Genomic DNA, 144,179 nt, shown 5'->3' with positions numbered 1-144,179 from the left:
AAATTAAATTTTTGTTAATCTTTAATTAATAATTATAATTACAAATAATGCATTAAAATTGTCTTTTTAATATGTTCAGAAATTTAAAGATTGTATATAAATAAATAATTTCTTAATATTCGCAATAAAAAATTATAGATTTTATATATATCATATTTTTAAGAATATCTAAAAAATAATACCCACCTACCCCTGCGAAATTTTTTAATAATACAATCTAGAGAAAAAATAGGTTTTAGGGGATTGCTTACAGTGAATTTCTTTCATATAGACGCTGGCCTGAGTTATGATATTTATTTTAATATATCCTAGCTCTCGTATATATATAACCCTAACTATCATTAAATTCCACGTAGTTCGGTATCAAACATATAACTTAGGAGTCCCGTAAAATAAACACTGAGATATTCTTAGACTTATTTCATATCAGTTTCAACCTGAACCAGATGAAGAATCAGCCCTAAGTTTTTTTTAAATTTTACAAAATACGTCGCATGTTTTAAGAAGATAAAAAAAATAGAATTTATCATTTTACAAGATTAGAGGGACATATATTATAGTTAGCTGACTCTAGTTTACATGAAAATGATCATGAGTATAGTGATAATAATATAATGATATTTATATAATGATACTCATAGAGCATAAACTATAATAATATATTATAACATTTATTATTCCCTAAGATTTCAAATCTCTTCAATTTGGAGATGTGTAGTATTTCTCGATCATTGCGATTTCTGCTCATGTTGTTTTCATTTCGGAGGGCAGACATATCCAGTCCACCCAGTCTCTTCCGTTTTATTGATTTTTTCCTCTCACGATGATAGTGCCTCTCTATTTCCCGAATTTTCATATTCTTCCGGTGTAGGAATATGAAATCAATACCCATTGTAGCTTCAATACATTGATATTATCATTGTAGATTCAATACCGTAGTGATATTTTGGTATTGTAGAATCAATACCGTATTGATTTTTATGAGATGTTTTTATCGTTTCAAATATATTGGCGGACATTAAAATTGTAAAATATTTATTCATTATATATTTTTTCATCGTTTCAAATATATTGGCGGCCATTAAAATTGTAAAATATTTATTCATTATATATTTTTTCATCGTTTCAAAAATATTGGGGGCCATTTTAGATTTGTAAAAAATTTATTTAAAATAGATTTAATAGTTCTGTATATATTTAAATATATTTTAATGATTTATAAAAATGATTCTCTTTTCTTTTATATAATTTTTTCAGGGAATTATAAATATATCATGAAAATAAATTATATGCCCATTAATGGTCAAGATTTTTCTAGTGGATAAAAATGCTCAATTTTTTCAAATTATATTGATTAATGCTCAAATATGATATTCTAAAAAAATCAGCCAAAAAAAATAATCCTAAATAGAAAATCTAGCCTGGTGCATATATGCACCGTTAACCATTAAGAGGTTAAAAAAGATAAAAATTATATAAAATACTATAAGATCAAAAAACAACAAATATCTTTATTCTTTTTTTGTAATTTATAATAAAAACGAGAAAATGTTTATATATTATGAAAATCCTTGAAACATATGGAGTGCGATTTGACATGTTTGGCACATATATCTTGAGTGCGTATGGCAATATCTGCATCTTCGTCTTTTTCCATCTATAATTTTGGATAAATAATGTCCAGATGAATCATAGGGTTTTCACACTGTAATGCAAACTGGCTGGCGTGACCTGTACTTGATTTTTTTCTATTTTACTGGCGATCGAAGGAGGTAATTAGTAACTTCTCATCTAAATGCAAGAAACTCTTCTTGTCATCTCGATTCGCGAATTTCCAGATTTTCCATGAATTTACCAAAGCTACATCAATAAAATTGGTGAATATTGGCCACCACCATTTTTTTCCTCTTATTTTTATTCTATATGTAGATATTAGATTATCACATAGATCAACTCCACCCATGTGTTTGTTATAAGCAGTCATATTTGGCTGAGGAATTTTTATTTTAGAAGATATTTTCTTAGAATACCTTGAAACATTAGAAAGCAAAGAGATAGTGTGGCATGTCGATGCAACGGTCACCACCGAATTATCATTCCAACGAACTACAAATATTTCGTTTAATTTTTCAAACCTATAATCATAATATCCTCTTTCTTTTTTTGCTACAACCTTTATAGATTCAACTGGGCAATGCTCTATTCTATTGTCCCTCACAATTCCAGTTGCAAAATATCCCATTTGTTTTAAGTATGACAAGAGTTTAAATGATGTAAAGAAATTTTTAAAATATATTTTATGATAATTTGGTTTTTGCAATTTAATAATTTTATGATTACATTTCCACCTAATCCATATTCATATTTATTTTCGCTTTTTCCTTGATATATATCAAATGAGAATACGCAACCGTCGGAAGAAGCCAATATCCAAGACTTGTATCCGAATCTAATTGGTTTTCCTTTTATGAACATTTTGCAAGAATGTCTTCCTCGATATGGTATCATCTGTTCATCTATTGATAAATGATGTTTGAAAATTCCGAATTGCTGAAATTTATTATTCAATATATTAATGTAAGGTCTAACTTTATAAAATCTATCATGTATATCTATTTTAGTATTGTCTGCCAAATGGATATTATATTTCAAATTTCGAAATTGTAATTGGGTCATTGTATCCCGGATTATTGGAATAGAAATATCGCTATCATTAGACCAGTACATTCTTTCTTGTGGGAGAGAATGATATCCAGTAAATAATAGAATTCCAATAAATCTCTGAATATCTTGGATGGTTATGCATATGTTAGGTCTATTCATTTGTTTAGCATAAATATTACTTTGTTTTACAATTAGTGAATATAAGTCTTCGTCGAAAATTAAAGAAAATATATCTGATGGACTTTTACCATGTAAATCATTTTCAAGTTTTATTACATCTTCCTTTTATCCATTGAAAGGACTTGAAGAATATATTGCATCCGTTTTTCTCCATTTTAAATTGTGAGAAATTCGAGAATAGCTTCTTGTAGAATATGGTTCTGGAAGGTCGTCATCAACTGAATTATGAATCTCCAATTCTCCAGCTGTATCTGAAGGCAAAACTCCGACATTTGTTAAGTCATTTTCATCGAAATCTTCTTCATCACTAACTGCGGCGGAATTATAACCATATCTCTTTCTTCAATTGGTTCCTCTTCAAAAAGTTGAGCAAGTGTTTGTTCAATTGTTAGAAAACGTTTCATTAAAAAAATTTATAAAAAATTAAATATCTAGACAAATTATTTTCGTAGAATCTTGATTTTTTTATTAGTCATCTATTATTTTGATAATTTTGATTGAATTGACAAAACAGGTGCATAATATTTTATATAAATAAAATAAAATCTTCAGAAAGGAAGAGGCTAAAAATAATTTTAAACTTTTGAATATTTATGAACCTAATAATTTCATATAATTTGATCGGGATAACAAATTATAATAGGAACAATTTATTATTCGATTTAATCTCAGGGGGCTAAAAAAAATTTTTAAATTATTTTCAAAAGGTCTTTTTTTGGGTATAAAATTTTTTTAAAAAAATTCTTAGGGGGCTCGAGCCACCCACCCCTCCTCCCCTCACCCTTAGTGACGGTAGTGGTTTTAATATAAAAAATTATAATTCATTATGTTAAATTTCATTTGTTTGAATTTTTTAAATAATTTATACTGCTAGATGGTTAACGGTGCATATATGCACCAGTCAACTTTATGTGGTTACCTATTAAAATTTTAATTATTTAAAAATTCAAAAATGATTGATAAATATTGATATATCTATAAAGAATATATACACACTAGTTTTTATCGAAATAATTTTATAATATGCTTGTGAGATCACTTAAAAAATTTTGCATTTTAGACCTCATAAATTCGCAAAGTTTGAGGGTTTCTTAGGTACATAAAAAAATATTTTTTTCATATTTTTCTTTTCCAGTTTTGAAGTACAATGTCTGAACTATATAAAAATCTTTTTTATTATTTTTTAAAATAAAAACTACTATGTTAAAATAAGGTATATAGGAGGTGGTGCATATATGCACCGTTAACCAGTAACGGGTTTGATTGAATGAGAAATCTATAAATTTTATGATGGTTAATCTATAAAATTTTGTGATGTGCTCTATAAGTGTTGATTCAAGTTTTATAAGTGATTTTATGAATTCAAACAAATTAAATGTACCTTATTGAATGAATGAGAATCTATAAAATTTTGTGCTAATCTATAATTGTCGATTCAAAGATTTGTAAATTATATTTTAGATTTTATTCGTAAAAGTTGAGGTTTGGTCATAAATTATCTTTACGGTATTGATTTTAGATGGTATTGATTTTAGATGGTATTGATTTTGGATGGTATTGATTTTAGATGGTATTGATTTTAGATGGTATTGATTTTACAATACTACACCTGCTCCAACATCTCTTCTCTCTCTGATTTTCCCTTCTATTGCCATATACCTTTGTTCATACTTTGTCAGTATGTATACGTATCGTTTTATCGTTACTTTCTACCAAATATGAAAATCTACCCGTCCTATATTTTATGATTCATTCTTTCCACCCAGGATCTAATTCTCTCTTTTGAGAGTGTTCATATTTGGTTGACTTTTGTCTATTGTTTGATCATTATCTAGCCCCTTTTTTAGATTTCGTTACAATAATAATTTAGTAGGTGAATGACGAGTTGGGAAACTATCTTAATCATTTTAAAAAGCTCATAGACTAACCTTGCCTATGCCAGTTTTAGTTTTAACACGAATTTTTCTAAATTGTCATTGATTCAAATTTACTTTGATATTTATTTTTTAATAAATTAATTTTATTTTTAATGGATAATTACTCAATTAAAGCAAATATTTGTTTTAGTTTTGTTTTACTTTTTAACTCCCATAAAGTTGCCAGCCTCCATACTTTGGAATTACTTATAGTAGAGAAAACTGTAATTTTTTAAAATTAATCTATTAAATCTAATTTTGCATGATATAGGCAATAATATATATTATTAAATTGGCGATTCATTCATTAAATTAAAATGCATTTAAAGGTGTAGATATATATATGAGTGAGCTGTAGTAGCATCTTGCAAGTTGATAATGGCATTTACTTTATATTTTATTTTATTTGATGTCCTAACTCTTAAAATATCTTAATCACATTTCTTTTACAATTTCTTTAACTTCACTATTCATATTTTATTTTATGTGTGAACACTTAATTATCTCTATACATATTTTATTGCAATTCTACTCTTTTTGATAACTTAATATAAGAACGTAACTATTCAATTCAATGTATATTAATTTAAATTATAATAAAATCCCTTTATATTTATTTTTAGATTTATAACTTAATCAATATATATTTTTTGATTATATAAAGATAATACTTTTTTTACAATTCAATAAAATAAAACGAATTGGATTCAATAAAAATTTAATAATTCGATATTGTAAGATTAATGTAAAAATATTAAAATTCTTATGTATAGTAGAATTTGTGTTAAGCTCTTTCCAACACTAGGACCCACCATATTCTACGAAGATTCATCTCCCCTTTGGTCCTATAATTTTTATTATCATTTAACAATTTATCGTATGCTGCAGATTTTTCAATCTTGAGGGTCTGCACTTAATCTGATGTTATTGATTTATTATATCCAGCAGGATATTTTATGTATTAAATGGTTATATAGACTATACATTGAGTGACAAGTATCAGTCAACGCTAAAATATATAATTCATTAATAATTGGGGTCTTTCCCAATATTACTGACAAAATACATACTATTTTTCAAGAAAAATCTTTTAAGTTGTATATATATATGACAAACTTGAGTACATTAATAATATTCCTCTGGATATCTTTAAACTCCAATTATAGTATATATCCACAGATATAAAAATGGGATAATTTGAACCGAGCCATATATCTTATATAATATCATTCATAATCATTATTAGATATTCTTCAACCCTCCGAATTTTAATCTTTCATCCTTTGCTATCTTTTACCAAGACATCTGTTAAGTTTGTTTGAGTAACATATTTGTCCATATTTTATTTGGGCACCTTCACCTACGCTTATCTCCAACTTCTAATCTTGCTCTTTTTCAATATATTCAGCCTCTCCTACGCTACTTTTCTTCACCCTAGTCTGATTTAGAGCGATCATTAAATATGTTCTATTGAATATATTTCTCACATGCTCAATTCTAGATATATCCAACATCGTCCCTGCCTCTCTACATCAAACCCTTACAAAAACGAAGTCCTAATCACTGACTAGTATAATGTTAGTAGTACTAGACTTATATTTTTTTTTTCTAATAGGATTTCCCTCAAAACTATCTTACCTATGAAATTTTAGTTCTTTTTAAATCCCAGTATAATTTGCCATGACTCTGCAAAGTCGATCCTAAATATTTGGGAAAATTACCACCTCTTGTTTTCTATCAAATTTAAGAAAACGTTCCATTGTGCCAAAGGATTATTCTTTTACAACATATTATGTCATTTTATTTCTACTTGCTTTTTTTTATTTCTTCCCTTCTTTTGTGAAATTTTTTTGGTGCCGTTTATATTATTTTTTATCATTACCACATAATAATAGTCCGTAGAAAGCGCTAACCATGGAGATACAAAATTCGAATTTACAGTAATTGTATCAATCCTCACTAAAAATAAAAATTGTTTAAATTTTTGATATAACCAAAAATAAACTTTCAAACCGCCCCACCCCTGCTTCGAATTACTGTTTCATCAATATCTTATCTAGAGTCTTAATTACCCACATTTAAAACTATAAGATACCGTTGAGATTTACTTGTCATAAGGGAGTAGAAATAAAATTGGGAAATAATTATTAATTAGATAAATTTGAAAAAAAAATTATCTTAAATTTGATAAATTTAGAATCTAATTTAACGCTTTTCTATTTATAATACAATTTTTTCTTAAATAATTAATTTTTTCCCCTAAATACGCTTTTCTACAAGCTCTAACCTAATAAATCAAAATATTGGTAGTTTCTAATATAATAAATTATGTCAGATCTAAATGTATATACTCAGGCTATAATAAGCGAATGCAAGGGACAATTGATACCTACTCAAGAAATATCGAATGGAACGAGAGACGAATACATTGATATGATGATCAAAGATATAATTTCTCCTCATTCTAGTTTACAAGATAAAAATAGGATTCTCACCGATCTTGCCAAAAATAGAAAACGTCAATGTTATAGAAAAGTATCTATTGATGTCAAAATTCTTAACAACAATATTAAAGCTAATGTATGTATTCATTTTATAGAAATGTTAATAAGACAAAGGGTAGAATATTTTCTGTTAATATATAATTTAATTTTGTAGATAGTTAAGTTAGCGTTGTAAATATCCGTGTATATATTGTAGTTAAAGTTTCAATAAAATAATAGAAATACTATTTTTATTTGGGAATTTCATAATTCATGTTAGGTAGAGGCTCAAGAAAGATACATCAAAATCAGACATGTTTACGACAGACCCACTGGTTCAATAGCGTTATTACTGACACCTATAATACTTAAAATTGTTGTAGAGCCAACTCGCTTACTATACCCTATAAAATATTTATATGTAAGTTCGATATAAATTTGTAGAAAAGTATAAGTGTAAAATCTCATTACTCATGTTGACTTTGAATTTAGTTCTCTTATATAGAAATCGCGATAACATAAGCCATGCTATGTTTATGTCATCACGGTAGCAGATTCCTATTATTTAACAATATATATTTTGTAATTTAAGCAGCGCGATGCTATGTTGCACTATTTATGCGGTTAATATAAACTTGACCTTGATTATTTTTTAAATAAGCATTCTTTTATATTTTGAGAAATAATTTAAGATAAGAATATGCTTCAGTGCCCTCTATATTTCCTTGAGATTAGATAATGGCGCGAAAGCACCCCCTGATAACAAAAATATAAATAATTTTGTTATGAATCGATCTGTGTTTTAACTAAGAGAACACTCCCTGCCCCATATATTTTAATAACTATTAATTTGCATCCTCCCCTTCTTACATTAGAGGTCTCTGCAGTATGATCTTATATTAAGGAAGATAGGAACTAAACCTAATATAAAATTAAAATTATTGTTTCTTTTGAATATAAATGAAAAATGTCAAAAGAACGTCAATAGTAAACCCATGGAAATTGTGATAAACAAAGACAATGTTGATAATTATACTGGCTGTAAGATTTCAGGAAATTTACCTACCTGTGGATATCAATATTCTAGAGGCCGGATTTTGCCTTATAGTGAGGTATATATAAAAATTTTTACCCTTATTTGCTTAAATTTATATACAAAATATATATGCTTGAATTTTAATAAATTTCAAAAATATGTATATAATTATGTTATCAATAAAAATAACATTATCTTATTTTAGACAGAATAACATATAATATAATGCTTAATAATATTTCCCCTACTCTTTTTCTTGCGGAATGCTCAGAAATCTCTGCCATAGAAGTTTTTAATAATAATATTGTATGAACTTCTTTGAACTCCACTCCGCCCTTTGGAATTTTTAAATTTTATGTTTATTGTAAATTGATATAGCAGAGTTGCACTTGCGTAAAATCACTTTTTAAATAATTGTATATTTATTATTTTCTCTCTTTTTAAATGAACATTTTATATTCTAGCAAATTTTTAATTTACAAAATGGCAATAATTTAAATATTTCTTAATCTAAGTAAATTTTTTTTAACCATAGGGTTTTTGTTGTCCTTGTGAAGTATCAAATGGTAACCGATATCATGTAAGAGGCGGGCAGGATTGCATGCAAAAGAGTGTTTTGGAAGATAATTTGAATTATGTTAAGGAGGAAGATAAAATTATGAAAGAAACCTATTACTCCAGTGCTCATTGCATGTTTTTTAATGGATTATGGTTATTTTATTTATTAATATCTTATGATAAAACACGTATTTTTAACCCATAAATGTGAGGTGAAAAAAACAGTAATGGTTAAACGGGTTTAGCTAACCACCATTTTTAATGTTATATCTCACGCATATACTTACGTTAAGTTTTGATATATAATTGATGATACAAATGGTTTAAAATAAAGAGCCTTTCAGTTAATGTGGTCAAAAATAAACGAAATCGTATAATTTATATATAATACCAAATTTTTATTATAAAAATATATTTAAAACAATAATCATAAAATTTATTTAATTAATAAATATTCTTATAATAGTTAAAAATAATGTAATTTTTAAGAGATTAAATTATGGTTTTCGTTTAAACGTTTTATACTATATTGTAAACATGAAACTGCACAACATATAGAAGGCTTGTGAAAATCAAGTCATATCTACATTTTAACCTAGCATTGCATGATACTTAGAATTCAGTATATTGCCGAAATATTACACTTAAAATTTTTTTTTTGTACATTGATAATTTTTTAAAGATATATAAATTCTTTTTACTTTTATCTGATTATATTAATTCTATTCTTAAAATATGCATACATTTTGTAGCACCAATAATAAAAAGAAAATTTTATTAACTTCAAAATGGCGATTTTCAAAAAAATTTTTTTTTTTAAATGTGAATATATATGTGTAAAACCTAATCATCAATATAATTCACACTTATATTAATGTATAGTAAGTGTGTACTGTATTGTTCAAATATTGTTTACCTATAGTGTATATAATTTTTTTCAAACGCGTAATTTAAATTAGCATTATGCTTTACCAGGTTAATTTGTAATAACAATTTAGGGCAACAACAATACCCCGAAGAATCATTTGAGAGTTAAAGCAACTTTATTTTACTTGATACCATCAATATAATATCAAATTTGTTTTATAATGAATAAAGAATATTATTAAAAAAATATTTTGCCTACAGGTATGCAGTCTATGAAATAGAGGAACCTATTTTGGAACAAAGAATATATGTAAACATATATATGAAACCTGGCAAATTCAGTTATGCTTCAAGTAATAATAAAAGCTCAAATGACAAATACTTGTCAAATAATGATACCGAGTGGATAGATTTGACGGAAGATAAAACGCTTGTCTTGAACACTAAATCATCGGTCATCAAATCCAAATATGGAAGTAAGGTTGAAAAATAACGTTTTACATCATTAGTGTTTAAAATTAGTAATAGGGGAGACCGAGCTAGTTGCCAGGGGGGCGTGAAAAACCATTGAACCCTCTTTTATAACTTAAAAATTTATATAAACATCTATAAGTCTAAATATTGTTTTAATCATAATTAGCAAAGCTAGTGCGGATTTTTAAACCAAGGTACTTTGAACTACTAAGGCACCATTAAAAAATATAATTCTAAATTTATATTTTAGCTTTAATTATTTTGTTGGTTACTTATATCCGATTTCATGAGATATTATAAAAATGCAAAGAACCAAGTATTTTTTATGTTCAAAACTATATAATATCAAAATTATGTTTAATGATTTTAAAATATTAAATAAGATATCAATATTACTTTAAAAAATAACAATAGTGTTTTTTTTCCTATTATAAGGCAGAAAATCGAATGTTTTAGATAACCTCATATTTTGGTTTACTAACCCCATGGTTGAGGGTTGTTTGATAATTCAACACATTTACAGAAAATAAAATTTAAAAAAGGATAAAATGTTATTCAAGTGTGATCGTTTATCGTATATAATTTTGGGTATCTATTAATATACGAGCAGAAAGCCCGTCAAAAATGAAAGGGGGCCAGAATTTTATCCTTAATTTGATGATGGTTGAATCCGAATATCCCCTTCATTTAATGATGGATAAATCAGAAATTTCCCGATTATTTTTGATTTAAGCTGATTTATCTATCATCAAATTAAGGGAATATTCGGATTCAGCCAACATTAAATTGAGGATAAAATTCTGACCCCCCTTTATTCTTAATGGGCTTTATGCTCGTTAGAAAATAAGAAAGATAAAATGAAATAAAATTTAAAAACTTAAGCTAAAATGATCATAAATAATGGACTATTACACTGTGTGCCAAATTTCGACTTGATTTTTTGGGAGAAAATAAAATAAACATGTTTTAAGACAGTTTTTTATGCATATTCTATATCCGCTGTCAGTTTTTTTCTAGCACGTCAGGTTTTTTATTTATTTTAGGTTAAAGTGGCCAAAAAGGTCATTTTTAGCACTTTTTAAAGGTTTATAACTTCGGTTCTAATGATCCCTACAACTAAAAAAATATCTTAATTTTTGCAGCAAACCTTCCTTATTATTATTATACATTTTTTTTTTTTTATAAAATCCTTACTCAATTTTTAAACAACCTATATTTTTTAAATTTACCTTTATTTATAAAATCTTTTTTAATATAGCTTACATTTAATATATTTATTTATTGTGGCTTTCGTTACGATTCCCAAACAATTTATTTTAAATGAAATAGTTATATTTCTCATATTTAAATAAATATATTATGCTAAGCTAACCTATCTCATATTTTACTTTTAATAAACCTTTTATCGATCCATTGTCCCACCCCCTCCTTCATTATTATATAGGATTTAACTTGTAATATACAATAAATTTATTGAATTTAAAACAAATTAAACAATAACATAAAATTTATCGAATTTAAAAACATTTAATATAAATCTAAATATATTTCCGCGAATATGAAGTTGATGATTTATCTTCAAAAAAGATACTCCAGCAGTCATATTTATTCGATTCTTGCCGTGATAAAACTTTTCGAGATTTCTATCTGTTGATGGAACCGCTCCCCCATTTCTTCTGACACAGCACCTAGGTTTTCAGGAAAAAAATCTTTATGGGAATGAAGAAAATGGATTTTGAGGGACATTCGGCATCCCATTTCCTTATAATTTTTTAATAGGTCTCAATTTTCTCACGATAGTCGGCTGATTTATGATTGCCAAGGAACGATCTGCATATCCATTTAAAAGATTCTCATGCTTTTAATTCAATGAGTAACAATTCATCTTCAAAAAAACTGTCCTTCATCAGTTTTCTTATTTGGGGGCCCACTAATCCCCTCTTTTATTTTTGCTTGGGAAAGCTTGGGGAAAAAATTTCTAAAGTATACCGTGGGGCCCTCGGACAATTTTTTGATAAAATTTTTGATTAGTCCTAATTTTATGTGCAACGGAGGCAACAAAATCTTATTTTTAGAATCAAGCGGGATATTTACGCGATTTTTTTCAAGAATGTTGGGACGATCCTCCCATTCAAATACTGTATAATGTTTTAGAGTTTCTCTGGAATTCCAGAGACAAAGAAAACACGAATGCTTGGTGTAGCCTAACTGAAGGCCCGTTAGGATTGCGATCATTTTGAGATCGCAGCATATCTTAAATTCGTAAATGGAATAATTTATTTTTGACAATGAATATTTCATATTTTCATATGATTCATTTGGTTGGAATAGGCGATGGGAATTGATGGCTTAGAATTTCCGTTATGAAGCAAAACTGCTTTCATGTTTTTGCTTGAATCGATGAATAAGCGCCATTCATCGGGCACCAATTCAATATTAAATTGTAAAAAAATTTGACCTAGATTGTTGGAATAGTATAAAAAATTTTCGTAAGAGAATAAATTTTTAAACGATGCTCCACGGAAAAAAATCAACTCTGGGATAATGTGGTTTAAAGTATATCTTAATGATTTGATAAAAAACCATTAATTATATTATTTATAAAGATATGTAATTTTGTGAAAAAGATTTTCAAATAATATCATTTAAAAAGATATGAGAAAGAATTATTAGAAAATAAGAAAGATAAAATGAAATTCAAAGATATTATTTATTAATCAAATCTGGGAAAATAGTGATTTAACGTATATCTTCAAAATGATTTCATAAAATACCATTATTAATCTTATGTTCAGTGTTGTTAAACGCTACTTTTAAAAGTAGCGCGCTATCGCTACCGCCATTTTATAAAAAAAAATAGCGCGCTATCACTACCGCTATCGTTTAAATGAGTAGCGTGCTATTAGCTACTTTTTACGCTATTTTGATTTTTTTTTAAAAATATTTTTTTTATAACTTTATTTCCACAAATAAAATATTGATATAAAAACATGACTATAATTTATTCAATATTGCACTTTAATAATAATAACATATCGGTACTGTCATCCCCAAGTCTAGAGCGACGATCAGAAAGTATAAGCTTTGCTATACTAAATAATATGTTCAGCACTAGCACTTGATGACAACGCTGTATTAAATTTAATAAACACACTTTTTATATGAAAAAAATCATCAAAGATATTTAAATGAGTATTTTTAGATTTAAAAAAAAGCATCTAGATAAAAAAAGCATCTAGAGGTTCAATAATATTATTATTTCAAAAAAAATCGTCTATGGAAGGCCGCGGTTTCGATCTAGCTATAGTATTAGTATCGTGGTTAGGCATGACATTTTTTAACGTTACCATCAGCCTATCAAGTTGCCCTTTAGATTCAGTCAAATTAATGTATGGCTAATTTAACTTGAAACTAGGATGAACGATACCAGCTATTACATTATCTTCATTATACAGATCTGGAAATCTAATTTATATAGAGCGATTGTATTGTATTAATTATAAAATAAGAAGAATACCTTTTTAATTTTCAAAATTTAAATTTATCTGAGATTTAAATTCATTTATAAAAAAAATATTAAAATAGCATTAAATTAAGGTAAATAAAGATTTTAAAAATATAATTATTATACACAAGGTAATTAATAATATATTAATTTTGAATTTTATATTAATACTATATATTAATATTATAGATTGTGTTGTAAATTAAGCCAATTTAAATGATAACTAATCAAGCAATAAATCCTTCATTTTATATAATTGTATAATAGAAAATAAAAATAGTTTTGTCCTTTTCTCAATGCCTTTTAGCCTAGACTCTACCAGTGGTTGGCAAAATTTTCTTACATTGAAACCGATATCCAGTAGTAATTTTTTCTTCAAGATTAAAGTATTTTTTGAATTTTGGGAAAGGATAATCTATGTTTTTCTCATTTTCCAAAGAAATTTCGCTATCTTCAACAATCTCACACATTTTTAATAACTAGATTTATAATGCTAACTAGATTTATAATGTATATTTTATATATAAATGTAAATTTCAAAATTAAATTAAATAAAAGGTTTATAATTTTAGATTTAATAAAAAATATATTTTAATAATTTTTAGATGTATTTATAATGTAAAATTGAAAGTAGAGAGCTACCGCTATCGCTATTTTCTAAAAAAGTAGTCAGCTAAAGCTACGCTACTGAAAAAAGTAGCGCGCTATTTTAACAACACTGCTTATATTATATAAAAAGATATGTACTTTGTTTGTGAAAAATCTTTTTAAAATAACATATTTTCAAATAATATCAGTTAGAAAGATATGAGAAAAAATTATTAGAAAATAAGAAAGATAAAATTATTATTAATAGATTTATATATTAAAAATCAACTCTCTATACCTTGTTACTACAATGTGGCTGATTATTTCCAATATTAAGATCCAGATTCTTGTATAGTATAATCTAAAATTTTAAAAATTATATTAATAATAATAATCTGGAAATATATAGATAAAAAATACATAAGTCGTAAGAGCTTGTGATGGCCAATTGGTAAGTAGCTATGGCAAATGAATATATTTACATATCATATTTAGTTCAGTTTGATTCCACCCCATGGCTTGTTGCACTTTTTCACAAAACGTGACAATTATTCTGTAACACTGCTTTTATATATATATAGACTAGCTAATAGCCCGTCAATGACGGGGAATCAGAATTTTCTCCGTATGGATAAATAATACATTTTACCTTTTTGACGGTTGGTGAATCAGAATAGTCAAATGGGAGGAATAGATTATCCGTATTCATCCTTCCAAATGGAGAAAAGGCCAAATATATTATTGAAAATATGGAATAAAAAAAGTGTGATTTGTGAGTTATGATATTTATCAATTCTTTTAAGAAATTTTCTACATCCAGACGCAATGGTTTTTGCTCTCTCACTTCGTATAAAATCTTCAATTAGGATTTGATGTTAAGGGAGAAGACAAAATAGCTTCACATGCCATTTGTATTATATCCAAAATCCTCCTCCTAACAGCTATTATCAAAGTGGACTTTAAAAATGCTTTCAATAGCAAATTTCGTGAACATTTTATAATGTTTTTCTCCTAAATTTCCTGTTTATTCAAAATTCCTAGAGATATACTGAACATTGAAACTCCTCTATTCAACCCACATGTCATAGATTCTGAAGAAAGAATTCAACAGGGGGCAAACGTCCTCGTTTATTTTACCTTGGTATTCATTATCTCATCTATTATCTTAAATCTAAATGTGATTTGGATATAATTTGGTATTTTGATGATGGAATAATCTGTGATGCTCTTCCTAAAATAATTGGTTTTCAATCTCGAAACCAATTTTAAAAGACTCATTCTTAATAAGTCTAAATCCGAAATCTGTTTCCATGATAACAATATACAAAACCCTTATCTAGCAAAATTAAATTTTTTATTGAGTACAAAAATAATAAAAATAAAATAAAATAAGGAAATTAATATAATTAAAAAAAGTATACATGGTTGAATTAAGAAAAAAAAATGCATTGCTGGGATTCGAACCCAAAGCTATCAGATTCGTAAGCGACGCTCTTGCCGATTAGGCCACAGACGCTTTTCAAAATTGACGATTTTTTAAATATATGTTATAAATTGTGACACTGACTGTGACACGGCTTTTATATGTTATAGATAGATAGATAGAATATATATGTATTATGTATTAATTATAAATTGTATAGTGTAATATTAATATAAGATTGTGTAAGTATACATTGTAGTATTGGGATATGGATTCATGTGGGATTCGGAATCCCAAAGTGGGAATTCAAGATCTTAAATCTCCACGTTTTATTCTGAATCTTTTTTTTTAACTATTTTTTTTTAAAAAATATTCCGAATCCCCATGAAAAAAATAATAAAATTATATAATTATTTTTTCTTCCCTTTTTTGCCGTCTGGCTGTCACCATATAATTAAAAGGCCAATAAGGGATTTAAAAAGAAAATTTTAAAATAGTAAATAATATAAAATTAAGGCATATAATGAATAAAAAAAAGGTTAAACATTTTTGTTTTTATAAATTTATATGAAATATTAAATATTTTCACATGAATTATATAATTTTAAAAAAATCCGAATTAAAAAAAAAATTTATTTATTGCAACAATTTTTCAATGCTATATGACATTTCGTTGAAATTTAAGGTTGTTCTTGAAACGCTAGCACCTTTTATTCATGCAACCCATTTTTCAATTGCATAACGATGGTTTCCCATAGTTTGTGACATTCCGGAAGCTCCTAAATATTTTTAGCAGTTTAAATAAATAATTAATATATTTTATATCATGAATTAATTTGAGGAGTATATGTGGTTACTATAAAAATAGCTTAAATTACCTATGATTAATATATCTTCGTTGGGAACTTTAAAATGATTTAATTTTATAGTTTTATATAGAATAGAGGCAATAAATGGTGCTGAAATTCTTCAAGCACACGTTCCTACCCATATTTTGTTCAATTTTTAATACTTTCCCTTTTATATTTTTAGGAATAAAATAGCTCAGAGACCTGCAGAGGTACCATTTGCACGGCCCGGCTCGTATTAAAAATAAATAATATATTTATTTTTAATGACGATTTAAAATATTTGGTTTTAAAATATACGGCCCAGCCTGGGTATTTATATTAAAAAAATTAAAATACGACATGACCCGCGTATACCAGGACCAGGTTACTGAAATAACTGATATGAATTATCAATAAATAATTTTAATATAAATTAGTAATTGTATTGGGCGAGATTTTTTTTCTAAATTATTAAATTTTGAAATAAAAATTTATTTTTAATATGAATTAAGTATCTTATTGGGCAGGATTTTTTTTCATGGAGAATATCTAAATTATTACATTTTGAAAATTTATATTACAATTATTTTAATTTTAATATTAGTTAAAATTTTTTTTAATGCCTATAATTTTATTACCCAAAACAGTTACAGAATATAATTTATATAAAACCATATTAAAAACACCCAAATACAAATCTATTCAAAATATACGGAAGGAAATGTAGATAATATTTTTAACGATTCCATCACTTTTTTTATTGTTTACCAATGAGGAATTATGTGAAAGCTATATACATTGCTACTAAAATAGCAAATTCAATCGAAAATTGGCGCTTTCGAATTGTCCATTATATTACTAATAGTCCTTGTTCATAAAATGATGGGCATAAATTACATGGAAAAATATTTGTGCTACCAATAATATTGGGAATAGTATTTCTAACATTTTAAAAATGAACCTTCTTTTATTTTATATTTAAATGATCGTAGGCGTCAAAACATAATTTATTCTCAAATAATTGGGCAAAATAACTTTATCTTAGGTCAGCACTTTTTATTACCTATCCAGAGGACAGATAGAACAAATATTTGTCCTAAAAATTTAGAAGGGAATAAAAATTGAAAAAAATAAAATATTGGTAGGGTGTGGCTGGAAGAATTTCAGTACCATTTATTGCCTCTAGTCTATATAAAACTATAAAATTAAATGATGTTGAAGTTTCCAACAAAGATATATCAATCATAGGTAATAAGCTATTTTTATAGTAACCACATATACTCCTCAAATTAATTCATGTAAATAAAATATATGAATTTTTTATCTAAACTGCTAAAAATATTTAGGAGCTTACCCGAATGTCACAAAATATGGGAAAACATAATTATGTAATTGCAAAATGAATTGCATGAATAAAATGCGAGTGTTTCAAGAACATCAAATATTCAACGAAATGTCATATTGCATTGAATAATTGTTGCAATAAATAAAAATTTTTTAATTCGCATTTTTTAAAAAATATATTCATGTGAAAATATTTATGATTTTATATAAATTTACAAGAAAATGCCTTTTAATCTTAATCCTTTTCATTCATTATATGCCTTAATTTTAAACTATTTACTTTTTTAAACATTCTCTTATCCTTTTTGATAATTTATATAATTTATTTATTTTAACAAAATATCTCTAAAAAAATGAAATTTTCTGGTGCCAGCCAGGCGGCAAAAAAAGGAAGAAAAAAATATTATTTAATTGTTTTAAAAAAATATATTCCGACATGGGTTTTAAATATTTAAAAAAATAATTTAAAAAAAAGATTAAAAAAAAAGATTTTTCAAAAAAAAATTTCGAATAAAACGTGGGGATTCCGAATCCCACATGATTCCATTCCCAATACGACATATATATATTTATGATGTATAAGATGGTAATGTTATTTTAATGGATGCTTTGATGAAGAGTGTTTGATATGGTGTGATGCTATAAGAATACTATTGGCTATTACGTGGTGAAAAATTTAAAAATATTATTAAAAAATGAAGGTCCTTTATAGACAAATAAAATAAAATAATTATATATATATATAACCATAACTATATTGCATAATTATAAATAATATAATAATAATTATACAGTGACATAATAAAATTAAAGTTAAAAAATGAAATTGTAAAAGAAAAATTAAAAAGAGAAAGATTAAAAATTAAGAAATTTAGAACTAAAAAATAAAAATGTATAACTCCGATTGCTCAACCCTTAAAGTATGAAAAATCTACAATTATCACGCGTTTTCATCTCATTTGCATAGTCTAAGACTGAATATTACAATAAATATAAGAATACTTATTTAATAGTTTGAATTTTAAAGTAGCAACAAACATTGAATCATATGTGAGTATGTCATCACACTTAATTATTTTATCTTCTATTTAATTAAGCCAGATCAAGAAAATTTTTTTTTTGCTGGGATTCGAACCCATGACTCTCACATTTGTAAGCGACGCTCTTGTCGATCAGGCCACAAAAGCTTTTAAAAATCGTGAATTTTTAAATATATATTATAAATTGTGACACTGTGATAGTGTGACTGTGACACGGCTTTTATATATATTATTATAGATGTTAGTACCCGAAATATGAAAAGGTACAGAAGTTATAAACAATTTTTTTTAAAAAGATGGTTAGTCTAGCCCCGGTCTTCCCTACATATTATTTCTCTATATTCAGAAATAGTTTACAAAAATTAATATTAAGAGGAACTTTAATACTTGATAAAAATAAAGAAAATGAAGCAATAAAATTTAAAAATATTATTTTTAACTCCCATCAAAAGTTAAATATCACAACCAAAAATGTCGTTATTTGCTGCGTTCGTTCTGTCAAACTCTGTTACGCAGAGATTACGACTTTTTAGACACGTTTTACCCTGCACAGTAATTAAAGTATATATTTTGATGAAGTAGTTTAAAAATAATACACCAATTAGGAGTAATTTCTGTGTATGATATGATCTGAATGTGAGATTAAAAAGAATGATAATAATTGTTGTATAATAATCAGGGATCCAAACCGTTAATTATTACCGTTTCAGTAGAAATTTTAGGGGCAAAAAATTATAAAGGTTACAGTTCTCATACTATTTATCTGCTTAAAATTAAAAAAGGTTCTGGTTAGGTACGGTAGAAAAATCATAAATATTTCTTCGGGTTTTAACCTAAGTATATGTAAAATTTTTTTAAAAAAATAAATAATTCTCGCACTTATACATTATGCGATCACTCGATTTCTTAAATTTCAATAATAAATTAATTTTTCCTAAAATAAGATTTTAGTTGTTTGTAGGACTTCGGGGCTATTGAAAAGCGAACAATTAAAAGGGTGAAAGAAAAATACAAAGGAATTAATATATTTAAAATCTATCAGTAAAGGTAAAAAATCGATATTCTTATTTTTGATAAAAATTTAATATTTAAATTTATATTAGCTATTATTCAAATAAAGTAACCCCTATGACTAGGGAAAAAAAAATTAATAATATTTTGATAAAATTAATAATAATAATATTTGGTTTACAAGGTGTTTATTTTTATTTGATATAAATTATAATATATAATAATAATATTAAAGCTAATATATTTTGGGTTAATTTATAATAAAAAAAATTTACTGGCAAATCTTTTCAAGCCCCTAAAAACTGTATATTTACTGAAAACTTTATACTGTGAACCCTATGTTGCTGACATATTATTTATGCTGATGAAATTAATGAATAAAAATTTTTATTCTAAGATAATATTTTTTAGAATACCGGTAATTTATAATAAAATATTGAAGAAATATAAACTCGTTTAGGCATCTGTTGCCAACAAGTTAATAAATTTATATCTGAATTTAATTTAAAACATTACCCGTTATATTGATGAAGATAAAGAAATTAGAATGTAGTTTCAACGATTAAGATACTAATATTAAGGTGAAATAAATTTTTATGCTTAAAATATAAGGGTAAAAAATTTTAACTAAAAAAATTATATCTAAACTTGATTTTAAAAATGGCTAAAATATTAGATAAATAAAAATAACATATCAAAACTAAATAAAATTAATTTACTTATAAAACTTGATGAAAATAAGAAATAAAAAAATTAACATAAAGAAAATGAAATGCAATCCCAAGAAATATAAAAATTAGCCATAGGGGTCATTTAATTAAAAGTTAAAAAAATTTAAATCAAAAACTTAAATTGGAAATTTTTTTTACTGTGATGTATACTTGTTATTTAAACTCCGTACCTTCAATCTAGGGATATTGACTTTTATTTGAACGCATAATATTTGTATATTATACAATTATATTAATTTAAGATCAAAACCTTCAAACTGACAAAAGCTTTTATTCTAACCAAAAATAACTTGCCCTTAATGCCTAAAGTCGAAAGATTAATATTACCACTTCCAATTAGTCCGGAAAAAGTGCGCGAGTTTTTGCCTCAAATCAAGGTCAGTTGACATAACACAATTTTATAATTTTAACTTTATACGACATTATAGGAAGGATTAATTGATGGAATGTTAATTAACGAATCGTATTTTGATGGTTCAGGGATGTCGTGCAATAAAATAGGTGTTTCATTTCACGCTTTTCAAAACCAGCAGTTAAAATGTTCTAGATCTGTTCAAAGGTATAAATATATTATATATATACAGGGTTTTCCTTTATAAGAAGTAATTACAGTTGGTTAAAGAAATTTACTAATTGATAAGACATTAATAGGTTGAAGCAAACTATTTTCAATTGTTAAGGGAATTTTACTGACTGATAAAATGTAATATAAATTTGTGAAATAAAAACAAATTGCGAAGAAAGTTTATATAGAATTGGAATTTTTTTTTGTCAATTAACAATTTTCTAAACTTCACCAAAAATAATTTTTGAAAAATTTTAAATATGCCATTATAAAGTGAAATCTATCTAATAATAAGAGATATATGTTATATATTAAATTTGTGTTTTCGGTTCAATAAAAAATTAATTTTCACTTGAAAGAAGAAAATATAATTGTTAAGAGAAAATTTCTGGTCAACATTTTTTTATGATACACGAAATTTTTTTCTCGGCAAGTCAATTGTGTAATTTTTTATATCCTTAAATCATTTTTATGAGGCGCTTTTAAAATTTAAAATTCTAATTTCACCAGAAATTCCAGCATGTTTATATTATTTTTCGGAAATTTTACCATGAACTCATAATTTATATTCGTTCTTCCATCGATATTTTTTGTAAATTATAAATGACATAAAAGTTAAAGCCAAAATTGTCTGAAATTTATAGGGTAGGTATTTAATGGGCTCTAAAAACGATCTAAAGTTGAAAAAATAACACATTGACGGATTAAATATATTAACGGAAAAAAACATATTGACATCAACATAATACTATTTACTTTTTATAATATAATATTAATAATTCAAAGTTGCTTTACAAATCAACCATTGGATGTTTGGATTGAAGATACAGTATTTAATTTTATTTTATTTTATTTCACTTCAATTCTATTTAATTAAATTAAAAGATTAAAAACAAAATGGGAGAACTAACCAAACATATGTTAAAAGATAGAGGGAACCTTTATCCTAAGCGGATGATAAAACTACCAAAGGATGATTTATATAATAAAGATAATCATTTGGGATTTTCTGATAATAATGAGAGTGCATCTAATACCCTAATAGACAATCATAATGATAATAAATTAAATGTAATGTTTGTATATTCGAAATCGGTTTTAACACATACTAAACTTCAAATTTTAAGTGATATATTAGTAACGACATCAATTGAGTAATAATCAAAAAATATATTATAAAGAAAATATTTTATAATATTAGAAAAAATGGTCTAATTACCTCTATTATAACAAAAACGAATACATATAAGGCTAGTATAGAAGTATCCATAATAAATTTAGGAGTAATTGAATCAACGTTTATTATTAATGGACAAGGATGTACTGGAAATTTTTCATTTAACAGAAAGTTTTATAAACTTATTGCACCGGGTCAAACAAGGCGACTAACCATAGAAGTAATATTCGATAAATATCCCAAACATATTGTTAAGAATACCCATTCAAATGACGATATATTATTCGTGTGTTCAAGTAAATTTATTTTTATATTTATAATATATCTAATTTGAATTTTTTAAATGTAGTGAATTTAGTCAAACCTAATGGTGGAGTCATATCTAGCAGAGAATATTTTATAAGTCCCAACAATTTATGTGTGTGTATGAGATTATGTAAATGCATTGTAAGTATACATCATAGTTCTTTATCCAAATTTTCTTTTCAAGATAAGTTAAGCAAAATATGGAAATAGAAATCTTTATATAACATTGTCTAAATTTTAATTTAATAAAATATAGATTGTTAGCTTTGTATTGAATTATGCATTTATATTTTTAATGTAATATTTCTATATTTACATTTCATACAATCTACTATGTCTTATTCATATAAATCTCTTAAATAATACTAATTGGATTAATATTTAAAAAATTATATACTATGAACAATTAAAATAACATATTGCTATTCTTAAATAGAAAATAACTTAAACTTTCTTTAAAAAAAACTTGATTTTAAAAGTAATTAATTCACTGACAAATGTATAAAGGAATTGATTTTATCCCCAAATTTAAGACTATTTATTAATATTAAATTTTCCTCCTTTATTCTAAAGTTTAGGTCTGTAAACATTAAAATTGCGCGAATCAGAGAAAAAGATTATTGCATTTTCGCAAAAATATTAGACTTGAGGTTGAAAAGTTAATCAATAGATTTTACCCTATTATAATGTTAAAAATTAATATGATAACTGGTGAAAAAATATTAATAATTGTCATTAATCAATATAATATATAGTGCGATGATATCAATACAGGGTTATTATGTCAAACGATGGATTTAGATGAAGTCAAAATGGCTGGATATTATGATATCTTTATAAAATCGAAAAATAAATTTTATAAGTCTATATACCATTATATACCAGCAGGAATATACAATCCAGGAATAGAAATGATTGATAAAACTTACCAACTAAATGACTTTTTGCAATATGGATTGTGGGCATTACTAACTCTCTTGGGTATAACTATGATCAAAGGTCAGTAATTATAATTAAATTCCTTTAAGCTTATAATAACTATATCCCTTTAAATTACATACATATTATATTATTAAAGGAGTGATTAAGGCCTTATTAGGGCTCGTATATCCATCTATTGGATCTTGGGGATTGACACCGTTTTTTAAAAAAGATGTAACCAAAATTCATTATTACGAGGATAACCTAAAAAACATGCCAGTCAAATTTAATCAAGATTATGAACCTATAAATCCAATAAAGTTTAACCTAAGTATCTTTTATAGCTACTATCTATATATTCATATTTATAGTGGAGCTCGAGTTCGGAGAATAGGAAGATTAAAAGAATTTTGTTTGAATATTGTATTTTTCTTTATGCTGCCTTTTTTAGGCCTTCACTATATCTGTGCAAGTAAACCCGAGCCCTTCGTTAAGAAAAAAGAATCATTTAGAGATGTAAAATTATAAAAATGATTATTGATTCATTATATTTTATTTATATTTTCTTATATCTCATAGTCCCAATCCAAATCCTCCATAACTGGTCATACCGAAGAAAAGTTGATTATAATGAATGAAAAAAGGAATTAAGAACGATATCAAAATTTTATGATAAAGATATTCTTACATTATTATTTTAATTATGACTCCATTAGATTTAAAATTTATTACAAAATATGGATTTAGGTTGTAATTATGCCCAATGAATAAATTGATAGTATTTTAAATAAATGATAGGTTAATATTTAAGGCCGTTTTTAAATAAACACTCACAACTATAAAAAAATTGTATAAAAAAGATCAAATTAATTAATTATTTATAATTAAATTTTACAATTTAAAAATGTAATCTTCTATTATTATTGTTAGTAAAATGTTTTTTTAACCTAACTCCACTCCACTCATATCTATCCTATCATGTCTCCTATTAATCAAGTGTGGGCTCCCTCCTATTTAACAGGAGACGACTGGGGGGAAAGGCTCGGTTGGACGGGAGTTCAAGCCCCCTCTTATTTTTGGTAGTTTCCGATTAGAATCAATTTCTTTATTAAGTCTTTTGTAAAAAAAATTATATATATTTTTTTAAATATCATTACATATGTATAAATATATGTTAGCGGCAATGTGTTTTTTTCCGGCAATATATTATTTTTCAATTTTCAATCATTTTTTGAACTCGTTTTTTTTAAATTTAAAAATCTGATTCTGCCGGAAATGTATTCCAGCATGTTCAGAATATCTATCTTATGAATTGTAGATAATTTTACCCTTAACTTTTTAGTCATTTATAATTTATATGAAAAATATATGGAAAAACTAATATAAATTATATGTAGTTCAAAAGTTCATGGCAAAATTATCTGAATAGTACATTCCAAACATGATGGAATATATTTCCTATAAAATCAGATTTTTAAGTTAAAAAAAACAAAAATTGATTTAAAGTTGAATAAATAACACATTGCTGGAAAAAACATATAAAACTAACATATATAAATATTAATTTCGTATACACAATTTTTGCATAGTATAAAAATTTCCATTTAATTCAATTTGCTCAACTAATTCACGTTCAACTGCAACGTTTTTTAGATAATCGTGGCATATTGACTCTTAGTCTATTATTAATTATTCTTAGTTTACTGAAATTTTGTTACACAACTCGCCGGTGTAAAAGATAATATAAAAAAATATTCGTAAACTATAGCGACATAGCATCTCATTGAATTATAAAGCATTGCACCTTGTTTTACATTTGGTTGGCCATTTTTCATTACAACTTTCTTTCATATAATCTTTTCTTTATCTTCCCTTCCTATTTCTGATGTCATTAATACTATGAATAATCAAGTCTTCTGTATTTTTCTTAATTCCAACATTTAAATTGCCATAAGTGCTCGAAAATAAAATCTAAATAAAATAATCTATATACACATCATTAAAATGTAAATTGTAGTGATTTCAAATATATAAATGTTTCTCATTACTGATAAAAAAGAATTAATTCCAAATTATTGCTCAGATATTTATTTTTTTAAAAATAAGAAATATAGTTTTATCAATTTTTTTCCAAAACTAAATAAAGGCCGCCTCCCACGTCTACGAACATTAATAACTTAATCTCTGAAGCGCATAAAACAGCCAATATCCCGAATACTCGAGAGTCTTATCACTTTGTTCAAGCAACAACAGAAGACCTTATGGCATCAGTCTAATACCTTGGTCTTCCTGTAGCTTGGGATTATACATGCATCGACTTTTCGACCCGTTCCAACAGAAATGCATCAGCACTTAATTCGGCAGAAATTATGAAAATAGGCAAATATTCAGACCTCACTAATGTAATTTTTATAACATTTGTCACCAATACTCTTGGTGTGAGGAATTCCTTAAATTTATTACATTATTAAGGAGAAAGTGAGCCAAATAAGTGGCGCTCGTAATGAAGCCTTCCATTCAAATAAGCCATTACTATGGCTATTTATCAAAGTAGTATTGCTATTCATTGTTCCATATAGCAATGCAATATACCAATCTCTTAGTTGTTTTTTTTAAATATAATTTTTTATACATTTTTTTGTTTTAAATATAATATATATATATTATATAAAAATTTAAAATTGTTTTTATATATAACCTGTTTTTTAATAATATAAAAATAAAAAAATATCAGCCAAAAAATATTAAATATACACATTAAAATTCTATTTAAATGATGTATTCAAATGTACAAATATTTCTCATTTCTGATAAATAAAAAAAATTGATTCCAAATTAGTGCTCAAATGGCAAAAGAATTTTACAAACAACATTCTTTTGTTAAATAATAAAAAATAAAAGTTTTATACGAGAATGTTTAAAAAAAACACAACTTAATATAAATCATATGATCTTTGTTTTTATATGAGGGTGCACTATGATCGAATTCGCATATTATTTTTATGTATCGCATATTTTTTATCATCGTATCGCAACATGTGTTTTTCAAATCTAATCCTAGTTTTATCATTTACCTATTTATTGGCTTGATTTTGTAAATAACACAAGCTTGAATATAATGAGTTTACTATGAATTCTCCCTTACGTTTATAATTCTAAAAATATTACAAAGTAAATTTCGGCTTTAACACCCCTTCCCCCTCTAGGACTAGTTCCTAAACCATGAAAAATCTAGATTTCAGAGTTGTTTTCTGTTTTATAATAGATGATGAGGCTATCAGTCTTAATCTAACCTATGAACTTTTTTATAAGAAAAATGTCCCTGTCTTCCCTTGTATCCATCTGCATGCCAAATTTTCTCGTGCCAGCCATCTAATTTTTGCCTTTTAATAGTGTATAAATTAGTGCTGTAAAGTAACGTCAAAAAGTAACGTCGTTACTAACGTCTTTACTTTTTTTGAAGAAAAGGGATTCCATTCGTTACCTTCTTTTAGAGGTAACGAGTAACGGTAACGCGTTTCTTTTTTTGAGTAACGGTAACGCGTTTCTTTTTTTGAGTAACGGTAACGAAAAACGGTACTCGTTACTTTAAATTTTTTTTAAAAAATTATTATAAAAAGAAAAACATATTTTATTGTACTATTAAATTACTTTTATTTATTTTTTAATATAAATAATTTAAGCTGAATATTTAATTCATATCAACCACCAATACTTCATTTTTATTTTGAATTCTCGTTGTTAAATTTTCAGTTGAATGATCTAATTAATATTCAATCAAAATTCAAAGTAAATGTTAATAATAATATTATTATTCTATTTTATAATTTATTTTAAGAATATTATATCCATAGTACTTACTTCTTCAGATGAAGATGATTTAACCCTTCTGTGGCCCTAATTTTAAACATGTTTTACACCCATTAAGAAAATTAAGGGTACAAAGTCTACACTTTGTAAATGTAAATTATGTCCCAACGCAAATATTTCAAACTCAATGTCCAGCAATTCAAATTTAAAAAACATATGAAGGTAAAAATATGAATAAATATATTATTATCTAAACATTACTTTAATAATAGAATATTAAATCATGGGTATTATAAAATAACCATTAAAAAAGTATTCTTTCATAATATTTTGAAAAGCTTAATCATGAAAATAAATATAAACAATTAAACACCCGCTATTTAAATTGGATTGGCCCTGGATAAAATTAGAGGTCAACAAAGAAGAATGCTGGAACTTATTTTCAGTTTGAGAAAAGATCTTAATAAAGAAAGAGCAGACTTAATTCATTTATCCAACACACATACCAGAATATTTTCTGATAAATAATGGAAATTTTTTTTATAAAATGATCTTATCTTATTATATATTCTTTTTGTATAATTTTATTTATATTATATATTCTTTTTGTATAATTTTACTTATATTATATAGTAGGAAAAAAATACATATTTTTATTCTATATAATATATAATTATTTAAGTAACTAGTATCCCGTTACTTTTTTGAATAGTCAGTAACGTTCCTAAAAGATAAAGAGTAACGATAACGCGTTCCTTTTTTCAGACTTAACGAGTAACGGTATCGCGTTTCTTTTTGTAGTAACGTTTACAGCACTAGTATAAATATTAAATCATTTATATAAATATGTGAACAAGCACCCTCTTCCTCTGGAATATAATTTGTCTGATAGTTTAAGTTTGTCCTTTGTAAATTTAAATTGCCTTACTTAAATGATCGTTGAGTATCGGTATAATTTGATAAATGAAGTATCATTTCTTGGAAATTAGATTTACAAATCTTACAAATTTTATAGAGTTTCTTTAATCAAAACCTATGTAATGGTGCATATTATTCCGTTCCAATAATTTTATGACTTTACAGAAATGGTTTATTATTTGAATTTAGGTAGGTCATTGAATCGCATAGAAATTTTTTCATATTTTTAATTATTATTTTTTAATAATTTTATTTTTTATATATATAAGAAAAGCTTTAAGGCTGTGTCCTAGGTCGGCTTAATACATAATAGCCAGCTATTTAGCCGTCTTTTAAGTATTGGCTAAATAGCCAAAAAAGCAAAAGAAATTTTTTTAAAATAAAACAAAAAAAAAGCAACAAAAAATACATAAAAACGATAATAAAATACGAAATATAGCAATGCCATCAAATACTTAAAATAAACCAAAATTGTCCTGGATCAAATACTTTTTTGCCTATACTAATAGCAATTTAGCATCCAAATTAAACGGACCTAAGACACAGCCGGCTCAATAGATTGATTTCCAGATGTAGAAAGAAGTTTAAAAAAAGTTACGCAATTAACAATAATTTCAATTTCACGAATAATTTTGATTTATAAATTATTTAGAATAATTTTTTACAAATTATTTAGAATAATTGATGGAATAATAAATAAAAAATTATTCGACTGATAATATATTTTCCTTATGCATATTCGAATCGTATAATTTTGTCATTCATAAAATCCTAATCGATTAACGATAATTCGTTTTAGATATAATAGATATTAGACAACTAAGCAATTTATTTAGATAAAAACATGAAATATTAAGTATTGGTGTTTAATTTTTTTTTATTGTGGGAATGAATACTACTACTGAGAAAAATATTTTAAAAAATTATGTTTGTTAAAAATATTTTTTAAAAATAATAAAATAAATACAAAAAATTTTACTTTAATTCAATGAGTTACTAAATATTATAATGGCAGCTTGTTCCAAAAGTTTTTGACTATCATATTTTGCATGCAATGGTCGGGAAGCATCTTAACAATCCCCTTTAGTTTTCTTTGTATAAATTCACGTACTTAAAACATAAATATAAAGTTTTGCTAAATATCGCTCAATTTTTATTAAAATACAATATTAATTTATAATTGTTAATATTTATTCCTATCTCATATATATATTTAATTACATTTATTTATCACATTCATCTACTAAATTATTTTATCAATTAATTTCGATTTAAAGTTTTCCTTGGCGTAATTTACCTATTATTTTCAAATTTTAGGTGTAATATTTATCTAAATTTCTAGTCAAATAATATTTATCTCTGAAACTCCTTGTCCAACAGGGAGAAAGAAATTGCAAGCTTGTCCAACGAAATCGAGTCTCCGCCCATGAAGCAACATCTTTTATGGAGTTAGAAGAGCCGATTATTAATGCCATTACTGAAATATCGCAATGGTTTGAAAGAAATATTTCCTCAGAAGCAAGAAAATTATTGGATTCAATACTTATTCCAAATTTTTTTTCTCATTTTAATTATACAACTATTTTATGAAATACTTTTCAAAAACATGACAATGACTTGATTAAGAAGATGAGAATAGCGGAGAGCATTTTATTAGAACTCACGGAAATTAGAGCTAACTTTGATTAAGAATTTCATATTTTATATCTTATTGTTGCTATTTATAACCCAAATAAATGAATGGTTTTTAATTCATCATGCAGCACTTACAGATCCTCAGATATTACTTAAACAAAAGCCTTTCCAACCTTTTTCAGGTGGTAATAGAAAAAAAAATATTGTTAGATTTTTATCATGAAGATGTTAAAGTATCTTATGATGCCTTATTAGCTAAATAACTATGTTTATAAAATTAACTATGGCTGATATAGTCCCAAAAAATGCTATTGATGCTTTGCATTCAAACACATTTAAATTATATTCCCAATGTATTAAAAGGGTTTATATATATTAGCAACTCTTCCTATTAGTAAACTAATGAGAGAACATTCTCTTTTTTAAGAAGACTAACAGAGCCCTGCAGAAGTACCATTTGCAGGGCATAGCCCAGATTAAAAAAAATTTTTTTTTTTCGACTCGGGTTTTTTTTAAAAAAATTTTAGGCCCAGCTGGCTATTTTGAAAATAAAATTTTCAGGCCCGGCCCGAATTTTTTAAAAATAAATTATATATATTTTTGATTTTATAGCTAATAATGGTGATTTCAAATATTTGGTTTTAAAATATACAGCTCGGCCCGGATATTTTTTCTAAAAAAATTTTCAAGCCCAGCCCAGGTGTTTTTTTTTTAAAAAATTTCTGTTTAAAAAAATTAAAATACGGTTCGGCTCGGGGCCGGGCCTGCAAGTCTCTGAAAAACATAGTTATGAAATACAACCTATAAAAGTAGATTGAATGATTTGGATCTTTTGAATATTCATAGGCATTTAACGCCAAGCAAGGATAGATAATTGAAAAATTCGCTCAAAACATACAAAATACTTATTCCTAAGAAACTTTTTGTGTATTAATTTATATTTCCAACATTTAAATTTTTTATACTTTATATATTTTAAAGGCTCAAAAAATTCAAATTTCAATTTTGGGTCATTTAAATGATTCATATCATGGTTATACTCACTTTATATTTTATCAATGCCGGTTTATATATATACTTTTTTTGTAACTCACATTAGTTTAAAATTGTGTATTAGAAAAGTTATTAGTCCTAATAAATTTATGCTTAGTATTTTTAATTAACAATGATATTTCTTAAAAAAATTTATTATCCCCCCCCCATACCAAATTCCTGCATACGCGCCTGTTATAGAATGTTTCATGCGATCTACTATATATCATACTCCTTAAACCAACCACCTGTTTAGCTTCAGAAAAAACTCAATCCTTCCTGAATTTGAACCCTAAGTGATATAGACATTCACACTAAACTAATATTTTTTTAATATATATTATAACCATATAAAATGTTAAAAAGAAAATGGTTAATGCTTTAAATGTACGAATATATAGAAAGAAACAATTGGGATTTGATAAAATGTGATCGGGGGTATGAATAATAAAATTGAAAAATAAAGAAAATGTTGTGAAATTTGTAATACCTGGACCAATATCCTCATAAAGATAAAATCAATACGTGGCTAGTGAATAATTCATCAGGATTTATATTATTTTTTTGAAAATTATTGGAAGAAATATATAATAACTGTAGGGGTTTTTTCTAAATGGTTTGAATTTAAAGAAAGACATAAATTTACTACAGGTTAATTAACATTTGGAAAATTATTATGAAAATTTGGTGTTCCGATAAAGATAGTTTATTATGAAGGATCGGTGCTTATTAACTATGTATTTAAACGTTTATGTATACAAACAAGCGAACACCATATAGTCGACCGCTTTATCATCTTAGTTCAATTGGCTAGATAAAATATGGTGCCAATAGTAAAAAATTGGAAAAAAGCAAAAGTCAGAAAAAATAAAATTTGGACAATTGAAATATTAAATAATTAAAAGTAATAAAATTAAATCACTAATTTTATAAGGTAAATATATTATTTTTAAAAAAAATATAGGGCATTTATTTATAATTATTAAATTATAAAATAAATACAAAATGCAATATATACATAAAAAAATGGATGAAAAATGAAAACGTTAGCCATGTTTTAATAAAAATAGGAAGTACATTTGTTAACTTAACAGATTAAATAAAAGGCGGGAAGGAGGTATAAGAGGATTTATTTGAATCACTGCAAACGAGTGGTTGATTCTTCATATCATCAGACTACAAAGTTATTCATTTATTATCATTCCAGACATGTTTTTCCTTTGGAGATAATAAGCATGACCAACAATTTAGAGTAAAAATTCACATTAGTAACTCATTTTTCATATCTATCAAAATTACTAATGCACTATTTTTTTATGAATTTTGTAAAATTGATCTTAGTCTTCCTCAATAAACAATTTCTTCATTAGAAATTTATTGAGCTAGTTGATATTCAATTTTTAATAATAAAATTGCAATTATTAGACATTTATATTAATTAATTTTTTAAAAAGAAAATGAATTATTTATTTTAAAAAAAAGAAGAGACAAAAATATAATAAAAATATTTTTTTTCTTTTTTTATTTATTAAAAAAAGTAAATATTTTTTTATTTGCTTACATACAGCTTTTCTATTCAAAAAATTACACAATTTTCGCATTATAAGAAATTTATTTATAAAAAGTAAGTAGACATATAGTTAATATTCCTCTATTATATAGAATTAGTTACAAAATACTAGGTAAAATTCCACTTTTACAGACATATTTGACAGTTAGAAATTATATTACAGTTAATATTTAACAAATTTTACTAATCAATGCTCTTAATAATAAATATTCAATTATTTAACGCCATCTATTTTTTTAAATAAAAAATGATATTAAAAATTAATCTTCATATTATTCATCGTATAATGTCTTTAAAAGATATTTTCTGATTTCCTTATCAATATTTTATAGTTTTCTGTAAAATATATAGTTCGCTATATTGGTAAAAATTACTTGAATGTCATATGATAATTGATAAAATTAGATATACTGTAAATCTACGACATATTATTCCACTGTTTGCATTGTGCTTTAATTTTTTGATTAAATTTATGATTTAATTTTATCATTAGTTTTATAATTATATTTTACTTTTGTTAAGATAAATAAATTAATATTACTCACTTTATAAAAAATTATATTTGATATATTATATTATTTAGTAATTTTATGGATCTATTATTAATAATTATTATACATTTCACTTTTGTCTTACGATTTATCTTTGCCTTATATTCCTTTTCATATAAATGCTTTTTTCCAAAAATGTATAAATTATGAAGAATTGTTTTATAAAAAATTATCAACTTTTATATTCTTTCTTTCAAATTATTGTTTAAGATATATTCATACATTTTTGAGAGTCAGGGAGTGGGGGGAGGATTAAGGGGGATATTTTTTATTGGCTTAAAAAATATTCACAAAAAGTGATAAATTTCTGGAGGGGAAAATTTCCCCTTGTCCCCCCTCCTGGCTACGCCTATGGTTTATATAAAAAAGCATAAGTATATATTATCTACACAGTTTAAATAGCTATTTGCCGACCAAAATACGACATTGATTATCAGATGTAAATGATTGGTATCTTAACACCTAACCTGTCATGACGTCCTATTATAGATAGACACAGTATATTCTATTTTTTTCATATGATTTTATAATCCAAACACATTCATGAATTTTAAACAGTTCTAAAAAATGGATTTATTAAAACATCTTAAAGGAATATTTATAGATACATCTGAGGAAACAGAATCATTAGCTGATTATGTATTATATTTTTATTTTATTTTATAATTTTAATTTATTAATTTTAAGATTGATTTATTGGTTGAGAGAATTCAAAGCTCATATAGAATAGAAGATAAAATTGAAGCAGTCAAAGCTCTTTCTAATTTCGCTAAGATAAGAGTATATTATTATTTATATGCATGTTTTTAATATTAGCCAGAAATTTAAAATTGATGTTGGTGCTAAAGCAATTGATCCCTTGTTAAACATATTGGAAAATAATCAGTAATAATTATTTTCTAATTGAAATTATATTAGCACAATTAGAACTTCTAATGAATTAATAACATTGTCTCTTGATTGCCTTAAACATATAGTATCAAGTGAAGATGAAATTTTATTAAATGATATAGACAAATCAGATTTACCAAGTATAAATTTTTTTAACTATCTTGATTATTATATTCTAAATTAGATATAAAGTCTGCTGTTATAACAGATGAATTGATAAATTTTGATATTCAATTTACTGAAATATTTTTAAAAAATGTAAAAAATCTGGCAATCATATTAAAATTAACAGAGGTAACCCTAAAGAGTTTTATTATACAATCAATTTATTTAGGAATATGACTATTCTGTCAGATATGCAGCTTTATCATTTTTTAAAATTTTATTAATAAATGCACCAAAATTAGTTCAAACATCTATTCTTAAAATTGAAAATGGTCTATCAAGGATTTTAGATCTTTTGGATGATTCTAGAGAGATTATTAGAAATGAAGTTTTTATAATATTTTAATAAATTAACAATAAATAAATATTTATATTTTGAGAAATTGTTTGTAACTTATCCTGCATATATCTGTAATATTTTAAATATTATATCACTGACTAAGTAGTAAACAATTTTCTTATAGATTGCAAATAATTTAGGCTAATCAGCATTATAAAAGTTATATTGGGATCAAAGGCCTTATTTGGCCAGGCCAGTCCATGGCCCATAAGCTTGGCCAAATATTATATTTTCTAGAGGGCCTATGTTGGGCCTGAAAAATTTTAATGGGCTTAAATTTTTTTAATATAAATGCTACTTAAAAAAAATATTGCAATTTTTTCTTTTAGTGTTTTAGGTATTGGAAACAAAATGATTGCTTAAATGCATTTTTATTAAATAAATTAAATTTTTGGATATGGGTTTGAAAATTTTTTAAATATTAAATATGGCTGAACTTGGGCCTAAACATTTTTTACTGAGAGCCTGGGTTGGTTTTGATCAAATAATTAAGGCCCATGAAGTTCTCTGATCAGCATAAGGAATCCATTGGATTTGGATTCTCTCAATTTAATCATTTTTTGAGGTTAGTTTAATTTAATAAATCCAAAATATTTAAGCATGTGTATAGAGTTCACATACTGAATTTCAAACAATATTGCCATAAACTTTAGAACTATTCTTAATTTACATTGATTTTTATATGATAAAACTAATATTACTAACAAAGACCTTGAACTTCCTCTGAAATATAATAAACTTAATTACTTCCCACTTATGATATTTTAGAATTGACACTTTTAATTGATATTTTATTTTCCATAAATTTCATTTTAAAATAACAAATTTTTCCATTAAAAAAAATAGTATATCAGAACAGAAAGTTTTTGTTTGAAAATATAATTTTAAAAAGTAAGTTTTTATTTTAAAAATATAATTTTCAAAAGTGAAAAAATAATCATTTTTGTAATGAAAAATTATTTCTTCAAAAAATAAATCAAATGATTGACGTTTAATTTCATAATAATAATATTTCTTTTCTTTTAAACCAATCAACACTATATAATAGCATTGATTGACACACTTCATAGAAATGTATATAATTATCTTTAAAATAAGCACAGTGATGACATGCCACCCCTTTATGGGCCAGAGGCATTCATCCAAAGAAAAATATATTGAAAACAACATCTGATATATAAAATAATTTGAACAAAAAAAAATACTACCAATATATACTAATATAATATATATAATAATTCGATGGATCTATGTTAGTGTAGTAGATTGTTATCTAGTGACAAAAAAATATGTACTATAGTTAGCTTACAGCAACATCTGACTTTCCCATAACTCCACCGCACTGCTTATTCCTCCATCAAATAAAGTGGCGGAAGTGCTGGGCGCATTTGGACCGATGGTAGCTACAGCTCGATGAAGCAAGTCACTTGGGTCCAGCGAAGTGGAAGCACTCATACCATCATGCTAGGAATCATGTCTCAGTCTCACCAATTGGGATCCAGAAGTTTCTGCGGATCTCTCGTTCCAGAATGTCAGGTTGTGGTCGGTTCCTAGATATTTCCTTGGCTAACCTTTTTCCAGTCACGTTGGAGCCATTAGCCGAATTATTTTGATGGACTCCCAAAGGCATTCGGGCCCCTATGGTTGTTACTGCGCACTGGCTACGGATGTGATTATCAGCGTTGCAGTTAAAGCAACGTCTCTTTCTAGCTCATTGGGATATTCTCCTTCTGCCAACCAGAACCGATATTTACTCCATTATTTTTTGGAATGAGCGTGATCTGGACATAGTACTCCCTGAAATCCACTAGCTGTGAATTGGTTTTCATTGCAATAATTTAATTTACAAAATTTTTTTTTTACAGCAGTATTGAAAGATTTTTATTTTTTTAATTAAAAATAAATTTACAAGAATTTTTAAAATAAACATAAATACAACCTAGGAAAAAGAGAAAAAAATTTTTTTTACTAAAAATACTAACCCAGACATGTGCATCGCAAAGTTCAAATACACTTAAATATTTCAAACATCACTTCCGTTTTCCCTTTTCCTCCTGTCGTTAGCTTACAATGAAAAAAACAACAACTGTGGAACAAAAATATAAACAAAAAGAGAGGGGAGAAGATAAAAAAAAATACTTATCGACATTGCCAATAAAAGATTCTTTTTATTACCAATAAAGAATTCCTTTTTCTTTTAAACAAATGTAATTACAGCCATAATGCAAAAAGGTCATTTATCAGCCAATGACTTATCAGCACCCCAAACCTTCTAATCATTTCTCTTTTCCTTTTTTTATATATCTTAGTTTTGAGGTGATCGTTATGCCTCACCACAAGAACCCCATTGTTCAATCTGATATAACTCAATTTCGCCCCCATATTCTGTACTATACTTCCCTTTTCCCTTTTCCCATTTTTTATTCTTATTATCGAATAAACGTGCCCAGACCTTTTGTCTTACAGGAAACTTTGTCCCTGCTTTTTTCCCCAATAAGCCAGTATCATTGCCCTTTGGTTTTAAGAAATCTAAGGGCCCCCGTGTTCGTCTACTAAAATAACTTCACAGGCCTAACCTTCTCTCGATTTCGAGAATTAATGTAATATAATTGAGACATGTAAACCTCATCTTTATGATTCCCAGCCTTTTTAATCCAATTTTTAACAATCGCTACCATCCTCTCAGTTTGTCCATTTGAGCTGGGATGATATGTTGGAGCAATAATGTGTTTCTGTGACTCAGCACAAAACTGTTTAAAATCATGACTTATGAAGGCTGGGCTCCCATCAGACACTATTGTGTCAGGTAAACCAAATCGGGCATATAATTACTGTAATTTCCTATTAACAATTTTTGTGGTATAACCGTGAACCTCTGCTATTCTATCCACTAATAAGTATGACTGTATTTAGATCGAAGAAAGCGACGTGAAGACGTTCCCACGGTTTCTTTGATCTGGCGCACATTTGACCTACCTCTTTACGGGGCATAGGTGCACAGGTATTACATGGAACACATTTCCTTGTAATCTTTTCAATATCACTACCCGTACTAGGCCACCATACATATTCACGAGCCCAAGATTTCATCTTATCCCGACCCTGATGTCCAGCATGTAATAAATTAACAATTTTACCACGTAATTTGAAAGGAATTACGGCTCTATTTCCCCTCATTAAACAATCATCCACCACAGACAATTGATTTTCAATTTTTTTAATTACAATTATTTCTCCACGGTTTTTTCCCGTTAAAAACACTTTTACGGGACTCAATTTTTTATCTACAAAGTACTGAATTTAAGGTCTTCTCAATTGGTAGGACCCCCTTTTAGCATATGCGAAAGAGAACAAACCAATGCTTTCTCATTAGCCATTACTTTATTTTTCTAAAATTCTAGATCTTCCTCACCCGATCCCAAACGGGATAAAATATCAGGCATACAGTTTTCTTTGCCTCGACGATATCTAATTTCACATTGAAATTTCCCACTAATAACAACCAACCAGTGACGTATCCAGGATTTTCTTATGGGGGGCGGGGGGATTTTTTTTGGGCCTTCGCCTCCAAACACCCCTTACCTGGCCTTCGGCCAGCTTTTCCCCAGCCTTTGGTCGGGTCTTATATTTTAGCTATTCTATTATTCATAATTTAATAATAATTATATTTCTATTATTAACTATTATTTACTAATTCGTGCTTATGGATATTACAAGCCTATTTTTTATTATTTTAAGTTAGGTAAATTACATTTAATTAAGTTTTTTTAAATGTAAATTTGAAATAAAGTTTAATGTCATTTTTTTTATAAAATTTGCTTTAAAAACTAGCCTCAGCCTAAATTCTCATATAACATAAGTAAAATATAATTTTTTTGTGAAAATACTAATAGTAGTGTGTATAAAATATTGACTAGAAAATAATTTAAAAAACAAGTTTTTTTTAACTTCATCAAATACAATATTATACAAAATATTTTATTAAATACTATCATTATAATGTGATTTTTAATTTTCATGGGAATGTTGCCAATTCATCAAGAATTTCGTTTGTTGTTGGAGCCAAATCTCTGTGGATATTTAACAGAGCTAAAGCATTTAGCCGAGATTCGGAAGTAGTACTTCGTAAATATGTTTTCAACCATCTCAAGTTGGAAAAAGTCCTTTCATTCGTACATGTTTAATACATGCAAGAATATAAAACAACTTCAAAATATTAGGAAATTGAGCCAAGGTTTCTTTACACCGATTGAGCGCATCATTAGAATGCTCAGGTAAAATAGCTAAACGTAGTAAATATTTATACCACAATCGAATTCACTGATTAAATTTATTTCAGTATTAATATCATAGGAATAAAATTTTGCTAAATATTTATTTTACTAATAGTGGCATTGGAAAACGAAGAAGGATCTTTGGGTAATAAAACTTGAAGATTGCTAAAGACTTGTTATTTATCTAAAAACCGTACTTTTATTTGCGATAAAAAAGTATCTAAGAATGGGATAATGGATATTTTATAATATTCTTCAGTTGAGCCAATATTTATTTTACATCTCAATAATTGCCTAGGTGCTAGACGAGGTTTAATTAGTGTTATATCATAAAATTTAGCCTTCGATTCAACGTCTAGATAAATATTATGGAAATATTCATCTACATTCATTTTTATTGTATCTACCTGTTCATATATATTTTCCGCCAAATCAATTACCTGAACTAAATCTAAATTTAATTTTTGTAAATTTCTACAAAGTAGTGAGCTATAGGAAAATAATTTATTGATGCAACTAGCAGCAATGATAAACTCTGATTGATCAATTGAATTCAATAATGATATCGCTTCTGAGGGCATATTACTTTTTTCATGCTCAGCCTTATTTAACTTTTGTATTTCTATTTCTTCTCTTCTACAAAGTGGAAGTAAAAATGAAAATATTTAAAAAATTATAGATATTTATTAATAATTAAATTATTATTAAAAATACTTATTAATTCTATCTCACTAATTTTGAATAATGTTAATGTACTCACAAGGAAAGGAAATTTTAATAAATTTTTTTTATAATAAATAAGTTATATGTTGGAAAATTGATATTCAAATATTTGTAAAATTTTGATTGGGGGGTGGGAAGGGTGGTAAAATTTTTATTAGCCTACAATGATATATATGAAAACAGTCAAATTTACTATGGGGGAGGGGGTGATTTCCCCCTTTACCCTCCATTGGTTACGCGCCTGCAACCAACGTTGTAATCTGGGAGACAAGATTAATTCTCTATTATCCTTTTTGAATAAATGAATTAAGGGTTTATGAACGGTATAAATTACAAATTTTTTCCCGATTAAATATTCCCTACATTTGGTTAATTAAAAATAACGGCTAACGCTTCCTGTTCAATAACAGAATATCGCGTTTCCACTTCCTTAAAAACTCTTGAAAAAATAAAATCGATCTTTCCAAACTAGTGTTCACGGCTAATATTATTTCCAAATCATTTTAAAATAAATCACACCAAAATGGGTTCTTTCCCAATTTCCCGTTTCAATGTTTCAAACGCAATCTGTTGTTCCTTGCCCACTCAAAAGAAACTCCCTTTTGTAATAATTTATATAAGGGTACGGCAATCCTTGCAAAATCATCCAAAAATCTATGATAACAATTAACCATACCAAAAACGATTAAACCTCCGCTTTTTTGGTTGACTGCTTCATGTTCGAAATATTTTTAAATTTTTGTCAAGAGATTTTACCTCCATCCCATTAATTTGATGTCCTAAATAGATAACCTCGGTTACCCCAAGAACACTTTTTCTCTGCTGGCCCTCAGACCTATATCATGAATCCTCTTGAAAACTTCTTCCAATCTTTTATTATGCTGTTTCAACGTTACTCCCGTAATCAACACATCATCCATATAATAAAAAACTCCTTCTAGGCCCTTTAAAACTGATGCCATAGTACGCTGAAAAATCGGAGCTGACACTAAATCCAAACTGTAACATACAAAAGGCAAATAATCCTTTAGGAGTCTTTATTGTTAACAATTTACGAATTTCCTCCCTCAAAGGTAACTGTAAATAAGCCGAAGCGAAATCAACTTTGGAAAAATATTTTGCACCCTTTAAATTGGCCAAAATTTATTTTCTGGGCAAGAGGTAAAGGGAAAACGGTAGTGATGTTTGAAATATTTAAGTGTATTTGAACTTTGCGATGCACATGTCTGGGTTAGTTTTTTTTGGCAAAAAAAATTTTTTTCCCCCTTATTTATTTTTATTTTTTTTTCCTATAAACAAATAAATTATAATATTTATTTTGTGTCATAATTTTATTTTTGTTTGAAAAAAAAAATTCTTGTAAATTTATTTTTAATTAAAAAAATAAAAATCTTTCAATACTTTGTTGTAAAAAAATTTTGTAAAATTCCAATGAAAACAATTCACAACTATATTGGATTTCGGGGAGTACTATGTCCAGATCACGCTCATTCCCAAAAATAATGTAATAAATATCGGTTCTGGATGGCAGAAGGAGAATATAATTCAATTCCAAGGAGCTAGAAAGCGACTTTGCTTTAACTGCAACCTGATGATCACATCCGTAGCCAGTGCGCCGTAACGACCATAGGGGGCCCCAATGCCTTTGGGAGTCCATCAAAATAATTCAGTTAATGGCTCCAACGTGACTGCAAAAAGGTTAACTGACAAATTTTGGAACAAGAGATCCGCAACAACTTCTGGATCCCAATCGATGAGACACGATTTCGAGCATGACGGTACGAGTGCTTCCACTTCGTAGGGCCCAAGTGACTTGCTTCATTGAGCTGTAGCAACCATCGCTCCAAATGCGCCCAACTTCCGCCACTTTATTTTATGGAGGAATGAGCAGTGTGGTGGAGTTATGGGAAAGTCAGATGCTGTTTTTTTTGTCACTAGATAATAGCCTATATTAACATAGATCCATCGAATTATTACATATATTAGTATATATTGATAATATTTTTTTGTTATTAGATAACAGCCTATATTAACATAGATCCATCGAATTATTACATATATTAGTATATATTGATAATATTTTTTTTGTTATGATAACAGCCTATATTAATATAGATCTATCGAATTATTACATATATTAGTATATATTGGTAGTATTTTATTTTGTTATTAGATAACAGCCTATATTAGCATAGATGCATCGAATTATTATATATGTTAGTATATATTGATAGTATTTTTTTTTGTTATTATTAAAAAATACACAAAAGTTTATGACTAAGATTGATATTTATAGGGTTTACTTTACACATGCTGGAATACATTTCAAATTGAATTGGATTTTAAAAATTTAAAAATCTTTTATATATGATTTAAATCCAGAATTTCCAAATCCCCATGGATTCCATATTCCAATAGCAAATATATAAATTTATATCCATTAATTTTTAACAAGCCTAAATAAATTTTACTATAGGCTTTAACATCATTAGTCCACTTATCACAAGATGACAAAGATCTTCAAAAAATTATTGCATTTGAGAATGGATTTGAACACGTTTTAAGTATCATGAAAATTGAGGATTTTAGCAATGGAGGTTTATATAATATTATTCTATTTAATATGTAAAAAATGTCTTGAAAAATATTTAATATCTTTGATTCTCAGTCTCTGTTTAATCCATTTAGAAAAAAATTTCATTGTTTATATATTTAATATTTCTTTAACAGAATATTTTATTTTAAAAATATTATTTTGCTAAAGACCCTTAATTTATTTATACCAGATATTTACCAGATCTAGGACCACTTCTTGCCACTTTGGATTACAGTTTTTTAAATAGCTGATTCTTACTTTTTTTAAATATATTTTAGTATATTTATTTAAGAAAATGAAGATTTAAAGCCAAAATATTTCTTTAAAAATATTCTTTTGTTTAAAATGTAATGGGGAGTTTATAAACCTACAATATTAAAACAAATAAACTGTCTTTGGATTAATAAAATATTGAATCAATTACATTTAATCTATTGTTGAAGATAAATAAATTTTATTGTATTAAATTTATATTCTATATATAGGAGAAACATGCTCGGATAAATATTTTTTTAGGATTCAGTAACATATTGGATTTGGACATATTTATTTTACACTCTAAACAAATTGAATGTTATTCATAACACTGATAGTTATTTTAATTTTAATAAACCATCCTTTATTTCAACTTATAATAGAAAATATGATTATCTTTTTAAAAATTAAGCTCAGATTACCGATCCCTCTTCCATTCATTACCTATTTTATTATTTCGTTTTTATTATTAAAAAAGGCGTGATAACGGGCGATTGTTGTAAACTTTTACTCAATTTGCTCAAAAACAATATATCCAATCAAACATTGTTCCGGGAGCAGAACTACATTCAAAACTTTGGTATTCCATTTTTGGATTCATTACATCAAACCGATCCAGACCGAGACTTTCAAATTTCTCTGGTAGCGGAAAATAATTATTTGAATCCACATACTGATGGAGACGACTTGAACCCTCAAAAAGTTGCAAACACTTCGCTCATTTTGAAGGTTTATCCAATTTTATAAATATATTTGATAAATTAAATTCTAAAAATGATTTATACTAGTTAATCAAATTATTCGTCTCTCAAACACTAACGCCTTCCGCCCTCGTTTCATCGCAGAAATCGATAACTAAAAGTAGTTTGCTGCAAAAAATAACTGTCAACATACTTATGGCCAGTGGAATTCCGTCCAACCTTTTGATTCAAGTTTTTAATTTTCATAATTGGATATTTTATTTTTTGGTGTAATTACTATTTATTATAACACCATCAAAAAGTCACGCCCTAAAAAATGGTTTACGCTATGAAGGATTTTCATATAGTATGTATATCATCGTTACATAATTGATCCTCTGATTTACAAAAAAGAAGGAATTTGAATTTTTTATTTATTCAAATTTTGACCATATACATTGGAATGAAAAGGCTATTTTGATTTATAAATTTTTCCTTTTTAAATATAATATCACTAGGCTATATACACGACTGCTCAAATTATTAGAGGATGCCAAGAAGGCCAGGAATTTTTTTCAAATCTAATGGCTCCCTCAAATCCTCCTAAGTAATAGTTTTATAGTACACATTTTCATGTTTGCCCGATAGATTACTTTAAATAGCTTCCTTTTATATACGAAGAGTTAAAAATAGTGCTTACAAGCCTATAAATTGAAAAATTAAAACATTTCACTTTGAACCTCCTAAATAATTAAATTATAATTATACTTATACTTATTTAATAAAATTTATAAATTCTAAAAAGTTTCAACTAGTTAAGTTCATCAAAAAATATAATATAATCGATTTTAAAAAAATGTAACTTATCTTTAGCTACAACTCAGTGGCGTCACTCTGGGGGAACAATTGGGAGTTTGAGCCCCATCAAAATTTTGAAGAGCCCCCTCAAAAAATTTGAAACTATGCATTTTGAAATGTGTTAAACGGCTCGATTCAGTCGATTTTAAATTAAGATTTTTACCAAAATAATATTAATCAACCTTGGAGATCTCGTTAATAAATTTTCAAACCTTTCTGTTATCTTTCAGCAAAATATCTATGCTTGCGTAATATTTTTTAGCTAAAATATTGGTGCAAAGTCCAATTGTAAAAAATTCTAATTAAATATGCTTTATATTTAAGTGTATAGCAATAATACTAATTTAATGATTTTCTCTATTTTTATACTAAATATTTCCCATTTTTAAAAAAAGAGACTTTTCTTGTGTTTTAATCCATTTTTTAGTTATGATATTCAATCAGGCAAAAAAAGAAAGAATAGGAGGGAAATATAGGATTAATATTTTTTCGGTTCATTGGATTGATCTAAATTTTATTGTTGATCTTACTTTGTTCCACCCGAGCCCGAATTTTTCGCCCAGTCTGACTTTAACTCGATAAAAAATTTGGAATTTGAGTTTAGTATAATATCTAAGGTAAAATTAAAATTATGTGTATTTATTCACATATTGCCACCAAAAATATATTTAACCTCCATAAATAGTCTATTATCAAATGTTAAATAAAGTTGCAAAACCTAGTATAACATTATATTTAACCATAGAAAATGATGTATGTAAGTAATAGAGTTTAACTAGTCACAATACAAATAGCATTCATAGGAAATTGTTAATTTGGGAAGTGGAAATTTAAATGAAAAATGACATATGATTCTGATTGATATTTCGATAAAATAAAATGATTATTGAGAATATTCATGATATAATTTTCGAGCCTCGGGTCGGACTTACGGCAGCTCGTGCAGAGCTTACTAGTAAAAGCTATCCTAGAAAAAAGGTAGCTTATCTATAGTCAGATTTTTGAACCAGAATCCATTTTCGTTTTCAAACTCCAGATATATCTATAAAGTTACATAAAACTATAATTTAAATTATTTTCTTATATTGTGAGGTGAGAGGTCGGAGTTTTTAATGAACTAACATTTTTTTAGAGGCGAATTAATCTTTCCATTGATGAGATGATAACAAACAATGTTTTGACCTCTTTAACACTTAGTAAATTTTTCAAACAGTAATAAATTTCATTATGCTAAAAGGCATGCCCACAATAGCTTTATTTTTTAATGTAGTTGACACAAACTACTCGTTAAAAAAATTTAGCTAATCTGTAGCTATAACTATTGAAAAAGTCGCTGCAGACTACTGTCAAAAAACGTTAATTCAATACATTTTTACATCGATTTTCTTTTCAATGTCATTGTCAAAAAAACTCAAAATGGTCATCTTTTTAACTCAAATTTCATAAAAAATGAATACAGAGTCATAATTTGATCGATATTTTACTAATTTGATTTAAAATTTAAAAAAGGAAAAATAAATTTATCAAAATTTGAAGTTAATTTATATTTTTTTCCCACATGACTGATTAGACCATTTCTGGATATTTTGTTGACTTCCATGTTAAACGAAGGAAAGCCTTTGAGGTTGCGAAGATGCATTCTTTACTTTTTCCATTCATACTTATATAAAAATTCTGAGTTGCAAGCTGAAATATTATCGTCTCTCTTATCTACAACCAAAGGTACTATTTTTTAATATTTATATATTCTTCGTATGAGCATATAGATTTCCATTTAAGTTTACCTTTGAATTATTTAGACATAATTTATATCTATAATATTTTTAAAAAAATTGATTTTGTAGACAAAATTATTTTGCCAAGTTATAGCTTATAACTTTAAAATTTATTTTAACAAAAACGTTTTGCATCTCATACTGATTTATACTGGTCAAGCTTATCCAACTAATATTTACGTGATTTAAAAAAATAGAATAGGAACCTTAATTATTCTTATTGTTATTTGTCAATAAAAAGTATTCAAATTATTTATACATCTATTATTTATAATAAGTAAACACCGGTCGTATCCTTATACACGCCCTGCTTAACACCGAACAAGAAAAAGAAATAAGCCGTAGCGCTAAATGTAATAACATGAATTGTTGGTTCGCATCTCTAGCACTTTCCTATACTATTTCTAATTCGGCATCTAATCAAAATACAAAAAAGTTTGAATTTTTTTTAAAATTTACCCGATTGTAAATAATTATATTGTTTTTTTGAAGTATAAAAAGAGATAATCGGGAAATTTTGCAAAAAGTTCGGCTAAAAGCTTTGAATTCTTCCAACGAAAATTTTCGATCTGAAAAGAATGAGAAAGAAAATAAGGTTGAAAGTGTCGAAGTAGGTAAAGAAATGGCCGATATTTCCCTGTTGCAATGTTTGATGGATAATCTTAAAAAGGTTTTTATTTAGAATTTGAAATTTTTTACTGAAATAAGGATGATAGCACTAGTGTTGTTAAATAGCCCGAGTCGGCTGGAAAATTTGCTATCTGTCGAATAAGTTTTTAACTACTATTTGATCGAATTATTCGTATAATTTCAAATTATTCGAAGTAATTTGTATGTATTCTAAATTACTTATAAATATTCAAAATTATTTGTAAATATTTAAATTTTCATAAATAGTCAAAATTATTCCTAAATATTTGAAATTATTTGTAAATATTTGAAATTATTTGTAAATATTTAAAATTATTCATAAATAGTCAAAATTTTATTACTAAACATGTGAAATTATTTTAAATTTAACATGTTGCTTGTGGAACATTTTACTTTTTTCCACACCTATAAATCACTTTATAAAATTATAATAATCCATTTTTTCATTTTTGAATATATTTTGAAAGAATTTAATGATCGAATCATTCGAAGAATCAAATTGAATAATTATATTATACATACGACGAATAATACAATTATTCGATTTAAAAATACGAATAATGCAAATATTCAAATCGTAATCGTATTTTTATAGGAAAGTTAGTGGTATTAATACGTTAAACAAATGCTGTAATTTTTAAAATTTAGCACTTTTTTGGGCTATATATCAAAAATAAGTTGGCAGATTTAGATTATTGTTTTAAAAATCAAAGTAATGATTTGAATCACATCATTTTATTTCAAGCATAATTTTTCATATGTTTTAAAAATTTGACAAAATTTTAAAACTTTCACAAATTTAACAAAAAATTTTTAATAAACCATTACAAATTTATAAAATATTTTAAGTTTTAAATATTTGTAAAAAAAATTTAACGCTAAAAATAAACATATTTTCATTTATTATCATTTTAGACCAAAAACCTCCACTCCAAAATTGGAATGTTAATTTTTCTTTCTCATTGGTTGGCTGGTTCTAGTGCATGCGTAAAAGCTTTTTTGTCTGATCCATACGGTGCCAAAACAATTAACGGAAACATTACATTTGTATTCTAATTTCATAATATTAAATATTTTTACTAATTGATTAATAATCAATCAAATTATTTTCTATTTTGCAAATTACTTAAAGGTATTTAATTCTAATATTATATTATATATCTTCGTTTAATTTTTATGAAAAATATATTTATGATAATTTTTTATTAACTAATTCAAAAATAACAATAAGCTCACAGCCCAAATCTCTTCAGAACACGAAGTCAATGCTCCAACTCTTTCCCGAGCAGTACAAGGCCTCGCTGCTTTTGCATTCGGGCTATGCGTGTTGCAAGGAGATGACCAGACCTCGAAAGAAAGCCAGTATTATTATTTCTATAATTATATATACATCTATTAAAAATACGGGATAGGAAGAAATTTTTCCTTTAGTACTGCAAGATTTAAATTTTTTGAAATTTAATCCTTACAAGGGAAAATCTGAAGGGTATAGTCAACAAGAGACTGGGTTCAGAGAATTACGTCAATCAATTGTGTCAGCTTAGGGAATTCGAACGTATAATGACAGATCAAAACATAGAAAAATGTTTAAACAACGTTTTAGCGAAAGAAAATATAGGCGACAACATTGAAAATCCTGAGACTTGTATTATTATTATTGATCTATGCGTGCTAGATCAGGAATTTATGAAGATTTTCAATTTTTATGAAAGTAATTTTTATTTATTAGAATACGCTTTCGTTATATTGAATTAATGGTATTCTAAATCGCTACTTTAGATAGTTATTAACGAATAATGACCTTAAAATATTTTTGCAATTAATATAAGCTTTACGGTATACAAATATTACATTACAACCCACAAATATAATTAAAAATATTTACTTTATTTAATTATCGGACATATTTTTTAGGCCAGCGTTTTTTAAAAAATTCCCACCTATCTAGCCAACCATAACCGATTTCATATAAGGGAGCCCGCAAATAGCTCGAATAAGTTATTCAGGACAAGCCTGGCTCAGACCTGAAAATTTATTTTGCCTTTTTTGTAAAGATTAAATGAGAAAATATTTTCCGGGATTAAAATAGCATAATTACTGATTTCTATTCTATTTCACTTTACAAATTTGTTTAATTTATATTTTTACAAGGACTTAGGGAAAATTGAATTTACACTTTGCAGGCCTATTTTTTAAAAAATTAAATATTAGGAAAACGATGGTGCATGCGGGTCTGCTTTATTTCATTTACTTTATATTTTTGATGGCCTATATTATCCTAATAGATGATAAATATGTTAAATTAAATATAAAGCCTTTATTCTCAAACAATTCGATAATGCCAATCTTAAAAAAGATAACTATAAGATGGATCAAATAGATTATGTCACCAAGAAATACGAAAATACCATTAAAGAAAAAGTTTATTAATTTTTTTCCTTAAAATCTATTCTAATTTTTATTAAATTATAATGGGTCGTTTTATCGGAGTAGTTTCTATGGAGGGAGGGACAAGAGCTTGCTCAGATTGCCTAAATTTAATTTAAGCATGCTGATATCAAGATAATTTACGTTTTAACAGTCATCTAACTGTGCTTGAAAATAAAAGCAAAAAGTTTTGAATTTTATTATTTTTTTAAACTATAAAAAGCTTTAATTTTTTAATATTAAAAAATAATTTTGGTTAATTTTTGAAAATATGAATCAAAATTTATTGATTTGTTATATGATATTATTATTTCCAGTTACATTGTATTTATTGATTTAAATATAAAAGTAAAAAATTTATAAACAATTTCGAGACGATCTAAAAAATAATTATTATTTTTTGCCGTTATCCCAACCTTAAAACTAGCTACGCCATTGCTTTTAAGTTGTAATACCCAATTAAAATATAATTTAAATAGGATTATTTGACTCATTCTTACTTAGTAACATCTAAAATATTTTTGAGAACTTTTAAGGACTTAAATCACATCTTTTACTTATCTCATTAAAATTACAGACTATTTTAATCATATCTCTAATGTAGAAATTTTATTATTTTTTAGTTTTTCGGCTATATTCAGTATATTTTTAATTTGTATTTTCTTTGAGTTAATGATTCATTTTACTTTAAATAATAATATGTATAAATACAATATTTAAATACTTTGCTAAGAGACTAAATCTGTATTTTTCTTAAAACTTCGAAATTTGTATTTTGCCTGGCTGAACTCTATTTGAATAATATATAATTTATATGCAAAATAGGATAGCTCTATAGGCAACCTAAGCGAGAAATGCGAAGATTATAAACGGCAATTGGAATATTTGGCCTGTAAATACGAAGAGCTTAATTCACAAATGAAAAACTTAACCCTTCAGCAAAATCAGACTGTACTTTGTCAAAGTAAAGTATCTTCATTCCATATATATTATCACGTTTTGAGCAAATTTTCTGAAAATTAAATATATTATTCTTAAATATAAAAGAATTAGCACATAAGTTTTTAAGATAAATTCTTAATATCATGTTCCTCAAACACTTAACTTAATGATGCCATTACATATTCGAGAATATTTTTTCAATATATTTAATAATTAAGTTTTTTAATATCAAAATTTTAAAAAATCTAAATGTTTTGTTTTGATATATTTATTCATATGTAAGCTTTGAAAATATTATTTAGGGGAATACCGTAACCAATGATTTTCACCGAGTGATTGAATTTTTGTTGTATATTTGACAGTGTTGTTAAAACTACTTTTGAGCTACCTCAAGCCGTTAATGTATAAAAAGGTAGCGCTACTCCTTTTTTTTATAAACAGGGCTTGATATTTACTAAGTTAATAGATTTTTAAATGATAATTGATTGAGTTAATAATATCATCCTTTGAAAGAATTTGTTAGGTATTAACATTCATTAAGGGAAGTAATTTTTTCCCCAATAAACTTGAATAGAACCAAAAATATTTGTATAAAAAGCATTAATTTATATTTCGAAATATATTTAAATTTTAAAATTAAATTATTGTAAAAGTTAAAATTTTTAACGTAATTATGAATTAACAAATTAATTTTCTTTTTATAGTTATATTTAAGTGAAAATAAATAAGCCTCGAACGTGCTACTGCCACCCCTATTTTTCAAAAAAATAGCCTGCTATTACCGATTGCTATAAATGAATACTAACAACTCTCATAATTCGGCTTATTTTAACTAATTTAAGATTAATAGTATTAGTTTAATAATTAATCATATTAATTTTAGAATATGAATTAGAGATTTATTCTGTTAAATGATAGTAAATTTGGTAAATTGTTATAAATGACTTATTTATGTATTCTTTCCTCTTTTAATTGCATTTATTAAATTTTTTAAATTAAATTTTCTGGCCACATTAAAAATCCCACCAACTTGTAAAAGAGAGTTATTTTAATTAAATATGATAATATAAGTTGTCTAGCACATAAAATTTCTAAAGGAATCCCGGAAAAAAGCCTTTGGGAGGAAAAATACTTAAGAATTAAAATATCGGAAAAAAATAAAAGCCCATTGAAAATAAAACTATTAAGTGTAATATTCAACGTGAAGAATTATATGTATTGGCATCAGTACGCTTCGGCTCAAGTGAATCCATCAAGAATTTGAAAAAGGTTCTTGCTCAGGTATAAAAATACAAGGACCTTTACTTAATTATTCTGTAAAGGATATTCATAATTTTGATTTATTCAAGATTTAAATGAATTTCCAGAATTTAGGATCGACTCAGGAAAATATTTTGCTAAAGTTTCTCATCTCCATTTATTGCCCGACTTGTTGGCCACGCTTTTGCGCAGGTCGAGCCATGCAGATCTCTAATGTCTATTGTTTCCACTGGCATAACATTTCTCGAGATTAATTAAAATTTCCTTTGGAAAAATATAACCAGTCATTCACGCATTATATAAATCTTATTTTTATCAGCCATTAATATTTGAGAAAAATTTATCACAGGATTATTTCTAAAAACACTACATTTTTAATAATTATAATATGATGTGGATAGGTATTATAAGGGTGCTCAAAAGAAAGAGAACATGATTATTTTGAAGGTAGAGAAATATAATTTATTAGCTTCAAGACAATAAATTCGTAATATATTCTATAGAAAAAAGTCTTTTGATATAAAAAAAATTCATCATTATAATGATTTTTACACATAGTAAAGGCCGCTAAATAATTTCTACTTATTAAACTATTAAGATAAGTATAAATAATATTCAAAAGGTAATGATGGTGGTCAGGTGATTAGTAGGTGAGCATTTTTGTTAATTATTTTTTAATTTTGATATAAAAAAAATTTGATTTCAATTAATGATTTTTAAAAAATCACATAATTTAGATCGTGTTTAAATCAAATTGATTTTTATTTTCTAGTCTGCCTAAGAGACAATTAAGTACTAAATGATATTTTAATTGAATAATAATTTTTAGAAATTATGACTTAAATATATTATAAAGAATATATTACAAGTGGTATTTAAATTTCTAACATTGCAGAATTTTTTTGGCACAACCCCTCACGCGGCTTGGCAATTGTTGATATAGACTCTTGGCCTACTGCAGCACGCCGCCCGAATTTAAGCTTATTAGGGAAGAAATCTCAAACTGAAAATATTTATTTTATTCTCTATTTAAATGTTATGCATTAGTTCTAAATAATATTATAATTAGAATAATAACTTTTAGAAATTGTCACTTAAATAATATTATAATTTTAGGATTATAAGGAAACAACAAGTATTTAATCTCTAACATTGCAGATATTTTTTGACACAAACCCTACCCCGGCTTGGCAATTATTTTTAGATCTAGGCCCATGGCCTGCTGCGGTACACACCCCAAATTTAAGCTTATTTGGGAAAAATCTCAAACTGAAAATATTTATTTTATTCTCAATTTTTATGTTACGCATTAAGTTTAAATAATTAGCAATAACTGATAATTTAAAATATGTTTTTTTATCACAAAATATGCTATAAAAATGAATATTCCCAATTTTTTTTTAAAATTATTTCTAAATTCATTTTATTCTTGTGATCAGGCAAAAGAGGAAAAAAGAGAGTAAATAAACATGAATATTTTTAAGGCCACGGGTATTATATTGATGAAGTTACCACCGGCTGGGCTAACGGCCCACTTCAAGACTACTATAAGTATAAATGAGACTTGGCCATTTATATGTTCAGATCTGTAAAAAAACTCTTCAAATTTTGTAGCATAATATGATTAAAGGGTTTTGCAAATAATGCTCTCAAATTAATGGATATTTTAAGAAAAACAAATTTAAAGAATTTGAAATTGGTGCCCATACCAGGTATTACTGACGCTAAATATCATATTTTAAAAATGAACGAGTAAATAAGATAAATAAAATTAGTGGATAGGGAAATAGCACTAACACGAGATTTGTTAGTTAATATACTTGTATTTTTTAAAATTAATTGACAGTATTTTTAAAACTAAATTTATGAATTATTAAGGATCAAATCATTATCCACATTTTATCAGAAAATTAAAATAAAAACATTTAGATCAACCTCCTCCTCTTAAAATAATTCAATTGCAACAACATGTTCACCCACCTATTCAAGCCTTTAACAACTCTGCCCCCCTTTCTTCGTCTCATCCACTCGTTCCTTTCCAACAAACGACTATGCAGCACCCACAACAGCAAACCTTTGGTTATTACGACCAACAGCAACTAAGTCAGGCTCAACAAAACGGAGATCTTTCTGCTATGTATTACCCCAACTATCAAACTGGAGGATATCAGAATTTTTACATGAACGGGCTATACTACGATTCTAATTTTAAGAATTTCACTCTGACTACTGTTTGTGCGGACCATAGCAAGGCTGGGGACGATGGTTAAAAAATACTTAAATATATAAAACCTTGTTCAAATGGGAAATAAGAATTAGTTTTAAAATATTTTGGAAATTTCAGGGGTCAATTTTAAATTATAATTTAATTATTTAGAAAAAATTGCCTAGGTTTATATTTTTCGAGTATAATTTTTAGGTTTTTATTAGTGGAGCTAGAGCAATAAAAAATTTTTATTTCTTTTTAAAGAATATATTTAATTCTGATATAATTTATTTTATATAAATAATATATATATATATTATTTTTAAAATAAATAATTGATTATTTACATTTTTACAAAATAATTGGTATATTATTGTAATAATTTCTAAAAATTTTTTTAGATCTTTTAATTTTCTCTGATCACATTCCTTCCAAAAAAAGTCTCGGGCAAATTTTTCATCTTCCTTCCTTCCTTCCTTCCTTCCTTCCTTCCTTCCTTCCTTCCTTCCTTCCTTCCTTCCTTCCTTCCTTCCTTCCTTCCTTCCTTCCTTCCTTCTTTAATCATAACCATTACCCAAATTTTTGACGCTTTTTGAACAATCTCTTAGATATCTAGAAAATTTGATTTCTAAAAGCATTCTAAGATTCCATGGCCACATTTTATAAGTAATAAAAACGATCACACACAGATGCTAATATTATTTGCAGTCCTAACTAAGGGTTACCCTGATGTAGCTAACCCATAAGACTGTATTCAAACTACATAGGTGAATTATTACATCCTTCTACTTCGGCTTACTTTTTGGAGTCACTTAGTAGATCACCATCGATAAATCCAAAGCTGAAATTAATTATGTTAAATAAATCATATTTAATTTTTTTCATGACCATGTAGCGCAAAATAACTTAATTTTCTTAAAACGACTAAACTCTTTCTATAAAAATATTCAATTCACATTTGAAATAGAAAGTAAAAATCCCTACTTCTAAAGATAATAAAAAAAATTGTCTCCTTAAATATAAACACATAATATTTCAAAATATGATCAAAAATTGCACCGTCCTCTAACTGTGATGATTTTATCTTAACTAATGTAAGGCACTTTATTTTAAATTAGGACTGTTCCAAAAATACTTTACAATTCTTAAAAAATCAGTATTATCTTTTTTTTAAAAAATCAAGTTTAAGCGAAATCAAGTAAATAAAAAATAACCTCTAGCTCATATATTATATACTAATCCTATTATCATACATAAGGTTTTCTTATTCCATATTTAGTTTGGTAAGTATTATATCAAGAGATTTAATGTTCAAATTGGAAAATTATTTATTGCTTATCTTATCCTTTATGCTAACTCGAACCCGAACCCTACCTTAGCTCATAGTTTAAGGGATAAAATTAATCAATTTAATTCAAATTGTAATGCACTTCTAAACTTAAATAATAATTTTTTTTAAAAATCGGATTACATTTTTACCAAAATCAAATGTTATTTCTATTCTTTTAAATGGCAAATTGGTTCAAAGGAGACAACATGTCAACAACTCCCCCTTGAAATCGAACCCCCGTCTGTGGTCAGCATATTTTAAGGTAATTTTCAATCAAACTAATTTCTAGAATTAACTGCGAAGCAGCAGCAATAGCCATAAAGATATGCCTGATTTCGTTATTATCAAATATGTTTGGAAAAATAAAATTTTTTACCTCTTGCCTAATCCCACCAAAACACAGATATGGCATGAGTTAGTCTTTTATCCATTCGTTCATTTTAGCCATGGTGATTTAACATAAAATTTAAAATTTTTCTTAAGGCTATTTTTCGACTCTGAATATCTACCTTTTTTAGTGACTTAGTGTTCTTTTTTAAACATATAAAAACATGTCCTATCCGGATCTAATTAATATTGAAAAAGAAACTACCAAATTGCAAAAGACAACTATGTATCTGAAAAGGAACACTATGGGACTAAAATAATAAGCATTCTTATTTTAAAAAAATATATATTATTTGTGTTCCATTTCGTCCGTAAGAATATTAGGCAAGATGAAATGGCTCTCATTTCAGGAAGTAACGGAATTTTAGCCTGGGATTACACATGCTTTGACCATTTTGCCCCTTCCATTAGCTTCAACTATGGTTGGAGCGGAAATTTATAAATATAGTAACATACCTAATATCACATTAATCCGGCCATTGTTTCTGACATAATCGGTAAAATTGGATCTAGAGCCTGGAATTTTTTCAAGACACTGGGATATGCTTTTAATTTCAAGTGATCCTCAGGAAGGTTTTTACTTCCTTCAATGATATCAATTGAGATATGTAGATCTCACTGTATATCAATCAAAGATGTGATCAGTCGGAGGCACCCTCTAGCATTTTATCTATTTTTTAAAATATATTCTTATTTTTTTTCTTTAATATATTCTATTTTGATTAGGGCTGTATCGATTCATATACTTTTCACTGATCCGATCCAATATTTTCCGATATTGGCTCAAACCCAATCCGATATTTATATTTATTTTTCACCACCCTACTTTGAACCATATGTAATTAGGAAATCAATATTTTTTATGCAAAAAATCGAATTATGCATTTAATTTAATTTTTTTATTTCTACAATAATTAAAAAAAGTTTACGGATATTGGTAGTATTAAATGAATTTTTCATTATTCCTCCCCGTGAAATTAGAATTCCGCAGATAATGCATTTTGCAAAATTATCTTTATCTTTTGTAAAATATTTTCATAATTCAGATACCATATTTAAAAAAATTCTTTTATTTAAAGTATAGATTATAAAATTGGCGTTATTATTAAAAAAGATTTAGAATAAATAAAACTTTGGGTGTTCCATTATATTTTTATAAAAAAACTTTTAAAATATTATAAATCTATTTTAAAAAATAAATAAAATTTAATGGGTGTTGTTGAATTTGCATTGTTTAAAAAAAATTATTTAGAAAATATTATTAATGTAAAATAAATATGCATAAAATAACAAAAAAAGAAAAGTAATAAGATCGAATCGTTTTTTAAAGGTATCGGCCCGATCCGATATTTTTGGGAAATTATATAGATATTTTATAAATAAAATGAATATCTCAAAAATATTTAATTATAAGGGACAATTATTATTATATAAAAAATATTAACATAAATTGGTCATTAAATCGTCAACAATATAAATTAATTATGTTATTTGTTTTTAAAATTATATTTTTTTATTGGGCTTAAAAATTGCAGTATTCTATGAGATGTATATATATATTTTAAGAATTGTTGATGAATTTATATTTAAAAACATATATAGTATATGTTAATACAAAATTATATGAATAGCGTTTAGAGTAGGCAATGGGGGCTATTTATAATATTCATTGAAATCTTAACATTTTTGGGTTTAAATTTATATTAAAATATGTGTTGTCTCTTTATAGTTGGCATCTATTTGTAGGGTATGGTCTGATTCTCAACTTATATAAATTATTTCTTTGACATTTTAATAATTATTATTAAAATGTCAAAGAAATAATAACAGCTATGAAAATTTTTCGTTTGATAACTTTTTATTGGTTATATTATGTAAAATATTTAATTTATTTCTTCAATTTAAAGCTGATATTGCGGCTAATTTGGGAAATGGTTTAAGCAATAGCATCGATTTGAGCCAATTGCAAGTCGGATATGATAAGGAATCTGTTACTGGCTTACAAGTTAGTATTATATTTGATATAACTATAGTCATAACTTATATTAAAAAATTATGCCTACCAATGGACTTACCAGGGTTTTAAAGCCTAAAAAGATTCTTAACATTTTTTTGAAAATAATAAATTATTGCTTTACCTTTAAAAAAAACTTCATCACAATTTTTATCAATATGCCAATTTGAAGCAAGAGAATGAACGCCTTAGGTGGGAAAATCGTGAATTACAAGAAACCTTGGTCAAACTGCAGAAAGAACAAGAGGGGTTTATGATTCTTATGGAGGATTACGAAAGAAAGCTTGATGCTTATAGCAATCCTAAGGATGAAAGTGTAGGTTCTTCTATTCAACCTTTGGGTAATTTTTTTTATTATTATTACATAAATCAATTATTTTCTCTCTGAATCATTTTTGCTTATAAAGGGAGAGTCCTATATCTCCTTAAGCCTTTGAAGCGCAATGCTTCTCTAGAGAAAGCAGAAAAATTTGTTATTGCATATGATAAAATATGTAATTTATTTAAAAATTGATACATGATATAAAAAACCAAACTAATCAATAAGAATTTTATTAAATGAACATCAGGTGTTGATTTGTCATTAATATTTTATCAATATCTATCTCATAATTTGAGTGAAAATATTTCAGCATTCACTTGCCTGCACGGATTAGCTAATATCTTATGCCACAAATCAAATGGTGCATTGTTAGTTTTTTATAATTATTAAATCTCATTTTTATTGAATTGCAAGTGACCCTAGAAAGACTTATTCACCTTTCATGTTTATACTTATTCTTATATACTCAGTTGGGCAGGTCCCGGCCCGGCCCCAGGTATATTTAAAAAATTTAAAATACGGCCCGGGCATATGTTATATATATAATAGTATCTTAGATACAATATATTTTTTATGAGATAGCTTATTTATTACTTCAGCATATTAAAATATAAAGTTGATGAGGAGGTGGAGATGATCCCGTAATCACAAAAATTCGATATCATTGCTTTATCGCCCAACTGCTATAAAGGATTTGTTTGTGTCCAACAAATGGAAATGGTAAGATGAGTAAAATAACCAACAGAATTACATAAAGTACCATATATATGTTTGGTTCAACAAGCTGAAAGAAATTCCAAATAAATGACATTAAACGATGCTTTATTCTACCAGATAAACTATCCAACAATTTTTCAAATCGTTTAGAATTATTTTTTATCGAAAATAGTAACAAACATGATATTTTGACGACTATATTAAATATTCTTACAAAGAGACATTATAAAAATTTAATAAATACAATAAAGAAATGAATAAATGGAAATTACCCAAATATTACTATTTTTATACTCAATATACTGTGTCCAAAGGGCAGTGAAATATAAACAAATATATTTTATTCTACATTATAAAATAAGATGATGATATTTTAATACAACTATATATAAATATGAACTATAATTTATAAAATTGTTGTTGTCAAATATGAAATAATGAATATTAATTTTAAAATATTAAGATAGGAAAGAAGGAATAACAACCACATTAATGCAAGAATCTATGGGAGAAGTGAATATTGATTTTGAATAAAAATATAAAAAGAATCTGTAATATTTCAAGGAAATAAAAAAGATATCTTGAAAATAAAATATCATAGAAACAGATGTAGATAATTATTATGTATTTTTTAAAAACTCTTAAAAATCTGTATTAACCGCTCCGCTTCTCCTTTGGTTCTTGGGTGGCAAGGGGATATACATTTCTAATTGCTAATTGTTTGCAAAACATACTGAATTCTCTACTTTGAAATGGGGGCCCATTATCCGTAACAAATAGCAAAAAGTCTTAACAATATTATTCTCATTTCAATAAAATTATTTGTCGAAAGTTTTTGTATTTCAGGTCATTTACTAAAACTATCTATTATTACTAGATATATATCTCCGTTAATTGGTTCGGCAAAATCTAAATAAATTATTTCCCATAGTTTATTTGCGGAAGCCATTTCCCTATGATCGTTTTACAGCCAGGGTTATTTGTTTAACATAATTCACAATTCTTACCGTCTATTTCGATGTCTTCGTTAATATTAGGCCATCAAACGTTCTCTCGGGCCAATAATTTTGTTTTAGTATAACCCTGGTCCCCCATATGTAAAAAAGACAAAATTAATTTTTTTTAAATTATGGTTCTTAATCTCCATAATATACCCCTGCCTCCATCGTGAGTTCATTTCGACCCTGGAAGATTTTGAATATTTTATAAATGGGGTTCAGGTTTGGTTCGGGTTCAGATTTATTTTTCCAAAAACCCGGATTTTCTTCTCTGAATTTGGATTCGGTTCGAATCCCTACTCTGGAGAATCCCGATTCTCAAAACTTTCTCGCCCCTTTTTGGGACATCTAACGTTGGAATATTTCTTACTACGATTCCTTCTCCATACTTTCTGTAAATGACCTTTTATCTCACAATTATGACAAATTTTATTTATATTTGGACACTTTGGTTTTATGTTTTCTAATCCACAACAATAACAAATAATTTTTGATACTGGTTTATACTTGTCATACTGCTCGCTTGTCACTGTTTTTGAAATTTTATTTATCTCCTTTCCTGTAGATAATTTGCATACGAAATCATTTTCGTTGTCTCCATTGAGGTAGCAATTTGAACAATCTTTTCCCATTTCAAGTCGAAGTGTTGATTAACTACATTAATATATTTTCATTCGTAATTCCCGACACTAATTTTTCCCTTACTGTATTATACATCTCTTTAAATCACACGTATTTGCTTTTATCTTTAATTTATTTATATATTCTGTAATCTTTTCTCTTTTTTCTAGTTCCATTTTGAAAAAATAATATCTCTCTAGCATAAAATTAGTTTTCTTCGAGTGATAATTTTTTAAAAGTTTATTTATATCATCGTATGATATTTCTGCATGTCTTCCGTAATTACAAAGTAAATAATTTGTAATTAATTTCGTCAGTTTATATTTTTACAAATCAATATAAATACATCAATTAGGTATATTGCCTTTATTTTAGGTTAATTGATTCTATTACAGAATGGATGAAATTGATCCTATGCAAAACTCTATAGTCAAAACATTGATCCTATAAAACCTGGCTAGCCAAAGACATTGATCCTATACAAGACTCAATAACCAAAAACACCTTCATAAATGAAAAGATCGAAATCGATAGTACAAATCAACCCGCACAAATAGCTCTTATCCAAAACGGATAAGAAAACAATTTATACCGTTTCAAATTCTTAGCTTAAAAAAGGAGAGAATAGATGTAATAGAATCAATTAACCCTGAAAATAAAGGCAATAGGATTAATTGTTATTCAAAAATATTTGTTAATTGTGTATTATGATTAATTGATATATTTTTATTGATTTGTAAAAGATATATAAACTGACGAAATTAATTAAAGATATAAAATTATTCATTGTTTTCACGATAGTTCAAATACAAATATTCGTGCTACTGCCCAACTCTGTATAAATATAATTTAAATATAACATGATTAATATAAATAAATAAAATGAGAATAAAATTGCTTTTTAGATATTTTTTCTGGGACATTCCGAAATTTTTTCAATCATTTCGCAATATTTAGTTCCAGGTTCCAAATTTTAAAAAATCAAATATTTTTATCCATAATAGAGCCCTGCAATTATATTATTACGGCAAATTTTTATTTATAATCCCAGCCTAAATTTTTCTTTTTAAGCCTAACCTTTCCTGGCCCGAAAATTTTAATTGAAAAATTATAAATTAAAGATTTTTATAAAATAAAAATATTGCTTGTCCTAATCCGAGCAGGGCCGTAGCTACGGAATGGGGGGGGTGGTGGCAGACCCTCAAAGAAATTTTTTAAAGCCCCTAAACCTAGTCCTTCGAAAAAATATTTGGCCCAAAAAATTTTTCCTGCCCCCAAATTTAAAAAAAAAAAATTAGTTATTAAATTTTAATTCGTACAATTAAATCTAAATGAAAATACAACAAAATTTTTAGAAATATTTATTTAATTTATGCAAATGAATAAACAAGGACATACCTATAAAAATGTTTCTTATAAAATATCCATTCACTCATTAATCCCTCAAATGATTAATTTTGACAAAAGGGATTCAGCAATTGGAAAAAAAGCGTTAGCTGCAAAGAAGGGACTGCTATAACATGAAAGCTCAAAAGCTCATTTAAATCCAATAATATATCATGATAAAAATCTTAATATAAATAAGAATACTGAGATAACAATTCTGTTAAGCCAACAAATAACCATATTCTTATTATCTTAAATCAATATTTGATTTAACGCTATTTCTTTAGCCTCCAGGAGCTTCCTTTGCGTGAGGCTAGTTCACCAAAAATTACGAATTCTGCAAAAGATGAAAACATAATTTCTTGAACCAATATACATCACCCCAAATTCAAAATGAAGTATAATCTATATGGCAGATATGATGCTGGAATATATATCGGAAAAATATAAAAAGGGTGAGATGCCTTTTTTAAGGGTAATGAGGCAAAATAAACCTGAGCATTATTATTCATTATATTTTTTGTGGAGAAATTTAATAGGAATCATTAATTTACAATGGCTTTCTGCTGAAAGCATAATTATTTGTATTTTAGAGCAACTTGGTGAATTAAGTATTAATTCATCGAATGTAATAAGCCAGACATATGATGGTAAAACTTCATATCTGACCTAAATGGTGGAGTAAACCCTGTTCAAAAAAAAATTAATAAAAAACTACCATTGTATAATAATATTGTATTCTATAGTTTTTAAATTTATCTAATGCATTTTATAAATTTTTAGGCGTTTTATCGTATCCTATCATTTATGAGAATTTTGAGCTATTTGTGAAGTATTATTTTACTTTCTAATAGAACTCTTAACTCAGAGGTTTCCTCTCATGATTCAATTGAATCCTCTAGTCTTTTATCTCAATGCGTTAATATAAATTACATATATTGATCATTATAATTTATAAAGTATTAATAACAATAGATTCACTAAATAAGTATCTAGTCAGTATGTACTAATATAGTGATATTAAAAAAATAATTATTTTGATGTTATTATGGCTAAAAAACTTATACCAAAAATTATCAAGGGTACGTTAAACGCCTACAAATTTTCGATTTTTTAAGCGATATTGTGAATAGGAATCTAATTGGAGTTCTTTAATTATTATTAAATTATTGTAGATCGTTTTTTAGATATCACGCAAGATGATCACTCCATTTTTTTTAATTTAAAATACATTTAATTTAAAAAAATTATTTACTAAAGATGTCAACAATCAGGAAGAAGCCTTTGAAATTTTATGCCCTCCGAAAAGTCAAAACCAGCATCAACAACCTTTAAATCCTATTTAACCATTATAAATACGATATGCAATTTTTAAGATGTTTTTTAAGAATCGAAAAATTAAGTTTATAATTCACGATAAATTATTATTTTTTATATAGGTTTGTGTAACAATTATTACTCGCAAACACTTAATGAAAATTAAGATTTCATAAATGACTATCATTATGTTGAAAATTAATTATATTTTGTAAAATCAAAATAATATTTTTACTTTACATCAAAAAACTTTCTCGTTTACCTTTTATGTATTGTGTATAAAATTAAGTTTTATTTTACATATTCTTATAATATATTGGGTTTTATAATTTCATTTAAATAAATTATAAATTTAAAGGTATTATGATCCTTGGGTGTATTTGAATATTGGTGCTGTAAAAGTAAGTCAAAAAAAAACAAACGTGCTTATCTAGTTTTTTTCAGTAATCACTTTCCTCCTTTATTTTATAAAAGAGATACACATTTTTACAAACTTTTTATAAATATAATTCTTTTTACAACCAGATTATTGTTTAGTGGGTATAGTTACAGTTAAAATTTCTACAGTTCATTATATAATTGATGAAAATCCCATAGTAGTACATGTTTAAATCAAATTATAAATGTTAGAGCCATTCATCAAAGTATCAACCCATTCGAAAAAAAATTTTTTGTCTGACTTATCCGATCCAATATGAATTTCAAATATCCAAGTCAGATCCAACCCGTTAATTTAAAAATAGATCGATCCGATTTATTTTATATTGGACAGTTAAAAAAGCATGTCATTACATGGAAATTTGAAATATCATAAATTCAAAATAATTTTTTTTGAGATCTGAATCTAATTTGATCAAACCAATTTTAAAATTAAGGTTTAAATCTAACTGAGAGAAAATGTTAGCCTGAATCCGACCATCACGAGTTTGGTCAGATAAATTGGCGGCAGGGATATGATAAGTTATCAAAATAATTTTAACACCTTATCAATTTTTAAGAAGAAGAATGATTTGCCTAATGATTATTAAAATATTATAAATTATTACAAGCTGTGTTATAATATCAGACATTTATGCATATTTTAAAATTAAAATTCGATTTTCACAATGTGATGCAATGTTATTTCTTTATGATCTAAATCTCTATTCACTTTGGCTATTTCATCTACATTGGTGGTAGAAAGTAAGGTTGGATTGGAATAATTATGACTCAGTATTAAATGGCAGCATACATTTTTAATTTTGCCACCTTCATTATCCATCAATAATATCTGAAATATTAATAGAAAATATATTTATGTATAACAATTTTACTTGGTTGTCTAAATCTATATTTGATATTTTCAATTGTAACATAATTTTATTCAATTCTTTATATAATACTCTAAAAATTATTATTATATTTATTGTGAAGTTTATTGTTGCTTACATCTTGTTTGGAAGGGTTTTATTTTGTATTTGGAAGTAAAGCTCTAAATTTATTTTTTGAATGCGTTGACAAGCTTCCTCAATATCAAGTGTCAATTTATCAACAACAAATGGTTGCATATCATAGGGGATTATAAGCTATTTTTATGCAAATAGATTTTCTGAGAATAAATTTTTTTACCTTCATATTAGATTGAAAAAATTTATTAAAATAATTGGAAGAAAATAATCTTTCTTCTAAACCACCTTCCATGCCATATCTCTTAATAACTTTCTTAACTTTATCAAGAATGGTTACATTTTTAGTATCATCAATATTTGACAAGCAAATCTCTCTTTTATAGAGAGAAGAATTTTTAATCATTATTATTAAATTTTCAGGGTTTGTGGTATATATTTCTCCCTTAAAGCAAAAATATAATTAACATTTCGTATTCTTATTAAACTTCATCTTGATGCAATTTGTGAGGAGCTTTGAGAATTGTCAATTCAGGAAGGTAATAGCTAAAATAATATATTTACTGATTAAATATAAATTGTTACATGGCCATTTGATCAACTTTAAATTGAATAGTGCCAGGCTTAAGTTCTGGCTTGATAATAAAATGTTGGCATTCCTAATAATTTTTTAAATATTTATAAATTTTAGAGAACTTCAATTTATATAAGTGATTTTTATATCAGGGTAAACTTGGACCTTCCGTATTTACAATGGACCCAAACTCGGACCCTTTTTAAAAGTGGAGGGTTCCAGGTAATGTTGATTGGTTGAGTTCTTCCCACTAAACAAGGAAATCGACTAATTTGGGAATTTGCTAATAATTTTATTTCTATTATATTTCTTATTTATTTTAATTTGTTTATTTTTAGCGCCTAGCTGGCATCAAATCTAATATTTTTTTAAAATTATTATTTCATTAATAAAAAAATGGTTAGATTTTATATATTTAATTAAAGATTTTAGTCTTAGTCGACTAATTTAATGGCTAAAGTTTTTAGACGAATTTTTCAACTATAACTATTAGTTAGTGGTTTATAAGGTCGACTAAATTTAGTCAATTAACAACACTAGTTGTAGGTGTCAAAATAAATTAGAAATTTTTTTTAAATTCATGAAAAATAAACTTTTTTCTTTGCATTTTCAAAATTTTCTTGTTTTTAGTATTTTATTATAAATGATACTTTATGTTATATAGGAATAGGTGGCTTATCTTGTTTTAGAGATGGGTGATATAATTATTAGGACAATGAAGGTTCAATTAGTCTATAGGAGATAATATAGGATTTATCCATTAAAATATATAACATCACGTGTGCATCCTAGCTATAATGTCCAAAAATTAATCACATTAAAACTATTATTGATAAAACAAGGGGTTGTAAAATATTTAAGAACTAATATTAAAAACAATGAAAAGGCTAACAGCAATTTTGGAGATTTCTGTATAGATTTTATAGGTACATGTAAAGTTGTATCTGTATATGAGAATCAAATAAAGGACCTTGCTGTTGTATTGGAACCTTTAAAAATAACATTAAGATTGCAATCAGAACAATTGTGTGTATCTGATTTTTATGGCATATGGGTTAGATGCTGATTAGATTTAGAAAAATTAACTAGTTCTTTTTCATATAATATAATGGAAAACATGAAATTTCAAGAGCAAAACTATTTGCAAAACAGTGTAATATATGTCTATATATTTAGACCAGATTCTATATTCATCAAAAACAGATGGCTGAAGGCCATCTTAAAGATTATGGCATAAGCAATACTCAATTCTTTACAACATACTAGAGGCTACTACCCCCATCTAATGCTGTACTGATAATAATGATAAAACTGTTGATGATTTTAAAAATTTACTTTTAGATGAAAAGAAAATTAACATAAAGGAGGAACCACAAATTCTTACTAGATCTTTAATCAAAAAGTTCTCACAGGTTATGAGAATTGATAAGGAAGAAAATATTTAAAATCCTGGAAAAGAATTCTTCAATATATTTAAAACAATATTTCCTATCTAGAATTGTCACCAGCCACAAATAAATAATTCATAATGTATTAATAAGGTGGATATTTATTTTAGGCCAGCATAATGTGCATTGTTTCTTTGAGATACATATTGTCAGATATATGTAAATCTCAAAGATGAAGATGTTATGATTGTGTGATTAAATAAAATCAATATAAAATAATTTTTAACTTATATAGAGTATAAAATATAAATAATTGAGTCAATATTTTTTATGTTCTCTAAACCCTTTTTTTAAATTTTATTCCTGCACCTGGAACCTTTTTTTTGTCAAAGAGTATACATCCCTGATATTTATATTCTGAAGCACAATAATTGAAATAAAAAACATTTGGAAGATAGCAATATTAAGAAGCTCATTTATTTAAAATAACATTGCATCTTATTGTAAGTTTGGTTTGAAAATGAATTCTTGAAGGAGATAATTTATCAATTGTTGTAGGCTGTGTTGTAATATTTTTATATCTTTGTTCTAAACTAGATACTTAAAAATATAAAAAAATAATTTATAATTTAATATAAAAAATATTTACATGCATTTAATGATGATACATTATCAGGAAATTTATTATTTATTAGAGTGCCATATTCTGGTTCAAATATATCACATGCCTTTGAAATATCAATTTCTCTATAAAATTTAATAAACAATTAGTTTTAATAAAAATAATTTGCCTATTAGGTACTGTGCTTACTGTGCCTTTCAAAAAATCAGACTGAACAAGGTTAAAATTGTATATATCAATTTACCATATAAAATCTTGATCTTTTGAAATTATTTTCATAATAAATATTATTTTTTAAATTCATAGTTTGATAATAATTGATAAGTTCTTCAGTCTTTAAAAGTAAAAGCTAAAATAAAAAAAAATATAAACAAACTTTTTTAGCAATAAGTTCATTAAAGTTTTCAGAATCATTTGATAAGGAAGAAGCATCACTAGTCATTATTTTACTAATTTGCTGATTTTTGTTACTCCAATAACATGCTTCACAGTGTAAATAATAAAATTTATGTAAATTTTCAGTTGATATTTGATTTGATAAATCAGAAGACAAGGGTTTGACTGATCCTTTAGTAACTAAAATACTAAAGCATAATGGGCATTGGTAACAATTTGAGCACCTAATTTAAAAAAACTATAAAATTTTTTTTTTTATTAGATACATATTATTTTTAATCTTAGCTTCTGTAGATGGCACATTTTCTAAACAATGGGGACAATAATATGAATCAATCTGTTTTACATGTAAAATAAAAAAATTAAATATAATTACACCTCATATTTCACACAATTTCGGCATCTTATTTTAGCACAGTGTCGACAAAAATATAAATTTACTAAAGGCAAATAGATACCGCAGGTGCATAAATATTTAACTTTCATATTTTGACCGAATCTTAATAATATTAATCAGATGATATTTTAGCTGGTCGAAATTTTTTGATGTCAATCTTCATTATCTTAATAGGGAGAAATGAAATCAGCAACCATCAGTGTAGCTCGGTAGCTTGAACATATTTTATCGAGGATGGTAGGGTTGCGAAAATTTTTATTTCGCTAATCAAAAATTTTGATTAAGTATATCTTGCTTACGTCCAATGCTGACTTTTCATAGCAATTATATATTCTGGGTTAGGCATGTCTATGTAAAAGTGTACCGGTCACTCTTACTCAAGCAAAAACATAACGGTTATATTAATTATTCTTTTATATCAAAAAAATTAATCGTTACGTTACCGTTATTCTAAACATATAACTGTTACAAAAGCTCTTCGCTATATTAAAAAAAAATTAATTATTCATTTTACTGTAAGTTTTACATATAATATCAGGCAGTAAATAAACTCTAGTTTATTTATATTTTATTCATAGAAAATATAACAATAAAATATATTATTTTTATGAGTTTTTTAAAAGAACTAATTTTTCAAATAGAACATTCATTGGCGTACGCAGCGGGGGGGGGCAGGGGGACAACTCGCCCCCCCCCCCCAAGCCAAAATGCAGATGCAGGACATATTTTTCAAAAATATTATTTTTTATATTTTATTATAATTATTCATATCTATTTCTTTTTAAATTTTTATATTATTACCTTTTTCATTTACTAATTTACTTTATCAATTAATTTCATTTTCAAGTTTTCCTTGTGGCGTAATATTTATCTATTATTTTTAAATTTCCCGGTATTATAATTTTCAAATTTCTAGTCATGGATATTAAACTTTTTTTAAAAAACGCTGAAGGTGAAAATCATGCCAAAAAGCAAAAAAGTAGAGTATGATAATTTAATAAACAAAAGCTGTGAACTGATGATTTCCTCAAAAGAATCAATTCAATAGGGGGATATGATTCCCATTTCATCAATAATTGATAAAAATACGGTTAAAATTGCAAAAGAGAATAGAGGCAAGAAAACTAACTATTGAGGCTATTTTATATTGTGGCTTGCAAGGCCTAGCACTACGTGGCCACAAGGATTCAGGAAGCTTAAATTTTAATAATAATGATAACGAAGGTAATTTCCGTGGACTTTTAAAATTTAAAGCATTAGGAGATCCTGTATTAATGGAGAGGCTCATTAGTACCAATAAAAATGCTACTTATCTCAGCCCTAGGATATAAAATGAGATAATTTATATTTGCAACAAATTTTATAAAAATTGATTTTGAAATCAATTCTGCCCCATGCTTCTCAATTTTGGCAGATGAGACCACGGACATTGCATTGAGCAGATGTCGTTGTGTGCGCGATATGTAGATACTCATAAAAACATTATCAAGGAAATGTTTCTCCAAATTATTCCTGTTTCAAGCATGACTGGGTCTGCTTTAGCTGATGTAATATTTGTGAATCTTGAAAAATTAAAAGTAATAATTAATCTTAATATATAATTATTTTAAAAAATATAGCTAAATATAAATATGATACGTGGGCAAGGGTATGATGGAGCACGTGCAATGAGTGGACAATTCAATGGGCTGCCCAACAGCTATATATGTCCACTGTGCTGCCCATTCACTCAACTTAGCAATATCGGATTCATGTTCTTTACCATTGATATCAAATTGCTTAGGTTTTTAATTATTAAAATTAAATTTTTTATATTTATATCAGGTAAAATATCTAGCATCTATGAGATGTTTAGATACTCCAAGCGTCAAAATATTTTGAACAGAATTATATCTGAAACTCCTTGCCAAACAAGGAGAAAAAAATTGCAAAAAGCTTGTCCAACAAGATGGAGTCTTCGACATCAAGCAGTAACTTTTATCGAGTTAGAAGAGCCAATTATTAATGCTCTTACAGAAATATCACAATGGTCTGAAAGAGATATTTCTTCAGAAGCAAGCAAGTTACTGGATTCAATACTTATACCAAATTTTTTTTTCGCATTAGAATGTAATAATAAATTAAATAATTATACAACTATTTTATGTAATACTTTTCAAAAACCTGATATTGATTTGATTGAGATGATGAGAATAGCAGAGACAATTTTATTAGAACTCAAAGAAATTAGAGCTAATGCTGATGAGGAATTTCATATTTTATATGTTAACGTTGAATCAAAAGCAGAGCTATACGAGTTCAATATTTGTCTCCCTCGACTTACAGTAAGGCAAACTTATCGTCCAAATATTAATATAGGGTCAATAGAAGAATATTATAAAATAAATGTCTTTATACCTCTTTTGGATACATTTATAACCCAAGTAAATGAAAGGTTTTTAATTTATCAAGAAACACTTATCAATCTGCAGATATTACATTCGCAAAAGCCCTCTGAACCTTTATCAGATGGTGATAGTAAAAAATAAAATATTTGGAAGATTTTTATCATGAAGACATTAATGTATCTCATGATGCTTTATTAGCTGAATGCCAACTATGGTATAAAAGTTTAACTATGGTTGATATAGTCCCAAAAAATGCTATGATGCTTTGCATCATTTCAAACATCTTTTAGATTATTTTCCCAATATATTGAAATTATTATATATATTAGCAACTCTTCCTATTAGTACTGCAACTAATGCGAGAACATTCTCTTCTTTAAGAAGATTAAAAACGTACCTAAGAAGTACAACTTCTGAATGTAGGTTGAATGGTCTGGCCCTTTTGAATATTCATAGGCATTTGACGCCAAACACGGATGAGATAATTGAAAAATTAGCTCCCTCCCAACGAAGATTGGATTTTACATTATAAAAATATAATGTTTCTATAATATTTTTTGTGCTATCATTTTTTAATGTCTTATATATTTTTCTTTTACATAAATAATTATTTATATTTCCAACATTTCGATTTTTTATACTTTATATATAAATTTTAAAAGCTCAAAAAAATTTAAATTTCTATTAAGGATTATTTATTTTATAGTCATCATATCCTGGTTATATTTCAGATTTATTTAAAGTATTTATATGCCGCCGGTTATATTCGTTTAATATTTTTTAAATCAAATTTATTTTTATATATCGGTTTATATATTTAATTTTTTATAATTCATATTAATTTAAATTTGTATATTAGAAATAGTTATTAGTACTAATAAATTTATGCTTGATATTTTTAAATAACAATAATTTTATTTTAAAAAATTTTAATTATCCCCCCCACACCAAATTCCTGCGAACGCTACTGAGAACATTATTTAATCTACTCAGCAGGCCTATAAATTATATTATCAAAAGAAAAAATTCTAATGCAGACAACTGTATATATTTGTCTAAAAATATTTTTTAATGATTATTGATGCAATTGAAAAAATTCGCTTATTAAATTTAATAAAATTGGATAAGGCAAAATAAATTATAAGCATTTTTATTGATGTCCTTTGAAAAAACAATTTATTCAAATTGTACTAGACAAAATTCTTGCTTATTTACGCTAAGTTCAAAATGAATACTATTCTACTCCTCGTAGGCGTAGCCGGGGGGAGGGGCAAGGGGAAATCCCCCCCCCCCCCCAGAAATTTATCCTTTTTGTATCATTTTGTGTTAATAAAAAATATCCCCCGTAGTCCTCGCTCTTACTCCCTGACCCCTAAAAATGTATGCATATATCTTAAACAATATTTTGAAAGGAGAATGTAAAAGTTTCATCATAATTTATACATTTTTGGGAAAAAGCATTTATATATAAAAAAAGTGAACCAAAATTGTTTTTTAAGAAATGGAATAATAAGCCAAAGATAAGTCTTAAGACAAAAGTGAAATGTATTATAATTATTAATAATAGATCTATAAAATTACTAAATAATATAATATATCAAAAATAATTTTTTATAATGTGAGTTATTTTAATTTATTTATCTTAATAAAAGTAAAATATAATTATAAAACTATTGATAAAATTAAATCATAAATTAAATTAAAAAAATTAAAGCACGATACAAACAGTGGAATATTATATGTCGTAGATTTACATTATATCTTATTTTATCAATTAGGATCGTTCGTTTAAAATAGGTATTTAAATACAACAGGCAACACCTTTCGGAAATGGGGACAAATTTATCTACAAATTTATGCACTCTCTTACTAATTAGGAAGGCAACTCCTGACCAACCATTTAAGGTAGTGCCCGAACTATATAGTATAAATTTATTAAAGTTGGCCATATTGTTGTCTTTAGAATGGGTTTCTTGAATCGCTATTATATCCATTTTCTCCTCCGCCATTAGCCTAAGGAGAACCGTTAACTTGTTATTTAAGCCATTTATATTAAGCGAAGATAAGAGTAAGTTTCCCTTTAAACCTATCGGATGCTCCATATCGGTATATTTGTTTGAATCCAAGAAGTTAAAATCGACGTAAAAAGGAAAATCTTCCTAATTAGTAAGAGAGTGCATAAATTTGTAGATAAATTTGTCCCGATTTACGAAAGGTGTTGCCTGTTGTATTTAAATACCTATTTTAAACGAACGATCCTAATTAACATTTATGCTTTCCCCAACAGAGATGATAGGCTCTCCTTTTTAGACCATCTTGAAAACATTGTATGTTATCTTCCTAAGAGCCGCAACTGGATAATTTTGGGGGACTTGAATATCAGGATTGGGAAGGAGGAGTTTTACATACATGATGGAGTAATTGGGAATGCGGCCATTCCCCAACCAAATTGCGGAGATAGTAGAAAGCTTTTGGAGTTGTCCCCTCAAAATCGAGAACACTTTTTTCTTAAATGAAAGTAATACTTTTACTTATAGGAGGAACAATATTACTTCTCAAATCGACTTTTTCATTTCCAACATTCATGGTTGGTTTACTGATGTAAAAGCAATGCGGAATATAAATATTTCAGATCACAGTTAATCAAAGCGAACCTCCTCATAAAGAATTTATGGGGGAACTCTCAACGCCTCCCCATATATAATCAGCCCAGATTTTCTCCCTGGACAACTAATGCTAAAAATTTACAACGAAAGTAAAGCTGCTATTAGGCCAAAACTTAAGAGACAGGATGACAGCACGTGAAATTACACCGGAGTCTGTTTCTACGGAGGCATGTTGGTCGTCCTTTAAGAGTATTCTTTTTGGAGCCTGTAATGATCTTCCTAACATCAATAGTTCTCCCTCGAGGCATGAATGGTTATCTGATGACACAGTGCTTTTGATAGCTGAACTCAGGTCGCTTGATATAGGCGATGGTGCCCTCTGGACGACAATCCATAGACTCCTTAGGAGGGACAGAAGGATCTACATAGCAAAGAAAGCTTTCGAGATTGACAGAGACATGAGAGAAAACAAAACTTTTGATGCCTATAAAAAGCTCAAGCTTTTCTGTAGTGCAAGAGTAATCAAGCCTCTCCCATCAATCAGACTGGACAATAATAAATTGATTACCGACCCGGACGAACAGATGGTTCTATGGTTGGACCATTACATGGAAATCTTTGATTCAAGGAGACCAGTCGTATTTCCATTCTCTAGCCGTAGCGCAGTATCATCTGATGCTAACTTTTCTCTGGTGGAAATAACTAAGGCCATTAAAAAACTTGGGAACAATAAATCCCCAGGTCCGGATAACATCTTAGGAGAACATCTGAAAGCTACCCCTCAGAGGTTTCTCAGCTCTTGCTGGGATTGTTCAATAGGATTTGGATTACGGGGAAGATGCCAGCTGACTGGAATATGACAATTTTTTATAACTTCCCCAAAACCCCGATTCCTGTTAAATTTAAGGATTACAGAGCTATTGCTCTCACATCCATCGTGTCTAAGTTTCATGATTCTTCTAAAAAACCGCATTCTTTCGACGACGCCTAATCTTCTGTCCAAGTACATCTGTGCCTACCGCCCAAACAGGAATATCAATGAACCTATATTGGCATTAAAGATATTAATACAGAAGTGTGACAAATATAAATTACCATTTTACTTTATCTTCGTCGATTTTAAGCGCGCTTTTGACAGTGTTATTCATGATTCTTTGTGGGCAATTCTAGAAGGATGTGGCATTCGGAAATATCATTAGGATTCTTAAGACACATTATAGTAATCTCTTCGCCTCGTTTAAAATCATTAATAAAGTTTCTCCCCCCCTTTAGGACTAAAAAAGGAGTAAAACAAGGGTGTGTCGTCTCCCCGCTGTTGTTCAATATAGTTATGAATAAATTAATTATTGATTCGCTGGGAGCCGCAAATCTTCTGGAACTTGGATTTAATCAGCCATGGTTTTTGGAAAATATGGTGATTTGTTATGCAGATGACTTAGTGATGATCGCCAAGAGCTTGGAGGAGGCCCATAATTGATACTTAATTCCTTCAGCTTAAAGGTTGGATTGGATATTAACTTCGATAAGACGTTAATTATGCCATCATCTCATGCGCCCCCTTTGGTTGATTGGATGTTTGGGGGAAAGTTGGTCAAGGTGGTGTCCTCCTATAAATATCTTGGGGTAAACATAGATAATAGGGGTAGCTGTCACGAAGAACTAAAAATTAGAATTCATAACGCAAGGGCTGCTTTTTACAAATATTTTAAACTGTGTAAATCCAGGGAGATATCGGTTTACACTAGGCTACGTATTTTCAATTCCACCATCATCCCAATTCTCCTTTACGGCGGTGATATATGGGAGATTTCGAAAACAGAGATCAGGAGATTACAGGTGTTCGTCAACAAATGTCTTAGGATATTAAATGGTATTTTTACCCCAGCATTATCACTAATGTTAACCTTTGGTGGAGGTCACGTCACACTCTAGTGCAAGTGACTTTGAAAAAGAAACGTCTTACCTTTTTTGCACACATTCTGCGGAATCACACAAATAATAGCCTGGTCCTGGAGGTGATAAATTGTTTATACTCATTCAACGGCAAAGTCTATGGGAAATATAAAACTTTATGGTTTTATAGGGCAGTGAAGGATATCATGGATTTAAACCTTAACACGAATCAGTTTTTAAGGTTGAATAAAGATAAGAAATCAATAAATAAACTGTTGAAGATCAAATCAAATTATTTGAATCTCTCATAAACTCCTCCCTGACACAGGTTATTTTTACTTTTGTTTTATCTTCTTTATTTTACTTTTGCTCCCCTTTCTCTCTTCCTTATTCTGTATCGAACTTTTCCTTTCATCTATTATTTGCTATCAATTTTCTCATTCCTTTCATCTATTATTTGCTATCAATTTTCTCATCTTAAAGTTAGGTCCCCCTTTGCCTTTAAAATCTATTATGTATATAAGCATCTTATGGGTGTGGGCTGTGCTTATTTTGTCCATTCCTCATCAGCCCATAGGTTTAAGTAATAGTCCTTGGACTACTACGCGTACAAGTACGTGCGGCTTGCCCACAAACATGTGAAGGGCTCCTCATTTTTATCCCCTTTTTAATTTGTCCAGTTGGATTATGAGGAAAACCTAACGTAGCTCTGTTGTATCCACAACTAGAGGGCGAAAACGTTCTATATCACGTATCACGTAATTATCATATGATAATCAAATAATTTTTACCAATATAGCGAATTATATATTTTACAGAAAACTATAAAATATTGATAAGGACATCAGAAAATATCTTTTAAAGAAATTGTGGGATGAATAATCTGAAGATTAATTTGTAATATCATAATTTTACTTAAAATAAATAAATGGCGTTAAACAATTGCATGCAAATAGTTGCTATATTTATTATCATGAGCATTACTAGTAAAATTTGTTATAATATTAACTGTAATATATTCTCTAACTGTCAAATATGTCTGTAAAAGTGAAAATTTACCTAGTATTTTGTAACCAATTCTATAAATAGAGGAATATCAACTATATGTTTATTTACTTTTTATAAATAAATTTCTTATACTTGTTTGGTTGGAATAAATTATTTCCATGCCTTTATATTATTGTATATACAAGTAATTAATTATATTTTATATAAACTAATAATAAAAATATATTTCATATTTGTTCCAGGCTTATTTTTTTTTTTATTAAAATTAATCTCCTATCTTGTAAAAATATTTTATGACTATATATATACTAAGGTAACCCGGCCGAAGGCCGGGAAAAAGCGGACCAAAGACCTTCTCAAAATGGGGTCTGAGGGCGAAGCCCCCAGAAATTTTGTAAATCCCCCCCCCCATTAGGAAAATACTGGCTACGCCTATGCTACTCCTGTATATCTGTATATAACACTTCTTACTATCTTAATATATAAATTAAACTACAAGAATTATTTTCAATTAAAATTTTTTATTCCCAAGATAATTACATAATAATTTAGAATTTTTATATAAATTTTATAATGTAATTTAATAATAAATATGAATTTTTCATCATCAGAAAAATCATATATTTATTACATAAAATAATAATCATATTATTTATTACTTTTAATTGATTCCGACCAATCAACATGACGGTTGCGTTATAATTATCTATTAAAAATTATGCAAGGCTACGACATGCCACCTTTTTATGGGCAAGAGGCATTCACCAATCTTTAATTCTTAAAATAAAATGTGATACTATACTAGTCTTTTTCTCTTTATAAAAAATCAATAGCTGCAATATATCTTTTAACCCATCGTTTTGTTTGTTTATGTTTTTACTCATAAATACAAAATATTAAAAACAATGTAATAGAAATAAGCCTAAGGATACCTAGCCGAAGCTCGGGAAAAATCAAGTCTGACCCTTACAAAATGGAAGTGATGGACATGACAAAGCCCTTTATATAATTAAGAACACTATGAAATTTTATCCACATGGCCGGATCTGTGTTATGTCCCTGCTTTGTGAAGTGAATAATAACAACCTCTTATTTTTTAGAATTGAGTAAAAAATTCCCTTAGGCAATATTTACATCAAAGGGGTACATATATCTACTCTACATAACGCGCTCCTGTAGAAGGTTTTTTTAGTTTAAGAAAGCTAAGATTTAGATTAGGCGTATTCAAAAGCTAATTGAATATTAGATTCGTTTGAGTCAAATCGAAAAGTAACTAATACGAATATTCGACGAATTTTGAATAATATATTTATTCGAATCAAATAATTTGATAGAACATTCAAATTATTCGTTATAAATAATGTTTTATAATTAATTGATTGATAACCTACCAATCTCACAGGGGGAATTAACAAGGTTATGTACCAAATGCTTATAAAAGGCTTTATTAGTTTAACTAATTTGTTTGTAAAAAAACGCATCTCTTACAAAAAAAATAATAATAACAAAAACTCTAACTTGAAAATTAGCTTATTTAAAATTATATTATGCATTTTTATTCGTTAATAACTTGATCGCATGTTCTTTATTATGATTATTATAATAAATTTTTCTGTTTACAATTAGTGGTGAAATAAAAATATTATGACAAGACTATCATAAATTATTTTAATTTTAGAAAACGAATCGAATAAATAGTAATTTATTATCCGTAGGAATATGAATAGAAAAAATATTCACCCACAATTTAAATTTAATTGGCTTCATATTAATTCGCCAAAATCTTCTCCATAAACCCAATAAAAATATTCGCCCAATCGCTATTGGAACCACTTGGCGCCGATTAACTGCCAAACTTGTAGTTAGCAGATTATTGTTAACAATATCCAATCACCTTTGCCCGAATCAATTAGGGGTCAACGTAAAAGGTGGAGGTGAGGTATCCCTTCATATGACCCGGATGTATCTACAAACGGATCCCACCAACGATATCCTAGTCAAAATAGACTTCTCGAACGCCTTTAACTCTCTAAGGCGTGGAGCTTTTTAAATCCTATCCTCACCCTCTACCCAGAATACACACAATTTATCTTCGATTGTTATGCTAATCCCTCACATCTTCAATTCGGAGATAGATTGATTCCTTATAGCGATGGTATACAACAAGGAGACTCTCTGGGTTCCTTTTTGTTCTGTCTGGGCATTAATAATCTAATACGAGACATTAATGACCAATGCAAGCTAAATCTTCATAACTGGTTTATCGACAATGGTATACTAGGCGGCCCACCGACTGAAGTTATGAAGGCAATCCAAATAATAAAATCTAGCGAGAAGAGTTAATTAAGACAAAAGCGAATATTGTCCTCTTGGAATCATCGACCTTAACCACGATACTATGTTCAATCATTCACCATTGAGTGCTTTAACACATCTCGGATCTCCAGTAGGTAAAAACGAGTCCTTTATCAAGTTCTTTGCCGACATTCTACGAGAGATATCTCTTATGCGCTATACACTATCTCGCCTAACAGCTCAAGCTTTCTTCTTATTAAAGAACTACCTTTTAATTCCAAGAATTTTATATACACTCCGAGCGTCTCGGATCTTTCAAATATGACGTCAACCTCGCTTCACATGAACTGGAGATTAAACACCTAACAGAAGATATACTCAATCTTAAATTTGGGAAATTATCATGGCTACAGGCTTCTCAACCAAATCTGGCGGTATTGGTATAAGGTCACCTTCCCTACTTTCTGTTAGTGCGTTCATATCCTTTCGCTTGTCCTGTGAGCTTATCATTCAAACACTAACTAAACATCCTGACCCCTTCAGGCAATTGATCTATGGAACTCATTAGTCGATCCTCCATCGTCGGCATTACAGAAGGATTGGGATAAACCTCTAGTTGGCAACTCCGTTGCATTCCTTAAATCGAGGAGCCACCCAGAAGACCATTCTCTACTCTTCTCCATTTCCGAAGGTAGTGGATACGAATTTCTTTTTACTATTAATATAACTTACATTGATATAAAGAATATTGGCATTTTTGTGTAAACAATAATTATATAATTAACAAGTTACGTTATAATACTGCCGTATACTTTATTTAAAAAATAAATTTTTATTCATTACCCATTTGGAAAACCTGGAGAATCAACTATATACAAATGCTTATTAATGATTTTTTTAATTCATATGATAATTTAATTATATAAATAAAAATATATAAGGCGTTTGCCATCAAGCACTTTTTTGGAGAGTTTATTTAGTAAAGCTAAATATGTTCTTAATGAAAGACGCGGATGTTGATGATAATAATTTATAAATTCTTTTAAAGGTTAATTTTGATTATAAATAAATATATTATAAATTTACACTATATTTAATTTATTTTTATATTAGTTAATTTTACATAGAGCATAATTTTTTTTCCGAAATTCGTAAATATGAAAAGGAGTGGTAATAAAATTTTTTTTAAAATATATATATTTTTGGGTGTAATTATAATATTAAAATGTTATTTATTTTTTTTGGTACAATTATATATTATATGTTATTTCAATACAAATAATTATATGGTAGTTTTTAAGACAGTTTTTTTAAAATTAAATCATATTTTTAACAAAAAAAGGAAAATAACATATTCTGCCTAAAAAAACGGCCTTTTTATATCTTATAATTAAATAAAGAAAAATTAATTCTCTAAAATAAAAATAATATGACTCATATTGAGTCTCACAATCCAAAGTCGAACAAAGTAAAAAAAAAACGCGCCGATGTTACAACTTACAAAGTTTAAAAAATTATAATATAGATAAAAATATATGCAACAAAATAAAGAAAACACCAATTATAACATCTCCCCCCTTACAAACGACCGAATTTCCCCTGCTGTTGCTACATTACTCCCTACCATATGTTTCGCCATAGTAGTTGTTTTCAGTGGACCACTCTCGTCTTTTGGTCAGCATATTTCCATAATCCTTTTTCTTCTTCTATAAGTCAACGGTATTTAGCATTTTACCTCGAAACCTCCCTTATCAAATCATAGAAATATAATGAACCTTATTTTAAACCCCATCATTATATTAGGAAATTTAATTATTATAATACATCGTAAAAATACTTAACAAAAACTCCAAATATATGATCAAGAGCACCACAAAAAAATTTTTAAAAAAATAATTTTTACCAATAACAATTTCTACTTCTCATATAAAAACTTTGGTTTACCAAACGCAATTATAAAACTATTCCCATTCCCTTTCCAATCTTAACACTCCTCTATCGTGAATCACATTTTTCTCAATTACTTTAAAAAAAACAAAACTTTAATACAAAATTTTCCCTTTTTCAAAAATCTAATTCAATTCTTATTCGCTTACGGCCTTTATTCACATTTTACCTGTATGTTAGAAATATTATTAATATCAACTTTAAAAAAGTAAATGATCTTACACAATTCTTTGATGCTTTATATATAATATATATCAATTAAGTTTACCTTAAATCATTTTATATATCTTATTATTTTTTCCTTTTTACAAAAAACTTTTTTTTTAAAAAAAAGTATAAAAAAAACTCATACTTGCTCCAGCTTTCGTGACGAATAAACTTCAAAATTTTACTCCCCTTCCCCCAATACATTTACAAAAGAATAATATTTCGATACAGGTTTTTGAATATATAATTTTTTTTTCTTTCATTACTCGAGTCTTAGATTTCATTACGTTTCTAAAAAAACAACATATTCTTCAAAATAAATATAAGATGCATATTTGCTAGTGCTGTAAACATTGAGTTCGCGTTCAACGTTAAAATAAAAGGAACGCGTTCACGTTCGTTCAAAATTTTATGATAAATTTTTTTTAAAATTTAATTTAATATAAATAAGTGACTTATATTTTTTAACACAATATATTAGTCATGTTAAAAAATATTATAATTTTATTTTGATAATATTTATGATAAAAAGATATTTTTTTTATAAATATTGCTTATTTTTTCATCAGATAGGAACGCTTGGCAGTTAATATGGCATTAGATATACTAAAAATGCGTTTTACAGGGGCAGATGAGGGGATTGCTGTATTACACTTAATAAACAACTTTTTTAACGAGGGGTCTTTATTAAAAACATTTGTTTTGTCCTTTGCTTCAAAAAATTGCGATAAGTTATCCTCCTCCAATTCATCCTCTACTTCCTAGTTATATATTAAATATTTTTATAAAAATATTAAATTTATCATTTATCATTTATAAAATTTTTATATTGTAAATAAAAACCCAAGGTATAGTAGATTCAAGGAAATGATTTTTATATTAAAACTTTTATATATTTATCTCTATATATAAATTTATACTTCAAATTGTGTTTAACAAATAAAATATAAAATCCTTGATTAAAATAATAGTGATTAGATTATAATTTTAAAAAATCACATTAAAATAAATTCTAAATAATATCAACCATTTTCTATCCATGTATATAATATATAAAATTTAATGATTTATACTTAGAACAATCAAAAAAAAATTATTAACTGGCTACTTAGTTATATTAATAAAATAATTAATATTAACAAAAGTCGTTTTAAATTGGAACTTGAAGATTTTGAAACTGATATATTACTTTTTGGGCACATTTTACATTTGGTAAGATTGAATTAGTTCCTTCAATATAGGATGTTACTGTTGTAATATATTTATCATATTTGGGCCATGATAATGTTAATTCATCTGATTTTTTTTCAGAAACAGATGATGATAAAATAATAATATCCATGCTTATGCGAATCTATTAAAATATAAACAATAATATTCAAATTAATAAACTATAATTGGCTTGTTAAAAAACTGAAATATGAAAAAAAGCTAATTAAAAAATATAAAAAAATTCGGATTAATAAATTAAAAATAAAGTGTTTTTAAAATTGGATGACGTTTTATGCGAATGTGTTCGTCAAAAAAGTAAGAACGCCGTTCATTATTTTTTTCAAAAAAAAAGAACATTGTTAACGAATGCGTTCGTCAGCACTAATATTTGCGAATACTATAAGATTTAATTAATTTGCGAAAGTATATATTTACATAAAAATTAACTTCAATAATGATAAAAAGATACCCGTTTAGATATCACCTATTGAGAAACAATACATATTGGAGAATATTGCCCTTTCATCTCCGTCCCCCACTTCCTGACCTCAACCGCCCTGGTTCGATCTCCCTTCTCAGCTGGTCAACATGTCTATTTCCCATCCGGAAATCTGATGCAGCATAACATTCTACCTATTTTTTCGATCACCACTACCCAGATCACATGGGGCTATTTACCCCAGCCTAAACCTCTCATATCAACACGTTGGTACACACTGGGATACTCAACCGACTTCCACAACACATTGAGCCATTTCCTCAGCAAAAAAATAAAACTCCCATATCACACGCTGGTACTCATCAACTGCCCTCCATACCACATATTGGGCAATTTTTTTCAACCGGCCACCAAAATCCATTGAGCCATTTTCCTCAACCGACCCACAAATACACATTGGGCCATTTCCTCAGAAAAACTTCCAAATCACACGCTGGTACTCCTCAACCAGCCCCTCAAACACCATAGGCCATTCTCACGGCCACCCTATGCTGATATGCTTACTAGTACAAAACGTCGAAGTATGACCATTATGGCCATACTCAAAACAATTAATATCCCTACAGTCTTCGGCGCTCTGCCCACTTATCACACATCTATAACACATAATTTTTCTATTCCTCGACCCTTCAGATGCAACCCGATATATCTCCATTCTTCCCTCCTATCTTAACGATTCCCAACATTACTTGCCCACCCCAGCAACATCTCCTGCACAGTCAAACACGTTACCCTTCCATATCTATCCTCCTCACCGTTGTGCCCTTTAATCACCAACGTCCACCCTTTCCTAATACTCCTATTCTGCCGAAATATAAACTTCCCAACTAAATCAGCAATATCACCAATGGCCCCAGCATATTATACTGTATCTCCACATATTTAATTAATTTAATACTTCATTTGACTAACAAAAATAATTAAATAAAATGAATGAGAAAAAAAAATTTCGCTTTAGTTTATCTCTAAATTAATCAATATATACCAAATATTCTAACAAAAAAACGATATAACTCAAAATATTATCTATAAAAAAATAATAATTAACTAAAAATATTTTAACAATTTGCAACTTAAACAATATGAAATAATTAATAAAATCCACACAGAAATGATGCAACAGTACATAAAACACCTTATTACCAACTTTACAATTTTTCACTATCACTTACAATAACCACAGTACTCCACCGTATCCCCTCCCCCCCTAAAAAAAACTATATTACTCAACAGAACCCATGTGCCTTCAACAAATATTTCACACCACGGAATTCCCCTGTGCCTTTAACAACAATTATTTCACTCTACAGAATTTTCCCTGTGCCTTTTATAACAATATTTAACTCCACAGAACTTCCCCTGTGCCTTTCACAACTATTTCACTTCACGACTAACCCACTGTGCCCTTAACAAATGTTAAGTTTTTTTTAAACCTAAATAAATATAAGAATAAAATTTTACTTTGGTCACGGCACCGAATATTGCTTGTGCCACTAGAATAACTCCAATACATTAAATAATAATTTTTATTATATTGAAATAAAAAAAAGAAAAAAAACATTCTGCCTAAAAAACGGCCTTTTTATATCTTATAATTAAATAAATAAAAAATGATTCTCTAAAATAAAAACAATATGTCTCATCCTGAGTCTTACAATCCAAAGTCAAAAAAACTTACAGATGTTACAAAGCATATTATTGCCCGTAATAAAAAAATTATAGTAAAGATAAAATATACACAACAAAATAAAGAAAACACCAATTATAACAACATACTTTAATATCACTTACTAGTTTTTTCATAAAAATTACCCAAATAAATTTTATTCAAATTTATTAATTTCTATTATTTTTTTAAAAAAATAAATTTTTGTAAATAATGAAAAATGATTTAGAACATATTTTATTTTTACACTAAAAATAGCTTGTTATTTTTTTCTTCAAAATTTATTTACTTAGATTTTCGACATAGCATATATAAAAAAAATTATTAAAAATGATAGTTTATATAAATTATTTACAAAGTAACTTTCAATGTATTAAGTTTTTGAGATTTAACTATAACTAGTAACATTTGAAATAATGTAACTAGTTACCTATCAAAGATATAACTAGTAACTTTTAACAACATGAATTTTTTGCAATAATGACTATAATAAAAATTTTTGAGAAAAAAAGTGAAAAACCAAAATTAATATAATCCGATCTGCAAATGCATAAATTTATGGGAGGAAAAGTTAAATACCCCCCCCCCCCCCCCCATGAAAATATTATATATGCTTATCTATAGATTAGAATTAGAGACAAATTATCTGAATATTTATAATTTTTATTAGATTAATTGACACAATATTATAGCTTAAATTAAGTTGATGGAAGCTTAGGATTTCTTTATATAAAATTAAGCTAATTCCGTACTTTTAAAGCTAAATATAATAAAATTTTCTTGGATAATTTGGTCAAATTTGTAATGTCCAAAAGTAATGAGAAAAAATTTGATATTTTAATAAAGAATGTCTCAACATATTATCAATGCCAAACTATATTAAAATTATTTTTTCAGAAAAATATGACATTAGAACGGATTAATTATTTGAAGTGGTAAAATTCACCAGAAATAAAAATTTATTGTACTTAACTCATGAGAAAAGTTGATTAAATTTTTACATAATTTATATTCCCAATTTATTCACTTTAATAAATTTTTCAGATTAGGGACCTCTTTTGTCTATAGATTTATTAGAAGCTGAGTTAATGATCAGGCACTACAGACCTACGAAAAATAAACTAGGTGAAAATTAACTGGATTGTATTTATACGTGTATCATGTTGATATATTATATGAGATTTATTAAATTTTGCTATATCTTTCGAATAAAACTCCGATAAATAGCAGTCTTAGTTTATCTCAAAAACTAAATATTATAAATTGTTTAAGCTATGATAAAAATATGAAGGCCTGATATTTGCGTGCACTATTGTAACAAATATAAATTGCATTTTATGACATTTAATGAGAATTGAATAATTTACATTAAAAAAATAATTATTAATCATTATCAATAATTGCCCGATGACAATTTACATAAATTATATTTAGATTAAACCATAAAATGAAATATTATCATTTTCATTTAATAAATCAGGTAGAATTTAAATATCGTTGAACATCATTGCTGTTTCTAATATATATCTTGTAATAGATTTATCAAGCATAATAATTAGGTGAAACCAAAAGGTCGGCCAAAATTTCGAGCTCCTCATCGGTAAATTTAGCCCTGTGGTCTTGATGCCAATTATCTTGATGAGTCCTTTTAAAGTTAGCCATTGTTTGGCGTATAAGTTGAGAGTTGGAAGTTTGGGCTCCAGTTCCAATTTTACCCAGTTTTTTGGAGAAACTGGTGTGAGATAAATGTGATAACTTGACTAGAATAGAAGGCAATGCCGGTGGGATATCGTATGGGAACGCTTCTACAATGGCACAAAGCCCCAATATGCCGGCTGACCTAAAGTTGTAATTGATTTTATTTTCAATAGGACTTTCAATTTGATTTAATTCAATGTCGTTAGTTGGTGATAGTAATTGTACAACTTGAGATAACAAATGTGGTGGATCGTAATAGCAGTTAGGGACGGAATAAAAAACATTTTGATCTTGATTCACTTTAAATGAGAGGGAAAATATTAATTATAATAACTAATGATAAGTATAAAGAAATCAAATTAGACATGATTATGCTAAAATAAATAGCATTTAATTTATATAAGCCTAGAAAATGATTTTTGATTATACCTCTTTTTTCCTTATTAAGTTCATTGGCATCCAAATCTATCAAATCGGTCAATGTCCTTACTAAAGCTTGCACGTCTTCAACATTATTGAAGGGTAAGTACTTGCATCTCAATAGACCAGATAATGTATCCCGGGCTCGTTCCCTGACCTCCAAAGCAGGGTCTGCTAGCCCTGCTAAACAAAATCGAAAAGCAGCTGTGGCATTATTATTATTAGTTTGAAGAGAATTTAAAGGAGAGTTTGTATAATTAGGGGATTTAAAAAGAGAATCGCAAAAGATAGAAGCCCCGAGGTAAGAAAGTGCGGATGCGCGCGCTTTACGTAATGGACATTGAATAAAATGAGCTGCGAGTGAGCATAAGATACCTGTTTTGAATATATAAATCATTTTAGTATAGGCAAATAAACATAGCGTTAACCGCAATAATATTTACAAAAGTAAATATATTGATAATTACGTATTTCCGATAATATAATAACTTTTTCTAAATTTATTAAATCATTCTGATAAAAGTAATTATTATTCTTAAAAAAAATTCTTTATATAAGAGAAAGATTTTAAAACATAACGAATTAAATTCCCGGGAATTATTTATTTAATTAATTTTAGTATAGAAAAGGCTTCTAAGCATTGGAAAACAAGATTATTTATATATTAATATATATTTTCTCAGCTGATTAAGGCAATATTGTATTATAATAAATAAAATATTTAGTTAAAACTGTGTTTGTAGATCGTTCTACTCAGGGCGACTCTAAAATGGCTTATAGATTTTTTTCGGAAATCACGAGGTACCTTGAACAGAACGGTTAACAAAGACAACAATAGAAAAATCAGATGAATTTTGGGGAGTTTAATGAATTGGCTAAAAGTCATATAATTATAATTAGACACATTAGAATATGATAAAAACAAGAAGAAGCCATGGCAACCACTGCAAGATATTAATTCTTAAAGTATTTCAAAAAGTTAATTATTTAAATATAAAAATATTCATAATATATAAAATTAAAATCAATCAATAGAGGAAGGATGAGGGCTTCAACTCAGGTTTTCAACTATGTGGATATGACTGTCCGTTTATGATATATTTAGATTTCTTAATTTTCAGGAACTGACATAACATGATTATACACAATTATCTAAAACTTAATGCTGTAAATTTAGTGCTGTACTAAAATCAAATGCATTCAACATTCATTAAAAATACATAAATAAAATTAATATAATCTTTATACTATGTTACTTTAATACAGCTTTTTCTACTTTATTTTACTACCTTAAAGAAATAAATATTATTTTTACTACTTTAAAATAATTAATAGTATTTTTAATATGTTAAATGCGAAAAGCAAATATATTATTGCTTATATTTTTTGATAAATATGAAAATTACGTTTAAAAAATAAGTTTTTTAAAATTTTTAGGGGCTGGGCCAGATAGCTTGTACAAAATATATTCAATGGGATGGGTAAAAATAATTATGGGCCTTGTCAAAAAACCCGATAGAATACATGAACCGAACCGGCTCGTCTTAATGACTACAGCTATTAAGCTATTATTTATATTGGCTAAAGTAGGCTAAATTTTGGAAAGTCGGCTAAGCTTGGCCGTTTATAGCTATTGATACTGTTTATAATCATCTAGTTATTTCAATGCCTGAAAATTAAAATACATTAGCAGCAAATAGTAATATCTTCATGGATAAATAATAGTTAGCTTAATTAATTAAATATTGTATATAGATAGATATTAAATTAAAAAATAAATCAATTATCCTGTAGTGGTTGAAATAGATTTTAATTGGTTTTTACCTTATTTAATATATCTAATTTATTGAAACCAAATATAATTCATTTTTTAGGTCAAATTTATATTCCTAATTATTCAGATTTACAAAATTCCCGTGAATTTTAGCTGTTATTACTATTTGCATCTATTCATAAAAATTTAAGCAATATATTTGTGTAAAAATCTTATTTCGGTGATATATATTGATATGATAATATATACATATTGAATATATTTATCATCATCACTATTTTCATCGGTCGATAAATAGGTGCGAGAAGAAACACATCGAGAGACAAATATGTGTGCGGCGGCCATTTCCTTGGCAGAGAGAGGATCTCTACTCTCGATTCTTTTTTCCAAGTAGAACAAACAAGGCAAAAAATGCGCCATCTCAGGAATTATTAAAGGGTGTGCCGATCTTTGAAGGAGAGAATTGAGAAGTTTTAGGAAGGTTTTGAAAGAATTTTCTGATTTTTCGGCGTTTTGGGAAGAATAGGAAGATTTAAGGATTTTCGATCGTTCGAAATTTAGGTAAGTATAGGATGATTTAGGAAACTTTTCCGTCATTGTATGAATAAGATCGTTTATATAGTATTCTGTAGGGTCTCTTACCGAAAAAGGATTTTCAGTATGATCAAGCAAAGGTGGACTAAGGTCTGATATCTGTGAAATTTGAGATATTTTCTTAGTAGTTTGGCTATTATCAAATTCAGAAGAGAGTTGTGCCTTATTATCTTCATCATAATCCACCTCCAAAGTTGAAATTTGATCCTTATTAGATTGATTAGGTTCGCGAGAGAGCGTCTGCAAGTGTAATACTATGTTTGGCACGATTGTGTCACGAAAAAAATCAGAAAAAGATGGACCACCTGTATAAGAGTTTGAAATAATTAAGAATAAAATGTTATTTAAAATTATGAGGTTTAAAATTAAGGTTTTATAGATAAAAATTGGGCCATATCTTAAAATTTTTCAAAACAGTTAAGAATAATATAGCAATTATCATTTTAAATTTGTACCACTTAAATTTTTTAAATAAATTAATGATCATTAGGGCTGTGTCGATATTAAATATCGGTTTGGATCGGCACCGATATTTGGCGTTTTCCAAAAATAACGGATCGGGACGATACTGTAAAACCCGATCTATTTTTACTTTTCTTTTTTTTATTTTATGTATATTTATTTGACATTAATAATATTTTCTAAATAATTTTTTTTAAACAATGCAAATGCACAATATCCCTTAAATTTTATTAAATAGATTTATAGTATTTTAAAAGTTTTTTTTATAAAAATAGAAAGGAACACCCAAAGTTTAGTGTTGTTAAACGGCTCGTTTTAGCCGATTTTTACAAACGGATAACTCAATATTTCATCCAGAAAAATATTACGCAAGCCTGAAGATTTTGCTCATAGAAGGAACAAAGGTCTAGGCATATATTATCGAAATCTTGAGGCTTAGGCAATATTTTTCTGGCTAAAATATTGAGTTGGTTAATTTTAAAAAATCAGCTCGAAACGAGGCGTTTAACAACAATACCAAAGTTTTATTTATTTTAAATCTTTTTAAATAACAACGCCAATTTTATTATTTATAATTTAATATTTACAAATTTCTAACTAAATTTATTAAATTAAAATAATTATTAAAATTTATAAGTTTTTTGGAAGAAAGGCCTCTCTTTTTATTCTTATATTCTACTTCTTTCTTTGCTATACTCATTAATAAACATATATATGGCTAGGGTGTAGTTCCACATAGCCTCATATCTGGGTTACAAGGCTTGTTGGTTTCCTTGAGAAAAAAATCGGCATAATTATATGAAGGATGGGCCTTTATATAATTCATGTACGCTCACCTTTGGGCGGGTCTATGACCAACGTTCAAATAAAGAATTTATACTTTAAATAAGAACTTTTTAAATATGGTATTTGAATTATGGAAATATTTTACAAAAGACAAAGATAATTTTGCAAAATGCGTTTTCTGCGGAATTCTAATTTCATACTACCAATATAAACTTTTTTAAATTATTGTAGAAATAAAAAAATAAAATTAAATGCATAATTCGATTTTTTGCATAAAAAATATCGATTTCTTAATTACATTTGGTTCAAAGGGAGGTGGCGAAAAATCATAAATATCGGATCGGTATCGGATCGAGTTTGAACCAATATCGGATTGGATCGGTGAAAAATATGTAGCTCGGCACAGCCCTAATGATCATTTATATATTTTATTTTTTAAAACAGAATTTAAATAAAATTTATATCGATATTCACATTTACATCATTAAACTGCAAATTTAATAGATTCTAAATGAATTTATAATAACCAAGAAATTAATAAAATTTTAGTACATAAGCTAAAATATTTATTTAAATTTTTTTAAATAGTCTAATGATAGCTATTTATAATTAAATTCAATTAAATTAGAAACATTGTACGGAACGTTTTGAGGAAAATTATGGAATAAGAAAGGAATAGGAGTTTAAAAACGTTCGTGAAAGAGACAAGAGTATAAAATTTTTGATTTAAATTATTACATAATTATAAATATAATCTAAAATGGTTCATAAATAAATAAATTAAGTTTAACAAATTTATTGCCCATTAATAAAATAAATATTATATGATAAAAGTTTTAAATTTCGGTGAAAAAGTATTTTTCAACAGTCATATATAACACTCCAGTATACATAGAGACATATTATTATGTCCGGAATGAGAAACAACCAGAGGAAAGGCTGGATCTAATGTTGATTTGTTGTTTTATGTTAAACTAAAAAAAAGAGATAAATTATGTTAATAAAAATATTATTAATTTTTGTCTGCCAGTACATACTTTTTTGCCATTAATTTAAGAAACTATTCTTTTATTATGTAGTTTTAAAAAAATTATCGTTAGATATTTTGGGGGTAGTCACCATTATAATAATGATTAAGGTAATGCTAATTTTTCAAGATTAAAATTTATAAAATAAAAAGTTTCATATAACAAGCAGTCATGGTTACTATATTAATGAATGATATACCGTTAACGTTAGTGCCATAGGGATCTGCGAATATAAAGGGAAGGGCTAAAAGTCCTCCTATGGCGATTTGCAAATTTTTAGATCTCCCATTGAAATAAAAATCAGTTCCTTTGTCAGAATCATCCTTGGTCCCGACAAAAAACGTGTAAATATGACGTGCTAGTTTATCGTGCAATTTTCCTATTCTCCAATGAAATCTGTCAAGGGCTTCTATAGTTAATTTGAGAGTCAGGCTAACGTTAAGAGTAGACCAATGGTCCCTTTCTTTCTCAGCCTTTTCATTTTCGACGCATCTTTTCGTCTCTTGAGGAGGTTTAAAAAAAAATTGATAATAACAATTTAATAAAATACAGTTTGTATATATTTATTAACATGACTAAAAATTATAGTTGCATAAACATATCAATATAAAATTATTATCAAAGGCAACAGTGACCCCTATACCCTTCGGAAACTACCGAAGAAAAACATCCCTTGATCTCAATGACATATCATTTTAAAAATCTTCTCCCCACCGCAAATTTTCCCCTTCATTTACAACCCCACAATACGTTATAAAAATGTTAATATTTAAACATCGTGCCCACAAAACTAAAAATTTTAGAATAAAAACCTTTTCTCTTTCTATTAAAGGTTAGTTATTAATTTATATATGATAAATATGTTTTAACCAATGAAGAGGATATAATAATAATTGATACTGTGAGTAAACAAAAAAACTTCCATAGGTGAATACAATTATTTAATATAAAAAAATATTTGGAATTGAGTATATTTTATTATAAAATTACATAACAAAAAAAGTAATAATATTATATTTTCTTACTAAAATGCTTTTAAAAAATTTAAAATAAAAATTAAATAAAAGTACTTTCCTAAATGACGCAACCGCGTCAAAAATTCGGGGAAAATCAAAATGCCCATTACCTTCCTAAGATTTTACCGACCGGGTGGCGTTGGTCCTTTCCCTTGAATATGGGGCACCCTGCGTGCCTTTACATAAAATCATTAATTAAAATCAAGTAAATGAGTCAAGAGTGGAAAAAATAAAAATATATTTAGAAAACTTTCTTCAACACCATCTAATGGAAAGAAGGAACAACATTTTGCTACCAAATGTTCCAACAACCAGTGTAAATGATTTGGGTCCCTATTTATGCAAACGTATGCTAAGGAGGAGCGCCAAAATTTGTAGTTCTCGGGAGTCAATGCCTTTAAAATAGCACCGTCTATAAAGGGACGATACATCAAAAAAAACTCAACACTATGTTGCATCGGCCAATACTTGCTGGCCCGAATCCAACCGGCAAAAATTTCAGCTGCTATACAATGAAGGCTTAAAGGTTTGGAGTTTATTGGTGCTTTGACAAAATATTATTTGTGATATAGAATAAATTTGCAATAAGATATAGCTTATGAAAATAAAAAGTTTTTCGTTTTAATAAAAATTTTGTTAAGAAGAGTAAATCAATTTTTTTTAAATTAAATTTTAAGACTTGTGAAAAAATTTCTTTCATTTTTACCTTTCTATTAAAATTTACTTTTAGCATCCCAAAGCCGTTCCTCTAGGTAATCCATGTAAACGCGGGTTAGTATTGGACCGTTATTACGGAAAAGGCCCTTAAAAAAATTAACTCGTAATAAATCGAATTCAATATCAGTGTCTTCAGATGCCGCCATTTTAGATAAAAATCCGTCGATCAAAGGTCGAGAACAAGTGGTCTCATAAACTATCCTATGGATTTCCAGCGCACATTCTGTTTTGAAATATTTGTGTCGTAAACATTATAAAAATAAAGGTATGTTGTGATTTAGCATTTTTCTTTTTTGCTAAGTGGTCACCCGGGTAGGCCAATTTGCCTTCTAATTCCCTTTCTCCATTTTCCATGGTCCTGAACATCGCCACTGAACCGTAAAAATAAAGAAAATATTGCTGGAGCAAAATCTTTCTCAAATTAGGATTATTTTAAAGATGTTATGTTAATAAATAGGAAAACATTGGCACTAAAAAAATAGTAAGATTATTAAGGGATCAACAAAACCAAGTTGAAATGTACTTTATTATTCAAATATTACTCACCTTTCCTCTTATGGTGAATTGAACTCTTGATATAATCATTACCAACATTTACGTGTTTATTAAATGCTAATAAATTGTCATTAGAACTGACGCTATTTATAAGATTTTGAGAATAGGCACATTCGAAATAAGGTCGGACAAATCCACTTGAGTTTTCTCGTTGGTAATTTGGTCCGAACGATCCATAGTCTATGAGGTTAAGTAGAAGAGGTAGCTCGCTGGAGTGAAATAAAGGGTTATTTGGGCTGGTGTAGCCAATATAACGTTTGTGAATGAAAATCTGGTATCGTATAAAATATTGTTCAAATTAGACAAGTAAAATTTATGTAATGTATTATAAAATATGAAAAGCCTAGACAAAAATAAAAAGCAATTCTTTAACAAAAGAAAGTAGTAGCTTCAATAAGAAAAGTAATTATAATTTAATATTGTAATACAAATATCTAAATAAAATAATGCAATACATTTTTTTAAAAGATGGAGAAATATATATCATTTTTTAAATTGTGCATTCTAAAAGTAATATTAAATTAAGACTAAATTATTAAATATATAAATATACCTGATCGTTGACTAAATTCATATTAACAGTCCTTTGAAGGGAAGAGTCCTTGTTAGAATTCTTATTGTTAACCTTCTCTAAATTTTTAGAGTTTATATCGACCATATCTAAGTCAAGATTATGAGGTATTTCAGAATCCGCATATAGTTTATTATTCTTATAGGAGTAACGATTTACGCTGTCCAAATCGATCATCTTTTCCCTAAAATGACTACATTGTATCATATTCGCCTCAGTTTTAAGTTGATTAATTTGAACATTTACAGATCCTGTATTTTCTACCATTTTTGTCTGTTTGATTTTCCCGTTTTCTTCTACAAAAAAATTTTCACTAATAATATTTATGGATGACGATAAAAGGCATGCTCTTTTGGAATATTCGGGATATTTTTTGAGGAGCTTCAAAAAACCGACACAATTTCCCAAATACAATAAGCGAACTAATGGTGAATCATCTACGGGCCCCAAAGGCGTAAGCGTAGCAGAAAAAAATTGGCGTGTTAAATCAGGTGTCAACGGCGTTTCATGAAAAAAGATGACGTCCCCCAACATATGAATGGCTACGAAAAGGTAGCGCCAATTTTGTCGAGCCAACGATGGAAGCGCGATATTTAAAAGGTAATTTTGTAGAGCGGTTAGATAGGAGCACGCTGGAAGGTGTGAGGAAGAGATGCGACGGTAATGATACTGTAGAAAAAAATTTAAAAATTATAAAGGAAAGTTTGGTAATTTATTTTTATTCAAAGTTAATTGGTAATATTTTCTGAACCTTTACAATTATTACGTAAGGATCAATTATATCATTTCTAGGATAGTATAATTCAGAGTTCCAAAAAATAACAATGTGTTTATTGAAAAAAGCAAAAATATAATTTAGCATTTTTTACCATTTATAGAAGAAAATTTAAAGTAAAAAGAAATTTACAGCCTTCTTTTTTCTTTCGGATTGGAAGTTTGTAGATGTATTTTTTTTAAAATTTATGAAGGTTTATTATTTTTGAATATCGGCTACTGGTTTCGGTGTATCTGGTATAATTCGATCTCAATAATATCTTGACAATAATTTAGTTTTTGCTGGATACGGAAAAAATGGAAATTTGAATAATCAGGTATAGACACTCATTAAATTCATGCATATTATATTATGTACAATTATTTATTAATGTTTTTTAGATTTCATAATAATCAATCCACATTATTTGTATCACATTTTTTAAAGTATGATAAAAGTTTATTTTTTATAATAATGATAGAATTTTTTTTTATATTTATTTCGTTTATTTAATTTTAGTGTATTTACATTCTTCGTTCAATCTTGAATTTTGCTATCAATTATAGAAAGTTAAGTGTTTTACTAATTAGTGTTGCGTAATCTGCTAATCTTATCAGAATCCAAAACGGCTTAGCTGAAAAATCGGCTAAAACTAATTAGTCAAAAATTAGGCATGGGCTTATTGTTATGTTACATAATAAATAAAAATAATTATAAACAAATATTTTAACAAATATAAGTAAATAATAATTAAGGCCAGGCTTATCCTACGCACTGACGGACGATTAGCCGCTCCTTAGCCGATACCTAATTTGTTTTAGCAGATTTTTCAGCTAAGCCTAATTGGGTTTCGAAATTTTTAAGATTGTGCGATACTATTATTAATAATCTTTTTATTTATACTGTTTAAAGTAGTGAAGGTCAACGGTCCGGTTTTTGTTGAGGACCGTGGTTCGGACCGGTCTTTTTATTTTTTACGACCCGGACCGGTCTTTTATTAATATTTAAGTTTACTTTACTATTCAATTAATATAATTTTTTTGTATATTTTATTTTATGATATTTTTCTAGAGGAGTTATTTTAGATTTTTTGATTTTTTAAATTTTTTTTACATTATGAAAACCATAAGTTTGTCCAAGAAACATTTTACTTATAGTGCTAATAAAAAACATAGAATATGTGTTCACTGTAATACCAAATTTAACATATCGTCAGCAACAAGTAACAAAATAATTGTTTATAATTTTTTAAGCAATAAATTAATCAAAATAAGCAGTATTATTATTAAAATATTTTGCTTATTATTTATATATCTATTTTTTCTTAAGAAACTGTCTGAATAATTAATTGTCAAAATAATTTAACCTTATTCTTAATAAAATAATTAGGTACCTTAAGCAGACATTTGATAAAACATAAAATTTATACTTCTAATAATGAAAATGGAAATATCTCAAAAACACAATCTACTCTTAATTTAAATATGCCCTCCACAAGTACAAAATCACTTTCTTCAATACCATTGGATAAATTCCAAACAGATCATATGAACCAACTCATTATAAAATGGGTAATAATGGACTCTCTACCAATGAAGACTTTTGAAAGTTAAGGTCTTCATAATTTAATCAAATATTTAAACTCAACTGCTACAATTTGGTCAAAAAAAGTTAAAAATTTTTATACAGCTAATTTTGAGAAACTAAGAAATTCTCTAAAAGATATTTTAAATAAAAATAATTCTTTAATAAGCTTTACCACAGATATGTGGAGCAATATAAATAAAATTTCATTTATAGTCATTACTGCACATTATATTGATTTTTCTTTTACATTAAAAAATATTTTACTTGATATAAATTATATCCCATTTCCTCATACTACTGAAGAAATATCCTTAGCTATAAAAGAAGTAATTGATGTATATCAATTGGAGGAGAATATACTGGCCTGTACTACAGATAATGCCAATAATTTCCTAAAAAGCATGGATATTTTGCAGAATATTTATAAGGAACAAAAATTTAAAGGCTTTAGATGCTGTGCCCATATTCTAAACCTAATATCTCAGGAAGGTTTATCATATATTACAACTATCCTAGAAAAGTGTAGAGACATAGCCTTTTCTATAAATAAATCACCCAAAATAAATCAAGCATATGTACAAATATGTGAAAATAAGGGTATTACAAAATTTAAAATCCCTTCTGATATCCCTATTAGATGGAATAGTTCCTATTTAATGATGAATACAATTTATGAGGTATTTACATTTTTATCCAATTATTTTTAAAAAATATTTAATTATTAGAACATGGATGCTATAAGTAGTTGAATTACAAACAATTTAAAGGGGTTTTCTTTACTGAGTGTGAAAAAGAAGACCTTAAAGAGGCTGTAGATTTTCTAAGGCCCTTCTATAAAACCACACTTGATTTATCAGGATCCAAATATCCTACATTTGGGATTTCCATGTTATATATGGAGAATATAAATAATGAAATTTTAAATAATATAAAAAAGGATAATAACAATACAAGAAAAGAAATTCTTAATAACATGCTGGTTAAAATGCAGAGATATCTCAAAGAATTATTTTGCTATGAATCATATGTCTCAACATTATTTGATCCGAGATTAAAACAAGTTTACATGCCTAATACTCTTAATAGAATTGAGTATATGACCAAATTTTCAAAATATTTAAGGAAAATAGAAAATAAAAAAAATACAGGAATAACGGATTCTCAGGTATATTTTTAATATTTATTTATTAAATCCTAATTTTCAAACATTTGTGCCAGGAGGAAATCAATGAATTTAGTTTTTTAGAAAGAATTTTATCCCAAGAAAGAAATTCAGAAGGGGATTATATATCGGCAGAAATCATTGAAGAAAATATATCAGAACTTCATAACTATTTGAATGAACCTCTTGTTTCATTAAAGGATGACATATTAGTATGGTGGAAAGCCAATAGTGAAAGGTCTTTTATATTTTTTAAATAGTCAATATAGTTTATTATATAGATTTCCAGTCCTCTCATTAGCAGCTAGAAATTTTGCAATTCAAGCAACATCTGTCCCCTGTGAACAAATATTTTCGAAAGCAGGAGATCTTGTCACTAAAAAAAGGAATAGGCTTTCAAACAAAACAATACAAGCTTTGATGTGTATGGGCTCTTGGTTAAAGAATGGAATATATCTATCGCCTCCATTAAGTCCCTCTTCTAATTCCTTCCAAGGAAGTTCTACAAACAAAGACATTAGCATTTATTTAAATTAAATATTTGTATTAATTATTATATTATACATAATTAATTTTATATTGTTTATATAATACTCTTATATTTATTTTAAAAAAAATATGTACCACGGTCTGGATCAATCTTTTTTAAGGACCGTGGTCCGGTCCGGTCCGAGGGTATCGGTCCAGTCCGGACCGTGACCTTCACTAGTTTAAAGAAACCTTAATGTATTTAGACGTAATTGATTTTTGAACCGCAATTTAAAATCAAATATTTAAGACTCACTCTAAGGCGTGACTTTATTTTTATTTCGCTTTTAACTGGTTTCTGTTTACTGACTGTAAAAACTGATTGTGTTTATAAATACTAATCAAACGTTACATACTACTGCAAGATATTCAGTGCTTCTATACTTCATTCTAGCATGATGGCAATTTTTATTTATTTTGCCAATAATGAGTTTTACTTAACTGTCTAATTCTTTCACAGTTTTTATTTGACTTCTAATTCGGTTACTTTTGTATGACTGATGAATTAATTGAAGAATTGATAAGTAAGGCACTACATATTAACGCAAACCAGATATTTAGAACTTCCAATTTTCCGTTCTAACCTAATGCTATTCTGACTATTTTTTCATATTTTGCCAACTTTTTCCTTTTTGAACCATGTAACAAACAGAATATGCAATAAAATGTAATACATAAGAATTACTTAATGGGTTTGATATAACTTTCAGAATTAGTGGCTCACCGACGCCTAAAGCGTGATGTCATAATTTCCATTTTGTTTATAACTCGGCTTATTTTTTGTGGTTCTCAAAACTGATTGAGAAATTAATAAGTACAAGTCAGACACTAAATATTAGTGCAAATCAGATATTGAGTTCTTTTATATCCATTCTAGCATACCAGTTTTGGATTTTTTTTTAAATCTTGCTAATAAATTTTTCCTTTATACTGTCTACTGATAAAGCATGAAACATTGGCATAGATTTTAAAATTAGAGCTTCCAATTGTTCAGTAAGCTTTAACGAAGATGATTTTGCTAAAAGTGCAGTGATTATTTGTTAAAGTGCAGTGGATTATTTGTTAGTAAGATGTGATAGGAGCATAGTAAAATGTGAAAGGGTTACCGGGAGAGGAATGTATTAATCAGCATCGACTAGTTATAGGCGATCTAACGTTTAAGGTGCCAGGGTTTGGAAATTGAAGGAAGAGAGTGCTAGACATTAATTCAATATGTTGGCGATAAGATAGGCGGAGGTGGCACAAGAATCTGGGGTAAATGACAAGTGGGAAGCAATGATAAAAACCTGGGTGAGGAACTGAGGAAGAGGTGGATGGACAAAAGGGCCGCTTAGGCATAAAGAGTGGTGGAATTCGGAGCGATAGCTGTGGATGATGCAGGTTCTTCGAAGAATGGTATAAAAATAGTGATAACGATATTTACAAGATGGCGAAAAGAAATGCTACCGAAGGCGCAAGAAGAAAAAAGGCAGGAGTTTGCTAAAGAAATGAAATGCGCGGAAGGAATGGGAAATTGTCCGAATGGCAAAGTAGATGGGGAAAAAGAGACAGGATGTGGTGTTGTTTGAAAAATATGGAAGGAAAAATGGTGATTGATAATAATGGTATTAAGAACATCTGGAAGATATACATGGGATTGAACGAAGAAAATGAATGGAATAATGATGTTCGTTGTGTAAAGGTAGTAGGTCGTGCAAATTTGGTAAGGACGAAATTAAGAGAGCAGTGAAAAAGATGAAAAAAGGGAAAGCAGCTGGTTTGTATCATAAATGTTTAAAGGTTCTGATGACTTAGGAATTGAATGTTTAATGAATTTTGCCAATCAAATTATCACAGAAGGAACTATGTCCGAAGATTGGCAAAGAAGTATAATTATTCCAGTATGCAAGGGGAAAGGTGACCCTTTAGATTGCAGGTCTTACAGAGCTATTAAACTCTTAGAGCATACAATGAAAGTATTTGAGAGGGTGTTAGAGAAGCGGATAAGAGAACAAACTAAAATTGATGAAATGCAGTTAGGTTATACATCAGGGAAAGGCACGACAGATGCAATTTTTGTGGTGAGAGAAATGCAGGAGGAGTATCTTGCGAAGGAAAAGAAACTGTATTTTTGTTGATTTAAAGAAAGCATTTGACAGGGTGCCACGCGAGGTTATAGGATGGGCCTTGAGAAGATCAAGTGTGGAAAAATGGTTGGTTATGGCAGTGTATGTGGGAGCACACACTGCAATACGGACAGGTGATGGAGATAGTGAAATTGAAGTGAAGGTAGGACTTCAAAGATCCGTGCTGAGCCCATTATTATTTACCTTAGTAATGGATGTGGTGGCTAGAAAAATACATGAAGGACTTCACTAGGAGCTATTATATGCAGATGATCGTGTATTAATGGCAAACAGCGAGGAAGAATTAAGGGATAAAACTAGTAAATGGAAGATGGCTATGGAAGCAAAGGGCTTGAAAATGAATGCAGCGAAGACAAAGTGAAGATGGAGAAATCCGGCAACTGGCCTTTTGGTGTATATTGGAAAGGAGTTGATAGAAATTTAATCCAATGCACATGCCAGAAATGGGTACATAATAGATATAGCGAGAAAAAGGGAAATCTGATGTTATCAAGAATGACCTTTATTTGTAGAACGTGCGTAAAAAAGGTACATAATACTCATAACGTAGAAAATGGTGGTTCAGATATTGGCAATGAGTTAACCCCGGTAAAAGTAGATATGTTTTGTTATTTGGGTGATATGCTAAATGCAGATGGTGTAGATTCTGTTGTTTCAAGGGTCAGACAAGCATGAAAATTTCAGAGAGATGTCTATTCTAACAATGTTTCCGTAAGTTGTGTGAGGAGTTGTTTAGTTTATGGCGGCGAAACATGGACAATGAAAGCGACCCACAAAGTCAAATCAGAAAGAACAGAGATGAAGATGATTAGATGGATATGTGGAGTATATATGAGAGAGATAAAAACTAGCAAGGAATTGCGAGTAAGATTGGGTATGTAAATGATTGGAGTGGTAATGCGAAGAAATAGACTATGGTTCGGGCATGTGGGACGTAAAACAAAAGATGACTAGGTAAAGAGATGCATCTTGATGGAAGTAGGAGGAACAAGACTAGATGAAGGACCAAGATGACGTAGATAAATGTGATAGCGGCGGATATGAGAAAAATGAATCGTATATTTATGATCAGGACTGTCAAAAATGGAAAAGAAAAATCTGAGGGAAAACTGGCCAACCTTGGTAGACCTGAAAATCGCCCTTAAACGGAGAAGAAGATATAATATACTTCCATAAACAAAATGAAAATAACCACGAGTAAATAAAAAATATCTAATTATAATTTTTCATAGGCAGGACCCTGCCGAAAGCCGGGCAAACAGGGATTTTTTTTGGGGGGGGGGGGGGTTTCTCCCTTGAATAAATCTTAGTTATTTACTGACTCTAACAAATAATATATTACAATTCTATATTACCTTCAATAAATGGTTTAGACTTAATATAGCCCTGTAAATGTTTGGAAATAAATTATATATTTGCGAGCAGATAGCCCATCAAGAATGAGTGAATCAAAATTTTCTCCTTTATTTGATGAATCAAAATTTTCTCCTTTATTTAATGGATCAAAATTTTCTCATTTATTTGATGGATCAAAATTTTCTTATCTTATGAGGTGTGAGTAAATTTACTTTTATTTTAATAAGAGATGCGAATATTTTAAATATATTTAGTACCGAACTATTGAAACATATTTATACATATACTATTTTTAATATATCGATTTCATGATAGCTTAAAAATGTCTTAATCTATATTTACAAATATTTTTCAACTATTTGTTCATATTAAAGGCACTAAATATATATTCATTAATATATTTTATAAAAATAAGGAAAAATTTCGCACCTCTCATCAAAATAAAATTTGTGACTCACACCTCATAAGATAAGAAAATTTCTTATTTACTTAAAATAAAGGAGAAAATTTTGACCGGGCATGGGCCTAATATTATATTTACTAGCGGGCCTGGGTTTTCAAAAATTTTTTAATTTAAATTTACTTTATTTACAACAGTTGCTAACTTAAAAAATATTTAATTTTTTTACTTCTAATTCAGTAAATTTCATATTAATTAAATATTGTTTATTTTCATTAAATATAATAAAATAAATTATATAGACTTGGGAAAAATTTTGGAACTTATTATAGGTTTGTGAGTTTTTTTAATAATAAATATGGGCCGGGCCTGAGCCGAATTTTTTCTAATGCGGACATGGGCCGGGTTTGATCAAAAAATTAAGGTCCCTGATCTGCTCGTTAATTTCATATTTTTAAGAAAATGTATATGTACAATAAATAATCAATTTCGACTAAATTTTATACAATGTTTTGTAATTTATGACTTAAAAAATTTAATCGAAAAGTTATAAATATACCTAGATTTGAGATAATATATTTGTTTAAGAAAAAATAAGACTAATAATTTTTTTTAGAATATTAAAAATGACTCATTTATTTTATTTAGATAAGTCAAAATTTAAAATAAATCAAAGTCAATCAATAAGGTAATTTTTTAAAATCGAAATATTGAAATTTAGCAAATAAAATTTTTAAAAATTTAAAAATCGGATTAATTTTAAACCGATTTAAATTGATTTAAATTTGTCAACCCTTATATATATTATAACTAAATGTATGTAAATAAACCAGATTTTCTTGAAAGGGTTTGGCAAGTGGTAATTCACATTTAAACACAGGATAATGGCTTTCAAAATCATCTGAATGGGAAATTCCTTGTTTATTGCACGAATTAATTTCATCGTTGGTGTAATTTTCTGAATATAATACTCTTTCCAATATCAAGTCAATGCTTTTTGGTATGAGGTAATGCCTGAAAAACAAAATATCATGATTTATATAATTTTTTTTATATAATATAAATCAGATACCTGCAGATGTATATTTGCAAGGCCCAACCCGAATTTTTCTAAAAATTATTTCTCGGCCAGGTCCTTCCCGGGTTTTATATTTTCAGGTCCGGCTGACGATATAAAATCATAGGCCTACCTTGAGATAGAATTGTAATGTTTTATTTTTTAACAAACATTAATTTCTCTTTTATAAAATTTGAAACTTAAAAAATTTGACGGTGAAGAATAAAAAACGCCAAAATTTTATCTTTTATTAAATGTAAAAAATAATCCTTTATTACTATGTATAAAAGTTTTGTAAAATTAAAACGTAAAACTTATAGGAATCTATTTTATCAAATTTAAAAATATAGGATCCCGTAAATATAAAATTTGGTCCATTTTGTAAGGAAAATAAAAAAAACGCAATAATTAATATAATTTGTTTTGGCGCGATATTCATTTCCAAAGTCGATAGTGCTAGTTTTATCTAATTGGTGAACTCCCCCCCCCCAACTTCTCGGGGTTCACTAGATTCAGGACGATCTCAGGAACCTAAGCCTAACTATATAATTTATAACAGAGTTGGCAAGTGGTCAATTGACCGGAGAAGTATTTGACCTGGTCAAATATGGTCAAATGCTCTAAAAAAATCTAAAGAAAAAAATATGTTTAAAAAACAGGAAAAAACGATCACAATGTTGAGAAGCATCTCACTAGTAGTGAATTCAATGAAGTATATGATATAATTCAAGAATTAGCCATTTTACAAGGTTGTGATGACCAAAGTATTTTAAGTGATATAATTAATTTCAGAAGTAAAATCAGCATGTTTAATAGCAAATTATGAGGAAAACAGTAATTTCCATAAGAAATAATCAATTCCGACCTCAAGTTAATAGATTAAACTTTTGCCTTCATGCCCATTAAGAGACTAACAATTCCTAGTTCTTCCAACGAAATAGGTCGATTTGGGTTAAAATTCTTTTGAAAATAGAAATCGAAATGAGTCAGAAGACTCTGCTACAGAGAGCTAAACGTTAGTTATTGAATGACAATGAATTTAAAAAATTAATATTATAGATTCATTTATTATTATATTTAAAATAAAGTTAATATTGACTTAAAAAAACATATAAGGGCATAAATGTAAATATAAAAATAATATTTAACAATATAAATGAAACCCAATAGTGAATTTATTCTAGGTTAAGATAATTCCCCAATAAAAACTAAAAGCTCGGTCAATAAAAATTTTTTGAACCAAGCTGGACAAATTTGAAATATTTTTATGGAATACATATATAAAAAAATATTATTTATAGAGATTGGGATAGTTTTTTGGTCAAGCTCAACCCTGTAAATTTTCTTGCCCACCCGTAAAATATATCTATATAAGTTGTTCTGTCATTGTATTTGGTAGCAAAAAAAGTATCTAGTATCAAGGGCAGGGAACTCAATTTATATAAGTTGGGTTTTTATATTTGAGAATAAATACCTTTTAAGGTTTATAAGTGCGTCACCTAGGACGGTATCTACACAATCATCATATAAATCGATCACAGCAACTTTTTCTGGTAAGTGAATTTCGAAGAGGAGGCGCCAAATTGCGCAGATCTCGTCAGGTTGATTAGTTCCACCTAAAGATTTACGTATATTAAAAAATATTAAGTAATAAAAAATATTAAGAACATTTTTTGCTTTATAAAAACTTTAATTATCAAGCTATAAATTTTCTTTTCACTATCCAATTGAATATTTTATTGTTTCAAATGCAATCATATATTGCAAAATATTTTCCATACTGTAAGAGGATCTAAAATAAATAAAGAAACAATTAAACTGGACAATAGTCAAATTTAAAAAAATCTTTTAAAAATGTAAAAAATATAGAAAGCATTATTTTTTAATATAATTCCTAGAATTTGGCCTAAAATTTTTCTATAAAGTATATATATATATAAAAGCATCTACCTAAGCAATTATCGCTTAAGATTCCGCCTTTACCTCCAAGAATCAAGGCGAACATAGCCTCGCTTGCCCGGTCTAATGCTTCGGGATCTAATGAATCATATGATGAACTACTTACGGCCTGTGGATATGATAAATGCATTGTAGACCTTATATCGTGATTCATAAAGATAGATTTATCATTGGCTTTGTTTACAGAAGGTTTATTGCGATTTTCTGGATTCTTTACTAAAATTATATCAATATCCGATTCCATACTATCTAATTTATGGGTCTCCAAATCAAATTCCACTAGTGTTGAGATTTTTTCGGATTTTAAATTTAAATTAAGACTGCGTTTTTGCCCTATAGAATCTAATTGTGTTTTTAATTTTCCCATGTCATTATTATTATGCCCTTCGCCTGATTCCTTTTCCGTCTTATAATAAACCTCAGGGGCTTGTAATTGGTCCGACTCTAAATGAGCGCCATTATTTTCCCCTTTCGATTTCGTTTCATTAATTTTTCCGTTGAAACTTAGAGGGTTGACAATTCTACTTTGCTGCTGAATCTTGACAAAAGCTTGCAATTGAGTTATAAGCAAAGCCTTAGCCGACCCGTTCCATCTAGAGAGTATGTCATCAAGCAAATTTAGGGCAGAATCCCGAACTCCTTTGTAAGCTACCTAATATATCGGAATAAAATAAAATAATGAAAATTATAATTAATTTATTCTAAATACCAATTAATAAATTTGTAGAAATATTAGTAAAGGATGTTCATCAGTATATTTAACCAGGGTTGTACAAAAAATCGTCTTTGAAGATTTTTGAGCAAGATTAAAATTTGAAGATCTTTTATTTTTTAAAAATTTGAGCAAAGATCTTCATATTATTATAAAATTTTATAGTAAATTATTATTTTTATAATATTTTTTTTGAAATAAATGGGTTAGTAAGCATGTTAACATTATCGTTATTTTTTAACTTTTTTGACAAATGAGTAAAAATTTATAATATTAACAAAATTGTTAAATCAAAATTTCAACGAAGATGGAATGTAACACAGAAAAGAGACAATTATCCTAATCGTTATTTTTTAATTTTTTTGACTTGTATAAGTAAAAATTTATATTATTTAAAAAATGTTAAATTAAAATTTAAATGAAGATGTAATGTAAACACAAAAAAGTTACAATTGTACTAATCGTTATTTTTTAACTTTTTTGACGCTATAATATTAAAAAAATGTTAAATTAAAATTTAAATGAAGAAGAATGTAACATAAAAAAGTGATAGTTGTCATAATCGTTTTATTTAATTTTTAGAACTTTTTTGAGGCAAATGGATTAAAATTTTTATTAACATGTAAAATTAAAATTTCAATGAAGATGTACCATAGAAAAGTGAAAATTGTCATAATCGTTATTTAACTTTTTAAATTTTTTGATAAAAATATATAATGTAAACAAGTTAAATTAAAATTTCAATGAAGATGTACCATAAAAAGGTGACACTTGTCATAATCGTTATTTTTAAACTTTTTTGATTTTTTTTTAGGTAAAAATTTATATTATTAGTATAAATTAAAATTTCAATAAAGATGTAAGATAGAAAAGTTACAATTGTCATAATCCTTATTTTAAATTTTTTTGAAATATTTTAGATACAACAGAAAATTGATATATAATATTTTTAAACTTTTATAAAATATAAAATAGAAATTTTGACAATCATTGATTATTTCAAAATTATTGAAAATATATATTGTTCAGGTAGGTTGTCAGAAAGGATCTACCTTCGAATTTTAAAAAATTAGCTTTACCAATCTAATTTTTTTAATAAAAAATATTTTCACAGAATATTTCTTAAATTTTTGATAGCCTTATTATTAGATTACAAAATATTAAAAAACGATGATTTCTAACTTAAATAATTTGAGAATTATTTATTATTAAGTAAAAGTCGTGCTTTAACTATTTACGATGACATAAAATAGCAAGCCTTTCCAGGCAATAAGGCAAAGGTCAAATTTAAGTCACAAGTTCAAATTTTTCAAATACTTTTATGGGTTATTTAATTGCTTCGCTGGGTCGAATTATTATAATTTTTGGTTGAAAAAAAAGCCAGACCCAACTCAATCAAATGGGTGGATCTGGCTGACAAATAAATCTATAGACCAGAGCACCGCCAACTTTATATAATATTTTACTTTCTATTTTTTGCTCAATTCTTCAATTGCTGATTAGAGAAAGAATATTAACATTGAAATAATTATCTTGTATTAATAAATGAGAATACTTTTTCAAAATGTTCTCTTCTTTAACCTGAAAATATCGACTAAAACCAACTTTTTATAATATTTTACTGTCTATTTTTTGCTCAATTCGTCATTCATATTGGTGATTAGAGAAAAAATAGTTCAATATTAACATTGAAATAATTATCTTGTAATAATAAATGAGAATACTTACTTTTTCAAAGTTCTTTTCTTTAACCTGAAAATATTGTAATTTTACTCTACCAACTCGGCGAAATGTAGTCGTAATTATGAATCTTTATTGTAAACTTAAGGAAATAGTTCTCAATATCAACACAAAATAATTATCTTATATTAATAAATTTAGAATACTTATTTTTACAAATTATTCTCTTCTTAATATACAAAATTGTATATTTTTTACTTAAGTCTCGATCGTGAATATAAGTTATGAAAGGACGGCATTTTATAGTTAATCTTAAAAGACATATTTTCAGTCAACATCCTAATATTGCAGCTAATTTGAAGTCAGATGAAGTTAATTGTGATTGCCAACAGCAAGTTCGCAGTCAAACGAGAAGGCACTCCAAACAATTAAAATCGTTATGGACAAATCGAGAGTATTTTATTACATACATTTTTGTTAGTAAATCGTATAATTTAATTTTTTCAAATATTTTTTGACTAGGGTTTCATTTATTTTTCAGACTAATATATTACGTTCAGAATAAAAAAAATCTGATTGATTACAAATAAAATATAAAAAGTATTTTTGAATCAAATTTGACCTGAAAGTGGTATTTTGCAGGGCTCTAAAATCATTATTAATTTTAAATCTAAGTAATTTCTAAAAAATTTAGGTTTACAAATCGGTTGTGGGATTAATTGCCATTAATGCCAATTAATTTAGTAACATATGAATCATTCAGACTATTATTAGATCCAATAGTCCAATCGTTGAATATGACTATAAACAAACACATCGTGATTGATAACTAAAATATGGTGCATCAGAAATAAGATGCCAGATAATGCAACAAGTAAAAAATAATCTCATTTCGTTAAAGATAGATATGTCAATAAGATTTCAAAAATCAGTGTTGAGGATTAATGCCCAATTTATTATGGATGATAAGATAGAAATTCTAACTTTAGGGATGTTAGAAATTATAAAGGCGTACACAGTATCTAATTTAAAGGAAGAAATTGAAAATTTATTAAAAAAGTATAAAGTATGTTAGAGCCAAAAATAGATATCACCGTTGACAATAGTGCGAATATGATTAAAACTGTTGAAATGATAGCTGAGGAACAGCTCATTATTCTCGCAGCAAAATGACAGCGTTACTTCTATATAGGCCTACAAAAAAACGAATCGAATAATTGCGCTATTCGTATTCGTACGAATAATTAAATCATTATTCGTTTCGATTCGATTCGAAATTTTTCTATTTTGCAAAAAAAATTTTACAGATGTTTAAAGATGACACTTTTAAGGATTCTCTAAACTAATTGTCATTTTTGCATATAAAATATAACAAAATTTTAGAAAGTATTTCATTATAGATTTTATTTATTAAAAATACTTTAGTAGCATAAATTTCCTTTAATTATTAATATAATTTTTAGAGGTGATTATGACAATGTAATAGAGGATGAAGATATTATAATGCACTATCTGAATTAGGTTGTCTTTAAAATTTGCCAAAAATAAGGTTACTAAATGGGAAAAGAATTTTCCTAATCAAATAATAAGAACTAGTCAAAAAAATTTAGTTTTATATCTGCCAGGAGCTCGAGAATATGGGAAAGAGGCACACTCTATAAAAATGTTTTGACTTGTTCATAACATCAAAAATGATTAAAGAGAAACAATCAAAATAAAATAATTATATTTTACTTTGAAGCTTTTCCTTTTCTTCCTTTAACTTTTTCAGCAAATATAACTTGTTATGATTTGATATTTGATAATAGGAAATAAAATAAAACGAAATGATATCCACTAGGAAAATTTAATTACTTCTTTTTATTTTACTTGCAATAAAATATTTGCGAATAATTACGAATATTTATATATAAATAATTTCGAATAATTTTCCTCATTGTTCATTGTGTTATTCGTATTCGTAAAATACGAATCGAATATCAAATAACAAATAATTCGTTTTAGGCCTACTTCTATACATGATAGTGATTCGTCTGAGGAGTACCTTAAATATGATCAAATTCAAGATGTTTATGATAACTAAAATTTTCAACACAATGATGAAGAACCAGTAAATGATGATATGGAAAATATATTAAGTGTGTTGTTGTAACCATATAATTCAATTAGGAGTTAATGATTTTATAAAAAATTTCCTAAGAGCGACCTCGAAATATGATCAATTCTTAAATTGTCAGAAAGATCAATATATTCCTCAGCTATCATTTCAATAGTTTTAACCATATTCGCACCATTGTCAACGGTGATACTGTATATTTGACTCAAACATATTTTATACCTTTTTAATAAATTTTCAATTTCTTCCTTTAAATTAGATGCCGTGTGCTTTACAATTTCTAGCATTTTTAAAGTTCGAATTCCTATCTTATCATCCTTAATAAATTGGGCATTAATCCCCAACACTGATTTTTAATCTTATTGTCATATTTATCTTCAATGAAATGAGCTAATTTTTTACTTGTTGCATTATATGATTATAAATGTTTACCTATTTGCGTCAAAAAAAGTTTAAAAATAACGATTATAACAATTTTCACTTTTTTTAAGGCACATCTTCATTGAAATTTTAATTTAAAATTTTTATAATATATATATTTTTGTCAAAAAAATTTAAAAAAGTTAAATAATAATTATGACAATTTTCACTTCTATGGTACATCTTCTTTGAAATTTTAATTTTACATGTTAAAAATATAAATTTTAACCCATTTGCATCAAAAATAAATAAATAACGATTATAACAATTGTCACTTTTTTATAGTACATCTTTATTAAAATTTTAGTTTAACATGTTTACAATAAATATCCTTACACTTTTTCATCAAAAAAATTTAAAGGAATTAAATATTAACGATTTTGACAATTGTTACTTTTCTATGGTACATCTTCACTGAAATTTTAAATTTGCATGTTAATTATAAGTTTTAATCCATTAGCGTCAAAAAAATTAAATAATAAAGATTATGACAATCGTCACTTTTCTGTGGTACACATTATCATTGAAATTTTAAATTCAATGTTAATAATATAAATTTTCATTTGCGTCGAAAAAATTCAAAAAAGTTAAAAAAAATAACGATTATAACATTATCACTATATTTTAAATGAGATAATATATATTTAAAAAATTAACTTTTGGAGATTAAAAATAAATACACTTAATAATTCGTTAAAGTTTCTTTTTTTGAATAAAAAATATTAATTTTTTATAATATTGATTCAAAGATAGATAGATAATCAAATCAAGTTAAATATCGATATCGGATTGTCTCGGTAGTAATATCGGATTGGAAAAAAAATTCATGGATCGGCACAGCCCTCTTTTTTCAAATATATTTTAGTATTTTATATAATTCTAATTAGAAATCTGCAAATTTAATTTACTCGGCTGGGGCTAAAAAATTTAGGTCTACGCTTGGCTACTGTTTTTATAAATGGAATTATGAAATATAATTACTACCCTAAATATTTATTGCATTCTCTATTTTTATATTATGCATTAAATTTAAATATTCAGCAATTATCTAACAATTTCATGTTGTACGTCTATTTTACTTATTACACATATAGAATATGACATGAAAACAAAATATTTCCCTCCTGATTTTTTTAAAAACTTTTCGTTTTTTTTAAAATTGGGATACTATATTTAATCAGGCAAAAGAGAAAAATAGGAAGCAAATATAATATTTTTTGAGTTACGGGCCAGGCCTTTATTGATTATGTTATGGACCGCCCAACATAGGCCTCTGATTGGATGAATAACTTGATTAAAAATAAAATATTTTAGGCGTTTAAAATATAATTACTATTCAAAATAAGTATTTTTGAAAATGTAGCCTTTCCTCGTCACCTCGAACAATATAACTCATGCTACATATCACATTTTAAATAAATTTTAATGCAAATAATTTTTATTTTATGCAAATTTTAAAATACATTGAATTTAAAAATTTTCCAATTTTTACATCTATGATTTTTATTTATTTTTTGATAAAAATAGAGATAGGTGGTAATATATCGAAATGAATCCATAAATTATTATTTAGATCCTTGCCTATATACCCCGTTCTTAATGGGTTAGTAAGAGTTCCCAATTTAAAAAAATAAGGATATAACTGATGAGCTGTATATCCTGGGGTGGGCAGTATAGTGACTATTTGTATTTAAATACCTTTTTGTATTTGAATAATTTAGAGAGGATTAGGTATTTTTATTTTAGCTGCTAAAATTAAAAAATATCCTGCATTTATTACGATTTGAAATAAATACAAGAGAAAAATTTAAAATCTTATTTGTTTCATTCTATTTTATTAAAATGAGAAATATTCATATTTAAATCTGAAGAAAAATAAATTTGATTGAAGATGATATGCAATTAGAAGATAGAGATTTTAGTTCCGCCTATAAGATTGTTTCTAATATATTTTTAGCAGAATAATATCTAAATTTTTTCTAACCTTATTAGATGGGGGGGGGGGGAGGGAGGGGGGCTTAAACATATCTTTATAATAAAATAAAGGCCTAATTAATTATCTGAAGTTGGTTCATATTTGCTTCTAAAATAAAAATACCTGTATATTTTTTGATAAAATAAATTATTATATTTGCATAACTTTTAGAAAATAATTAATAAAATATCTTTAAGTAAAAAAAATTATTATTGCTACTATACAAAACTATTTCTGAAAATTATTCGTGTATTTGTATTTTTATACTATTTTAGAAAATTTTTGTAGGTATTTAGCATTTAAATTTAAAAAAGAATTTGTATTTTTGTACTATTACTTTTTTGGAGTGTATTTATATTTATATTCAAATATATTTTGAAAATTTGTTCAACCCTGCGTATCTGTTATAATTTTCTAAGAAACTTAAATGATAAAAACCCGATTCAGACCCTTTCCCTGATAATTTTTTACATGGCTAATAAAAATAAAAGGCATTTCTCTTAAAAATATTCGGAAGGACTCTATGTGTCAGTAATTGGATTTATTTTTTATTATTTAATGATAATGTTTAGGTTTGTATTCGCATAAGAATTTTTTGGATCGATTTAAATTTTGATATCTCTAAAAGTTTCAATTCTTCAAAAAAAATAGTTATATGAAATAAGAAAGGACACGGATGGATATAAAATAAGAAACAGGTTAAAAAATAATTTAAAAAATTACTATATATTTTTATAATCATTGTAAATCAAATGGGATACATTGATGGGCAAATAAGACATTAATATTATTATAATGAATAGTTATGTATAAATAAAACAATATACCCAAACAGCGACACGCGTTAAGTCTATAGTCATTTTTTGATGTTCCAACGTAAAAGTAGTGTTGAGATGTTTATTACACAGTATTTCGTGTTGAATTTGGGCCCTCAGAGCACGAGCGAATCTTGGGCAGCGCTTATAAGCCAAACAACGATCCCCAAAATATACCTTGGCTTGCTTATAAGTTTGGCATCTATTTTAAAAAAGAAGGGCGAGAAAAGGAATATTGTATATTATGTATTAAGGAAAATAAAATTCAATTGATGACTATCTAATTTAATACATTAATAGACCAGGTCAGTCCTGGATAACATTTCATATTTTTTAGAGATAAATTCTAATATTAAAGTCATGCGATGTTAAATAAGTCAAATAACTAACTTGAAGTTTTTTATTATTTTTAGAGTGCTGAAGCGTAAAGGTTAGAAATATTTCCAAGCATAGCTGGCCTGGTCAAATACTTTAAACTCAATTAAAGCACAGAGCTATAAAAATATAGTTCGAGATGAGAATTATATAAATTGAGGTTATAATAAAAAACATGTTGAGATAATTCCATATCAATATCAAATTAATATTTTTATAGATTAACCTTTTTAATTTTGTTAAAATTTTGGATATTAAGAGAATATAGAAGGCAGCGAATCTATACCTCCTAGTACTAATAGTTCCTGGGATAGGTGGCATAAGAAAAATTTATACCTTTAATATGCTGTTCCGCAAATTTATAGTGTAAAGGTATAAGTATATGATCTAAGGTGTTTATAAGTGCCTTAATCTTTTCAATGTAACATCATTGTCATTGCAGCTACTTTTACATGCTATAATAAAAAAAATGCATTCTGATTGAACGCCAAAAATTTTATGGTCAAACATTGATAAAATTTTTCATATTTTTGTATTGCCCTGCTGAAAAATCAGAAAAATAATCATTTTTTTCTTGAAGTACGTATGTATTTTAAAAAATTTAACAAATGTGATTGGAGTAAATAGAATGAAACATCTTAATGATTTAAGGATTCCGATTACCACAAAGATCATGTGCTTTATTTGATCTCCTATTTTATAATAAATTGCGAACTGGTATAACATAACTTGTCAAGCAGTCCAATGTTGTTGTTTTTTTTTGGGGGGGGGGGCGGGGGCGAAGAGTCATAAATAATTAGTTTATGATTATTTTTTAAACTATTTTTAAATTTAATGTGAAATGAATTTTGCAAATAAAATTACTAAATTCGTCTGAAAATTGAGTTAAAAATAGCCTCTTGTTCTAACCACCGAAACCCACTTTTTATCATTTTTATAAATAATTTTTTGATGTATTCTTTTAAAGGTGTAACAAGATACTCGCTACAGTCATCAAAATAAGAAAAAGCGGAACTGCAAATAATTCTGTTTATAATATATCTATAAGTTAATATATCGTCATCATTTTTAATATCTTTAGTCAGCGTTGTTAATTCAGAGTTGAATTTCATTCGTTTAATATTCTGGTGTATGCTACAAACGCTACATAATGTGTTCCGCTAGCTTCAGCCAATATACAGTTTTTGGGACTTAAATTAGCAAATTTTGAAAATTTCATTGGCCAAAAAAAATTATTATTTTTCTGATTGTTCAGCAGCGCGGTACAAAAATAGAAATTTTTTTTATAAATGTTTGACCATGACATGGATTTTGGTGTTCAATCAATATGATATTAATTTTACTATAACATATGGCAAAAGTGGCTGCAATGGTATAGATGTTACAGTAAAAATACTTTTCCCTATGCACTTTCAAAAACCTTATTTAGATCAAATACTTAGATCTTCAATTCTATAAATATGCGGAAGGGCATATTAAAGGTATAAATTTTTCCTATGTCACCATACCCGAGTATAAAGCAGAAGAAATAAATCAAAGAGAGAGATTTAGTAAATTATAAAATTCATTTAGTATTTTCAATCCGTTAAGCTGAATACTAAAATTAATTCTAGACGTTCATTATGGAGAGTATAGTAAATTTACGAGAGAATATGTTACTTGATGAAATTGTATGTATCGCGATTGGTGGTTAAGATTTGTTTAAGTGGATATAAACACTAACGTCATGGGGGGAACACGAGCCCTCTGAATAAAAAATACCTTAAAAGGTCATTTTTAATATTCTTAAAAAAAGGTAATTTCTAAAAAGTAAAACGGATCTTCTTTTTATACCAAAATATAATACTTTAAACGACGGACGAATTTAAATTTATTAAGATGATTATCAAGGCTCCCGAAAAACTTAATTTAACGAAAGGCAGAAGATATACCTATTATATTTATAAAATTAATAAAATAATTTTTCGAAAATTAAATGTTATTTATAAATATAAGATTATAATAGCAAAAACCAGAAAATATTGCTAAATAATCTCAATGGCAAATTTGTTCTTTTTTTAACAAAAATGCCTTATTTTATAAGAAAGTACTCTTTTTTTTAAAAAATTAATCTTTTAATCGTAATAACTAAAACTCATAGCTGCCCTAATTTTAATTTTTTTACAAATAGATATAATGTAAGTGAATAATAAAATTATAAATATGAAGAGATTCAGGCAGTGAAACACATGAAACTTTCAGGTTCAAAATAACTTAAACATAAATCATAATAATATTAATTTTAAAAATATATTTAATATTTATTGAAAGGTCTTTATTAGAACTACAAAACGACACCTAATTTTTATTTTTAACATTATTAATTTTTGGCTTATCTTAATTTTTAAAAATCGTATTTTTCGAAAAGGGGTAGTTTTGGGCATTTTTAACTATTGATATCACAGGAACTATTAGTACTAGGAGACTAAAATTTTTGATTTGATGCCTTCTAATAATTTTTCTCAGTATACAAAGTTTTATCATAATTAAAAGGGTCGTTCTGTGAAATTAACAATGATATGGAATTAATTACCCGTTGGTGACTAAAATAAAATGTAACTTTTTTGGATTATTCCCAACTTTGAAACATAAAAATTATGTAATATAGTAATTGAATAAAAATTATTAAATAAAACTAATAGTGATTATGATATATAAAACCAAAGCAAAAAAAGGGAGCCCAAAGGAAATGGAAAAAGTATATATTTTGTACTTAGAATCGATATCTGTCTGAAAATAGCCCCTGTAAAATAGCAAGAGTCGGTATATGCTAATCAAGTAGTTCAAAGAAATGTAATCTTCACCCGTGCCTAACTTAGGTCGTTGACTGGAGTCACAAATGAACAAATGATTGAGTAGTAAAGCCCTGACGCTTTTGGCTATGCGAGATCGTAATTTGTGGAAGCCTAAGCGAGTTATAATGGCATTTTGATAGTGTATTTTGGATTGATTTTCGCTTAGTTCTACGCTTTCAAGACCGTCAACAATTCCATTTTCTTTATTGCCGTTGCTTCGAACATAATTTTGAGTTCCTTTATTTTTTTCTTGTTCATTATCCATCTTCGAGACTGTATTATTATCACAATCTTTAATAAATATCGTAGAGATAAATGGATAGGCCAATCCGTCATACTTATCGATCATATCCGATTTTATAAACGGTTCTTCTTCATGTGTACTATTATAATTTAAATCGCATTTATATATGGGCTCTAAAACGGCCCCGCATCCTATCAAACACTTTTCGACTATACAGAGACATCTTCTCAAAACCTCCTTATGGCAAGTGTTCTGATGAGAAGAGCTGTTCTTATGAGATGACGTAACCCAATGATCTATGTAGGCTAAACAAGGTGATAAGAAATGGTCCAATAGAGAGCGGGTTAGTTCCAAGCCTTGTGGAGAAGGCTCGTGCCAATCTAATTTAACCTTAATATTTTATTATTATATAAAAAATTGGTTGATGCAATTCGTTGGATTTACATGAGAAAACTTCTATACATATATTACAAAATATAACACCTTCATATCTACACAATAATTTAACAAAAATGAATTGAATATTCAATTTTTTAACATTATATTCTAAAGAGTAAAAACCATGGATGTTCCTTATATAGGATAGGGTCTATTGTTCATTTTTGAGATAAATCGGATAGTTTTTAAAATAATAGCGTAAAAATTTATTTTTTATAAAAATGAGCGCGAGTAAAGTAACAATGATTCATTGTTATTCCTCTTTTACATTCTATAAATATTTTAATTTTCTCCATAAAAATAAAGAAAATTTAGACAAAGGTATAAGGTATAATATACTGCAATGTCCTTATCCCCTGTAGGGTTAAAATAAAAATTTAGAAAATATCTACAATATGAATATCGGATTGGTAAAAAAAATGCAAATTGAACAGCCATAGTAAAAACGTCATAATTTATTTTAGTTTGTCCAAAATATAATCTAAAATTTAAATTTATAGATATTAATAATTGAATTTGGCAAGCTTAATATATCTACAAACGTAAAGAAAAATATATATAAAAAGTCTAAGAGGTATGATATTTAAATGCAAGGTTTCCAGGTCAAAATTTTTGAAATGAGGGAGAAAACTTTACTATATATAAAAAAAATGGGCTGCGCCTCCATACTCCCTTTTGCTGGTCCTGATGTTCTGTCTGAATCCAATTCAGGTTAAAAAATCTAAAAACAAATACATTAAGTTAAAATAAAATTTATCGAATTATGTAACTAATATCATCTTGATGTTATGCAAAAAGTAAATATATTAATGATTCAATCAATTATCGCGGTTAAATATTAAATAATATACATAGAGTATATGAAGCATTAGAGTGAAATATAGAAAACATGACACATATGCGTTTATTGTTGTCATTGAAAAATTGCACCTATTTTCCTTTCACTTTCAAATATTCGAAATAGTAAAAGTTTGTCAAATCAAATATTATGTTAAATAGATTATCTAAATCAATAATTGAGATTATAAAAGGCTTATTATCAAGTGTGACAATATTCAGATCTTTATAAAAGGGATTTTTAGGATCATATTTTAATTCGATGTTAACTTCTGTACCTTGGTCTTTATATAAATCTTTAATTTGGAACTTAACATGTGTCTTTTCATTTCCAAAAAATGTAAATTCTAATCCGATTGATATATCTGAGAAAAAATTTTAAATTAATAAATTATCTTTTTATTACCAATCGTTATTGGTATGTCAGTCGGAACTTTAAATTTTTTAAAGAACATAGGCGGCAAAACAAAAGTTCTAACATTAGAACCCAAGTAATTTGATTTTTTTATTCATGTTTTTTGGAAACTTATAGTCCCAATTAGTGATCTGCATAGGGCTTAATTTTTTAAGCCCGGCACGGTCTAAATTTTTTTTAAAAAATTTGTCCTGCCCGGCCCGATCCCGAATGAAATTTTTTTATTTGTCCCGAAAAACTCGACCCGAAATAAAAATAAAGATTATTTGTCTGCCCAGCTAGAATTTATTTAAATATAAAAAAAATTTAAATATTTATTGATTGTAAAAAAATATTCTACAATAAAAAGTAATAGCGCCTTTTTTCTAACAATAATATTAAAATATAATAATATGTTTCACAATATTTAAGCCCGATTCAGCCCGGCCCAAATTTTTAAAAAAATATTAGGCCAGACCTAGCTCGAACCGAAATTATTTTTAAAAAATAGGCCTGGCTCGAAACTCGTCGGTGATTTGCAGATCTCTAGTCCCAATTAGAGATCAGCAAAAGTAGGCCCGGCCCGAAACCCGTTAGGGCCGGGTTGAGCATTGGAATTTTTTTTAAACATATTTAGATTTATCAATTTTATATTGAATTTTTTATGTAAAATAAAAATTTTTATTTATAGAACTAGACGCTTTATAACATATGTCTTTTATTTTAGTAACTATAAAAATTAATTTTATTTAAAAAAAATCGTTTTTTTAAAAAAAATAGTTCGAGCTGGGTCAGGAAAACTTAGTTAAAAAAATTTTCGGGTCGGGCCAGGCTTGAAAAATTAAGCCCGATGCAGATCACTCCCAATACCATTTTTATCGAGTTTTTATATTTTTATTATTAATGTATTTTTTTTAAATTATAAAATTGATAAATTATAATATAAAAATATATTCATTGTTTCATTACCATGTCAGAAATTGGACAAAAAAATACTCCAATTTCGTTCTGCTTATTCAACATAAATATTATTATTGTATCTAGCAATAAGTGTCCTGACTATTGACCCATAAAATTTTTCGTCGATTTTAAGGACTAATAAGGAATACAATTTCTTCAAGATTTTCTCCATGTTTATTATTACAGTATCCACTATAGTTGTATATTTGTCATTGTGATAACACTTCTTACATGAAAAACAAGGCAGAAATATGTCCATCCACGTCATTTTCAAAAAAATTTTTTAAATTAATCAAATTTTTTAAAATCCGACCAATTGATGGGACCGAGGTTAATAATCAACGTTTTATTGAAAAATTGAATTCCTAGTAAAGTTTCATTATGATTGTTTCTGCAATTATAATAAATTGATCCTGTTTTTGCAGGAATTATTTCAAGTATGCTAAAAACAAGGCTACGGTAAGAGTTTTCGTTACATTGCCTTAATTCGTACAAATAATTTGGTGTTTTTCATAATTATTGAGTCATTATCAGCACACAATGCTGAAATATTATTCATTTTAAATCTCAATTTTGCAAGTTATTTATTTGCTATATCTTCATCTTTTGAAGTTTCCGTTTTGGAGGAAAAGAAATTTAGCTATTAAACATATGTCATTTTTTGGAAAATATCTAACTATTTGGGAACGTTTTGATATTTCATTTCCCTTATTAGATGCATTTTTAGGGATTGAAAAGGATTTTAATCTTTTAGATCTTTTGTAATCATGTTTTTAGATTTCGGTTCTAACATTTGATTTTGCTGGCTCATGTGAAAAATAATATGCACTTTAACGATCAATATGAGTGAATGAAACTAAAAATTCGAAATAAGTGTAAATTATAAAGTATTAGGGAAGATTTTTAAAAAATGGTAAATAAATTAAGCAATTCTCGGTGGGAGAGATTGCATTTTTCAAAAAACAAATGTTGGTGGAGAGGAGATATTAAAAAATTGGGGAGAATTTTTTTTATTGAGGGAGATTTCATTTTTATGAAAAAATTTGGAGGGTTTCCCCAGCTATTGGTGAAAGTGTGCATTTAAATTTATTCTTATTATTGATCTGTATTTATGCGAAAATTGAAATATCCCTAAATAACAATGTAATTAGTGTTTTAAACGGCTAGCTCAATATTTAATCTTTACTTAAGCCTGTAGATTTTGATCATAGATAGCATTGGGGGAGATCTATTAGCGAAATCTCGACTAGGGTAGTATTTTACTAGATAAAATATTGAGTGAGCCGTTTTAAAAATCGGTTCAAATCGAGTCGTTTAACCAACACTAAATATATTACTTCGTTATGTTTATACAACTTTCCCCAATATTGAAACGGATTGTGCAATTTTTTATTCATAGTATAAGTCTTCCATTCTTGAGGGTTAAGACTCTTGTAATCCTGAATGTAAATTTTGGTCAGTGAACTCATTAAATTGGATAAACATTCCCCCAGAATCTCAAAAACTTCTATTCTAGGGGTTAAGAAAGGATGGTTATTGAGGTTTTCACTTTCAGATGAAGCAGAAGAAATGATCGATTCAACCTTTTAGATAAAAATTATGTATAATTAAATTGTTCAATTATTCTGAAATCATTCTTAATTTTGTTAGAAAAATTAAATATTCTGGTAGCTATATAATATCCTAGTATGCCTGAAGTCAAAATTCGATATAATCAACTACAATGTTTGTAAAAAATCTTCAAAATTTTTGAACAAAAATCTTTGTAGATTTTTTATAAAGAAGTTTTTAATAATATTTCACTTAAAAATGCCAAAATCTATGGTAATTTTCATGCATATAAAATCTTTCGAAAATGACAAATTTAAAAAAAAATCTTTTGAAGAATTTTTTCGTACTCTGATCAAATATTAAATATTTAAAAGATAATATATAAAAGAATTAAAACATTTAGATATAGAGGAAACTAAGAAATTTGTAAAATCTGATTCCTTTAAATAAGTCAAGTTCTTAATTTTTTTTCAATTATAATATAAATTACCTTTAAGCCAGCTTTTAGAAACCTCCATAAATCTTGTGCAAGAACAATAAGAACTTTGGTCCCCGTGTTTCTGAGACTAGAGGCCAGTATCTGGGAGTACCAAAGAAGTTCGGGCTCATCCATTTGGGGATTTTCGTTAGATTGATTTTGTAAATTTTGCCTTTCGATCAAACATTGTGTTAAGCGACCAGCAAAAAAGGGTAAAATAATAGGTAAGCTGATAGATGGATCAGCTATGCAAAGTCCCAAACAAAGATCCGATATTGCATCTCGAGCCGGTTTAGATGAGTACAAGATATCTGTTTTTTAAAAGAATAGTAAATATTATTTCTTTCTTCTTATATATTATAAAAAAAATAGAAATTTAACATTATTTTAACTTTTCATTCTGTCTAAGGAATAATGAACAGCGGATTCGTATATTTCAGGAGAACATTGTCTTAAAACCGTTTCCAAAGCACCTTAAAATAAATTTTTATCCTTCGTAAGATATATCAAAAAAGTTTAAATTGTATAATAATTAGAATTCTTTAAAATATTCCATCAGATGTCAAAATTCAATTAAGACTAATAGTAATACTTATGTATATTATAATTAGTATTTCATTAGAGATTTTCTTTAGTTAATTTCATAAAATGCTGATTTTTTTAAAAAAAAATTGTTAACTAAGTAATTTTAATACTAATAAAATGTAGAGTAATTTTAGACATTATAATAAAAGTTTGATCTGTCCCCACAATATTTGCTTTACAGATAAAAAATAAATCTGGAAATTTACTATATATAAGATTTTAAAAAATGGGATTTTTTTATCAAAATTCATAACATTTCAGTGAATACCATCTTCATTGACGTCAGAAAAGAGGAGCAAAGGGGTCTTGTCACCTCTAAAATATTTTTATTTTTTTAGAACTCATATTTAAAAATTTGGGTGCAAAACTCATTTTTATAAGAATTAGTGATCTGCATCGGGCCTAATTTTTTGGTTAATCTTAGATATAACATGGTGTGATATTGAACGAACTTAATTTTGATATGATCGAGGTAACACTTGTTTATTTATAATATTTAATTTTATAAATAGTGATTTTCGAAGAGAAACTCTGGTCTAGTCGGATGAGTGCGTGTATCTCAATCCGAAGATTCTGGGTTCGAATCCCGTAAGTATCATGATTTTTTCTGAAGCCAACTTCTTACATTCGCTTAATTTTTCAAGCTCAGCCTGGCCCGAAATTTAAATGTTAGACTCAGCCCAATCCAGGAGGATTTTTTTATATTTATCCCAAATAAAACCGACTCAAAATTATAATTATTTGTATGCCAGGCCCGGCCCGAAATTATTTAAATATAGAAAAATAAATATATTTTCAATTGTAAGAATAATATTTTATAAATAAAATATATTAACGCCTTGTTTCTCAAAAAGATATCATTTATTCCACAAAATTGAATATTAGATTTAAAAATTTAAACTTACCTCAGTTTTTTTAAAAATATGTCCCCCGAAGCCTATTCCAGCCGGGTTTTGTGGATCCCTAATGAGAACCCTATAATTAAGAAACTTAGCTTTTAACCCCTAAATAAAAAATCGTGACCCCTCTGACCTTCTTAATATGCACAAAAATAAACTGCTCTTATTTGGCGATATGGCTTGCAATGTAATATATAATATAATATACTCATAATGGCAAAGCTTAAAGATGTTTCATCGAGGCTTTTGAATGGTAGTTGTAGACTCCCATTGAACCCTTTGCAATCGTCCCGACTATTATATCCGGACCCCCCGTTATCCATGCAGGAGTTATCCATGGAATCCGCAAGATTGAAACATTTATCCAACAGGTTTATAATAAATTCTTTAAAGAAAGGCCCAGCCTCTAGACTTATTCGTATTAGATCGTTGTTTGAAGTTTTAGAAAGAATGGGAGTTTCTTTTTTAACGAATAATACAGGAATTTGATCACTAATAGGTTTATTGGCTAAGGCCTTTATAGATTTTAAAGATTTAGGGTTTTTGTAATCCATGATATCGTTGGAAGAATAATTTATGGCAACAGCTTTTAAAGGAACTTTTTCTGACTTTATAGCCTCATTGGATAATTGAAAATTGTTAGGAAGAGACTTATTGAGATGATCATTTAACCCATTTTGATCATCTACTAAATCATTAATTTGATCATCTATATCGATACTATTATCAGGAATTTGAGCGATCGGTATTAAACTGGTTAAAGCAGAAATAAGAAGCAACGAAGAGGCGCATTTGATGGAATCATTGGCGTCTATGGCTACGAGGGCGAATTTCAAGAGAGCGAAAAGATAGGCGTAATCATTATGCTTTGGTAATAAAATATATTTTAAAAAATGATTGGTTGATCCAAAGTAAACTAGCTTACAATAATATAATTATCTTAAATTGATGGTAACCAATTCTGCTAAAAGGAATCAGATTAATATTGAATTTATGTAAGTAATAATCCGTAAACCTTGGTGATGGATAAATCAACGGACTGATAAAGGTTGGTTGTTAATGGAAGTGCTAGAACCGATGCCACAGCTAAACAAGATCTGAGTCTGTGGGGTTCAAGAACGGTTTCAAAAGCAGAAAAAATTTTGACCATTAGAGGAGGTAGGATAGTTATAGCAGATAAGGATATGAGTGATTTGATTGTTAAGGTTATGTTGCTTTAAGGGGATTTTTAATTTTGTTAGATTTTTAAATATTTCAAAAGAAGTGTCATAAAAACAATGTGAAAGCTGAAACCAAACACGACCAAAAAAATTTCGATCTTTGAAAGGTTTGGAAAAGATACTAAAAAATAATGAAACATCAACCCTTAAGTGATAAGGTGAAAATAATTAAAAGTGGGTGGGGGGGGGAATAGCTTGCCCCTATTTTAAAACTGTAACATCTCATTCAAATTTCTATTAAGTTTTAATATTTTAATTTATTATAAGGTGAGAATTTTTGTGAAGTGTGTAAAAAGCATAATTGTCTGAAATATTATATTTCATGTTTTTTAAAATGTAATTAAAACATTCAATAATAAAAAATTAATTAATATTTAAATATTAGAAAACTAGTTTGCAAATAATATTTTTTTTAAATACACTACCCAAAACCAAAAATAACGCAGGTTTTACATTTGTCTCTTTTACCAATCTTTGCATGCAAAATTTTGCATGTAGTTATAATTTAGCCCAAATGATTTTAATATGGTAATTTAAGGTTAGCTTCAAGATTCCAAAATGATGATTTGATAATTGTTTTTGAATCATTAATTTCGAAGTTATGGTTGTTAAACGGCTTGATTTGAGTCAATTTTTAATACTAACTTTATATTTTAGCCACAAAAATATTTCTTAAGCCTCGAGATTTCGCTAATATATGCCCAAACACTTGTGCTATCTATGATCAAAATCTGTAGGCTTATGTAAAGATAAAATATTAAGTTAGCGATTTATAGAAAATTATTTTAATTCTAAAATAACGCAGTTTTTGAATTTCGTGTTTTAGTCATTGTTAAATATGGTCATGACTAATGTAAAAGGGTAAGCAAGATCGTATCACGAGCATCTGGAAGAACAAGGCTAGACTATTTTCACAACTAAACAACTAAAATTTTAATTTAAAATGTCTCAGGGAATTCCAAATGATTTAATAATCCAAGAGAAAATCTTGATTTATGTGAAGAAGGAATAAATAATTCAGCCAGCCGAAAAACTGAGACAATATTAATGATTTAATTGATCCCATCGAACCTGTTAGTATTGGCCTCAAAGGGAGTCCAAAGGTGACAGAAAACATTCCGAGATAACACAGTTTGCAACTAATTAGAGAAACTCGTGGATCAAATCTTGCTCATTTGACTCAAAAATTGAGAGAAACGACATAAAATATGTTATCTAACTCTATCTACAAAAGAATGATTTTGGGATATAAATTTTCTTAATATTTATACCGTAACTGTACTTTAGTTTAATGATAGGCCAAAGCAAAATCTCTATTAACAATAAACCAAAAGATGACGAAATTATTTTGGAAAGAAATATAAAGATTGGACCTTTACCGAATAGTCAAAAGTTGTTTTTAGCGATGAATCTAAGTTTGTATTGGAATTTGAGAGTATTAGTAATAATGTGATAGGAAGATACTGAAAACCCCAGATCAAAATTGTTATAATGTATTAACATACAGTTTTTATTTATAAACTATTATTTATTTAGTTGAAAATAACATTATGAGTTTTATTCGTGTAATAACTAGGCCTAAAACGAATTATTCGTTATTCGATTTAATTCATTTTTTACGAATATGGATAGCATAATTATTCAATTCGAATCGAATAATGAGAAAGATTATTGGTTAAATAGTAAATTTTCATTATTCGATTCAAACTATTCGAAATTCGTGTTATTCGAAATTATTCATACTATTAGAAATCATTTGTATATATTCGTAATTTTTAGGAAATATTTTATTTTCCGTTAGTAATAGTAAGTAAAAATATAAAGTAATTAATAAATTTTCCTCATGGATTTTTTTAACTTTATTTATTTTTATTTCTTCTTTTTTTATCTTCATAAGAAATAAAACATTAAATTGTTGTATATTTGATAATTTAATTAATTTTTTAAAATATTTAAATTATTATAATTTGTTCGGATAAGGTTACGAAATCATTGGGTTTTATTTCGCTTGTAACTTTAATATGCTAATGACAATTAAGTGGTAACCAAGAAATTACGATCCGGCTCTTTTTGGTATTATTTTCTTATACAAAAATAATATGTGTAGATAAAAGCAATAAATTCAATTTATTATACTCTTGCATTATAATTTTTTTTTGTAAAATTACCGATAATATTTTTTATCAAATATTAGCAAGAAAATGATCGGTTCTAGACTGGATACGAATTTTTGGCATTGTTCGTCGCTCAATTTTGCGTGATTTGGAATGATCGACTCCCATTTGAACACTTTGCGTCTTTCGAAATAAATGCGATCAACAAAACAAACAACGAGTGAATTCACGAATTTCACCAAAATACCTGTCCATTTCCCTTTAAAAATTTTCCAGGTCAGTTAATAATAATTATTTTAAAAAACTAAAAATATTAAATTTCTAAAAAAATTGTATAGAATTAAATTTTCGGTAAATTATACCGAAATTAGATGGATGCAAATAAGATTCGATAGCCGATAGAAGTGTTATCAATTTTGGTTGAACTGTATCTGCTATCGTGCGTTTATCTGTTACTGGTTTTTCGTCGAAGGTTCCTTTGATAGAGTAAACCATCCACTTAGCCGTTTCGTAGATCGGCATTTTGTGAAAATGATCGCTCCTATAGCCAACAGTCATGCCGGAAATGGGAAGGTTCAGATTTGCCAAAAATTTAGTGAAAAATAATTCCACGAAAGTTGGGGGCCAATCGTAACTACCTATATTATTTTCGGCCACTCTAGCAAAAAGTGCTATTAGGTGACGATCCCAAGCCGGAAAATTTTCATAACTACAATAAAAAGCGATAAGATCGCCTAGATAGCCGAGCTTGCTAATTTCAACCCTATTGATATTATTGGCATCTTGAATTTCACTCACTTCGTTTGGTAAAATTTCCGTTTTAAATTCTAATACGCTGCAAAATATAGTTGGGGAAAAGAGTTCCAACATGTGAGTTGCCTAAGAAATTAATAGTTTAAAATATTCTGAATGAAATGTTCTATTTAAAAAAAATTTAAATAAATGTTTGCAATTTGAAGTCACACACACCGAGGGTTTCCCATTCAAAAAAGGCCAAAAAAAAAAGTCATTCAAAAAAGGAAAAGTCAAACAAAAAAGAAAAGGTCCAATCAAAAAAGTAAAAGTGTAAAAAAAGGAAAATTCCCAAAAGGAAAGGAAAAGTGTTAATCACAAAAAGAAAATTCCCATTCAAAAAAGGAAAATCGTTACTTTTTTAAAAAATTATAAAAATTTTTTTCTTGTTTTTAAATTTTTATTATTCCTTCTTATTTTATTTCTAATTTTTTGCAATTTCTTTAAGTTATTTTTAATTTTCTTACTATCTTTTCTCAATTTATTTTTTTTCTTATTTTTGATAATATTTTTGTCTTTTTAAAATAATTTATAAATTTTTCCTGTTATTTTTCTTCACTTCTTCTACTCCATTTTTTAAGTCATTTTTTAATAATTCTTTCCTCTTTTAATCCTATAAAACAATATTTTATCTTTTTATGATTTTTACTCCTCATATTGTAATCTTTTACATACATTTCTAGCTTCAATCTCTTTAAGTCTTTTTTAATCTTTATTTTTCTGATCTTTCTCAATTTTTTTTCTTCTCATTTTTGATCATTCTTTTTTGTAATTATTTTTAATTTTCATTTAATTTTTATTTCTCATTGGTAGACAATTTTTTATTAGAATTTTTTGCACATCAAATTATTTAATTATAATTGCTGAATTAAATTAATTATTTGGTCATAATTTTAAAATTAAATAAGTTTGAACTATAATAGCAAACGATATGTAAATTAATAAAATATAATTATATTAAATTAAATTCTTATTTTTAAAATTTTAATATTTATGTAAGAAGCATTCAAACCAGGGGTTTGAACCGAACCGAACCGCAAAACCGGAATGAACCGTTATGATTTTCTGAACCGTAACCTTAACCGAACCGTTATGAAGAAAATATTAAAAGAGCGAACCAAACCGTTATTAATTTTAAATTATTAACCTAAATTTAAAATTTTAATTTTCCTTGGTGGCATTTTTTAAATTGGTGATTTCTTTTCAAATTAAATATTTCTATATTATCAACATTTTATATCAAATTAAATATTTTAATATTATTAACATTATATATCAAATAATACCAGGTTTGTTGTTTTTTCTTTAAATACTTAATTTATGAGAGATTAGACAATTTATCTGTTAATTAGATAAGATATCTTAAAATCAGACATAATTATTCTTGGCTAAATTAACAAATTTATATATAAGATATTAATAAGCTTTTAGAATAATACCTGCTAATAATTAGGAAAAAATTATATAATTCTATTATTAATAAATAACGAAATTAAGTACCTTTTACATTCATTTTTATATTATATGGTTTATTTTTTATCTCATTATAAAAACTTGGATCATAGAATTTAAATGACAATAAATAAAATAGTCAGCAATAATCATTAATAATTTTTTATTTATAATCATTGTTTTTTTAAATTAAGAATTCTAATATTATAAATTATTTATCATTATAATATGTTATTTAGCATTTACCATTATCATATATGCAAAATAAAAAAATATGATTAAAGAATGGCATTTGTAATAAATATTTTTCTAAATCTGTATTTTTAAATAATAAAAATCTAAATAAATCTTCTGTTTAAATAAGTTAATTAACATTGCATTAAATTATTTTTATACTTTTATTTATTTATTAATGTGTTTTATATTTAAATAAACATACAGTGAATTAAAAGTAGGAATTACATTTTGATGTTAAAAATATAAATACTATAGTTTAACTTAAATTACCTATTCTGTCATATTATATTAACATCTAATAGAAATAAAGTGCTGACCAATTTTTATATAATATTGTTTTACAATAATTTCTTATTAATTGATATATTCAAAAAAAGTTTATCTTAGTTTATATAGAATATATCAGAGTGGGTAATTTGAATTAAACTATACTAGTTATATTTAGTTTAACATCAAAATGTAATTCCTATTTTTAAATGTAAGTCTATTTAATATAAAACACAAATAAATAAAAGTATAAAATAATTAAATGCAATGTTAGTTAACTTATTTAAACTGAAGATTTATAGTAAGATTTTTATTATTTAAATATACAGATTTAGAAAAATATTCATTACAAATGCCATTCTTTAATCATATTTTTTTTTATTTTGCATATATGATAATGGTAAATGCTAACTAACATATTATTTTAATAATAAATATTAGAATTCCGAATTTAAAAAAAAATATGATTTTTATAAATAAAAAATAATTATATCATTAAAATATTTATTGCCGACCATTTTATTTATTGTCATTTAAATTCTATAATCCAGGTTATTTAAAAAAATAAAAATGAAGGTAAAATTGTTTCTATTAAGCTTTTTTATTTATTCTATTTATATAATAAAATATTTTCATTTATCATCATATAACTTTTTAGTTATCTATTAAATGGTTCGGGAAAAGTCAAATCCTGTGCGTTCCTAATTTAAATTAGATATCATAAAAAATCAATCTATTTGTAAAATAGAAGATTGTGGTAAGGTCTTAACTGGGGACCATGCTGCAAATCTTGAACGACATATAGAAAGATTCCACAATAGGGAATTCAAATTATTAAGAAAAAAGAAAGAAAATTTGACTATTAAAAAAATTCAAATAACGAAAACTGCAAACCAGTATAATACAATCCAAGATGCTTTAAGTCCAACACTACTACAATACAAATCAATATAAATAAAGAAACTTTAATCCGCTCCTGCACCGAGCTAAAATCAATTGACGACAAAGCATTTCGAAATATTATAGATCCAATAATTATAGGATTGGGTGGAAATTTAACTATCAATTCGGAAAATATACGCAATAATATTAAAAAAATGGCGTTAGATTTTTCGGAAAATATAAAAAGGAAGTATATCAAAAACTTATTTCGTTAAAATTAGATATAGCAACTAGATATGATAGGGATCAATATTCAATTTATAAATAACGGAAAAATAAAATAGAGGACTCTATGCATGAAAGTGATTAAAGAACGACACACATCAGAATATCTTAAAAAAATTATTCTAGATGTACTAAAAGAATATGAAATAAAAATTGAGCAGATTTACACAATAACCACCGATAATGCAGCAAATATGATTAAGTTAATTAAGCTATTAATACTACACGATGAAGAAGATGATGACCTTAACGATTATTTAATTAATGATGATTTAAATAATAATGATATAGATAATGATGATTTAAATAATAATGATATAATTCATGATGAAAATAAAGAACCTTTTAATATTGAAAATATTAATCTTGCATCAAATGCCAGATCCATATTAATAGGTATTAGATGTGCTTCACATACATTTCAATTAGCAATTAATGATTGCATTAAAAATTCAAATGAAATTGTCATTATAAATAAAGCAAGAAACATCTGCAAAAAATAAGAAATCAGACAACAATGGCTATTCTCTCAAAATTAAATTTGAAAAAACTACTAATAGATTGTTGCACAAGATGAAACTCTATCTATTTAATGATGGAGAGATTACTAGAGTTAAAAAGCTTTTGTCAAGAAATATCGCTCCAAAGCGATCGCGAAAAATGTTAATCAGAGAATGAATGGAAAATAATTAGTGACATATTAAAAGCTTTATATCCAGCTTATGTTTTGACAAAATATTTACAAAGTGAACAATTGACAATGGGCGATTTTTATGCTGCGTGGATCAAATGTCTCATGCAAACGAGTAAAGTAGACACTCCATTTGCCAGACTTTAAGTTTCTACGATGAAAGCACGAGAAATATATTTCAAAAACGAAGTTTTTTGCTCTGCTATTTATCTCGACCCTAGATATAATGTATTCTTAACTTTTGAAGAAAGAGAGATCGCCAGAAAACATCTTTGTAAAACTTGGAACTTGATACAAAATCTAAATAATCAGAATATTGAAATTCTAAATACTATGCCTACGTGTTCGTATTCGAAGGTTAATTTAGATGATGATTTTGAAGATTTATTAAAGTCGCATGAAAGTCTTAATAAGAATAATTCTCAGGTCATCGAAAATTATAATAAATGTATAGAAATAGAATATATAATTCGGTCATTTGATAATATAGAGAGATTAGAAAAAGATACTAATCTTTTGAATTATTGGGAAAATGTAAAGAATAGTATGCCAGAACTTTATAAGTTAGCTATAACTGTGCTAGCAGTTCCAGCTACGCAGGTCTCCGTAGAAAGAGCATTTTCAAGCCTCAAGTTTATACTCTCTGCGCAGAGAACTAAATTAAATCCTGAAATATTAGAAAATATTTTAGTTATCCGTTCGAATTTTCTTTTTAAACCTAAATAGTATAGTATACATATTATTTTATTCATTATTGTATTTACGCATGTTTGTTTTTATCTTATTTATTTTTGAAATAAAAAAAAACTAATTTGTCTAATTTATATTTCCTAAAAAATATCTATTAGATTATCATGGATAAATTAAATAAGAAATTATAAACTAAAAAGATTTTTCTCTAAAATTAATATGTACATGGTTAATGATTAATTTTTTTTTAAATTAAATTTATAAAAACCGGAACAAACCGAAAAGAACCGTTATAAATTATAAACCGAACCGATATGATTTTTTTTAAAAAACCGAAATGGAACAAAACCTTTATAAAATTTTAAACTAAAAACCGGAACGAACCGAACCGTTATACTAAACGGTTCGAAACCCTGATTCAAACTTTTGGGCAAGTAAATAATTTTTTGTAATTATTTTTAACTAGACAAAAAAGTATGCTCTAAAGAATAATAAAGAAAATTGCGAAAGTATTAGAAAAATCATATAAAATTATAATTTTTGTTTAAATATTTTACAAAAATACGATTTTCAATGGGAAATTTTTTTTTTGATAAAAACTATTCCTTTTTTGATTGACACTTTTCCTTTTTTGATTGACACTTTTCCTTTTTTGTTTGACACTTTCCTTTTTTGATTGAACCTTTTCCTTTTTTGTTTGACACTTTTCCTTTTTTGATCGGACTTTTTCCAAAGCATTTTTTCATTTTTGATTGACACTTTTCCTTTTTTGATTGAACCTTTTCCTTTTATGATTCACCCTGATCGAACTTTTTCCTTTTATGATTGAAACTTTTCCTTTTATGATTGAAACTTTTTCTTTTTTGATTGGGTTTGGGACTTTTCCTTTTTTGAATGGAAAACCCTGTGATTGATACAATATAACTTTATAATTGCAGTTAATATAAAAACTAGATATTAAGTATTAACTATAATATTTTAACGCATGTTTTACCTGTTCTAACCTCTTGCCATCGAAAGGTGATAGGTAAGGAAAATTAAGCTTTTGCCTTAAAATTGACCAAGATCCGGAATGGAAATAAACACGAGCAAATTTAATTAAGTTGGACAGATTCCGGCCAAAATGTTTTGGAGCTCTGGTCATACCGTAATCCGTCTTATCACTGTCCTCTCGGTCTATCACCACCCATTTATATAGTCTAAATAAAGGTTGGAGATCAATAGTCAAGTCCAAATTTCTGACTAAACATTCCCTCTTTCTGAGCAATTCGATCAGGACGAGAATTACTTGGTTAACTATGTCCAAATCCATATCGGAGTCTGTGACTAACTGGTATAACAGTTCTATAAGCAATATATGATCGGCTTTGTTAAATCGGAGGCCATGTCTCAAAATGTACAAGTAAATTTGGTTGCTCCAATGCAAGACTCCAGGCCTGAAATCATCGTTTTTCAGTGCTCTGACTAAGTTTAACTTGATCCATTTCCAATGAGTAATTGTTTCAGGAGTTAGTGAAATGTAATAGTAAGGAAGAAGTGAATCGAATTTGTTGAGTTTTTGGAAATTTATCTCAAATTTTAAGCTTGGTTCTTTTGCAATGTTATTTTCGCTTTTATTGTCAAAACAAGCCTGACCCTCTTGTGAAATCGAGTAAGAACTACAAGAGTTTTCAAGGTCACCATTCATCAATACAATATTGTCGAAGTTCATAATTTGATTGTAGAAATTGATAATATCTGTAAAAATAGATTATGTTATATTAAAAGGTCAAATAGAAATAATTATAACAGCCAGTATTTTGTAATTTAAAATTATGGGTATAAAAATAATTTGTTTATTAAAAAATTTCAGAGTTGTTAACGCTCCTTTTTAAAAGTAGCTAGCTCCCGCTCTCGCTCCTACCTTCTCAAAAGGAGCTAGCTCCCGCTCCTGCTACTACATTTTTAAAAGGAACTAGCTCCCGCCAAATAATGGAGTGCCACTCCATAACCGCTACTTTAATTTTCATTTTTTAGAAGGTACACGAAACAAAATCATATTTTTTTATCAAAAAGTTTTATTTATATTAAATGATCTATCAAAATATTTATAATCTTTTATTAGCCTTTAAAAGTAATAAATTTTCTAAATTAGAATCTAACAAACATCCACGCCTCTCCTAAGACCTGTTTTGCAATACTAAATAAGCGCTCCATAGAAACACTAGAGGGAAGCGGGGTATTGTATTTTATATAGATATTTTTTAAGTCAGGTATAAAAAAGTAATGAGAAAATTAAAATAAATATTTAAATATATTTAAGGAAGCATCATATATAACAACACACAACTATAAGAATTGTCCAAAAATAATTATAACCATTTTAAAAAAAATTATTCTAAAATAAAAAAAAATATAATTATCTTAGATACTTTTATAGATTGGAGCTGCTCACTTTTGAAAATGAAATACTTTTACTTAAACACAAAAGGCATTTTGCTCTTAAATTAGTTTGATCATTTGAATCAACATCTTTTAGAAGTTTAAAATATTTTTTGTATGATGGAAATGGAAATTCTTCTATGATCTCTAAATCCATAATATCGAAAACTATATTTAATTATATATCTATAAAATAAATATTAATAAGATTTACAATATTTTCCACAAAATTTTCAATATAAAAATGAAAAACTTGATGTTTAATATTTAAATGATTAGAAGAAAAACCAATATAAAACTCGGCTCATAATGAATAAATTTAAATAAAACAATTTCATTTTTATCAAATTTTATAACAAATATTATTAATAATTAAAAATAATTTAATTTATAACTTAGCGGTGGAGCGGCGCTCCTCGACTCCAGCCCTAAAAGGAGCTAGCTCCCGCTCCTCATTTTTAAAAAGGAGGCACTCCAGGTGTTTTTGAAAAAATGTAGCGGCGCTCCTTAACAACTCTGAAAAATTTAGATTGCTATTGCTAGAACAATTTTTACAAATATATATAAATAAAATTTCATGTATTGTTCAATTTGAAAATTAATTTGATTTTATTTAAATAAATAAGGTCTCGACTGGGATTAGTTTATATATTATTATATAACTATTATTAAGCGCACAAATTGAGCGTTTCAAACGTTGTGTTGCAAACGCAACAAATGCATTAGTTTAAATTGCGCACATTTACTTTTCCCAATTGCGCCAATTTAAAAAAAACCGCAATTTGGTTTGCTTTTTTTGAAACTTTTTTCTAAAAAATAGAGATTTTGATACGATAAAAAATAGATACCACTTCAAAAATAAATCTTTTAAAATATGATATATTTTAAAATATGAATATATATATTTATATTTTTAGGGCATGGGATGACGCTAGTGTTGTTAAACGGCTTGTTTTGAGCCTATTTTTAAAAACGGCTAACTCAATATTACATCCAGAAAAATATTACGCAAACCTGAAGATTTTGATCATAGAAGGAACAAAGGTCTAGACATATATTATCGAAATCTCGAGGCTTAGGCAATATCTTTCTGACTAAAATATTGAGTTAGCCGTTTTAAAAAATCGGCTCAAAACGAGTCGTTTAACAACACTAGATGACGCTATTACCAAAAAATTTCTAAGCTATTTAGAAATGGACGAGATGATCTGGTATCAAAGACATCCAGATCACAAAAAGACCATTATTGTAATGGGACATTTGACTAATATAGGATCTAGGTATAAATATAAATGAGTATGCCTACATTTATTTAAGGTTAGAAGAAGAATTCCCAGGATATGATACATCATGCCTATGTTTAAAGAAAAAAATCAATAATTTTAAGAACGAGCTTAATAAAATTAGCTGGGGAAAAAAGTGGATCCGAAGCATCAAAAACATCATATAAATGACTGGAGTACATTAAATTCCACAAGTAATTTTGATACTAGTGAGAGTATTAAGAAATTTATTTCATCCCCAAGCCAAAAGTTGAATGAAAGATTATTGGAATGAAAGATTATGGGATCTTATAAATAAGAAACCATCTCCTAACAGGTAAAATTTATAATTATCTTTAAAAGCTTATATTTTATCAAGAATATTTCTATCAATGGAAGAAGGGATGGGTTTAGTATACCTAACCAGTATCTGTTTAAACCTGAAGTAATGAAACTCTTCTATTTCATCACCATCAATAATTACATACCAATGGAACAATCAGTAGAAAATGGTGAAACTGCCATTGAAATATTTAATAGCATTATTGAATAAATTATTTGTATATAATACAAATAATTTAGTGCTTCTAATAATATAGAAATTATAATATCATTAATGAATAACTCATTAACTATTCATTTTTTTATTAAATTTTTTGTCAAATAAATTCTGGGATTTAAGATATAAAGACAATTCTATTTTATTATATAAATTTATTTATTAGGTAATATTCTAAATAATAACAATCAATTACATATTTGATATAATTAACAATATTTATAACAATGATATATAAAAAAATAATTAAGAGTTTAAAAAATATTTAAATTTGTCTCTTAAAATTCTAGATACAATTGTTGAAGAAGATGGGGAATAGTCTAGTGGTCAGATTAGGCAATGTATCTTTTAAATATAAAGAAAATATAATACTATAATATTTGTTGTATCTATGTCCACCTATTCCTTCATTGCTTATTATTATATTATGCACAAGGCATATAGTTTTGACAATGATTTCATTATTTTAGATCTTTATTGAAAAGAATAATTATAAATTCAAATTCAATTTTGCAATTATAAAAATAATTTTAATTATATTTGCTGGACATAAGGATGATCATCTCCTTGAATTCAACACAATGCAATGGTAGGGAAAACCATTTCACTAACATGTGCCAGAACAAATAATTTATTTAGCCAGCATCCAGCATATCAGGAGTTTGCACTTTTTCTCAAAAATTTTAGATCATCCATATCCATTGAATGACGTTTTCCAAAAAGAATATAGCATTTATGTTCCAAGTCACTCAAAGTGGAATCATAATTTGTGGTTATAGGATATTTGGTGACCTTATCATATAGCTTATATTTGATATTTACTCTTAATTTTCAATCTCTATATTTACTAATTTAATATAATCTTACTATATAAATTTAAGATATTTAATAATAAATTCTGATGATGTGACTATTTTGACACAATTTTTAATTTGTTAGTGCACATGTCTGGACCATAAAAAAAATAGTCATGAAAATTCCAAAATTAATTGTGTCGAACCGAAAAAGAATTTGGGGATGTGGCTTCATCCAGTGCAAAAATTTTGAAATGATAGTACTGTATTGTATGGGTTGAATCATTAATAAAAAATAATACTTTATAATACTGATCAGGTAAATTTTTTTATTTAATTATATCTTTATTTTACAGATTCTATGAACATTATATCTCAATTTTGATAGTAATCTTTATAAACTTAAAATCAAACACCACCCACCCTTAAAGTAACTAAATTATACTGTAGTTCTCGGGTATAGGTACTTTTTTCTGCCCCACTCCTTTTTTAATAAGCCTATAGAGGTTTAAGTAACATTTTCGAAATGTTGTGCCTGCATACAAGTACGTCCGGCTTGCTCACAAACGAGTGGAGGGCTCCTCATATTTTTACTTTTATACCCAAAATAAGTCCCAATTAGATGGAAATGAGGAAAACCTAGCGTAGCTCTGTTGAACCTTCAACTCTAGATGGCAAAAGCGCTATATATCACGTATCACATATATATAGATATTAAAAATGTGAAGGTCAGAAAATTTGAATAAAAAAAATGAATGGGTCAAACTTGATTTTACGTAAAATTTTTACAAGCTGGGCCAGGTCAATTTTTTAAAAACGATCATGATCTGGGCATGCAAATAAACTTACGAATTCAGTACAAAACAGCAAAAAATTTAAAATCTCTTATATTTTTTAGAAAATTTTTAAAGTAAATTTGAAATTGATATTACTAGATGCTAAGGAAGTTTCATCTATTTAACGTTTTTAAAAAAATCTGTAAAAATGAATAAAATATCATCTTTACACTTAATTTGATTCCCAAATTAGGAATCTTTCATTTTAAATAGAATTATTTACTTACTAAGCATAAAAAATCTGTAAAAATGAATAAAATATCATCTTTACACTTAATTTGATTCCCAAATTAGGAATATTTCGTTTTAAATAGAATTATTTACTTACTAAGCATCTATTAATATTTAGGTAGGGATATTGTTATAGGTGCTATTTTTTTGGTTTTTCTGCTGTGATATTATCTGGCCCTGGAGCTTTGCTTTTTCTTAGTCTTTGTTCACTTGTTATTTCATTTATGGAGAAACCAGTCGACAGGGGGGTGGCGAGGTTTGTAAATATGTTTTGTTGGTAGAGTCTTTCCGTGAGTGATAGACTATCATATAACAATCAAGCCATAATGCCTTTTGTTAATGCTGGCCAACAATTACTTTTCCATTTCCTAAAACTTACGGAGCTGGTTCCTATTTCTGCGTCATAGTTTCCTTTCTCTCATATCTTTATCATTATCAAAGACCTTTTTCTCTATATAATCTATCTATTACTCCATAGAGTATTTTGTTTCTCTGGAAAAAGAAAAAAAACCGTTTGTTGTGTGGTGTTCGTTGCTGGATAGTCATAAACCAATTACTGACTAGTTTTTGCCTATTCACTGGAATCTTCACCTATTTTAAACAATTTGCGGTAAACCCAATTAGCTTTTCCTAATTTTCATGAATAAATTCTAATCTCAATTGATATGAACACATTCTCAATTATTGTTAGTAACTATCAAGGCTTACATTAGATGTTAAACTTAAAATTAGCCACCACCCACCCTTAAGTAATTAAATTATTTTGGCAGTTCATGGGTATAGGCTTTTGTTTTGCCCATTTCTTTTTGTTTATTAGCCTATAGACGTTTAAGCAACAGTTCTCGGACTGTTGCGCATACAAGTACGTGCGGCTTGCCCACAAACATGTGAAAAGCTCCTCATTTTTTTTTCTCCCCTTAATTAACTATCCAGTTTGATGGATTTTTGAAGAAAACATAGTGTAGCTCTGTTGTATCCACAACCAGAGGGCGAAAACGCTTTTATCACGAAATTTCAAATTTTAAAAATAAAGATATAAGCAAGATTCCCAATTTTTCATTGTTTCATATTTGCTATATCGTGCTCTCGCCAAACTTACAGGCTTGTATGGACAATTTGTGCAAAAATTATATAAACAGATCAAGGAATAACAATTTTTGAAGATCTCTACATTTTACAAAAATTATAATCAAAGGAGCATTGCTCCTCTTTTTTTAATTTAAAGCAGAAGCACACCCCTTATTAAACCCCAGTAAGGGGCACTAACTTATTTTATAAATTAGCTCCTTTTAAAAAGGAGCATTAATAAATTCCTTAAAGTGATTTTTACCACCCCCTCTATTCCCCACAAAGGCAATTGTTTTTGACAGTTATAAATTAAATCATGATAAAATTGTTCCAATAAATGTTAAATTTCATTAGGAAAAAATCCTAAGTCTCCTACTCTAAAACCAAAAACTGATCTATCAGTCACAAATTCCTCCCATCCTAAGGAAATGACAACCTTATTGATATTAGCTATAATTTGTTCAACAATAACATTAGTTTCCTGGCCATGCCTTTTTTTAGTTATATACAATTGGTATTTAAAAAGTTTAATAAAAATTGTCAGATCAGTGTTAAATAAACTTTCTTTATTGCTTTATAGTATTCTTATAACTTCTACATTTTAAAGTTAATTCCTAAAATAATGTTTAAATATTTACTATTATAATGTAGCTGGTTAAATTTTTTTGTTAGAATTAGTTAGTAAGATATAGATATGTTTATTATAAATTAATTAAATATTTGAAAAAATATTGTTAAAAATTATATCAAATTTTTAAATTAAATATTATATTGTGTTATTTTATATCAAAAAACTAAACAAGGTTGAGTAATTTTTAGAATCCATTATTATGTGCAAGGAAAATATTATTAAGTTTAATGAATATTATAAAAATATAATTGTTTTAAATATAATTTATAGATGTTAAAATATAGCAAATTTATAGACAAGATATATAATGTACTAAAATAATATATCCTTATTATTAAGTATTTATAAGTATTTATAAGATAGGGATAATAAATTGTTATTAGAATTATATTTAATTATCTTATTACCTAGTTATCTAAGATATATTGAATATACTGCGCCTAATATAATATGTGTTGACAAAATATGTCACATGGGTAGTTGTTAAAAATAAAAACCTCGATTTCGCTTATTAAAAAAACTGCTATATATTCGAATATAAATACAAGTACACTTCAAAAAAAGTATTTAAGTATAAATTAAAATTCGTATAAATTGTATTTTAATAAAAACATTAAATACCAGTGACGAAGTGTAAGTGCACTTAAGGAAGGAATTGACTTATTTCTTTTTTATTAGCCACCATATAATATATTAAGATATAAAAATGAGTGGAATTCGTCTTTATTAATAAAATTCTCAAACTATAATTAGATTTATGTGACAAGTAATTTATAACACTTTTGCCTTCAGACTATGAAGGTTCAACAGATCTACACCAGCATTTGGACAAAAGCTCATCGTGTTAAGAAATATTGAGCTCTTTTTTATTTAGGTTATTTTCATATAATTTTTTTTAAAATAAATATTTTTTAAAGTTTTTAATCACGATTATAGTGTTGTTACGGCACGTATTGAGCCAATTTTTTTAAACGGCTAACACAATATTTTAGAGAGAAAAACATTGTCTAAGCCTCGAGATTTTGTCAATATATGCATAGACCTTTTTTCCTTCTATGAGCATCTTCGGACTTGCGTAGTATTTTTCTGGATAAAATATTGAGTTAGCCGTTTTTAAAAATCGGCTCAAAATGAGCCGTTTAACAACACTACACGATTATTTTCATTCACGATTCATTTGCAAGGGTGAAATAAATCAAAGAATTATTGAGGTAAATTATTGTTAAAATTGCATTTTAATTTAAATTTTGTTTTTAATCTAAATTACTAGTATTTTTCAGCATTTATTTAATGAAGAAGTGTAAAATTTTCTTCTACATAATTTAATTTAGGCTTATATAGATACAAGATCTTCCAATTCATTAGCTTTACTACATTCCTAAAATTCTTTACGCTCTTCGATCCACCTCAATCTTTAAATTTCCCGACTCACTAAAATCATTTGAAACTTCCGTCAAATCTCTTGCCGAAGAGATCCTTAATCTTCGCTTCAACCATAATTCATGGCTACAAGCATCACTTCCATGCAAGCTCGGGGGCATCGGCTTACGCTCACCTCTAACTTTTTCCATCAGTGGATTCATCGCCTCCCGCCTCTCATCTGACTCACACATTAGCCAGCTTTCTCACTTTCCTGACCCATTATTAGCTGAAGCCCAGACCATTTGGGACAATTCCGTTGTCCCAAACACTCCTCGACCCTCCTCCTGTTTACAGAGAGACTGGGATACTCCACTCAACGAAGGCTCCGTCGCTTACCTAAAATCGAGCCTTCATGACGACGATCTCACAGTCTTTCACCAATTAAACCAAGGATCGGGTTACGAGTTTCTGGAAACTATACCCTCCAACAACCTCGACTTGTTGCTGACCGCTGACGAGCTAAGATTTGCCATTGGATTACGGTTCAATTGCGAAATTGTTTTACCGTACCAATGCAAACATTGCGAAACCAGCGTCGATCGCAAGGGCAGACATTGCCGCTTTTGCCGAGGCCGTTTTCCACGGCACACCAATTGCAATGACATCATATTGCGCGCTCTCAAATCCGCAGGCATTTCATCAAGACTTGAACCGACCGGCATTTTTAGATCCGACGGAAAACGTCCTAATGGAATGTCCTTGATTCCTTGGTCAAGGGGCCAGCTACTAGTGGGATTTCACCTGCATTGACCCAAATGCACCATCCAACCACAACGTCGATGCCCTCGCTCTAGCAGAAACTCGTAAAACTATCAAATATAGTTCCATAGACCCCTCTTTCTTATTCATACCTATCGCCTGCTCTACTCTTACCACCTTCGGTAGCAAAGCTCTAAGTTTTTTTAAAGAATTAGGCAAACGGATTCGGGAAAAAACCGATCAGCCTAAAGAGTCCCTTTTCTTACGACAAAGACTTGCTACCGCCATCATTCGCTCTAACTACCTAAGTTTCATCTCTCCCAATGAATAATCTCCTATGTCTATGCTCTCTCTCTCCCTTCTCTTTCCTAGTTTTCATTCTTTTATCCCTTACCCTCTTTCGCAAATTATATTTTTATATTTTTTTTACCTTTATTAATTTTACCATATAAAAAAATTTATTATTTGCTATAAATTTTTGATAACATATTATATCAGCAACTATTGAAATAAAGAGAGAATTTACCCGTCAAAAAATATTAATTCTGAATATTAAATACAAAATTGTCTTATTTACTCATTCCACTCATTTTAGCTTAATATATATTCTGAATATTAAATACAAAATTGTCTTATTTACTCATTCCACTCATTTTAGCTTAATATTATATTCTGAATATTAAATACAAAATTGTTTTATTCAGCGTCTACATGAGCGGGAGGGGTAGGAACAGTTTGCATCCTATTTTTTTGAGGGGGTAAGGGTAGGCGGCTTTAATGGGGGTAGAATAAATTTTTGGAGGGATTATCTATTGAATTTTGAGATGAAGTAGGACAATTATTGTTGTAACCAAGCTCATAAAGTTATAGTAATAAATTCATTATAAATAATGGAGGATTTAATTGAATTTATTATCTAAAAAAATAATCCTTTAGAAAAAATTTTAGGGGGGTGGGGTAGGCAAAAGTTTTTGAAGGGGGTTTGCATCCAGTGAAAATCCTGTCATGTAGACGCTGCTCATTCTACACCTAATTTTTTAACTGTTTATGATTAACATGATTTTGCCATATATTTAATATAAATTAATATGCTAAATCAAGAAAGTTGACACAAAATATAAGTAAGCATCTTTAAATCATTTGATATAAATACATGTTTTTTAAAAGTAAATCAGAATGATTATCATAATAGAAGCAACCAACAAGTATCCTTAAACTTTCAATTCAATCACCAGAAAATCAATATGTGTACACAAACTAATTTGAAATATATATTGTTATAGAAAAAATATATAATATAATTAATTTGTGATTATTGTAGCATTATTATTTCTAATAAATTTATTCAACTATATAAAATGTATAAGAAAATATAGTGCATATACAAATAAAGATAAAAATCTATAAAAAGAGTTGCCAAAAATAGTTATATAAATTATACAAAAGATTAGCTAATATCATTTCTGTATTTTATTTATTTTTTATTCTTCTCTTCTCTTCTAGCTAAAGCTGTGGTTGGATCAGGGTTGCCAGATGTCACGATTTAGCCGTGATTCTCACGATTTCTTAACTAATTTTTTACTTACCCACGTTTTTTCACGCTTCACGCTTTTCTCACGTTTTTTGAGTAAATTAAAATAACCACACTTAGTCTCACACTTTTTCTCACGTTTATTAATTTTTTCAAAATATTTTAAAATTTTTAAAATATTTTTAAAAACAAATATAATATTTTAAATTAATTTTATATTAAAATATTTAAAAAAATTGTAGTATTTGTTAATAGTCCAACTAACCATTCACATTCATTGATCAATTACCCACAACACAAATTCAATTTTTAGAAAGTTTATCAACTATAATTATAATATGAATTTAAATAACTATACATTTCTTTTATGGATTTTATAAATCTTATATTAAAACTCGTAAAATTTTAAATGAAATAAAATAAGAGCAAAATAAAAGATCTAAAAAACAATCATCCGTTTTCAATACTAACGGATGCATAGAATAAAGGTAATAAAAAAACATTTCCCTTATTACTTAGATACTTCAACAAAAAGAATGGAATAAATGTTTAATTACTTAAAATTTATTCATCTGAGAGTGAAACCCCTAAAGACATATCTAGATGCTTGCTAGAAAATTTAAAATTCGCTGAACTTGATATTGCTAATGTAACGGCCTATTGTGCATAGTGTTGTTAAACAGCTAACTCAATATTTCATCCAATCTTACGCAAGCCTGAAGATTTTGATCATGGAAGGAACAAAGGTCTAGGCTAACATAATTTCGAAGCTTAGGCAATATTTTTCCGGCTAAAATATTGAGTTCTAATTGTGCAGATAACGCATCTGTAAACTTTGGGAAAAATTAAAGTATTTGGACAGAATTGAAAAGCCATAGTAATAATATTATACCAATGGGTTGTATATGCCATATTCTTCACAATTCGTTTAAAAAGGCCATAATTTTTTCCAAATATGATATGAGTATAGTAATTAAATGCTATAATGAATTTAGCAACTCGACAAAAAGAGTTACAATTTTATAAGAATTGGTAGAATGGTGCAATTTAGAATGGTCAGAATTACTTCACCATATTCCAACACGCTGGCTTACATTAATCCCAGCGATTAAGCGGATGCTTAAGTATTTTCAACCCCTTAAAGAATATTTTTTATCATTATTAGCAACCCCACCAATTTTGAAAATAATATTTGGATATGATTTTGCAGAGGCATATTTAGGTGTTGTCATTAACGTTGGCACATTAGTCAATAACATAAATTTACAATTGCAATCTGAAGATGTATTAGCAATATATATACATTATCTTATCCTAAAACTAAAGAATTCATTAAATTTAAAAATTCAACAAAATTTTTATGGGAGCATTTATAAAAATATTTTACAAGCCAAGATTCCACAGTTGTACAGACAACTTTTGGGATACATAATGAATCCACTTATTTCTTTTTAATGGTGTCATATACTTTGTTAATTTTAGGCATAGACATCACATTTTTAGATGGCCGCAATTTTTTGATAATATTAATAAATGTAGAGCTTTCTACAATTGAAAATGTTTGTAAAATTACAAACTAATTCATCAACAGCTGATTGTGTCATTCCTATTTTTGATGTAGGTGGATTCTATATCTTGAGTTGATTGTCAATTTTTTTATACTATTCAAATGTTCATTAGTCTCAATCATTTTTAATGAATGTTTAGTCTATATTTTTTAATTAAAATATTATTAATTCCTGAATTTTTTATTAAAAATAACTAAGCTTTTAAAGATAAATTTTTTAAAAATTTAATTCATTTTTTAATCCTTCACTAAGCTTTGTCAATTAAAACATTAAAAATACAATTAAGATTGCCAAAGATAATTTTTCAATTCATTATCATTTAAAAAGGGATCAGGAAAAATATATAGGTTCAGCTCTCTAAAACTATTGCGTCATAGTTTTATTCTATATATATATTTATTTTAAAATACATATTTTACAAACAAAGTTTTTAAAATCACTATTTTATTCTTTAAATTTATTAACCAATAGCAATACTAAAACAAGAAATAAAAGATATTGTTTAAACCCAATATAAAATTTTGAACTAATACCAATATTTTGTTAATCTTAGATTTTTAATATCGGTTCCCAACCCTATACTATAGTATAATTTAATTGCTTATATTTTAATTTCATAATTAAACTTTTCAATAGATTATGAAAATTATCTTTTAATGGTTATTTTATAATACCCATGATTTTTCTATTATTAAAATAATGTTTAAAATATTAATTCATCTTTTAACTTTCATATGCTTTTTTATGTTTGAACCGCTGGACATTGAGGTTAAAATATTTGCGTTATTTACATTTACAAATTTAGATTTTGTAGTACCCTTAATTTTCTTTATTAGTGTAAAATATTTTTTAAATTGGAACCAGGGAAGGTTTAAATCATCTTCATCTGAAGAAGTACTATGTACATAATAATCTTAAAATAAATTATAAAATAGAATATATTATTATTAACATTCAACTTAAAATTTAACAATGAGAATTTAAAATAAAAATGAAGGAATGGTGGTTGCTCAGCTTAAATTATTTATATTAAAAAATAAATAAAAGTAATTTTATAGTACAATAAAATATGTTTTTCTTTTTATAATATTTTTTAAGAAAAAATTTAAAATAACGAGTAACGTTATGCGTTACTCAAAAAAGACGCTTTACCGTTACTCGTTACCTCTAAAAAAGGTAACGACGTTACTTTACAGCACTATCAATTATTGATCTTATTATTTAGGTGAATTGAAGAATTTATAAATGTATTTGAACCTTAATTTATATGGCGAATTTTAAATAAAAATTGCTTTAAAAATAAATATTTTTCTAAAAAAATTGGATAACATGGCGTCACGGTGGTAGAACCATAACGTAATGACAGTCGTTTCATCATAATATAGAAGTTAAGTGATGGTTAAAGTTATGTAAACGTAGCGACGTTACAATTTTTGTAGAGTAACATGTCAGATATATTTTTGAGCAACGAGTACAGATCTAGTATCATCCGTAAAATATTCGATAATGTTTATCTTTATATATAAAATATATTATTTTTTGAAAGTAGTTGTGGCTCAGAAGGTTAAAGACCTTGACTAAGCCGCAGAAAACTATTTAGATTAAGTAAAAGTTTTTAAAGGTGAGTGAAAAATTGTTTGAAAATAGCAAAACTCTCATCAAGCCTAGCAAGATAAGGTTTAAAACATTTTTATTATGCATATGACCAATGTCGAATCAAACCAAGCCTATATAATTTAATTTATAATATTTTTAAAAAATTTTAAAGAAGCTAATCAAACCTTTATAAATCCCAATGACATAGATAATACCTAGACTGACGATTCATTCATTAAAATTCATTTTTAAACGTCGTTAAAAGAAAATCAGCTGGACCGGCCATTTTGGTAACACATATAGAAATTATTCTCAT

General features: G+C 27.0%; 3 protein-coding genes across 4 annotated transcripts; 1 reads left to right on the top strand and 2 right to left on the bottom strand.

Moving 5' to 3' along the window:
• The first annotated feature begins 33,658 nt into the window (after nt 1–33,658).
• Nucleotides 33,659–62,585, top strand: LOC135923228 (general vesicular transport factor p115-like). The gene is made up of 22 exons (XM_065457869.1): nt 33,659–33,774; nt 33,823–33,915; nt 33,956–34,020; nt 34,063–34,166; nt 34,211–34,320; nt 34,361–34,519; nt 42,005–42,125; nt 42,858–43,108; nt 43,168–43,311; nt 43,578–43,666; nt 45,488–45,639; nt 45,971–46,127; nt 46,185–46,362; nt 47,259–47,390; nt 47,575–47,705; nt 47,816–48,054; nt 48,658–48,764; nt 49,596–49,734; nt 52,902–53,237; nt 56,803–56,900; nt 57,082–57,250; nt 62,214–62,585. Exons 1-22 carry the CDS (start codon nt 33,703–33,705, stop codon nt 62,297–62,299), a joined length of 3,132 nt encoding a protein of 1,043 aa, XP_065313941.1. The 5' UTR covers nt 33,659–33,702; the 3' UTR covers nt 62,300–62,585.
• A 353-nt stretch (nt 62,586–62,938) lies between these two features.
• LOC135923305 (dynactin subunit 4-like) lies at nt 62,939–67,158 on the bottom strand. The gene is made up of 13 exons (XM_065457977.1): nt 67,014–67,158; nt 66,902–66,972; nt 66,616–66,859; nt 66,484–66,573; nt 66,409–66,449; nt 66,267–66,364; nt 66,108–66,217; nt 64,241–64,314; nt 64,144–64,201; nt 63,879–64,100; nt 63,699–63,835; nt 63,584–63,653; nt 62,939–63,540 (listed from the first exon to the last, which is right to left on the bottom strand). Exons 1-13 carry the CDS (start codon nt 67,119–67,121, stop codon nt 63,358–63,360), a joined length of 1,506 nt encoding a protein of 501 aa, XP_065314049.1. The 5' UTR covers nt 67,122–67,158; the 3' UTR covers nt 62,939–63,357.
• A 16,974-nt stretch (nt 67,159–84,132) lies between these two features.
• On the bottom strand, nt 84,133–137,483 carry LOC135924983 (uncharacterized). 2 transcript variants are annotated; one of them, XM_065460113.1, is made up of 22 exons: nt 137,455–137,483; nt 130,240–130,982; nt 124,312–124,828; nt 124,004–124,208; nt 121,631–121,829; nt 120,824–121,481; nt 119,524–119,604; nt 119,144–119,442; nt 118,440–118,685; nt 114,148–114,863; nt 111,033–111,222; nt 103,294–103,954; nt 102,818–102,959; nt 101,117–101,300; nt 92,356–93,042; nt 91,794–92,073; nt 91,255–91,470; nt 90,781–91,074; nt 89,714–90,016; nt 86,920–87,543; nt 84,880–85,245; nt 84,133–84,749 (listed from the first exon to the last, which is right to left on the bottom strand). In XM_065460113.1, the coding sequence occupies exons 2-22, from the start codon at nt 130,954–130,956 to the stop codon at nt 84,295–84,297; spliced, it is 8,040 nt and encodes a 2,679-aa protein (XP_065316185.1). In that variant the 5' UTR covers nt 130,957–130,982; nt 137,455–137,483; the 3' UTR covers nt 84,133–84,294. The 2 variants fall into 2 exon arrangements, with proteins under 2 accessions (XP_065316185.1, XP_065316186.1); XM_065460114.1 differs by lacking the exon at nt 84,133–84,749 and having other exon boundaries at nt 84,975–85,245; nt 86,894–87,543.
• Nucleotides 137,484–144,179: the final 6,696 nt, after the last annotated feature.

Source organism: Gordionus sp. m RMFG-2023, chromosome 2 (genome assembly GCF_954871325.1).
Source record: "Gordionus sp. m RMFG-2023 chromosome 2, tfGorSpeb1-WG-v2, whole genome shotgun sequence".
NCBI classification, from domain to species: domain Eukaryota; kingdom Metazoa; phylum Nematomorpha; class Gordioida; order Chordodea; family Parachordodidae; genus Gordionus; species Gordionus sp. m RMFG-2023.
The sequence above is the reverse complement of the archived record's forward strand: the minus strand, read 5'-3'. Positions and strand labels throughout refer to the sequence as shown.

Excerpts from the sequence above, each read along its gene's own strand:
- LOC135923228 (XM_065457869.1), top strand. The coding sequence starts at position 33,703 with ATGGATTTATTAAAACATCTTAAAGGAATATTTATAGATACATCTGAG. Across the intron at positions 42,126-42,857 it reads TGAGGATTTTAGCAATGGAG|GCGTGATAACGGGCGATTGT; the intron begins GTTTATATAATA and ends TTATTAAAAAAG. Across the intron at positions 47,391-47,574 it reads TTAACGGAAACATTACATTT|CTCACAGCCCAAATCTCTTC; the intron begins GTATTCTAATTT and ends AATAACAATAAG.
- LOC135924983 (XM_065460113.1), bottom strand. The coding sequence starts at position 130,956 with ATGAACTTCGACAATATTGTATTGATGAATGGTGACCTTGAAAACTCT. Across the intron at positions 101,301-102,817 it reads GCACTTATAAACCTTAAAAG|GCATTACCTCATACCAAAAA; the intron begins GTATTTATTCTC and ends TTTGTTTTTCAG. Across the intron at positions 92,074-92,355 it reads TGAATTTAGTCAACGATCAG|ATTTTCATTCACAAACGTTA; the intron begins GTATATTTATAT and ends ATACGATACCAG.
- LOC135923305 (XM_065457977.1), bottom strand. The coding sequence starts at position 67,121 with ATGAAAGTTAAATATTTATGCACCTGCGGTATCTATTTGCCTTTAGTA. Across the intron at positions 66,450-66,483 it reads AAAGATCAAGATTTTATATG|TCTGATTTTTTGAAAGGCAC; the intron begins GTAAATTGATAT and ends AACCTTGTTCAG. Across the intron at positions 64,202-64,240 it reads AAAGTTGATCAAATGGCCAT|CTATTACCTTCCTGAATTGA; the intron begins GTAACAATTTAT and ends ATATTATTTTAG.